This window comes from Emys orbicularis, chromosome 6, assembly GCF_028017835.1.
Source record: "Emys orbicularis isolate rEmyOrb1 chromosome 6, rEmyOrb1.hap1, whole genome shotgun sequence".
NCBI lineage: Eukaryota > Metazoa > Chordata > Testudines > Emydidae > Emys > Emys orbicularis.
This window is the reverse complement of record NC_088688.1, coordinates 12,861,833-13,006,011: the sequence shown is the minus strand read 5'-3', so window position 1 is coordinate 13,006,011 and position 144,179 is coordinate 12,861,833. Positions and strand designations below refer to the sequence as shown.

At 46.3% G+C, this 144,179-nt stretch overlaps 2 protein-coding genes and 1 pseudogene across 2 annotated transcripts in view; 2 read left to right on the top strand and 1 right to left on the bottom strand.

Annotated features, from left to right (window-relative positions):
* The window catches only part of LOXHD1 (lipoxygenase homology PLAT domains 1), a 315,455-nt gene extending 306,651 nt beyond the window's left edge, over positions 1–8,804 (top strand). The window contains exons 44-46 of the mRNA XM_065406719.1: positions 177–315; positions 3,004–3,165; positions 8,324–8,804. Of these exons, the coding sequence (XP_065262791.1) occupies positions 177–315; positions 3,004–3,165; positions 8,324–8,804 (782 nt within the window). The remainder of the gene's footprint in view (positions 1–176; positions 316–3,003; positions 3,166–8,323) is intronic.
* A 20,607-nt stretch (positions 8,805–29,411) lies between these two features.
* Positions 29,412–136,124, bottom strand: ARK2C (arkadia (RNF111) C-terminal like ring finger ubiquitin ligase 2C). Its single transcript, XM_065407037.1, has 8 exons — positions 136,064–136,124; positions 53,204–53,513; positions 49,071–49,196; positions 38,763–38,892; positions 36,751–36,855; positions 34,568–34,663; positions 32,225–32,331; positions 29,412–29,529 (listed from the first exon to the last, which is right to left on the bottom strand). The coding sequence occupies exons 1-8, from the start codon at positions 136,122–136,124 to the stop codon at positions 29,412–29,414; spliced, it is 1,053 nt and encodes a 350-aa protein (XP_065263109.1).
* On the top strand, positions 47,643–47,762 carry LOC135880719 (5S ribosomal RNA; annotated as a pseudogene).
* Positions 136,125–144,179: the final 8,055 nt, after the last annotated feature.

Here is a 144,179-nt window from a genome sequence, read left to right as displayed (position 1 = left end):
CTGTTTATTCCTTCCCTGGGGTGAAATGTTGGCCCCACAGGAGTCAATGGCAAAGCTCCCGTTATCTGAAGGCCATAGTGACAGTCCAATAGACAAGTCTCTGTCTGGCCATTGTCATTGATTGCATCTGCTCTGCTCTGGCTATTTAATTTTGTGCTTTAATTTTGCCTTGGAAGCCTATGAGATTGTCACAGTGACGAGCGACACAGAGGATGCAGAAACGAAGGAAAACATCTGGATCATGTTAGAAGGAAAGAAGGGCCGCTCAAAAGAATTCCTTCTGGAAAATTCCTCCAAAAAAAGGAAATTCACAAGGTAGGTGAGATAGGCCTTGATGGGTGAGCAGGAAGGGAATGTCACCAGCTGTGTCTCTCTTACAAAGGCCCCTCCCTCCCTTCCTCTGGCGGATCCATGGAGCGGCATTAGGAGTGTCAGACCATTTCTTACTTTCCTTTCCGAAAGATACAACAGGTAGTAATGTGGAAGAAAGAAGTAACGTTTGCCTCTGGAGGCCAAGTTTATGAATGAGCAGAAATGTCCATCTGGGGATTGGACACGTACATATATGTGTGCACATATCCTTCAAAACTTAAACAAGGGTCATGATACTTTAGGGGTTTGCCAGATGAGCCTAAGGGGAACCCCAACAGGCTCAGCTGGGAGGAGCTGTAGAAGAACTCATCTGAGGGGGAGGTGTTTTTAACATCTCCGACAGAAGGTTGCTGGGGTGGAAGAGAGTAAAAATAAGTCCAGGCTAAATGTTGTCAGTGCTGTTTAGATCTGACCTAACATTCCAAATCTTTGGTTTAGGAATGAGAGATCTCTGGTATATGTCCTGGGTGCAAGAAAAGGAGAGAGAGAAATGATGAAAGAAAACTTTATACTGCAGATATGAATGGGCGCTATTATGTGTAGTGTATAGACTGGCTGGCGGCACCTTTATGTAGATGAAACGAATGAGAGTCCCTCTTCCACATTTCAAATCTACACCTGAACACACCAAGAACTGGTCAAACCCCTCTAGTTATTAGTATCCATGAGATATGTTTTGTGTTGTTTTTGTTTATGGACACTGTACACAGTATGCTGCCCGTAGACCACAAAGAATATTAGAGTAGCCTGTTTGTTGTGGAGGGAGGGAGTGTTTTTCTGTCAGGAACTCAAGAGAGTTCCTTCCAAAGCAGGCAAACTTATAAGTAAATTGGACTCTAATATTAATGGCACCAGTGTGTATGTAGCTATTTTAAACATCAGTGACCAACAGCGAACAGCCATGATACGAGGAAACCTCCATCTGTTAACCAGTGCTGTGCTCCTGTTATGAAGCGGTTTGGCACAGTTTGGGGATGGATAGGACTGCAATAAAAAGAAACAACGAGAAAAACATATTTCACAGAATAAGCAGATTGTCTGTGGTGGTTAGGAAGGAACCTCCTCTATTTACACAATTGGCCAGGGGTATAATGGGGCTAGGATTCCTTCCTCTGAAGTATTAAGCATTGTCTACTGTTGGAGACAGACAACTGGATGAACTACTAGTTAAGGCTATGTTCTAGTCAGGGGTATATAGTACAAGTCATGGACAGATCACGGTCAGTAAACAAAAAATCATGGCCTGTGACATGTCCATGACTTGTACTATATACCCCCGACTAAATTTTGGGTGCTGCGGGAGGGGAGGGCGGAGGCTGCTCGGGTGCCCCCAGGCCAGCCGCACCCACCGCTGCAGAAGTCATGGAGGTCCTGGAAAGTCACGGAATCCGTGACTTCCGTAACCTCCCTGACAGACTCACAGCCTTACTAACAGTCTAATCCAGTGGTTCTCAACCTGTTTATCATAGTGGGCTGCATATGCGGCCCACAATGTATTACATGGACCACAGGTTGAGAACCACAGGGCCCTCCCCCCCCCAAAACCCACACACAGTCGCCTGTGCCCAGCACCCCCCTACCCAGAGACACCTCCACAGAGTGGGACCAGGAGTGGACCCCTGGGTGCAGGGCTGGACAGCCGGGACCCGGACCTGCCACGTTGGACCGGGCAGCCGGACCGGGGACCTGCAGCGCGGGGCCGGACCCCACCGCGCAGAGCCGGGCAGCTGTCAGCCAGACGGGGACCCCGCTGTGTGGGGCCAGGCAGCTGGCAGCCAGGACCCAAGGTGCCAGGCCAGGAGTGGAGCCCCACCTAAAACCTGGGGGTGCTGCAACATCCCCGCAAACCCCTAGTTTCCAGCGCCCAACCTCCTCACTGCCCAGATCTGCCCCCCCCCCCCCCAACCCTGCCCAGAGACCTACTCTCCTGCCCCCTGCCCTCCTGCAGCACTCACCAGCCCCCTGCTGGTAGGAACACTCCTGCAAGCTGCCTTATGCTCTCTCCCCTTCAGCCAGCCCCGTCCTCTGCCAGACCAGAGCGGCAAATTTTGAAGTGTTTTTAGCATGCAGCTGGGCTGCAGCAGTGTGCTAACTGGGCTGCGGGTTGAGAACGACTGGTCTAATCCAATAAGGCAGCTACTAAAGATACACAACAGAAGAGTTGGCCAAATGTTTGACAGAGATGCATTGTTCTTAAAAGCCCATCTTGAGAACAGCTTAAAAGCAGGAGGGGTAGTTTGACTAGGGGTTTTAAAAGCAGCTATGCTCAGTAGATCTACAACAGATACAATATCTGTCAAGGGGAAAAAATGAATGCTTTAGGGGAAAATTAGTCATTCTTTAGCTTTCTCTATAACAAGGCAAATTGATTTTGGATGTGAAGTAGCTCAAACATACCCGGGAAGGTCCTAGTGGTAGTAATTTAAAGTGTCATCCTAATCAGGAAACATACTGAATTTAAATACGGAAATTATACTTTGTGATAAATAATTATGGGTTAAATCAAATGACTTTAAATGAAGGTTTGTTTTATATCTTTCATAGCCACGCTCAAATTACTTAATGCCAACATGACACAAGTCATTGCCAGTCTCCAAGATGCTAATTGAAACTCTTCTATGTTTCCTGCAGGGGAGCAACAGACAAATTTCTGTTTTCTTCAAAGAATGTTGGTGATATTGCAGCCATCTGTGTTGGTCACTGTCCAAAAGATGGAAGGAAGTCAACCACAAAAGCTGATGTGTACTGGCATGTTCGAGAGATAATCATAACAGAGATGGAACTTTGCAACAAGTAAGTTGTTTCCATCAAAACAGATATGCAGTATGCAATAAAGAACTCCAGGGGCTAAAGGCAGAATGGCCTGGGAGATTTAAATAGTATTGTAACCAGGTTCTTCATAGTTAACCTTTCCTAGCCATGCATGTTGAGCCTTAAAAATTCTTAGCATGCTTTAAAAACTAAGGGCAAGATATTTAAAACATTTAGGAGCTGCCGCAGACAAGTCTAATTCGCATGCATGGTTTCCATGTTTCTGGTGTGAAGTATTTGCATGTGCAGATGGATGCACAGTCATAAAACAAATCAGCATGTATTTTGCAAAAAACCAACAGCCCTGCACTCCTAAACTCGTTGAAAATCTAGACCTGGTCATTTAGATTCTGTGGGCCACTTTTCAAAGATTGGCCTCTAAACTGCTTCTGTGAAAATGACATTCAGGCATGTCAGTATTCAACATGGGAGAAACCTCAGATTTGACTCCCTTTGCATTTTGGGATGGTTCCAGTATGAATCCTTGGATCCAAAAGCAACTCAGGAGTCATCTACAAAACTATAACGGGGAGACACACCTCTTGAGCGCCTCCTGCTGCTGTATGCAGCACTGATAGACTTGCTTGGCAGGTCTTCTGTGGCTTGGCTCTCCAGCCAAGTCTAGATGAACACCTTCTGGGGTATATACCATCTGATAGATAAACAGTCTATCTGCCCTTAGTAGGTGCCTTTCGCCCTTTCTTTGGGCTCCCAACTCAGTCCTGCCCACTTTGTGGGGTTTACACTACTTTACTTCTAGCCAGTAGCAGAACCCAGGGCTGCCCAATACTCCAGGTTCCAACCCAGGGACCCTATGAACAGCCACCACATACTGCTCAATTTCAATTAGCTGCCACTTCTTTCCTTGGCCTCTTCCTACCTGTCCCCTTTTAGCTTCACCCTTATCTCAGGATTAAGGTCTTATGTCCTCTCTCCCTGCAAACCCAGCTAAGCAAATGCTGCCAGTAACAGACTCTGGCTATCCTGTAAGCTCCTAAGGCCAGAGAGAAGCACCCCACCTTGCCCCTCTAGTCCCAGCCAGGAACTGATCTGCTTGGGCCCTGCAGTGCCTTTTATTTGAACCTGCTGGGCTCTGATTGGCCGCTTCCATGCAGCCTCGCTAGGCATGTCCAGGATCCACCCTTGCTGCTCCTTTCCTGGGGCAGGATGATGGGGCCTCCAGGAGGGGGCCACAAAGGCCCAGTACACCCTGTCACAAAAACCAAAAGATATTTTTATTCTCTGGTTTGGAGATGGCAGAAACCTTCCAAGGTTTTCAAGAGACTTCAGCTTATCTTGGTGATCTCGTGTGATCGGCTAACCTCTCAGCACTTCAACTCCCTGGCCCCATCAGCCTGAGCCCTTCATTTGGAAGTGGCAATGTTCATGCAGAATTAATGAGCTGCTAGCGCTGAGAATAGGCAGAAAAAGGAAAAGAATGGTCATCCGAAGAGCAAATACCTACTAGCTGTCAATCTTGGGCCAACATAGCTAAGCAAGCACATCCAAACTATTAATGGATTCCTTTTCTTCTCTGCGATATTGCCTCTACCGTTAAAGTATTTAACTTTAAGGGTTTCATTCCTGCTGAGACAGTTTAGTGTTTAAAAAGAAATCCTTGATGTGCGATTTTGACGTTAAGTGTCTCTTCCAGCAAATTAATCAACAGCTAAATCAAATCAGCCTGTACAAGGGCCATGTTAATATTTGCAATGAAAACTCAGTCAGTTATAGTCTTGTCTCGCAATCGGTGGAACTCCCTTAACGCCCGACCCTGCAATCACAGCCACATGCCCGAGGCTATTGTGCATCTGAAGGGCCTCACTGGAACCAATGTGGCCCCACAAGGGGGCAGGGGTCTTCTTAAAGCACAATTCAAGTCTTTTATTTAAACATGACATAGTACAGCAACAAGATTCTGCTGTAAGTTGCAGCCTGTCACAGCCCATTCTGCCCAGAACCCTGGCTTCTTAAATGTTCTCCGTAACCACAGCCCTACCTAGCAGCAGCTGCTCCAGTTGCTGGATCCAGCCTTCAGTATTGCCCATCCCAGAGGTTCAAAAATGATGAGAGGAGACACCCCCTCCCCCCCGTTTCCCCTCTACCCTCTCCCCAAAAACCAGGCAAATTAAAAAGATTGACTTAACAGTCATGATTTTATTTTAAATAATATATTTCGGTTCTTTTTCTTTGCCTTTTGGTTTTAGAGTCATTAGCATACAATTGGGTCATGTTTTCAAGCTTTTCTCTGCAACTTTGAGGGGTAGAAATTTACAAGAAAGAAAGAAAGAAAGCTGAGATTTTCACCTAATGAGACAATTCCCCCAGCTGAGGTTTTAAGGAAAACTCAGAATATCACAAAATCCACGATAAAAATCCCAAGAGCTGGCAACACGGCAGTTGTGAGAGAGTTAAAAAAGCTCTCACTGGGAAGTACGTTCCCACCCCTGAATAAGGGCTTCAGGATTTATTCTCATCAGACCCTCCCAGGTACAACACTTCTTTCCAAACATGGGCAGGTATTTCTGTGGTTTCAGACGCATTCAAAGTGTTGTAAGACCTTAAGAAATATGGTAACACTATGGTGCTGAAGAAGCCCTTTCTTCAGGTCTTAATTTTATCCATGCATAATGCAATCCAGCTGAATTCCTTCAGGGAGTGCCTGCTGCCGTTTGGACAGGAGAGGGAGGAAACACAGGTGGAAATGACTTGCATCATTGCAAATAAAATACCTCATTAAAAGCCCAATGTCCAAATCTCTGGCTGATTACCAGACACACAGTAATTTATGAGTATGTTATGTGCTTCCTGTACATCGCCAGGGGCATCCCAGTGGAGTGAAGGGTTTTCAGCATCTGGTACATATTTCAGTGCTTGCTGCTTCCTTTGTCTGCTCAGGATGAGCTGAGAGTTATAAACGAGGAGAGAGGGGGGACACATACTTCCTCCCCCAGCCTTTAATATTCCCTCTTTTCCTGTTCTCCCTCACCTCTGCCCCCTTCCTTGTCATCCCATTGATGGTGGTAATTGCTGAACTTCACCTTGATGGGTGAGAGCATAGATGATGCACCTAACTTTGAAAACTTGTCCCTAAGTTTGTTTGATTGTTTTAAATCAAAAAGCAGCAGCCTGCCTGCTCTGCTGGGCTCTCCGATAGTAGCCATTTATGATATTATTTTTATAGCTCTGTGAGTGTACATGACACTTGACAGGCAAATAAGACAACAAGGGCACCACATTCAATTCTGGCATAAGTTGAGTGACTTCAGTTACCTAGGGACATGTTGGATTCTCCATCACTCAAACTCTTTAAATCAAGAGTGGATGTCCTTTTAAAAGCAATGCTCTAGCTCAAATAGAAGTTATGGGCTTGATGCAGGATTTACTGTGTGAGGATCCTATTGTTTTTGATCTTCAGCCCTAATGCCTAACTAAACGTGCTAGCGCAGCACTCCTGTCATGACACAACTCCCTCAATAATCCTCCCCTTGACTCTGCAGCAGGGCCGCCCGGGGGGGGGGGGGGGGCGCAAGTGGGGCAATTTGCCCCAGGCCCTGGGCCCCGCAGGGGCCCCCACGAGAGTTTTTTGGGGCCCCTGGAGCGGGGTCCTTCAGTCGCTCCGGGGGCCCCGGAAAACTCTCACGGGGCCCGGGCCCCCGGAGCTTCTTCTGCTCCGGGTCTTCGGCGGCAGTTCGGCAGCAGGGGGTCCTTCTGCTCCGGGACCCGCCACCGAAGTGCCGGGTCTTTGGCGGCAATTCGGCGGCGGGGGCCCCCTGCCGCCGAAGACCCCAAGCCCCCTGAATCCTCTGAGCGGCCCTGCTCTGCAGAGGGCAGCACTGAACCTGCAACATGGTGGCCTCACAACAGGTTTTCAACCTGGAAATCCGAGGAGGGGCTGTTCAGCTAGGAAGCCCCTTCCCCTTGCAACGTTGCATGTATGAGATGGCAAATCTCAAGGTGCAGCTTAGGAAGATTGAAGTCATTTAAACCATCTGCTTGAAAGCATGGGATTTGAACAGTCGTGTTCTACCAATGTTTAGGGTTGCTGTTCACCCCTAGAGCTACAACAGCCTTCAGAATAAGTCCCTGATATCCAAAAAACATGGGTGGTGGGCAAAGCTTCTTCTTGGGGAGACTAGCCCCCTGCCCATCTCTTCCAGCTGAGGACCCGCCTCTTCCAGCCAAAGCCCCGCCTCCACTCGCTGCTGTCAGCCACCCCCCATGGCCCTGGCTGGGACTGCGGCGGAGCTCTCAGCCCTGGCTGGAGCACCGAGCCCGGAGCTCCTCCCCTGTTCCGCCCCTTCTGCCCGTGACGCCGCCCATGGCTCCACCCAATTCCACCCCCTCCCATCCCCCCATTCACTCCCCCGCCCCGAGACCAGAAAAGCTCTTTCCCCTTACCCCCCAGCTGCAGAGTTGCAGCGGGGAGCGAGAGCTCCTCCAGCCCTGGAGCCGTGGTGGGAGGAGACTTTTCAGGGGGGTCCCAAATCCACCACTGCCCCTCCCCCATGGTGGCGCGAGGGTTGGGGGGAAGGCTTAGCCTTCCCTGGTCTCCATTATGTGTTGCCCATGCCAAAAAATCCAGTAAAAGCACAAGTAAAATGAGCTACCTCCACTGCGATTAGAGAGTGGGGGCAGAGCTGTTTGAGGGCAAGAGGGCAGTGGAAATTGTTATGGTTTGGGGGAAATCCACTACCACAGGACTTTTGAACTTCAGAAGAAGTGTAAGTGTTAATACGCATACTGTGTAACTCAAGCGAGCTGTTTTAGCTCAGCGTATTCAAAGGCGAGTGTATTGGGTAATGCTGAAATGTAGAACAACTGTAAGGTTGAAGGGCTGAGTTGACGTTCTCTGACTTGAATTTGTCTTTCCAGGGAGGCTATATATTTCAAACTTGCAAAATAATTGGCTATGTCCTTTAGAGAGCTTCCTGTAGCACACAGAGCAGTGCTGTTTCTTAAAATCCCAGAATCTTCAGTTCAAGTCCCAAGCAAGGATATGTCCCTCTCATTCTAAATACAAGGTTGAAACATTAGTAGTAGGTGAATTGCTAAATCGTCTGTCCCCATTATACCTGGGCATTCATAATGCAAAGCAAAAGGCCATATTATTAACACACTGTTAACTTTCCTTTGGCAGATATTTTTTCAAGTGCAATGCAAAAATTCCACTGACGAACAAGAGGGGTGACTACAAAGTCTTTGAGTGTGCCAAGGTCATAGAGAGTTTTGCCAGCAAAGCCCGGAGCTTGGTGCCAGTCAAATATGAGGTCATTGTGGTTACAGGGTCTGAAAAAGGAGCTGGGACCGACGCCAATGTCTTTATCACCGTCTTTGGAATAAACGGAGATTCGGGCAAGCGTGCTCTCAAGCAGAAGTTCCGGAACCTCTTTGAACGGGGCAAAACCAACAGGTTTTGCCTGGAAACCCTGGAGTTGGGGGAGTTGAAAAAAGTCCGGATTGAACATGACAACAGCGGCATAGCAACCGGCTGGTTAGTGGAGAGGGTGGAGATCACCAATTCAGCTACTGGAGTGACCACGATTTTCCCTTGTGGGAAGTGGCTGGACCAGAACAGAGGCGATGGTTTGACCTGGAGGGAATTATTTCCAAGATATTAACAGGGATGCAACTGCAGCCTTTGAAAGGAGCTGCAATGAGGATATTTATATTCACTGCAGAGGGGTTTTTCTTACTCATGTCTTACACCATTTTGTATCATGTTTTACTTTTTAAAATATTATATTTTATATTGAAAGGATTTTAGTAGGAATATATACTCCCTGGATTAACATTTTATAAACGAATCACACTTTTTAAATAAAAATGTGTGAATGGCACAATTTTTCTGGTCCACTGATTATCCGTATCAAATCCCCTTAGTTTACAGTTCAAAGGGTGCGGTTTTATTTGCCCAACTACCAAGGCTGGAAACTCCAACAGAGAACTGATGATCAGGCTGGCTCCTCTTTTAAAGTAAAACAGGCTGCAATAACAATTACGCTAGGGTGACCAGACAGCAAGTGTGAAAAATCGGGACAGGAGGTGGGGGGTAATAGGAGCCTATATAAGAAAAAGACCCAAAAATCGGGACTGTCCCTATAAAATCGGGACATCTGGTCACCCTAAATTACGCTGACATAATCAAGGGCGTTGGGTGTAGCAGTCCCAGTTTTGACCCACTTCTACTCAGTTTCTCTGTATTCGAGTGTGTATATTTGTTTGTGTGTACACGTGAGATGAAGAGTTGAAAGCAACAACCCAGATAAGATTTTCTGAACAGGAATTTCAGCAGGAAAGTGAATCATCTAGGCCAGGTCTCTGCTGGTGTGACTTGGCCTAGCTCAGGAGTCGGCAACCTTTCAGAAGTGGTGTGCCGAGTCTTCATTTATTCACTCTAATTTAAGGTTTCGCGTGCCAGTAATACATTTCAACCTTTTTAGAAGGTCTCTTTCTATAAGTCTATAATATATAACTAAACTATTGTTGTATGTAAAGTAAATAAGGTTTTTAAAATGTTTAAGAAGCTTCATTTAAAATTAAATTAAAATGCAGAGCCCCCTGGACTGGTGGCCAGGACCCGGGCAGCGTGAGTGCCACTGAAAATCAGCTCGCGTGGCGCCTTTGGCACACGTGCCATAGGTTGCCTACCCCTGGCCTAGCTCCTTTGACTTCAATGGACCGACACCAGTTTACAGCGGCTGAGGATCGGCCCCAGTCCACAGGTGTTAAGCTGCTCCAAGATCATAGCTATGAACTGAACAACATAATGATTTTGTGCTATTCAGCTGAATACATTAACAAAACACTTAACAATAATCAATTCTGCTTTAGGGAAGCAGCAAAGAGCACATGTTCAAAGGTATCTCAGCATCGTTCTGCGCTGTGTGACATGCATAGCAATCACTTGTAAAGGCAGCTGCCATTGATTTTATGGGTTTTTTTTTTTTTTAAGTATTGCAATTTTGACTTTTCAAAAAAGGCTAGGTTCCTGGACACAGTCAAAACTGACAAACCAGCACATGAGCTTCCCAGTCCCTAATACACTTTCATTCACCTAGTTGGCCGAATTATATTAGATTTGCTAGCAAATAATTCTGTACTTAAAACAAAAAGAACATTTCTAAAAAAAAAAATCTTTGGGACCCCATCTCCCAAGCTAGGAGAGCGTATACTGTCTCCATTGAAGTCAATGGCAAAACTCCCCTTGACTTCACTGCGGCCAGGATTCCACACCAGGAGTATGTCCTGGTCTCCTGATTCTACCATTGTTTGGGGCAAGGAGGGAGGAACAGTTTGCCCAGTTGAGGAAGGGGGGAATCAGACTCCAAAAACCTGCAGATCTTGGGCAGGTTCCCATACAGTCTGCTCTGCTCCATATAGTGCTTCCTGGCCACCCTCCTTCCCAATGGGAGTTGTTGTGCTCCCATAGGCATCTCTGCCAGCAGGCACCTCTTCATTCCCCACTCGGGCCAGGGGTTCCCAATCTGAGCAGGGGCTAACTGCACACATTAATCCTGATTTGACCATCAGTGAGTTACACAAGCTGCCAACCCCTTGTGGAGTCAGAAGCCTGCAGAGCACCAAAGGGGGGTTTTCTGTGGGGAAGGGGAGAGGATCCTATAAATGCAGCAATCCCTACTTCTATGCATCCCAGCCAGGACCACAAGGGCTTCAGCACGTCCCCTCCAATCTGCTAGCTAGGCAAAGCTCACCCTGTGAAACAACTTTCTGCCCTTTCCAGCTGAAGCTTGTCTGTTGTTTCTTTACCAAGGAATCTGCTCTTAGATCCACCCTGCAGCCTTGTGCTCCCATGCTCTGCTCTCCCTACCTGCAGGGCAGGGGGCATTTAAAGGGCAATTAGCCATAAATCCAGGGGTCAAGGAGTGAATCTCAGTGTGGGATAGGGAGCCATGTGGATTTGCTTTGCATCAAATTGCTGATGACTGGCGATGTTAATCACAGCCAAGGCCCACCAGCTCTTCAGATTGCATAATGAGCTCGGGCATTTTCCTGTCCTCTCCCCTCCCCCCCCCCTTCTCTTTTGTTTACCACACCAGAGGCAGGATACATGATCCTAAGCGGCCTCATTATACGGCTTGTATTTCCGTAGATAGTTTAGGTACAATCTGAGCGCTTCACAACACCCCTGGGAGGGCTGGAAATACTGTTATCCCCATTTTACAAACGGGGAACTGAGGCACAGAGAGGCTAAGGCCCAGCACCACAAATACATTTAGGCTCTTAAGTGACTTTCCCACACAGGGAATCCATGGTAGAGCAGGGACTCGTCTCCTACAGCTTAAGCACTGGCCCATCCTTCCTCTCGTATGCAGTAGCTGTAGTAAAGTAGGTGCCATATAGACCAGCTTATCTGAGCCTACCAAATGGTACGTTTTGGTATCAGTGAGGCATTTTTCTTCTAGTATGGGGGAGCCATCCTAAGGAGTGGCACCGTGCCTTTGCAAGCTACTCTCCCCTGGGCAAATTTCACCCTACAGGGGTCCGACATCATGATCTTCCTCTGTAGACACCAGCCAGTGTACCTCTTAGAGTGCATTCAGCCCTGTGGCCAGGCTGCGTCAGTTAACAGGTAATTGCTTAAATCAATTCATTTTCAAAACCTTTCTGGTAAATGGTGGTTTTGGAGAACAGCGAGTTACTGAAATCTACCTAATAATCAACTGCATAACTGATCAAGTACTCACTGATGGGAATAATAATAGTGATTGACTCTTAGAAGCTGTCTGTAACTGTCATTATTCCCTCCAACTACAGACCTGATGCTACAAAGTGCTGAGTATTCAAATTGGTGGGAGTTGAGAGGATCAGACCCTGCAATGGAAATATCTAGGCCCGGTGTCTGTGCTAATGAACACCCGGCATGCTTCACTGGCATTGCCAGCGAGCCTAGGGACCTGCTGATTTTATAATGCAAGCCATTGGTACTGTATTACAGCATGTTTAACCAAATCCTTACAGTAGATTATCCTGTGAAACAATGGGCAGCATTGAGGAAGCTTGTACTGCTGCTGCCTGCTGCGTCCCAGCTCTCTGGGGAATCAGTCATCAGTTACCATGGGCAAGCTGTCGTTCTTGTAAAAGGTTTCAGCCTAAGCATGCATTCAAAAACAGCGTGTAGTGGCTGGAGCCTCTGCCTGTTCATTCGAAGGGCTTGGCTACCTGATCATCTCCTCCAGTGGCTAGGGAGATTGCTTTATTCCCCCCCCCCATAGTAGCACTAGTATGTTATTTATAGATACTCTAGACTACCAGAGCGCTACTGACCATGGAGTTATTATCCAAATTGTGATGGATGAAATTCGGTGGCAGCGGAAATGCAGGCGGTCAGACTAGATGATCACTGTGGTCCCTTCTGACCTTAAAAAATCTATGAATTAAAATCTATGATGTTAGCCTCAACTGAGATCAGAGCTAGGCTCTCCCAGAGGTTACGTGCAGAGGTTGGGAGAAAAGAGGTGGTGTTATCCCCATTTTAAAAATGGGGAATTGAGGGCCAGAGAAATTTAAGTGATTTGCCTACGGTCACCCCACAAGTCTGTGGCAGAGTTCAATCTAACGCTCCTGAGTTCTATGTCAGTGCTTTAACTGCAGTAGGGGGTCTGAACTAGCAAACTAGATCATCCATGAAGTTGCCTAGAGCTATTCTCTTTAGTATTTTTCTACTATCAGCCTTCTAATTTTTTAAAAAAAAATCCCCCTTGAAGTAAACAACCACTGTGCATAACATTTAAAAAGCCACTTTGTGTTATAGCAGTACCATTGGTCTGCCAGACATGCCATGATAAAACTCAATTCCCAGGGATTTTTAGTTTAACCCCAAGTTCCTTGCTGGAAGTGACAGTTCGGGACTTTCAGCATTTTTGTTCACACTGTGCTTTTATTTTTGCGATAGAACATACATGATCATCTTCTTATGCTTCAGGTGGTAACCGACAAAAAACGTAATTTATGTCTGATCAGTCCATAAGGTAGGTTTCTGGCTCTGAGTAAGTGACAAGAAGATTTGTTTTTTTAAATAAAGATCCGTTTTAAAAACATAAATCAAGCAACTTTCAGGCTAAGGAACATTTCGTGTCTGTAAAAACAACAAGGAGTCCTTGTGGTACCTTAGAGACTAACAAATTTATTTGGACATAAGCTTTCATGGGCTAGAACCCACTTCATCAGATGCATGGAGTGGAAAATACAGTAGGCAGGTATAAATATACAACACATGAAAAGATGGGAGTTGCCTTACCAAGTGGTCAGTGCTAAAGAGGCCAATTCAATTAGGGTGGATGTGCCCCATTCCCAACAGTTGACAAGAAGGGGTGAATATCAACAGAGGGGAAATTACTTTTTGTAGTGCTAACGAGGCCAATTCAATCAAGGTGGATGTGGCCCATTCCCAGCAGTTGACAAGAAGGTGTGAGTATCAACAGATACTTTTCATGTCTGTGCCACTGTTTTTAATTTGGCCCAGGCTGATAGTTGCTGTAAATCATGGCCGGCAGACAGCTGTTTGGGGGCGTATGGCCAGTCAGTTGATGGATCCAGTACAGTACTGAGTGATCAAGTAGCTATGTCACCAAAGGACACACACATTACAAGCCCGATCTGGCCTCCTCCTAGAGCAGGGGTGGGCAAACTTTTTGGCCTGAGGGCCACATCAGGGTTCCGAAACTGTATGGAGGGCAGGTGTAGTGTATTAAATTGCTCCCCGTAGGAAAATGCTACTTACGGTGTTCTACTTACTGCTGCCAGTCCTGGTGCTCTGAGCAGCATGGTAAGAGGGGGAGCAGGGGGGTTGGATAAGGGGCAGGAGGTCCCGGGGGGCAGTCAGGGGACAGAGAACAGGGGCGGTTGGATAGGCATGGGAGTCCTGGGGGGGCCTGTCAGGGGGGGGGGTGTGGATAGGGGTTGTGGCAGTCAGGGGACAGGGAGCCGGAGGGGGGGGTTGGATAGGCAGTGGGGTCCCGGGGGGGCGGTTGGGGTGGGGGGTCCCGGGAGGGGGCCGTCAGGGGACAAGGAGTGGGGGGGTTCAGTAGCGTAGCTGGGGGGGAGCAGGGGGAGCGCCTGCTCCCCCGAGCCCAGAATTCCCCAAGTGGCGCCTTTTCCACTTGTCCGTGATTTCGGCAGCGCCGCCGTGCCACTCCGTCTTTCAGTGGCCTTGCGCATGCGCCGCTCCATCTGTCGGCGACATTTTGGTGCATGCGCACGGCCGCCGAAATGCCGCCGAAGGACGGAGCAGCGCATGCACAGGGCCGCTGAAATAAGAATAATTTCGGCGGCCCTGCGCATGCGCCGCTCCGTCCTTCGGCGGCATTTCAGCGCATGCGCAGGGCCACCGAAATGCCGCCGAAGGACATGCACCTTTTTTCTCCGCCGCTCCTCCTCAGCAGCAACCCTAGCTACGCCACTGGGGGGGTTGGATGGGTCAGGCGTTCTGAGGGGGGCAGTCAGGGGGCAGGAAGTGGAGGGGGCGGATAGGGGGCAGGGGCCAGGTTGTTTGGGGACGCACAGCCTTCCCTACCGGGGTGTAGTGTATTAAATTGCTCCCCGTAGGAATGTGCTACTTATGGTGTACTACTTAAGGCGGCCAGTCCTTGTGCTCCGTAAGTAGCACATACAGGGAGCAATTTAATACACTACACCCCGGCGGCTCTCGCAGCGCTGAGGGCAAGGCGAGCTGAGCCTGCGGAGGAGGGGCCAGGGGCTAGCCTCCCCAGCCGGGTGCTCAAGGGCTGGGCAGGACGGTCCCGCGGGCCACCGTAGCTTGCCCACCTCTGTCCTAGAGCGAAGGGAAGTCAAGTGGTTCAGCACTAGACTGGGACTCAGAAAATCTGGTTCCATTCTCAGCTCCGCCACAGATGGCCTGTGTTGACCTTGAGAAAGTCACTTAATTACCCGTGCCTCAGTTTCCCACCTGTAGCATGTTCCATATACTTCCCTCCCTCAAAGGGTGTTTTGTGAGGACAAGCTATACATATCTGGGAGGAGCTCCCATAGTATAGTCATATGGCCATGTAGAAGTACCTAGGTGGCCTAAATAGGTGCCCATTCTGTGAAGAGTGTGACTTTTTTTTATGATGACCACATCACTTCCAAAGATAAATATGGCCTTTCGTCTTTTAGCACAACTTTGCCATGGTTTTAATGAACACCAGAAATGATCCATCTAGTCCAGTGGAGAGGGACCAGCAGCTTCTGCTTCAGAGGAGGGTACAACCTCCCTCGCCAAAAAAAAAAAAAAAAACCAACAACCCCAAAACTCCATAATGGACAATAGTGGACTAAGCTGCCTTTAACTGTGGCCATTAACCAAAATGGTGACATTTAGTCCTGGATCAAATTAGCCAATTCTCATTCTCTCCATTGTTACTTTGAGACAGAGATACTTATGTTGCAAGTGAAAGTGACTTTTGTTTTTTTGCGTCTTTACTGTAAATACTATAAACTCCAAGAGCGGAGGAAGAGGCATAAACCCTCATAAGCCAGCGTATGAACCAACCGCTAATTAATCAGGGGCAGAAAGGTTATTTTCCCTGGCAGGCAGGTTATCCTATAACTGCCATTGCAGAGTTTTTGGCATCTTCTTTTAAAGAATCTACTACTGGCCACTCTCAGAGACTGGAGTCTAGCTGGATCCATGAAAATCCCAATGCATAAGAGTTGCTGGTTGGGAATGAAGTACATAAAGCTATGTAGGGAAATCGGCACAGCACCTTTGCTTCCATCCCTCTCTCCCACTGTGCTGGCTCTAGCCAATGCCATATTCCCCCTGTGCTTGAACACACTCCAAATTTGGAAAGAAAAATGGCTTATTAGTTCACTGAGCTCAGTAACATCAGCTACGTCAGCAAGTCTTACGTTGCCAAGTTACTGCATAGTTCCAAAGTGAGAGCCACAGTCCCTTACTGTTGACACAGAGCACACCTGCTGCTGTGGACAGAAGTAATCACATGCCGGTTTTAGCTATACTGAAGGCAGCCTAATAGCGGCTGGAAACGCCAGGCAATATTTTGCTAATAAAGGGCCAATGTTAATACCAAGGGTCACCGATCTTGCTGGGACCAAGGAGGACTATCTTGGCAGGAAAAATTAAAAAAAAAAAAAAAAAAGCCTTAAAATTTACCCCTTGTTTTCTATAAAACTAAACACTATCCCATCTCAGGGAACCTGTTCAGTTCCTAAAACAGCTAATGCTATGCAAGTAATAAGGTTCAATGGAATTTTTCCAGGGTAGAGATTTGCATTATGTGGCTAAAACGAATGCAATCTTTGCAACGCTGGGAACCTGTGGGAACAGATCCTTAGCTGGCCTAAATTGTCAAAGCGCCATCGACTTCAAAGAAGCTGGAACAATTTACACCAGCAGAGGATCTGCCTGCTGGGCCTGTAAATTGGTCAGCTGTATAACTCCTCTTCACTGCTCTGTCACCATTTTGCTTTCTAATTATTTGCTCCTTAACGAGGGACAGGCAAATTTTATTGTATTTTTTTTTTCTTTAGACTCTGACACATTAAAAATTGCAACCACCACTCTAATGGCAGCCAACAATGTGGGAAATGCTGCTGCATCCAGCTATATTTTGTAATGACAAGATTCTCCAATTCTTCCTCCTCGTCAGCCTTGTACTCGGTGCAAAAAATGAGCCCTGAGTGGAAAGGGGGTGTTTGGTGAAAGGGGAGTTTCAGAACGTTCTGTGGAAGTGAAAAAAAAATTAGCCTGAAACCTGTTGTAACTGACAGGTTCATTACACTCCTATGCAACCTAGTTTATAGCAGTGGCTACCTCTGCTGTAATACTTAGACTAGGTGATCATAATGATCCTTTCTAGACTTAAAAGCCTATGGAAGTGGGTTGCAAAATGCCATCATTTTTATTTGGTAGCATTTTATACCCACACTGGACTGGTGTAAGTGGAAAAAAAGAGGTGGACCAGCAGGCCCCTTTCTTCCCAATAAAGTTGTCCATACAGGACTCTTTAATCTGCAGGAAGATGCTAAAAAGACATAAAAGAACCAAATTCATTTTGATACCAACCTAAAAGGTTTGGTTGCTCACAATTACAATGCAGGGGGCCAGATGATGCTAGATATTATTCAGCATGAGTAAGTGTTACTCTACAAATAGCCCCACTGAAGTCGCGGAGGCTATGGTGGAGTAAAGAAGCTACTAAGGGTGAATAAGGGCATTGGAATTTGGCCCTATCTGCACTAACTTAATGGGCAGAGGTATTTTTTTCCCCCACACCACTTGCTTGTTACTATTTGCTGTCATTGGGCAGCAGGATGTTATCAGCCCGACACCTAAAAGCAGCCTGGATTATGGTTTGTTGCTGAGGTTTTAAAGATAAAATGATTGTGATCTAAACCGAGTTCTCCCAATGCTATTACCCTTTCGAAGGAAATCAATAAGATGGCCTCAGAGCAATTGAGAGGTTGAGATCCGGTACCAGAAGACCATTTTGCCTTGGGCTTCATGTTGCTTGAAAATGATCCCACACCCACACCCTCTCTCTGTCTCTCTCTCTCTCCCTTTCAAAAATGACAGCGAAAGAAAGTACAGCCAGCTTCTTCTTACCGAAATGAGCTCAGAGTAATTATGAAGTCAATAAAGCTACTCTGCTTGAAACTGGTCACAGCTTTATAGCTGAGGTCACACCCAGGTTTCCTTATAAGCCCTATATTTAGCCCTCAAATAGCTTCCCTTTTTTAGCACTATGATTCCTTAATTAGGTGTGGATTTGTACCTAAATCCATTCAGTAGTTAGGATTCATCAAGCCTTTATCCCTAGAATAAATATGAACATCGGATAATACATTTTAATAGCTCCAGTCAAGAACTTTGTATTATTCTCTCCCCAGCAAAAATAAACAGATTAATAGGATGAATGCTATAAAACTTATCAGGTAAACTATGTCATAAAGAATACTCCACGGAGGCAGCCAAACATGCAAAGTGTCAATGAGATTCACCATTTTTTTAGGCATTCCTATCAGCCCCTTGGAAATGGTCCAAATACGCTTGATGCTGGGAGAAAGGAGTGAACCCTCTTTCAGTGGGATATTGGGGGTGACCTGGTTCCGAGAGGTTACGTGGAGGGACACTACCTGTATTTAACTGGGTAGGCAGCCGATAGTTGTGTTCTCCAGGCCTCTTCGTCTTTGCCGTGGGGTGGGGATTCTGCCAATACCCCCTCCTGGAGCACCTCAGAAGATGTTTGACTGGCTGCAGCAAGTCAGTGGCATTGCAGAGTTAAGCTCCCATACTGCTGCTTCACCAGGTCTGGTGTTGGTGACCCCTTCACTGGACTGGAGTAAGCTCGTCTTCGTGGGCACTGTAGTCAGAGGAGGAGTTATGCAGCTTTTAGCCAGGGGGCAGTAGGAGGCACAGGACAACGTTGACTATTGCCTGCCTACCAGCCTTGGGTTCAGAGCCTGAATTTGGCTCGCCGATGCTAAACCTTTTAGAGGGTGAAAGACAAATTTGGTTAATTCGTTTCTCACCATTGTCAGCGTCGTGTTTCCAGGTTCCGTGCAGGACCAGAAATGCAAAGTACCAGAAGGCAGGTTTGCTCTTTAGGTTTTCCCAGCATGCAGAGGATAGACCAGAATTACCCACCCTGGGGAATGGCCAGGACAATCTCCTTATCTTGCACAAAAGAGCCAGTGTGCCTTTAAAAGCGGCCCAAGGCAACAAGGTTGAATGTGTGTCCCCTTTGATTCTGCAATGTATCAAGAAGTCCTGAAATCTTTGCCTTTTGGAGGAAGGGGGGCAAGGAAGTTAGAAGAAAAGCTTTTTTGTTGTTATTGTTAGTTTTAGAAATATCAGGAAAGTCTCATCTTCTCTGGCTCAGCTGGGGGGACTCATGACAGTGACCCATGTGCAACATGCCTCTCTCAGCGCTTCACTAAACAGATGAATCGTCTTCTCCGAAGAGCATTAAATAGACATGAGCAAAAAAACCCAACCACCCCAGTGTTTAAGAGTCTGGGGCGGGGGGGGGGGGGGGAACCATCTCCTCTCAGTTACTTTCACACCCTCCCCTCTCACTTTCCAGTCATTCATAGACTCCTGCAAGGCGACATAAAGCAGCCAAAAGCGGCAAAAGAAGGTACACACCTAATGGTGGTTTTGGTCTAGCTCAGTCACGCTCAGGCCACACGTGGACGTTTTACTGGTATAACTATGTGGCTTAGGGGAATGCTTTCTTCCCGCTACAGTTACAAGCCCTAGTGTCAACCCAGTTACACTGGTATAAAGGCAGCTTGTACCAGTATATTAGTCCTCTCCCTGTACTGTACTAACTAGATGGGATAAAGCACCTTTATATTGAGAGAAAGGAATCTACACTGGGAGGTTTATGCCACATTAACCATACTGGTGTAAGAGGCCCGTCGGGTTGGAGCCAAAGCCGGCTGGCATCAATGGACAGTCTCCCACTGACTTCAGTGCACTTTGGAGCAGGCACACAAAGAGCCCAGACAGCTGACCAGAACTCACCCCGCTCATAGAATCACAGAATATCAGGGTTGGAAGAGACCTCAGGAGGTCTAGTCCAACCCCCTGCTCAAAGCAGGACCAACACCAACTAAATCATCCCAGCCAAGGCTTTGTCAAGCCGGGCCTTAAAAACCTCTAAGGACGGAGATTCCACCACCTCCCTAGGTAACCCATTCCAGTGCTTCACCACCCTCCTAGTGAAATAGTGTTTCCTAATATCCAACCTAGCCCTCCGCCCCCCCCCCCCCGCCACTCCAGTGCAACTTGAGACCATTGCTCCTTGTTCTGTCATCTGCCACCACCGAGAATAGCCGAGTTCCATCCTCTTTGGAACCTGCCTTCAGGTAATTGAAGGCTGCCATCAAATCCCCCCTCATTCTTCTCTTCTGCAGACTAAATAAGCCCAGTTCCCTCAGCCTCTCCTCGTAATACATGTGCCCCAGCCCCTTAATCATTTTCGTTGCCCTCCGCTGAACTCTCTCCAATTTGTCCACATCGCTTCTGTAGTGGAGGGACCAAAACTGGACGCAGTACTCAGTTACAGTTCTTCACTCTGGTGATGTCACTGAGCCGATACTGTGCTCTTGGTGCGAATACTGTTCATTTAAGCTTTTAGACAAATGGGAAGTAAAATTTTCTACTTACGGAAATTACCGTCTCAACAGACGGCATCAGGAATGTGTCCACCTGGTGGGGCCGAGTCCCAGGTACGTCGTTGGGCCGTAGATCAGGCCTTTCCTCCACACAACTGGTACACCATGGCGGGGAGCGGTGGAAGCTCCCTGTTTATGGGGAGGTGGAGGGATAGTAGGTGCACTGGGGGAAGATACCAAGACTGGATGGGAGGGAGGGAGCAGCTGGCTCCAGGCTGGGACTGAGGGTCCCAGGGGTTCCTACCTGGTCCCAGGCCTGTTCCAGCCCCTCTGGGTCCCACTCCTGATCCCAGACTCCAACTGCTCCAGCCCTTCTAGGTCCCACTCTTGCCTCCAGCACCCTTCCCCCGGGCATGTGCAACTTCCACAGTGGGAGTGCTAGGCCCCGGCAGCATGGGGAGGGACACTAGGCTTCCCTCGAACCAGCCTACCAGCATTTTCCCACTCTTACCTGAGAGCGTCCACGGTCCATGTCTACACAATCTCTGGCCTGTCTGTGTCAACAAGGGTGCTAATGTTTGCCGGGGCCCCAGCCATTTGTGGCTGAATTTTAATCCTGACGCATTTTCGCCTCAATTTTAAAATTTAATCAAAATAAAAATATTGCTACTAAGTTTGCCCAGGAACCTCTAGTCTCACCACATACCAGGCAAGTTTACAAAGGAGCCCTTACCCCCAAGAGTATTTTCCTTGACTCATGGGAGTAAGGGTGGCAAGATGGCACCCCAGCCATGTGATGAATGGCACAAGCCTAATATGTGGCGAGGGGAGAATAATTTGCCCCAATTTCAATCTTAACACAGACTTTCAGATTACTAAACTGCAGATTTTATGTTGATAATCTTACAGGCTATAGGCCCAGATCCTCAAAGGTATGTAGGCACCTAATGCCTATTGAAATAAATAGGAAACCTAAATACCTTTGCGGATTCTGGGCCATAGTGCCTTCCATCCTAAAAGAGCTGACAATGCTTTACAGACATCAATGGTTATGCAAAGTTGGGGCCCGAGTCAATGGGCTTTGGATCAGGTCCTGTATGCAGAGATCACATCAGTGGAAATACATTAACAGGGCCTGAAATATTATAGGAAATGAAAGGGAGGGAGGGTGTGTGTGTGTGCGCGCTTACCAGAAATAAATAATTTGCACATAGACCGGGGATGTAGTTAGCAATGCAATTCATTTTATTAGTTATAAATAAAGTACAAAAAATCCACCAAAAGTGAATCTAAGCATTTACACAATTTCTAATGTCTCTTCATTTCTTCAATGCACTATTGCTTTAATATTAATAATAAATATTTTGTCTAGCTTTCTTCTATAAAATAGTCTATGTAGCAAAATGTTGCACAGCACAACAGAACAGCAGTAGGATTACAAAAAAATGTGGAAAATCCTTTCACTTGCCCGTGCCATTAAAGGAGTGTTTGTTTGTTTGTCCACTCATTGCTCTAGTTATCCCCATTACATTTCAAAGGTGCCCATGGGAAAAACAAAACCAGCTCCACATTATGGGTATGTGCACATTTAAGAACGGTGTGAGATGGAGGTGGACATGTTTTAGTCACAATGACAAAGCAAGCTAAGCAGCACCTTTAAGGGACCCAAAAAAAAAAAAAAAATCACATCGAAACGAATTATGGGAAAAACTGGCTCACTGCCGGGATAATTTCTCAATTATTTTCTCAGTAATATTCTTATGCAGTTGAACCGCTAATCACTGACATGGCAGCTTTGGCTCAAGGTTAACATTTCACAGCGCATGCTTCCACCCTCCTGAGCTGGCTATTTGCTTGTTATGGACCAAGCCCATTTAAAAGTGCCCCTCCTTGGCCTGCTGTGGCTGCCGCACTATTCACTGGTCTTGCTGCTGCTATGGTGCCCCCTACTGGAATATGCCCTGCACTGTCTGGGAGAGTAGCACAGCTGTCCCTGCCTGTAACCTTCACCTGGAAAAGGAAGGGTGCGGGGAGGGGGGGGGCTATACTGGTTGAATTGACACCACTGAATGGGAGGAAGGTTTGTTTATCTGCAGTTTTATTAGTGGCCCAGCATCGCAAGGGTGGAAACATCACTCCTAGCAGAGCCCTCAGGGTTGTGATAGCTTGTGGTGCTAGGTCCGTCACACAGTGTGTGCTGTCTCCATGCGTGCAAAATGTTTAGGATCAACAGTGGTTCGGGTTCATTAATCCCCTTTTTCTAACTTCAGTTACGTTCTGGGGGTAAGGTGGGCTTTTATTTGGCATGAACTGCCTGGTCTACACAAGTCCCCTGCAGGATTTTAGGATTTAAAAAAAATTAAACTCAGCTGTCACACAGAAGAACAACCGTTGTACAGAATTATCTTTACGTGTATTATAGGTGACTTCTCTAATTCACAAGAAACCTACTTATACGTATGTGTGTCCCCTCCTTTGCAGAATGCTTATATGACAAATTTCAACCCAAGAGAATTTGCATTGATTACACTGAGTTACTCCTAAAGAGAAAAGGTTTCAAATGGAATGCTGCCAGACCGTTATTTCTCTAATGCAGCTAGCAAGTCTGACCAGATTATATAGTGGTTGTCATTAAAGAATCAACATTTGCCAGCCGCTACCATTGTTTTCCTCCTACATACACCAGGAGACATCTAGTGAAATGATTGGCAATTTTTTTAAAGTGGCTTCTACTACACTACAAGAAGGATGTGGAAAAATTGGAAAGAGTCCAGCAGAGGGCAACAAAAATGATTAGGGGGCTGGAGCACATGACTTATGAGGAGAGGCTGAGGGAACTGGGATTGTTTAGTCTGCAGGAGAGGAAGAATGAGGGGGGATTTGATAGCTGCTTTCAACTACCTGAAAGGGGGTTCCAAAGAGGATGGCTCTATACTGTTCTTAGTGGTGGCAGATGACAGAACAAGGAGTAATGGTCTCAAGTTGCAGTGGGGGAGGTTTAGGTTGGATATTAGGAAAAACTTTTTCACTAGGAGGGTGTTGAAGCACTGGAATGGGTTACCTAGGGAGGTGGTGGAATCTCCTTCCTTAGAGGTTTTTAAGATCAGGCTTGACAAAGCCCTGGCTGGGATGATTTAGTTGGGGATTGGTCCTGCTTTGAGCAGGGGGTTGGACTAGATGACCTCCTGAGGTCCCTTCCAACGCTGATATTCTATGATTCTCCGAGTGCACCAATTATATCAGACATCTAGGGTCGCATTTTCTAGAGAAAGGGATTTTCCTTCTATGCCTGAAAAAGTTGTACCCACAATTCAGTTGAAGGTGCAACCATGTGATTACAAGGCCGAGCACTAGCACCCCTGGCTACTTGAGTGTGTGTGCAAAGGAAGATGGAAAATTTGCAGGTGTCCGCGACCTTTTGAAAAGTTATATGCTCTGTTTTAGCCTAAGCAGACAAAGGCTGAAACACTGGTTTTAATACACCCCAGTGTCTAGAGATGCAGGGACTTATGCTACGATAGCATTATCTAATGTAGCGGTTCTAATAGAAACCTGATCAGCTGCAACACCTAGGCCTAATGTGGGAAATTAAGGATGGATTTTTTTTAGGACAAAGTTTTTTTTTTTTAAATGTGCATTTAATTTATGCAGCCCAATACAGCTGGACACACAGAATGGGTAACTGTGCACACAATTTGCAGTCTTCCATGCTGAATCCCATGTGCTATCAACCTGTTTTCTGTACAGATACACACCTGGTCAATTTATTCCAAATCCTACTTCTATCGACACCACTGACAAAACGCCCACTGACTTCAATGGGACCATGATTTCAGGGTCTTCGTGAATGTAAATGAGAAAAAAAAGCATTGTGAAGAGGCCAGCTGAAATTACTGTGTCATATTAAGTTACAACTTTTTGATGGGGAGAGTAAAAAATGGAGGGTAGGGATTTTAATACTGATTTATTTTTAAATGATTAAAGAAACAATTTCCAGGCATCTTCAACACCAAGCCCTAGAGGCAATTTATAACTGTTTCTAACCAGTGGTGATGCTGTCACTGAACCAGCTGAGGCTTGGAAACGTCAGACAATAAAATTACGGGGGAGGGGAGTACTCCCAGACCTAATTCTTTGTTGGATTCATGGGTGTTCATTCTACACAGTGGTCCTGCCACACACGGGAAGGGGCCACACAGGCCACTTTTGGTGGTGCCCCAGTCTGTTCAGTGTGCACCTGCACCTTCCTCTAGGGGGCTCCAAAGTAACAGCAACTTCCCTGAATTGGCCGGCAGCCACAGCAGAGCAATGGAGTGATCTTTCCAAAAAGTGCCCTTTGTTAATCAGCACTCAAATTCCACCTAAAACTTGGACTCAGCTCTCCATAATGGAAATACTGAGAGGTCAGCCTCTGCCGCTGTGCAATTCTAGGGCCCAGGCGTGCTCTACTCCCACGATGAACTCCCTGTCTTCAAGGGACTTCCGCACATGGGATGAGCCACAAGGTTGGGCTCTACACTTACAAACACAGTTTGATCATCTCAGAGGGCAGCCCCTAACGTTTGCCTCATCCCCTTTGAAATGCTTAGCTGGCCAGATATGTAGCGTGATGAACAAACGACCACCTTACACACGCACGTGCCCACCAGACAACAGACACAGCAGGAAGGAGAAAGCCCACGAAAGTTTAGTTTAAAGGGAACCAGGCAAGGCCAGCCTGAGCTCTGAGACAGTGGTCACCAGGAAAAAAAAATAGATCCATGTGCCTGTTTCCCCGCTCACCCATTTGTTGGTCTTGTCTATTTAGAGTGTAAGACATTTGGGGCAGGGTGTATCATTCACTATGTATATGTACAGTGCCTAGCACACTGAAGCCCCAATTTTGGGGGGTGGGAGGGAGGGAATCCAGGAACTACTGTAATACAAATAATAAAATAATATCCCCAATAATATCCGTGGCACCGAGACTTGGCAGCTACAGCTAGTCCTGCTGCCTCTCTCATGCAAGCAAGTTTCATTAGGATATTTATGGGAATAAAGGCTAGGCCTGTGGTCAGATTTCCTCTTCGAAGTACAGGAGGAAACTCTGGTATCTCAGTCACCACTGTGTAGTTGATATTGGCAATCACTGGCTTTTTAATAGTGACCACTGCATACTGAGGAGGAATATGGCCTGTAGAGACTCTCTTTCTAAAGGGGATAACCAGCACTGACTTGATCTGCTTTCAAATCCTAGGTCTATATTATGTTACGATGGTCCAGATGCTGCCAGCCCTCTGAGCAAGGAACTCCCATTGAAGACACTCCATGGGGCTTGCGGGAGCCACCCCGATTATTTGGCTCTGAGGAGTGCTATTTTCCTTCAGTGCATACGGGCATGAGTGAAAGGATCACCATAGTTTGATTATGAGTGCAAATAATATTTATATATATATGTGCTAAACACAGTCACTATATTGCAGTTTTCCACTATGTCACAGCATACAGAATCAAAGGTTTGCATTTTTATGGAATGTATCCAAGGTAACAGCACCACAGTAATACAGTTTGTAATCACACACCCTGATTTTTTTTTTTTGACATGATAAGCTTTACCCCTCCCCCCCACGCCCCATGTTTAATTTTTTTTTTTAAGTACCAATGCATGCAAAGCATTCCATTCCCAGAAACAATGCAAAAATGAGGTAATAGGAGTAATAAAAAAAATTAGTATTAATTTCTAAATAAATAAATTATAATTAAAAATGCAAAAACAACTATAAAAATAATTAAATAAGAACCCACAATATCTACAAGTTAGTCATAAATTATGATTGTTAAATATAAGGCATTTAAACTCACAAAACCCTGTAAACTATGTTTTGTTTCTAGAGATTTGTTTTGTTTTGTTTTGAAAAAATCACTCTATTAGCTCATTCTACTCATACAAGCTATTTAAAGACAAGGGAACCTGACACACCAAATGCAAATTTCAGACGTTACAAGCGCTCGCGTGCCACTGTATCACTCACTCACACAGACCATGGAAGTTTGGTGCTTTCTTCACCGTTTTAAAAACTGTGCTTGTTCATTAGGCAAATAATAATACTTTCGCATAGACGTAAAACACAGGGGTCGGAAGAGCTCACTTCCTCCCCACTGAATAGTTCATTCCAAGCAAGACCCCAGTCTTGAAAGGTCCTGAGCCCCACCTGCAAGGTGCTGAGTAGCTGTAATTCCCATTCACTTCATTAGAGGATCCTCAGCCCCTCCCTGGACAAGATCTGCACCGGCAGGACCAGGCTATAACGCATGATGGATTACAGTGCATCTAAAGAGCAACGTCTTGTTTTGCTCGGTCATATTAATTTTTAATGATGTATGAATCTGCTGCTGCTGGAGTGAGGCCCAGGCTATTTATTGCCCAAGGCACTCAGCCCTTCTAGTCTAAGGGCGCAGACCCTCACGTTCAACAAGATAAAGTAGAAACGACCACACGTGTCTCATGTCATCTTGAGGCAAAATTAAACAGTGCTAGAATTTTTCAGAGCGGCGTTTTGCAGGAGCGGTTACCTGCCCCGGTTATCTCGTCCCCCTCCCGACACTGTTCTCATCACCCTCACACACAGGACGAGAACAGTGGTTCCAAATAAATATTTATAGATTGCATCTTCTTCACCTGCCATTGTAAGTTATTATCTTCCCCCCTCCCCACGCCACTACCTGTGTCTAGCAAGACAAATCTGCTGAAGAGATGGTAACCCTGGGCGAAATTACTGCAGTGAATTGGAGAGCATCTCCTTTGTGAATGCTGATGCAGTCGCTCGTCCCGGCCCTATCGTTAACTTTATTCTGCAGACTGGAAAAAAATAGATCATGGGTGTCTGGGAGGTCAGCATTTTCCAATTACAGCTCGCAGGAATTCTATGATCTCTCCAAGGGTAATTTATGTTCATCTCCACTTACAAAACATTACTTAGCTCCTACGAAACAGGCACTCATGGGAACGAGAAATCATCCTCCATATAGGCATCTTAAATATATGTTTCTGATTAAAAATCCTCTAGACACTTTTTTGCTCCCCTAGTACATGAAAAATGTATTAAAAGCCTGGAGAATCTTGGCTGTTGATTCCAATCCTCCCGAGAGCTGTCAGATAAAGAAGACTGAGTAAAGAGTCAACATGCACTTAATTCAATGTCTCTCACGGCAAATAATCTGAAATATTTATTTCACAGGGAATGTGGCTCAGAAAGCTCCATTATTTTTGGCACTTCATTGATTACTTCTAATCTTTATTTTGCTCATAATTATAACGGAGCCTGCCAAATTAGCGTCCGTTTCATTTCAGAGCTCACGCAGTTCATATGTATTATATAGGTGTGTTTTTGTGCATGTACATACATACACGTCTATAGTTTAAAATTCAGACCAAGTAGTAAATTATCCCATACATCTAAATTCCCATCCTGTACTGAAATTTTCACGTTGTCAGCAATTTCTTATGTACCATATGACTGAACTGTCCTGTTGTTCTCCCCCGCATCTTGTCATCAGAACAATTATCTGAGATTTTCCACAGCAAGGTATGAAGAAAAAAGTGGATTTCTTAAAAACCCGCAGCATTCCACCTGCGCTGTAATCTCCTCTCTTATTCTTACTTTCTAAGATACAAAAGCTGCTATTTCGTGTAAATCGCAAAAGGAAAGAGCAGCAGAAAGAAATTTAGTGCAGGATGCAACTTGAATCAATCCCTTTTCTCCTTTGCCTCCGGGAGCCTGAAAAGAAGGCTAGATGACAGCACAGCTCCGGAGCGTTTAATTAGATCACTTGAAATGTCTTAGTCTGCTAGCCAAAGAAGACCATGAGATTAGGAATTTAATTGTAAGAAGGACATGTTAGTTGTGTTCAATTTTCCCCCTTCTGGATACCTGCTTTAGCAGAAAAGATGGTTTGTGCTTTTGTTTTTGAGAGACGGAAGAATGCATTTCTCATCACATTGCAAGCATATTTCCGGGCCAATTAGTCCTCCAAAAAACTCTTGCAGGATCTAACGACTACGACCAGCTTAATAGGTTCTCTTTCTCCAGCAAGCAGACAATGGATCTTTCACCACAGGTGTGGTGTCAGGTTAGCCTCTGATACAACTTCCACTGGGGAATTCTGGGCCTGGTCTGGAGAAACGTGGAACCACCTGCGGCTCCCATTGACATCAACGGGCCATACAGATTGCAGGAGCCACTGCAATTGCACTGGAAGATGAGACAGTGGTAGGAAAAATTACAATAATAAAACACCGAGTGGCCCTCCTTGGATGCTGCGCCCCAAAGCACATCGTTAAGCTATGGAAGCAAAAGAAGCAGAATCAGTCCCAGGAACCTGCCCAATATAAAGTGTCCAGCACCAGCAGATAAGCAAGAACAAAACTTCTGTCTCTCATTTTGTTCATTTCATTCCGATTATTTTTTTTTTTTAGGCTTCTCTAAATGAGCAACACACTGTAAACAGAATCAAAGAAATAAACGCAGACGAGGCAAAGAGCAGGATCCTTCTAACTGTAAACAGGAATTTGCTATTTCACCTCTTTTTTTTTTTCCCTAAAGGTGGGAAGATTTCACTTTTTTTTTTTCCCCCCCTCTGCCACATTTCAGTCAGGCACCAAAATAAGGAATCTATGAAAAAAATATTTGGTGCAAATTAGGTTAACAGCGACATGTCCACCACAAGATGACTAGGGCACCAAACACAACATTTCTTAAGCTAACATGCTCCAGTTGCTGTCCACAGAAATAGCTAAAGACCCCCTAACATGTGTCTACTTATTCGAGAGGTATATATACAATCCTTGTGAAATCCAGGATTGACAGGCCAAACTAACCACACACTAGTTCCTTCATGATCGATACTAAATCTTCTGTAGCACAGGGCCTTCTAGCTCTGGGAATACCAGCTCCCATGCATTGGACCAATATGGCTGTTAGGATCCTCTCCTACCACTAGATATTGTACCACCAATTCCTTCTTTTCGCTAATGTGCTTGCAGACTTTTCCTCTAAATCAAATGGCTCAGAAGGCAAAATTTTGCTGCAAGGGCTTATGGCCATATGACCTGGTAAGGAAAATGGTGCACCGCATTGGTTCTTTCAGCTGTCAGAGCCAAGTTGTGTTTCAATGTCCACTCTGCAGATCGGGCACTTCTTGCTGGTTGCTAGCCACTGATCCACGCACACTTGGTGAAATAGATGCATACAGGGTAAACGCCTGCAAAAGAGAATCACAATGCCTGTTACAGTTGGTGCAGTGATGTGCGTGAGGCGGGTGGAAAAGGGACAAACACAACCACATATAGGATACAGCGAGGGAGAGAACCAAGCATTCTGCATTTAGTATGTTTATAGATTCATGGATTTCAAGGCCTGGTGGGGCCGTTATGACCATCTAGTCTGTCCTCCTGCATAACGCAAGACAAAGACCCTCACCCAGTAATTGCTGCATCAAGCCCACATCTTCTGTTTAAACTATGGCAACTCTTTTAGAAAGCTAACCCGGCTTGATTTAAAGAGGGATGGAAAAACCCGCCACATCCCTAGGCAAGTTGTTCCAATGGTTAACAACCCTCACTGGTAACATTTCTGGCCTCTCTATTTGTTGCAGTTCAGTATCGTTTAAGTGTGGCCAGGCTGAGCGGCCTGGATGGCGTTTGCACACACAGCCCTAGCAAAAACAGTCACCGGTTGCACCCAGCACCTTATTTCCAAGATTTTCAAAGTATCCCACATGCACCCGTAAAAAAAAAAAAAGTGAAGGGCCAGTGCCTTTAACCCTTGTGCATGTGCCCTTGCATGACCCAGGTGTATGGAGGATGGCAGGGATTGGTTCCTCCATGGGACCACTGAAGATGCACAGTGCCCCAGAAGAAGTACGTGGTGGGGGCAGGGAGAAGGTAGCCATGGCTCTCCAGGCAGCCTGGATTGGGCTCATCTGCAGAAGCAGGCTACCCCTTTCTTGAGTCACAGTCCCTTCCTCCTGCATTCGGTGGAGCCCTGTCCCGCTCCCCAGCAAAGGGCCATGCCTACATGCTGCCCGTGATTGGACCAAAGTTTCAGCAGGATAGATCGGCACAGCCCTTACTCAGCTGGTGCAAGCCAGGAGTAACTCCGCTGACGTTAGGGTTCCAGCACTACGTATGTAGCATTGTTGGGAGAACAGAAGCAGGCCCTGAATCTTCAGTCTCGTCACTTTATGTCTATGGAGTTGGCTCCTACCCCCACTTAATTCAATGCTGCAATAAAGTTTTGCTAGGACACAAGACAGGACCTCAGTGATAAGCACAGCCAAAGTACAGTAACTCCTCACTTAATGTTGTAGTTCTGTTCCTGAAAAATGCGACTTCAAGCAAAACGATGCTAAGCGAATCCAATTTCCCCATAAGAATTAATGTAAATGAGGGGGTTAGGTTCCAGGGAAATTTTTTTCACCAGACAAAAGACTATACAGATAATATATAGTGTGTATATATATATACATACACACACACACACACACACAGTATAAGTTTTAAACAAACAATTTAATACTGGTAGACAGCAATGATGATTGTGAAGTTTGGTTGAGGTGGTGAAGTCAGAGGGTGGGATATTTCCCAGGGAATGCCTTACTGCTAAATGATGAACTAGCATTTGGCTGAGCCCTCAAGGGTTAACTGGTTGTTAATGTAGCCTCACTCTACAAGGCAGCTGGCATGGAGGGAGGGGAGAGAGCATAGCAGACAGAGACAGAGACACACACCGTGACTTGCCCGCTCCCCCCGTACAACAAGCAGTAGTCTTGGGGAGCAGCTCCAAGGCAGAGGACAGGAGCAGCACATGGCAGTGGGGGGAGGGACACAGCTGAACTGCAGGCAGCTGCTGCACAGGGAACTTAGGGGAGGGGGGAGCTGATAGGGGGGCTGCCAATCCACCCTGGTTCCAAGCCCCCACCAGCTAGCTCCAACGGGCTGCTCTTCCTGAAAGCAGTGGACAAAGCAGGCGGCTGCCAAACGACGTTAGAAGGGAGCATTGCACAACTTTAAACGAGCATGTTCCCTAATTGATCAGCAACGTAATAACGAAACAACGTTAACCGGGATGAATTTAAGTGAGGAGTTACTGTATCTTATTGCAGGTTGGTTACTTTAGGGTACAACAGAAGGTCGCAACCATTCCATGCTGTCTGCAGCATCGTTGTGTTGCCATTCTGGCTCACGGCAGCGGGAACTTTATGCCAAGAAATCCAAAATTTCCTAAGTGGCCATGACCCAGCTTCCAATTTTGGGTGCTCATTTAAGGCTCCGAAAACTCTGGTTGTCGTCCCCCTCTAACCTCCCAAACACACGTGCACTGATCAGCTGGATTAAAGAGGAACCTGAAGCAAAACCCCAGATCCAAGCCTCCCTGAACTTGAAATCTAGGTCTTCCTATAGCCACTCCTGTCATAATGGGTTGAGTCCAAAATCCAGATGCAAGCACCCCAGAACTATAGAGACTTGCATACAGATCGGAACTGTGTGACTTGCCACCGACTTAGCTATCTAACAACCTGGCTCCTGCCGCCACACAAATACTGATTGGCACTAAAATCTGCAGTGCTGTGGGCCTAAAAACACAGGGGCCCAGAAACAGGTGACCAAAAGCAGAAGTCACTGTTGACAACTTTGCCCTAGTGCTGCAGCATAGCTCCCTTTAGCCCCAGTTTATAAAATGGACTTTGAGAGAACCCTAAAGATGTTTCGCTTCCTACAGACACCTGCACTCAGAGTATCAAAGGGCGCTCACCAGAACAAGAGCATTGACTTAAAAACATACTCACGCAGCGGTGAACGATTTCCAATAAAATCAAATCCAAACCAAGCAGGAAATGAATGGAAGTAAGCGGGGGGAATCTGAGAGCCAGAAAATCTCTGTGGGAAAGATCATACCTCACGTCTTCTCCGTCTTCAAGCATAGACAGACAGATTGTGCATTTCTCATCGGTGTCCGACTCCTCCCCATCCTCCTTCTCAGCTTTGTCTTCCTGTGGTCTTCTCTGTGACAAGGTTAAAGACGTAATGTAATTACACAAGGAGAGACTCTGACTCGCTACTGTTCTCTAAAGCCTCTGCAGCTGGAGGAATCGGAACAGCAAGCGCTTCATTGTCAACTGAAAGGACCCACCAGGTTAGGGAAGCCTGCCCAGACAAAAATCCACAGCGGGATGGATGCCAGCTCCTACTCATGCGCCAACTGTCAAATTGTACCAGGAGAGGAAAGGCAGACAGAATAATGTCAGCGTCCCAAAGGGGCCAGGCAGCCACTTTCTCATGACTTCTATGATTAAAGTCACAGTCATTAATGTCACAATTAATGTCATGATTCATTCTTAGGTACTGAAACCGCCACAGTCTCTTGAACATTTCCAGTGAACAATAACAATCCCAGTTGAACCCTCAGATATTCCAGCACAATTCCCACAGATGCTGCACCTGTATATCCCAGGAGGTATCTGCACACATATACCTGCCAGTTATAGTTGTTTCCTGTAGACTTTAGAAGCGTGACCCTTTCTACACAACTCAGCATTCACTGCAGTAACTTCCATGCCACTAAAAATACCCTGGTACCCAGGGCCGCCGCCAGCAATTCCAGGCCCCAGGGCAGAACAGTCAATGGGCCCCCAGACCGCGTGGACGCAGTCCGCCTGACATTTGGCCGGCGCTGCGCCTGCGCTGGCTGTCGCTTGCTCTCCCCCACCCTCACTCACTTTCACCAGGCTGGGGCAGGGGTTTTGGGGTGTGGGGGAGGGTGAAGGGTCGGGCTCTGAGAAGGAGTTTGGGTGCAGGAGGGGGTGAGGGGTCAGGCTCTGGGAGGGAGCTTGAATGCGGGAGGGGGTGCAGGGTGCGGGGTCTGGGAGGGAGTTAGGGTGTGGGGTGCAGGCTCTAAGCTGGGGTAGGGGGCTGGGGTGCAGGAAGGAGTCAAGGGGTCGGTGCTTACCTCGGGCGGCTCCCAAAAGCGACTGACACACCCCTCTGGCAGCAGCTCCTAGGCGGGGGGCCCAGGGGGTCTCCGCCCACTGCTGCCTGCAGGCACTGCCCCCCACAGCTCCCATTGGCCGCAGTTCCCGGCCAATGGGAGCTGCGGAGTCAGCACTCGGGGTAGCAGCAGCGTGCAGAGATGCCCTGCCCCCCCTCCAGGGGCTGTAGGGCCATTCCAGCTGCTTCCGGGAGTGGTACTGTGCGAGGGCAGGCAGGAAGCCTGCCTTAGCTCCGCTGCATTGCAGCTGCCGGCGGCAGGGGGCCCCCAGGCCCTTTTAAATTGCCCAGGTCCTGGGGCAATTGCCCTCTTTGCCCCCCCTCTGTCAGCAGGCTTGCTGGTACCACAAGGACTCTGGAGTGGCAACTGTTACTTGTCTTGTGCTAATGTCAATAAGCCCCAGCCCCATTGTGCTTGGCGCTGTACAAATAGAAAAAGTGTCTTTAACGGAGCTCATAAATGAAAGTAGAATTCGGCCCATGAGCTTTTCCCATTGTTTTCCATACTTTCCAGTTCCACTCACATTCCCTTTCCTGAGAGAGAATGATCTAAACCCAGCCCAGCAAGTAAAACAGAGTCAAAGTCTCAGGTCCCACTTTCCTTCCTCCTCCCTTGTAGATCAAAAATAAAGTGATGTCCTGGAGTTTTGATCACAAAATCTGGAGATGTCACTGTTCCTGAAGGGAGAGTGCAGATTCTCTCATCGTTGCGTGAGTCTTCCTGGTGTGGGACTTGGACTCAAAAGGGACATATAGTACACCCGCAGCTTTGCCTGTGTGTGTGAAATCTGCAGGTGCTACCACTTATGTGCATAAATGACAAGACTTTACACACACACACACACACACACACACACACACACACACACACACACATGTGTGTGAGCACTGAGACTGAGATTGCTGAGTGGGAGAAGGTTGAGGCACAACCAGTTGAGCTACCCTGGCACTTTAGCCTACGATCCCCACAACACATTATAACGAAACATGAGATGAACCATAGGGATTCTGGATTTCAAATTCCTCCCATCTGGATTTGAGGCTTTGTTTGGGCCTCAATCTAACCTGAATTTGGCGCGCACACACACACACACACACACACACACCAAGTTTCTTCCCATTTCCTATCCATGAGTAATCCTGGGACAAGAATGATTACATGTTTCTCTAGCAGCTAAACTCATTCCCTTAGGAAGTGAAAGTCAGACCTGCTGGGAGAGTTGCCTGTAGACTCAACCCTGGCAGATTTCTCACCTTTTTGTACTTGTGTGGGAAAGTGAACCTCTCAATGGTGTTCTGCACAGCTCCCCGGTTCACGCTGCCTAATCTGTCTTCCAGCTGCAGCAGCTCCTTAAGCAGAAAATATCCACAAGGCATATGACAATCTCCCAAGACTATCCCTGCAGATTCATTCTGCTTTGTGATGAACATAGAATGTAAGGTTCTTTTCTTACCATTTATTCAGAGAAAATATAATCTCATGTTAATAATACTATGTTTCACTTTCATGAAGTCTTTTATCATAAGAACATAAGAACGGCCATACTGGGTCAGGCCAAAGGTCCATCTAACTCAGTATCTTTCGACAGTGGCCAATGCCAGGTGCCCCAGATGGAATTAACAGAACAGGGAATCATCAAGTGATCCGTCCCCTGTCACCCATTCCCAGCTTCTGGCAAACAGAGGCTAGAGACACCATCCCTGCCCATCCTGGCTAATAGCCATTGATCGACCTATCCTCCATGAATGTATCTAGTTCTTTTTTTAACCCTGTTATAGTCTTGGCTTTCACAACCTCCTCTTGCAAAGAGTTCCACAGGTTGACTGTGCGTTGTGTGAAAAAATACTTCCTTTTGTTTGTTTAAACCTGCTGCCTATTAATTTCATTTGGTGACCCCTAGTTCTTGTGTTATGAGAAGGAGTAAATAACACTTCCTTATTTACTTTCTCTACACCACTCATGATTTTATAGACCTCTATCATATCCCTCCCCGAGTCATCTCTTTTCCAAGATGAAAAGTCCCAATCTTATTAATCTCTCCTCATACGGAAGCTGTTCCATTCCCTTTTCTGAACCTTTTCCAATTCCAATATGTCTTTTTTGAGATGGAACGAACACATCTGCACGCAGTATTCAAGATGTGGGGCATACCATGGATTTATAGAGAGGTAATATGATCTTTTCTGTTTTATTATCTATCCCTTTCCTAATGATTCCCAACATTCTGTTAGCTTTTTGACTGCTGCTGCACATTGAGTGGATGTCTTCAGAGAACTATCCACAGTGACTCCACGATCTCTTTCTTGAGTGGTTACAGCTAATTTAGACCCCACCATTTTATATGTATAGTTGGGATTATGTTTTCCAATATGCATTACTTTGCATTTATCAACATTGAATTTCATCTGCCATTTTATTGCCCAGTCACCCAGTTTCGTGAGATCCCTTTGTAGCTCTTCGCAGTCTGTTTTGGATTTAACTATCTTGAGTAGTTTTGTATCATCTGCAAATGTTGCCACCTCCTTGTTTACCCGTTTTTCCAGATCATTTATGAATATGTTGAATAAGACTGCTCCAAGTACAGACCCCTGGGGGACATCACTATTTACTTCTCTCCATTCTGAAAACTGACCATTTATTCCTACTCTTTGTTTCCTATCTTTTAACCCGGTACCAATCCATGAGAGGACCTTATCCCATGACAATTAACAGACATGGGCCCAAGCCACAGAATCCAGACCTGGGTTTCTGACACTTAGAAGTTCAGGGTGTTTGAATCAACAGTTTTCAGTCAGGCCATTGTCTACAAATAAGTGATTTATAAAACATTAGTTAATTCTCCATTCACACCTGTGAAGTAGGTGGAGTCTTATCTCCAGATAGGAAAAATGAAACAGAGAAATTAAGTGACATGTTTATGGCCACACATTGAGCCAGAGCCAAAAGTAGGACCCAGGAGTCCTGGTACACAGGACACCTTACTGTAATTGCTAGACTTCATTGCCACCCACATTGATATTAAAATGACATGTTTTAAAATAATCTGGACACAAGTATTTTGCCAGATAAGTGCTACTGTCTCCGTATGTTTCACAGAGAAGGTACAAACTGGGCCAAAGTTTCAAAACAGCCTGCCTGGATGTACACCTGTAAAATGTGTGCTCCCAATTCCTCTGTGCCCCACACCTGGATTTGTGTGTGAACCACTAAGAGTCTGATCTAAACCCCCCTGAATGGGAATCTTTCCATTGACTTCAATGAGCTTTGAATAAGTCCCTAACTACATCTATTTAGCGTTCCTGGACCTAGCACATATATTCCAGTTTGGAACGGCTGTTCTATAGCAAACAGTTTTAAAAATGTATGACAGGACATATGCAGGTTCCAGGGGAAGCAAAAAGGGGTTAAACAATCATGTAAACCAGAAGGTACCTACTTCATAACTTTCCCTTACGGCAGACGTGTGCCTGTTTGGATTCAGTCCCTGAAGAGCAAGTAACTGAAGCTGAGGATAAGGGTAGTTTCTGATTTCATGGACTACCTGTGCGGGAGGGGGAAGACAATCACCTGTATTAGCACATCAAAGCCTGACTTCAAATCAAATCTTTTTAAAGCGCAAAACTTCAGAGCAGACTGACAACTAGTTTGAGGCCCAAAATGAAGATTTCTTTTAAAACGTAGAAATCATAGAGTTTTTATTAATTAAATCTACTCTCAGGAAAAATACAATTGTGATTTTTTTTTATTTTGTGTACAGTATTGCCAACCCTAGGCATTCAAAAATCATGAGATCAGCTTAAAAATAATCAGCAATACATTTTGGGTTCTGTTTATTTGTCCTCTGGTTTTTAGCCATTTACATAGCATTTGAGTCACATTGTCAAGCTTTTCTTTGAAACCAGGAGCACTAGAAACTTACTTTAAAGAAAAAAATGAAAGCTTGGATTCTCACATAGTCACATGATTCCAGGAGCTTGGGACTTTAAGAAAAAAAAAAAAGCCAGACAAAACCCCCACCAAATATCACAAGACACAATAAAATTGCTAAGGTTGGCAACACTGTGGGTCAACATCCAAAACACAACATCCTGCTAGCAGGAGAGTATCACTAAGGCTATGTCTACACTAGCACTTTTGTCGATAAACCTTGTCAGTCAGGGGTGTGAAAAAACACACCCCTGAGCGACATAAGTTACACTGCTAGAAGCACTGGTGTGGATGGCGCTATGTTGGTGGGAGACGCTCTGCTGTCAACATAGCTACCGCCACTCATTGGGGTTGGGTTAATGATGCTGATGGGAGAGCTCTCTCCCATCGGCATAGAGCGGCCGCACGGGAGACCTTGCAGGGTACAGCTGCAGCGGTACACCTGTGCCACTGTGAAGTCTCTAGTGTAGACATAGCCAAAGTGAAACTGATCATCATCAGTGTCGAGTGAAGAGCAGAAAGTTAACAAACAGCCGAAAGGTTGTCGAGGATAATAGATTCCCAATCCCCATTAAAATCTCATCTTGATACAATCACACACAAACTGGAGAGTGGGGACTTCTCTTAAAGAGTCACAAATCAGGAGAGGGGCCCCAAAACAGCATTTGTTTTTGAGAGCAAGCTTTTTGGGGGGAGGATCTGACTGATGATTTTTGAACTCATACAATTAATACCACAAATGGTGAAAAGTGAATAATTGGTTTAGTTTTAACATACTGCAGGAGTTATATTGGTAACACCTCGTCAAAAAAATACCTGGGTGATCTTCATGCTGTTGGTCTCCTTTAAAATGCTACTAGGAATAGGCTTCAAAGATTTGTGTCAAGGATCCTTTTAAGTGGAAGGAGATACAGCAGGAAGGATTCTCAGAGACGCAGAGACTTTAAGGACAGAAGGGACCATCATGATCATCTAGATTCTAGTCTGATCTCCTAAAGTCCCTTTACACCACTCTGGCACTACAAAGGGATTAAATTACATTTAAATATACTTCAAGGCTGCTTTACATTGCCAGAATGGTGTAAACAGTGCTTAGTCTAAATGAGCATCAGGACCAATTACTCAAATTCTGCTCTCAGCTAAACCAGTATGAATCTGGAGAAACTCCATTGACTTCAATGGAGTTAATCTGGATTTACAGTGGTTTAGCTGGGAGCGGAATTTACCCTAATATCTACAGTGGTACAGTGTTCCATCTCTTTTCCATTCTGTCTAGATTTTGTGGGCCAGCTAGTGTAAAATCGGTGTAGCTCCACTGAAGGTAATAGAACTAATCCAATTTACTTTTCCTGCCCAACGAGTACAATGACGCAACCTTATCCTCTCAGGCAGACTCCCTCCCACAGCCAGAGATAAGTGGGACTCTTAGAAGACAGGTGATGGAAAGATAACAGCCTTTATTTTGACTGCCTTCTGGCAGACAATGCATACAACATTTCCAGGCAGAAGTGTTTCACTTACCATCTGCGTTGAGGATGTGTTTCTGGGGAAATGGTGCATTCTAGACGTAGCTAAATAATGTTGATAGTGCTGAGGAACTGGCCTGACCTGGAACTGGGCATGTGTCAGTCCAGCATCAACACTAAGATCCCTGTAAGAAAGAGACCAAAAATACATATATACAGAAAATATAAATCCAATCTTCCTTTTACATGCCTCACTTTATTTCTGAGCCCTTATACGCTGCCAGTTACAATTCATAGTATGCTCTCACATACCGTGCACGCAGTTCATTGGGTCCCATTCTCAGCTACAATGGTGCAAATCCAGAGTGATGCCACTGACATCGGTAGTTACTCCACATTTACAGCACTGCAGTAGAGCGGAACTAGGTCCGATTCTCCACGGTCTTGCTCTTTGTGCAAGTCACGTACACCTTGTCAAGGTGAGTGTAAAGTGGTGGCAAGAGTCATGATTTGCATATGTGCAAGGCAGTAGAGAAATAGGCCCACTGGCTTCATAGGTGGATGAATAAAAATTTAGTAGCCTTATTAGTCCTCCAGGATATGACGGGTAAGGCAATGTGAATCAACTGGTTCAGAACAGGCCAGATTTTGTTTTCGCTCACGCCAGTGTAAATCTGGAGTAATTCTACTGGCTATAGAATCTGCCTGTTCCACTTTATTTTTTTATTAATACTAATCATACTTTGCTTATATACTTTACAAACATAGGAGATGCCTCCCCCGCCACTAAAATGCAATCACTTCCAATGTGAAACAAAGCATCCGTTTAACAGAGTACAGCAACAGTGGCACAGGGAGAGAAGAACTGAAACTACAAGGAGAATTTTAGGTAGGCAGAATAATACCAAATTGGAATTAAGCCAGAACACCGCTAGGACTTGGTCAAATATGACTGTGGGAACTTTAACACCACCACATAGTCAAGCGCTGGAATTCACATAATATTCAAAACTGGCCCAGCCCATAGAACAGAACCCCTAACAGATCACAAAGGTAATGGTCCAATGCTGACGCAGAGTCCCACCTACAATGCTTTCTGCAGCACTTATGTAGTCATTGGAGTTTTACCATCCCAGGGATAAGCTCATCTACAATTGCTTGGCTTATGAGAGCACAGTGGTTCACAGCACAAAGCGAGATGGTACATACCTTACCCTAATCAGTCAGGTGCCCAAAGCCTCTGAACTGCAAAATTATTATTAAAAGAAAACAAAGACAAGGAAGCCATATATAGGAGGGGGCAAGGAATACATCTGAGGGGAATGGGGCAGAAAGTGGGCTGGAGTCATAAGGATAGAAGTTCATCAATTTTAAAGCCAGAAAAGACCATTAGATCATCTAGTCTGTTCATAGATTAGATCATCATCTAGTCAGACCTCCTGTGTGACACAGGCCAAAGAATTTAACCCAGCTACTCCTGTGTTGAGCCTAACCACTTGCGTTTGGCTAAAGCATCTCTTCCAGAAAGCATCTAATCTTGATCTGGAGACATCTAGAGATGGAGAATCCACCACTGTTGTAATCTCAGAAAAAAGACACAGTTTGTCTCAATGCATTTCTCATGCTTTCACCAGACAGAAATTTATGATCTCCATAAGCCCTCCAGCGGGGAGCCCCTCCTGTGCACGCACACACAGACACAAACCTGTGAGCTAAAACGTGCTGGCAAACCCCACCCTCTTGATTCCTGGAGTCCAAGGGCAGAGAGCTAGCACGTTATCTCCATCAGTAATTCAATTAACAGATCCCTTGGCTCTCCAGCAAGAGAAATCTCATAGCAAACAGTGCTTTGAATGTTGGTTACTTTATCAGAGTTACAAAAGCAGGCACTCTAATAACCACGGTATTAGCACTTGCCAAAGCGAAGCTAATGAGAACGGAGGGATTGCCTTTTCATTCCATCCTCAAACTTCCTTTTCCTTAAGTGGAGGAAGAGAGCAGCCAGCACTGAGGCTCGTTATGAGCTATCAAAACATTTCTTCAAGTGACTGTGGAAGCTGCTTTCCCGCAGCAGCGGATGACAGACATGAAGACACAGTCACTGTAGAAGTCTTTGGCAGCACTGCTGCTTGAAACATCCTGAGGGGAGGAGAGAACTCCAACGCCCACTCCTGCCATTCCTCTGGCCTATTCCTGCCCTTTGCTTGGCTGTACCATGCCTCCTGTCACGCGGGATCTCAAATGGAGCAGAGCTGCCAAGCCTCAGACCAGAAGAAGGCCCACAGAAGGATGCAAGGTGTTGCAGGAGGGAGACTGACATATGAGGAGAGATTTAAAAGCTGCCCCAGTAATACTTAATGTGGAAAAGAGAAGATTAAGAATTCAGAGTGAGAGAGAGAGAGGGAGAAGCAGTGTGGTCCAGTTGTCTATTCGTGGCTCTGCTGCTAGTTATTATGATAGACATACATAATAGCGGCATAGGTGTGCATAATGCTATACAGAGAAAGTAACGACTCTTTGCTTTCAAGGACCTTATTATAATCTAAGACCCCATTCCTACAATGGCATCCTGCATCGATGCCTAGCTCTACTGTCATCATGAACAGGTCTGACTACCAAAAGGAGGCTGTCAGACAACTCTCCAATACCAAATTCTACAGGCCACTTCCCTCAGTTCCCACTGAGGAATACACTAAGAAACTGCACCATCTACTCAGGACACTCCCTACACTAACACAGGAACAAATCAACATACCCTTAGAGCCCCGACCGGGGTTATTCTATCTACTACCCAAGATCCACAAACCCGGAAATCCTGGATGCCCCATCATCTCGGGCATCGGCACCCTCACGGAAGGACTGTCTGGATATGTGGACTCCCTACTCAGACCCTACACCACCAGCACTCCCAGCTATCTCCGTGACACCACTGATTTCCTGAGAAAACTACAATGCATTGGTGACCTTCCAGAAAACACCATCCTAGCCACCATGGATGTAGAGGTTCTCTACACAAACATCCCACACACAGATGGAATACAAGCTGTCAGGAACAGTATACCTGATGATGCCACAGCACAACTGGTTGCTGAGCTCTGTGACTTTATCCTCACACACAACTATTTCAAATTTGATGACAATATATACCTCCAGACCAGTGGCACCGCTATGGGCACCCGCATGGCCCCACAATATGCCAACATTTTTATGGCTGACCTGGAACAACGCTTCCTCAGCTCTCGTCCACTCATGCCCCTTCTCTACCTATGCTACATTGATGACATCTTCATCATCTGGACCCATGGGAAGGAGACTCTGGAAAAATTTCACCACGATTTCAACAGCTTCCACCCCACCATCAACCTCAGCCTGGACCAATCTACATGGGAGGTCCACTTCCTAGACACCACGGTGCAAATAAGTGACGGTCACGTTAACACCACTCTATACCGAAAAACCACCGACCGCTATGCCTACCTTCATGCCTCCAGCTTCCATCCCGGACACACCACACGATCCATTGTCTACAGCCAAGCGCTGCGGTACAACCGTATCTGCTCCAACCCCTCAGACAGAGACCAACACTTACAAAATCTTCACCAAGCATTCTCAAAACTACGATACCCGCATGAGGAAATAAGGAAACAGATCAACAGAGCCAGACGTGTACCCAGAAGCCTCCTACTGCAAGACAAGCCCAAGAAAGAAACCAACAGAACTCCACTGGCCATCACATACAGTCCCCAGCTAAAACCTCTCCAGCATATCATGATGGTGATCTACATCACCAGTGATCTACAACCCATCCTGGACAATGATCCCTCACTTTCACAGGCCTTGGGTGGCAGGCCAGTCCTCACCCACAGACAACCCGCCAACCTGAAGCATATTCTCACCAGTAACTACACACCGCACCATAGTAACTCTAACGCAGGAACCAATCCATGCAACAAACCTCGATGCCAACTCTGCCCACATATCTACACCAGCGACACTATCACAGGACCTAACCAGATCAGCCACACCATCACCGCTTCATTCACCTGCACGTCCACCAATGTAATATACGCTATCATATGCCAGCAATGCCCCTCTGCTATGTACATCGGCCAAACTGGACAGTCCCTACGTAAAAGGATAAATGGACACAAATCAGATATTAGGAATGGCAATATACAAAAACCTGTAGGAGAACACTTCAACCTCCCTGGACACACAACAGCAGATTTAAAGGTAGCCATCCTGCAGCAAAAAAACTTCAGTACCAGACTTCGAAGAGAAACTGCTGAGCTTCAGTTCATCTGCAAATTTGACACCATCAGCTCAGGATTAAACAAAGACTGTGAATGGCTAGCCAACTACAAAAGCAGTTTCTCCTCCCTTGGTGTTCACACCTCAACTGCTAGAAGAGGGCCTCATCCTCCCTGATTGAACTAACCTCGTTATCTCTAGCCTTACTCACTCTTGCTTGCATATTTATACCTGCCCCTGGAAATTTCCACTACATGCATCCAAAGAAGTGGGTATTCACCCACGAAAGCTCATGCTCCAATACGTCTGTTAGTCTATAAGGTGCCACAGGACTCTTTGCTGCTTTTACAGATCCAGACTAACATGGCTACCCCTTTGATACTTAGCTCTACTGTAGCCATTGGAACTTGGGGTTGGTGCAGGAGGTTGTTTGCATGGATGTCTTTGCAGGATCAGGGTCTAAGAAGAGACCATTAAGCCTCTCCTGTCTGTATATCTCAGGTTTTCCTACCTCCCCGTGGCTGTGGGCCCAACTGGCTAGGGGGTCTAGAAGTGTCAAGGAGAACGTCCGCTTTCATTTCTTTTAAAAACTAAGATCAATATTTTCAAATTTGGATGGCCAAAGTTAGGCACCCAAAACCAGACTTTGGCATCTACCTAAAAGTGGCCAGATTTTCAAAGATGCGGAGCACCCACGGCTCCATTTAGGGTGAGAGAAAATCGGGGTATTTACGCCTCTGCAAACCAAGTCACTATTATACAGGTGTCTAAATATGCATTTTAGGTGCCTACCATCAGCCACCGATTTCTAATTCTTTTCCTTGAATAGAGTGCTTTGAAACGCACACCACCGTGTACTGATTGCTAGGGCTGAGAGGGCCAAGCAGCAGGGCTCTGCTCCTGCAGCAGGAAGCTGAGAAAGTCAGCGGAGGCTCCATCTACACTATGAGCTTGGGGTGTGATTTCCTTGTTCGTGTACATGCACTTGCACTAGTGCTCATCAAGTCAGTGTGAATATAAATAGCAAGGTAGCCCCCGGTAGCCGCAGCAGCAGAGGGGCCGCACAGCTGAGCCACGCAGAGTAGATACCCACTGGTTTCACGTAGGTTTGTACTCGGCACAGCTCAGCCAGGCCTCCGTTACGACCCTGGCTACCCTGCTATTTATACTCATGCTAACTCAAGGAGTGCTAGCCCAAGTCTGCATACACCAGCAGGGAAATCACACCCCTCGCTTGTAGCACAGAGCCTGAGCTCAGCATGCGTGGTACATGGCCAGACAGGGTTAAACATCCTGCAGGATGAATGACTCAAATTCAACCCTTAAAGACATATGGGGAGATAATGTTTGTGGTTTTGTGTATTTACATATATATGGGTACAGGTTTCAGAGTGGTAGCCGTGTTAGTCTGTATCAGCAAAAACAACGAGGAGTCCTTGTGGCACTTTAGAGACTAACAAATTGATTTGGGCATAAACTGTCGTGGGTTAGAACCCACTTCATCAGATGCATGAAGTGAAAAATACAGGATCAGGTATAAATCCATGAAAGCTGATGCCCAAATACATTTGTTAGTCTCTAAGGTGCCACAAGGACTGCCTCCTTATATACGGGTAGTGGTCAAGAATGTACTCAACAGTCCCTGTCTATGCTGTATTCTGGTAATTCAGAGCGAAAAGAACATCCTAGCATTTAAATGAACTGTAAACGTGGGATATCTCTGTATTCATCTCTCTTTGAAGTGTATAGCAATTCACCTGTGAATGGTGGAAAAACAGGCAATTGCCTTATGTTAATCTGTGTGAATAATTAACAACAATGCTTAGAAAATGAGGGCCTATTGTTCCCCGAGGGACTCTAACCTGTCAAAGAAGGCCTGAATTGTATATAAAAGATGCTTGGGTCCCAATCTTTTTTATCTCGGATCTGCTTGATGCTTCAATGCAGGGGAAGCTTAAGCCACAAGATTGAGATCCCAGTGCTAACTGGACCGCCCTGAATATCATATTGGACATTGGACTATAATCTATGGACTAAAATCTAAAAGAACTCTTTGCAACTATAAAGCTTACCATCGCTGCTATGAATCTGAACCTCAAGTATTGAACTCATCTGTATGTATATTGATCTTTTAACCATACTCTCTCTCTTTCTTTTTTAATACATTTTAGTTTAGTTAATAAGAATTGGCTGTAAGCGTGTGTTTGGGTAAGATCTGGAATATTCATTAACCTGGTTGGTAATGTGTCCGATCCTTTGGAATTGGTAGAATTTTTTATATGATGAAATAAGTTTTTCATTAATCTTCATCATATCTGACTTGGGTAACTAGGTGGAGGCCTGAGGCTGGGTTACTTTAAAGGAACTGCGTTTTGGACTTCTGAATAACCAGTAAGATATAACAAAAGCTGTTTAGTGCTGGCTTGGTAAATCTAAGTATTGGAATATCCACCAGCTTTGGGGATTGTCTGCCCCATTCTTTGCAGTTCACCCTGGTTGAGTGACCTCAGCTGGCTCCCCCCGGGACCCCAGTCATAGCATGTATCCCAAAGAATCGTCTCACTAACCTTCCCTTAGACCCACATAGTGCATGGTGTTGTGAGAGGACTGAGTTACATGGAGAACAGCAAACAAACTGTTTCATGATAGGCCCACCCCAAGAGTGTTAAATCCCTTTCCCCCCACTACACCAATTATAATGTAAATTACTCTAGTGCCTAGAGGCCCCAAATGAGATCATGGCCCCACTCTGCTAGGAGCTGTACAAACACACACCGAGAAAAATCCCTGCCCAAAGATCTCACAGTCAAAATAGATAAAACATGGCAAAAGAAACAGAGGCCCACCAAGGTGAAGTTAATTGTCTAAGGTTATACAGCATGCGACTGGAAAAGTCAGATAGATTGGTGTCCTATTCATATGACAAGGCATCCTCAAGTGCACGTCACGTGTCTGCACAATTACACAATGTACACACGCAACTGCAGCACTATAATTGCATCACCAAATTAATCACACAATTGTGCACCTAACTTTAAAAAAAAAAAAATCACGCCCGCTACATGATGTTGCTTCACAGGCAGGAGGATCCCAACTAACAGACCACATTGGACGTTTTCTGCGCATTTTGAAATGAATAAATATGACAAGCTAGCTGGGGAAAGCAAAAACAACCACCACCAACATTCTAGCACAAGCCAGCATCGGCACAGCATTCTGATGCATGGACATCATAGATTGACATCTTGTTGCAATGCCTGTAGGACTCATCTCACTTGGAAATAATAACTGAAGGATTAGAGCCAGGATAAAGGTTAGATCGTACTCTCTAAATGCATATTCAGAAGACAATTTGAGTGACCAAAGGGACTGTTTTATGTTTTAATAAAGGTGTGGCTGTTGGAGATATCTGATCACTTTCAGCAATTCTACCCATCCCCTTTTCATGTAAAAATACACTCCCTTGCCTTCAAGTGAACGCAGTCTCCACTGATGTATTAATACGTTACAGGAATGTTTGTACATCTGTCACTGGATAGACTAGTACAAGCACCCTGAGGGGAGATGAGTCACCCAAAGGTATATATACACATATACTATATGATTTCCTGACAGCCACTCCTTCAGTTTTATAAGATTATTGAACAACCAAGGCAAAAATAGGAGGTCAAGTGGTGCTTTATAATGAGCATAATTAACACCACACACACACACACACACACACACACACACACACACACACACACAGAGACATACACACACAGAGCGCTAAATCTAAAGCACTTGTCAGCGCATAGAAACGGGGCCAAATTCTGCTCTCGTTGGTTTCAATAATGGGAATGCTCGAGATAAAGAGACAGAAGAATCAGGCCATATGTATACTGAACTTCAACGGTTCCAAAGTCACAAATTAGGAAATGCCAGGATTCAAGTTGTCTATGCAACCTTAATTCGTCCCCCTTGTGCATATGCATTATGATCCAGTCTTTAATTACATGACCACATGCTATTTTTTCTACAGCAGCCCCACCACATTCAGTGCGCAGAATGGACTATGCTCACTTATTGAGCAGCTATTCAATAATTTGTTTTTCCCTCATCGTTCAATGTAGACACATGCCTTTTTCACTGCACACTATTCAAACCGTGTCCTGACAATAGAATGATTAATTTCCTGGTGGGCTTTTCTGTCATTCTCGTTGCTACAGTAGCCGAGCACTTCACACGTATTAATTTATTTCTTTATTTTCAGAACACCCCCAGGAGAGGAGGGGTGCTATTATCCCCATTTTACAGATGGGGAACTGAAGTACAGAGAGATCAAAGTCAAAAGTATCTACTAGTTTTGGGTGCCCAATCTGAGACATCTAGAACCTGATGTTTCAGAGTACTTAGCATTACACAGCTCTGTATCTGTTCCAAGCACAGCTCCCCTTGACTTCAGTTTCAGCTGTGAGTATTCAGCACTTCCACAAATCAGACCCCAGGCTCTCAAATCAGGAACCCAGAAAATGAGGAACACACAATTCCTGTGAAAAGTTTGGTTTAAATGAATTGCCTCCCACTGCACAATAACACGGTGACAGAGGCAAGGACAGAATCCAGATCTGGGCAGCATTCAACTGCCTTAACCAAGAGATCCACCTTTCTCTTCCTGCAATCCCTGCCTCATCCACTACACACCTTCCAAGGCCGTAACAGATAGAATGCACCTGATCCTGTCTGATCTCAGAAGCTAAACTAACCCTGGGCCTGGCTAGTACTTGGATGAGAGACCACCTGGGAATCCCAGGTGCTATAGGCAGCTTTTCTTCTATTTCCAGTCCCTTATCCAATCACACCTCTGGGCAGCATCCACTGACTCCCTGGATGCCTTTGAGGAGCAGTGGGTACCGTCTGGGGCTCTCTGCTCAGTGTCCTCTTCTGGACACCGAAGTTTTGTCCTATGACCTGCACTCCCACTCCAGTTTTTTTCATTTGCTGTCCCCTGCATTTACTTGTGGCCTGGGACCGCTGGCCCCTCCCGCTGGGGTGGGGGGTTGCCTTTAGTCGTGGGCGAGCTTAGGCCTGCAATCTCCCAGGCACACAATAGATACACACCTTCCAACTGCTGCAACCAAAGTCATAGGAGTTCTACAGATTACAACCTCCTTCCCTACACAGCCCTGATTCATCCCCAGAGCATCACCCTCCTGTGCACTGAATGAGGCAGGAGTCCGGCCGAATAAATAGTACGTGATCATGTCACTAAAGACTGTCTCGTAATGCGTACGCACAAGGGGATAAAATTAAGACATGCAATCTTAATTCTGGCATTTCCCAACTTTTGGGTGCCTGATTTTGCAACTTTCATAATGTGCCGCTGACATCGTTTTGGGTGTCATTTCCTTGGGTCTTAAAAAAAGGAAACTGAAACAAAAACAACAGAAATTCCATTATGTGCTGTCATATTGACACCCACACTCATTGAATTGCAGCCACTTCTGCAATGGAGCATGGCAGCTGTTTAACAGCACATGGCAACTTTAAACCACCAGTTAGGAGCAGAAGTGAAGAATTTCTGGGCTAGATTCTCTAGCTCAATGTGCCTTAGCTCTGCTGGCCTCTATCCTTCCCTCTCCATAGGCCCTCCAGTGCAGACCACGAAGAGAGGAATCCCAGAACACAATGCAGTAGGGAACTAGAGACAGCTAGGACCGTTGAGAGCAGCCTCCAGTCTGCTCTAGTTTGACTAGAGGCTAAGGCAGAGAATCGGGATGCTGTAACTGGCTCCATGACAGTCTGCTGCACCCAGCATATACTGTATGCAGCAGAAAATCTGCCCCACTAGATGTAACTAAAACTGCAGGCGGCATATAAATAGGGAAATGTAATTACCCGAGCTGGGGTCTGGTTGGGCCTCTGGGGTTAACGCCCCTACTTGCTATACAAGTGCAAAGTTTTATCATATTGTGAAAAGTGTCATGGGAACATTATCATTAATTTATTATAGCGAGTCAAAGTATAAACATTTTCCCATAATACCCAGGGGCCATGATCTTTAATGACCACGGTTGCTTATGGCTTTGGTTTTATGCCTCATCCAAAACACCAGGGGAAATGAAAGACTTACCAGTCTGTGCCTTCAGCTAGATACCTGGGCTGGGGCCCCATGGGTTGAGGAGTTTGCAGTTGGTGGCCGAAGTCAAAGCCTGGGTGTAACCGATGAGGTTGAACAGACATGCGCTCCTGAGTCCGCCTGCAGGGGTGAGCACAAGGGCAAGCGTGTTTAGAGGTGAGAAGGACATGGCCAAATGCTGTCAGAAGGGTAAGATATGGGCAGATTGCTAGGTAAAACTTTGTGTACCTAGAGCTCCCTCACCAAACACATCTTCCTTCCTTTCTTTAAAATAGAGGGGGGAAAGATATTGCTCTTCTGTGGAATTTTATTTTTATATCACACCCTAAGCACATAATAGTAAATAAGGCAAGAAAACAGCAGCAATTTAAATGGTCACACTTTTAAGGGGTGACAGACAAGACACGCAAGGGATGAGAGGGATGGGCAGCAGAGGCAGAGCGGTGATGGGACTTGCCCAAGATCACATGGAAGGTCAGCGGCAGAGCCAGGAGTAGAATCCAGGTCACCTCAGTCCCTTTCCAGCACTTTATCCAAACTTACTCCGTTTACAAGCAAAAACAAAAGTAAGTTATTTTTGAGCATCAGCACCACAAACAGCCTCAAAGCTGTAAGTCAAAAGATATACTTACTGGCTATGGGTAAGTCAATCATAATACAGAATCTGCAAGCCTAATTCAGCACCCAGTTATACCCTCTGTATCCATCCTTGTCTCCACATTCAACTTACTAACCTGTTGTTATGAATGGGGTTCCACAGGAGTCTCCACAAATGGTAACTAGGAGAAGACTTGGGCCCTGCCCCTGGAATTTAGTCAACAGGTAGTAGCAGCTGAGTGTGGCAGTTGGGCCAAGCAATCCACCATCTGTGCAGTCTCCTTCATACAGCCAATGAAATTGTGGCATGCAAATTAGCTGTAAATAGGGTTGCCAACTTTGGTTGGCGGTATTCCTGGAGGTTTCATCGGATGACATAATCTTTAATTAAAGATTAATCTTTAATTCCGGGAGACGCCAGGAAAATCCTGGAGGGTTGGCAACCCTAAGTAAATCTGGCAGTGATTGGTTGAGTTATCTCTGATATCACAGTGGTCTAGGACTCCAGGCAATGCATAGATATATGCCTTATTGTAGCTGTACATCCCAGGGGTGGAGTTTGTAAAGTCAAAATGGCTGAACACTTAAAAATTGGACGGTAACAGACTGTGAATTCCAGTGACGATTCAACCTGGTGACAGTCTAAACAAAAAAGAGCTCTCAACCTGCTTGTAGCTGTATCCATCACTTCACACTGACTCTGACGTTCTAGGCTTCAGAATAACAATCCTGGAATTTTATTATATTGCTTCTCTTGATGATATGCCAGAATAGACCCCAGCTTGCTCTCCTTTAGTTGTTTTGTCTTTGCAGGGCTAAGAGAAGAAGGAGGTAGTACAAGCAGTGTCTAAGGGCTGGTCTACTCACAGCTCTTGACTACTTTAAATGCATCCACACTATGGGGTTGCTGTGCTTTAACAATATCGGTTTCTAAACTGATATCGTTAGAGAGAGACAAAAACTGTGTGTAAACAAGACCTAAAGTACGCAGATGAGGCTCTGAACATACAAAGGGTCAAACCTGTGTGCTCAGTTGTTACGTAGTCAAACTCCCATTGACGCTGATGGGGTGAGTGAGGTACAAGTACACTGCATACATTGATACTGATGGCAGTTTGCCTGAGCAAAGACTGAGTAAATCTAAGTAAAGAACTCTGGATATGGCCCAAATGGAGTTAATCTGCTGAGTAAATAGGTTCCATTTTGCACAGAGTCACAATAGAACCCACACGCTGCAAGACATAAACCAGATTCTCCTTATTAAGGGTTTGAAAGAAACTTTCCCTGTAAACAGGCTATTCCACAGCTGCCAGCAACAGAGATTCTTGCAGTTTCCTCTGGTACTAGCTGTTTCCCTGAACAGGATGTTGGACTAGATGAGCGCTTCTTGACCTTTTCCATACTGGGACCCCCTGAGAACTCCCTCCCATATAGCTGGCATCACCCATGTAACATTGTGAGAAAGGCATAGGGGTTGTGAACCTATTACCTGATTTGTGAATCCCCCAGGAGCCCATGACCACAAAGTCAACAACCCATTGACTAGATGTACCACTGATCTGATCGTCTGAGGACATTTTTATGTAGAACTGCACTGGATGGTTTCAGAAGAGTGCAGTGTACGACTAAGTAATAAACATATCATCATTACCCTAGCCACAAATATATTTGCTACTGATCATTACACCCACTTAAAGAACTGACCCATGCAAAACAAAACAAGCACAAGAAGAGTATAAGAAAACACCTTTAACAAGGAAAACATATGGAAAGGAGGAACCTTCACTCTGCAGCAATCCTTCCAAACACAGCATTATTGCAAAGTTTCATGCTTTAATTCTTGATCCATTAGTATAACCCACAAATGGTTTCCATATGTTTTCAAATAGGTCTCCCCGTCCTATATTTTATACAAACCACTCTCTCAAGAAATGCAGTCAGGGTAAGGCCTGACGTCAGTTTCCATCTCTGTTGAATTAAAATTATTCTCTTTGCAGTCATCCATCCAGTGTGAAGCCAAGTTGCCTACCTGGACAAAATGTTCTTCAAATCAGAAGCATCATTTACTCTGCATTCAGCTGGATTATAGCATCAAGCCTGCACCCAGAATGATGATCCTCTGCCTTCCCATAATATTCACATATAAGTGAACAGACCCAGAATATGTGATAAAGTCTCCTATAAGGTTGTGAAACCTCCCGCAAACATTTATATATCTCATACAAACTACCCATTTTCTCTGTTGCCCAGTATAGATTACGTACAGTTTTAAAACTGTCATCCTGATTCTCCTGTCATTTACAGCAGTACTTCCAATGACTTCAGGTGAGTTACACTAGTGAGAGAGAAGACTCTGTCTTAGTACTTTTAAATTCATGTCCCCAACTAGTCTTATAATTAAGAAGCCAAATGTTTTCCCCATTACCTTTGTGTAACTTTCACCTATTCTGATCTCCCATGTGCTTTTAGGACCCACCACTAAACATACATATATATATATATATTATATTCTTAATGAGTTTCCTTCACGCATCTGAGTTTTCTGAGCTTTATGGGCACATCACTCAGGTGTTTTCTGTAAGGAATCACTCAATGATTTTTTCATACATAGTCACAACTGTGAACTCCACTATTGCTGGAACTTTTTTTAAGTTGGAAAAAAAAAATTAGTGGCTTATTTTCAGAAGAGCTGAGCAGCTACATATCCCATTCTATCTAGGTGGTTGTACTGCAATTGCATAGGTGCAACAGAAGTTGAAAATCTGCTCTGCAGACTCTCTTCCTCTTGATGATACCTCACCCTGAAAGACGCACAGACAGCTTTGGTGCTGGCTGAATCTGTGGCAAGGACAGTTAGAAACCAAATGTCATAGGAAGTGAGTGAAAGGCGGGGCCCCAGGATACAGGGCCGGCTCTACCATTTTTGCCACCCCAAGCAAAAAAAAAAAAAGCCGCTCGGACTGCTGCCCGAACTGCCGAAGCAAAAAAAAGAAAAGAAAAAAAAAGCCGCTCAAACTGTGCCGCCCCAAGAATGGACGGAATGCCGCCCCTTAGCATGTGCCGCCCCAGGCACGTGCTTCCTCCGCTGGTGCCTGGAGCCGGCCCTGCCAGGCTATCATTTGTTCAGAACCACTTTTCAGACCCTAAGAGGACAGGGGCATCCCTCCATTCTAACCTCAGAAGGTCTCATGGACTTCTGCATCTGAAAATCAGGCCGGGGTATCTATCCCCTCCAGCAGGTCAGATGTGTGTAGAATGTGCTTTGACATCCAACAAGTCAACTTTGACATCAACTTTGTTTTACTGCGCTCCATGAACAGGACCTGGAGCCAAACTCAGCCCTGATTTAAATGTGTGTGAGCCCCATTGATGACACTGGTGTCAGCCCCAGCTACCCTAGGGCTGAGCTTGTATTGTTATGTCTCGAATGTAAGAAGAGACATCGCCCTTGAGAGCCATGGGCTGGCTGGGGTGGGTTAGTTCAGGGCTTGCAGCTGGCTGCCCTATTTCTTGGTGGAAAGGTCACTCACCTGGGATGAGGCATGAGCCTGCGGTGCTGGGCCTCGAGGAGCTGCTGCTGGAGGAGGTATTGCTGGTGTAGCGCCTGAGGTAGGAAGGAGGGTCCTGTCACATCCTGAAACGGCAGGGCTGGCAGAGGTGGTAGGGGCTGGTGTAGTGGGCCGTTATGCTGGTGAGCTGTCGCCATGTGAGGGTTCAGCCCTGGCTGTGGCTGGACAGGGTGAGGGAGAGGGAAGTCAGCTGAGATCTGAGGTTGGGGGCCCAGATGGAAGTGCCGGCAGGAGGTAGCATGAGGGTGCTGAGACCTTTGAAAAGGAGCACCTGCAAAAGAAAATCAAGTCTATCAGAGAGGTATGCAAATACTGCCACAAAGGCAATAGGACTTCCTCTAGAATACCCATCAGGAACAAAGCCTCATAGATGTCTTCCATCTCTTCGAATTAATGATCAAAGTCATCTGTATGCCCGTGACCACATTTCCAAACATGCCTCCACAAAAGCCAGCAGTTGCATTACGTGTGCACAAGCTGGGTAGCTGCATTAAACCAGACATGAAATCTTTAAAGCATATAAACCTTCCTGCTTTCGCACAAAAGCCAGCCACAAACTCCCAGGAGTGAGGAAGAAATGTTACGTGTCCCCCAATGCCATCATTGTCCAGGGTGGAAGCTTTACACTTTTTTCTGAAGCCTCTTGCATTGGCTGCTAGCTGAGACAAGATCCTGGATTACATGGGCCAGTGGGCTGATTGAGCACATAAATACCTATTTCCTTAGAACTTTTGCATTCATAACAGATGCCATCTTGGCTGGCATACTAGGGATTGAACATGCATGCTACACACCCACTGAAAAAACATCCTCATGTAGGAAATTAAAAGACAGCAATATCATCATACAAACTACTTATTCTCAGTGTGTATCATACTACAAGATGAGTGTTTGTAATAAATCTCAGAGGTTTATTAGAATAAATCTTCCGGTACAGATCAAAGCCGAAAATGTAGAATCTCTTATCCTCTAAGCCTAAGGCCATCTCTTTTGTTCGGCACAAGTGAAACCTTATATCAAAGACATCCAGCTTTGTTTGTTTCATCTTGGGAGGCCTGGTTCTCATATAGCCTTTCAGTAACATTTGCAAGATCTTTCCTAAACTAACAATAAACCAGGTGCTACCTGCTAGAGGCCCATGTCCCTCTCACTCAAACAGACCCCGCGAGTTCAATTCCCTTCTCTACCACAGACTTCCCTGTGACATTGCACTCTATATGATTTTATGAAAATATGCTGATGAGTGTGAATATAATGTAACTAAAATATGCTTCATGCAAAAGGTCTCTTGTAAGGTATCATTACAAAGCTTATAATCTACTGAGTGTGGTCATCCTATTTGTATAAATGTATCACTCTTGTATCTGAAACTAGAAATATAAAATATAACTCTGAGGTCCTATTGTAGTTATGCAAAGTGTGGGCCATTAATGATGGTTTGAAATCTTGATGGCTCCCATCAACCAGGACAATTGACTGTGGATGGCTCTGTTTGCTTGCAGGCCTTCCTGTGAATCAGGCTGGGAGGAATGAAGGATTGGGGTCTCACAGGACGTGTGACCATGTCACCTGGTACTGAAATCCATCTTAAACCTGGTGCTTTTCCATTTAGAAGGAGGGGTGGGGACCCAGAGAGACAAAAGATTCCCGCCTTGTGCCAAAGCTATATAAGGGTGTGGAACAGAACAAAGGGGGTTGCAATCATGAGAAATCCCCTAGCTACCACCTGAGCTGGAACAAGGGCTGTACCAGGGGAAAGGATTGTGCCCAGACTAGGAAGGCGTCCAGTCTGTGATAGAAGTTTATTGAAACATCTGAGGGTGAGGTTTTATCTGTATTCAGTTTTCTTACCGTATTAGGCATAGACTTGCGTGTTTTATTTTATTTTGCTTGGTAATTCACTTTGTTCTGTCTGTTATTACTTGGAACCAAAAGTAAATCCTACTTTTTGTATTTAATAAAATCACTTTTTACTTATTAATTAACCCAGAGTATGCATTAATACCTGAGGGGGGGGGGGGGCAAACAGCTGTGCATATCTATCAGTGTTATAGAGGACGAACAATTTATGAGTTTATCCTGTATAAGCTTTATACAGGGTAAAACGGATTTATTTGGGGTTTGGACCCCCTTGGGAGCTGGGCATCTGAGTGTTAGAGACAGGAACACTTCTTAAGCTGTTTTCAGTTAAGCCTGCAGCGTTTAGGGGACATGGTTTAGACCTGGGTCTGGGTTTGCAGCAGGCTAGCGTGTCTGGCTCAAACCAAGCAGGGCACTGAAGTCCCAAGCTGCCAGGGGAAACAGGCTCAGGGGTAGCCTCAGCACATCAGTTGGCAGTTCCCAAGGGGTTTTCTGTGATCCAACCGGTCACAGTATTTTACCTTGAGCAAGTCACTCAGAGCCTGTCTACATGGGATGTTAGTGCACAGCAAGTCAGAGTGTTAATCTACAGTGCCCTGGCTGTCGCCAAATGGGAGTAGGTCAGAATTCACTACAGAACTGTTAGCATACTGTGCCCCATAGGACATTACTGCATGACAAACTAGTGCACGGTAAATTCATGCTCTGGTTTGCCTCACACTAAAGTTCCATGTGGGACAAGCCCTAAGTTTCTCTTTGTCTCAGTCCCCATCTGTAAAATGGGTATAATAGCATTTCCCTACCAGTGGTTTTGTAAGCGCATTAAATATTGTGAGATGCTCAAACACTACTGTACTGTGGGCCATATAAGTATCAGAGACAAAAAATAATCATTTGCACTTCTGTGGTGCTTTCCTTTAGAGTGTCTCAAACATTACATGAATCTGGCCTCACAACACCCCCGTGTAGGTAGGTGGTATTATCCCTGTTGCCAACTCTTATGAATCTCATGATATTTCGTATTTTTCTTCTGTGGCGTAGTGGTATAAAAAGAAGTGGGTAAGCTGAACTCCATATGTCCCAAATGAGACATGGGTTAAAACTCTGTTTACCCAAATTTTCCCCTCAACCCCATGACTGTTTTTGTCAAGACCTGGCTCCTGGAGTCAAGTTATTTCACAAAAATCTCATCTTAAAACCTTCAGAATGTGACTCAACTACACCCAAACGGCTCAGCACCCAAAAAGGAAAGCAAAAGAACCCCAGATTTATCAGTTTTTTTAAAAAAGTTTCATGATCTTTAAACAATTTCATGGTTTTTAGTGCTTGACTCATATTTTAATGCTTGGGTTTGACAGTATCAGATTCACTTTATAGACAGGTAAAATGAGGCATATGGAAGTTAAGTGACTTGCCCAGGGCCACACAGAAACCTACTGGCAGAGCCACAATTAGGACCGAGGTAATGAATTAGCATCCCTTTGGCAAAAGAGTCCATTACGAATTAAGAGCACGCAGTACCTCACTACAATTCTTTACAACTCTCCACTCTAACTTTTCTCCCATATCAAGACAGATTTCATTATGCGCCACACTGAGACTAGCCCTTACGTGGATGTATAGTGATTGCACACTGAGCCCCAGCCCCGCCCCTGTCCCCCATCTGCATACACCAGGCAATACAGTCCCTGTGATCAGTAGAGCACAGGGATTTCTCCGTCTGTGACCCCTTGGGTGCAGAAAGGTCTGAAGGTGGAGCCATAGTTGATGGTGTAATATACTGCTCCGTCTGATGGAGTGTATCAGTGATCACAATGCGCTGGGCACTCTAGGAGAAATTCTGCTCCCTGAGGCCCAGCATTCCTTCAAGAACTCCCTCTAGGATGGTGCATCTCCAAACACGCTCAACATGGGGCCATGCATATAATGTTAGTGCACTGGATCAAGATTACTTCTTACTGCAAGTCATTAGCATCATATACTCCACCACCAGCCATCCACACCCCATTTGTGTGTGAAATAGGATTGCTTCTCAAGAGGCATTTAAATAAATAGACACCCACTTATCTCTTGAAAATACAATCACCATTCTTTCTGGACAAAACTCTCCTTTCAAAACTCCTCTGAGAGAGAGTCAGTTAATCTACTTCCTACAGCACGCAGCCTGGAGACAGACAGCATGCCATACAGCACACACATTGGAGACAAGTGGAGGTTGCTTTCGAATGCTTTGTTCATTACGTACTTACTGTATATTGGACTGCACAAAACATAACCCTGCAACTAGAACAATGCCCACAACGAAGCCAAAAAACACAGGAAATTTACCCAAGTTGAAGTTTTCTTACAAACTCAAATCTCTGACCAGGTGTGGAAGCCGCTTGAGAGAAGCAGGGTCCAGTTTGGAGTGAACTTGGGACGATGTTATGGTCTCGAACCGGAAGTGTATTATTTATTGTACTGGGCGCCAACAATTAGCATGGTGCTTTGAATACACAGTAAAGTTCAGCCTAATGTGCAAAGCTGAGAAGTGGCTCCAAACTCCCCTAGAAAGCAGGGTGCTCCTATGCCAGGGCTGTGTTTTGGGGCCATCTTAGGTCAGACAAAGGCAAAGCAGTTTGGCCATCTATTCATTGGGGTGCCTCTACAAGTCGGAAGAGGTGGAAGAATTATACAGAGGATATCTTTGAAATTTGTGGTTTTGCATGAATTTGTCCATGAAATTGGTCCTTGAAACCAAGCCACAAGCTGGTGATTTCTAGTGGAGAGGAAGGCCATAAACACAGGCCGATTGAAACTAAGGGGATGTCTACACTCGGAGCTGGGATTGGGATTCCCAGCGTGTGTAGACATACTAGTGATAGCTCTCTGCGAGCTAGTACACTAAAAGCAGAGTGTAACTGGGGAAGGTGAGCAGGTCAGCAGGTGAGCAGCAAAGCCAGCTCCTCTGATAACAAACCTGCCTGAACACCATGGGTATGTATTCGGCACAACAAGCACCTGCCGCTGCTCGCTGCTGCCTGTGCTCCCGAGGCTACACGAGTACTCTAGTGTGCTAGCTCCAAGCAGAGACATACCCTAAAACAACTGATTGAACACACAAACCGCCAACTTTTGAACAATTCCGTGTATAACCCGATCGTACACAGGTTCTGATGAGCTCACTCACTGGAAATGGTTGAATAAAGACATTCACACATTGGGAGTCTAATGAAACTGGATGATTTGTCCACAGCTTGGGGGCTCCATTACAAAAGTTTCACACTGCTCTGGGGCAGAATATTACACTATGCATTTTCATCTCTGATGAAGATACTCTCCATTAGACCTGGGCCAATATTGGCTAGCTGCATGCGGGAACATTCATTAAGATAAAAGCCACAAACTTGCTTTGACGGAATTCGTGACTTTTTTTTTAAATTCCTTTCCTACAAGCGGTGCGTGTGGTTGTGAGGATGTCTCAGGAAAGACAGAAACTTTGTGAAATACATCTGCAGGCCTGTGGTTTCAAAGGAAGTCTTAGCACAGCCATCTTGAAATCTCTGTCACCTCTCTCTTTCTGTTGTGGTCATCCAGACAGAAGCAGAAATAATACCAGTACAATGCAACTGACCAACCACACATCACAAAGAGCAAATAGTTGCTGAAAATCACACAGGATGAAATCTGTTAACTAGGGTAAACCCATAGTACCTCCGCTGACATCAACGGAACAGAATTATCCTGGATTTACCCCGATGTAACTGAGATCAGAATCTGGCCCTGCAGAACCATTCCTTTACTGAATTTAATGAAAGATTTCTCAGGGTAAAGTGCACAGGATTGGGGGGGAGGGATAGCTCAGTGGTTTGAGCATTGGCCTGCTAAACCCACAGTTGTGAGTTCAACCCTTGAGGGGGCTACTTAGGGATCTGGGGCAAAAATCAGTACTTGGTCCTGCTAGCAAAGGCAGGGGGCTGGACTCAATGACCTTTCAAGGTCCCTTCCAGTTCTATGAGATAGGTATATCTCCATATATTAAGCCCTATGGTATTTACTCCAGTAACATTTATTCTTTTCTTTTTGCTCAGCCCATATTTCAGTCCCAGGTCAGATTTGCATTGGCACATAAAGTCACTGCCCATGAGAGATTCTGGGTCAAATGAGAACTTGATCTATTTATTTCAACAGTCCTTTGTTTAGACAGTAATATCTGGCACAGCAGAGAGAAATCCATAACTAAAGATCTGTCCAGAGACACCACACTGGCTCAGTGTTTGTTCTCCCTGTAATGATGGCCAGGGTGCCACTTTCACTTTCCAGAGCAGCTCTTGAGTTTGTAGGACATTTCTGCGGCAAAGATGATGACGCTGGAAATGTGCACATCACATTCAAAAGCCACTAATTGCATCCTTCCTGTGCCAGGCTCTGCATAACCTGCCTGCAGCAGGAATTTGCAAAAAGGCAATGTAGTTCTAGGATTGAAGAGGGGAGATGGAGATTCAGATACTCCCTTTGTCAAGTCACAGAGGGCCTCAAGTTTCGATCTCCATGTGAACGGGAGATCTGAGCCCCTGACTGGACCAACCACAATCGACTTTATTTTTCCATTAATGCACTTTGATCTCCGGACAGGTAAGCAGATAGCTTACCAGTGAGAAGCTAATAGCTCAAAGGACTGGTCTCTGCATTAATAGCTGTTTTCTTAGGGCCTGCTCCAAAGCCAATTCAAAGACTCCCACTGACTTCAATGGCCTTTGGATCAGATCCTTATTCTCCACTCTCCAGACGAACAGGGAAAGAGAGCGTGTTAGCATGGTAACGCGCACACTTCGACCACCGAGTGATGAAGTGTTTTTGCTGTTCCTGCTGAGGGCTTTTGACCCCAAGCAAATCTGGAAAAACAGCACATGCCCCTCCTTTCTCTACCAGCGAGGTGGATTCAAAAGCCACCAGGGCAACCCCTCAGTGTGTCCAGTTTATTTATGTGCCTCCCTAAATTGGAACTTCTAGCTCTTCCCTGAGGTTCCGGATTATTAATGATTTATTTGTGCTCTCTCTGTCTCTCTCTCAATATCCATTTTCCCCTTTTGCCGCTTACCTGTACTTTCCCATCCGACTATGATATTTAAATAGTAACTTGAAGGGATATTGGACCAGCCACCCAGAGAGGGACCCTACTGAAAACAATACCCAGCTGCTGTGTCAGCGGAGGAGATAACATATCACAACTCAGCCAGAGAAACCAGTTCCCACTGAGCACCGTGAGGATCGGCAATCTCAGGGGCTAGGCTTGCATAAAATTCTCCTGCCGGTATGTCGCTTGGCAGCATAATGGTTTGACTCTCTATCTTCTCCCCTTCATTTCCTGGCTGTCCCTTTGTGATTGATCACATTCAGTCTCCCAATCATTCTGCACTGACTCAGTGGTTGTCACAAAGTCCTCAACGTGTCCTACCTAACCCTCTCCAACGTCAGATGGCAGGCTACATCCTGCGCTGGGTTACGCCTGTGTGACTGCATGGAAGCCAATGTGGCAATTTCGCCCTGTGCTAGCTCTGGCTGATGTAGAATGGACAAAACACAAAGGTTTGGGATGGCTCAGGAAAATTGCCCTGCGTCTAACTGCTTGTCCAAATGATTAACAGAGAGGAAGGATGGTCCTGTGGTTATAGCAGTAGCCTAAGGCTTGTCTAAGCAAACAGTCAGTTTGCAGCAAGCTGGGGTGTCACTCTACCCTGCATTAGCGTGCCCCACATTAAGTGTCTGCTGCCACACACCAACAGTCTCCTAGGGTGCTTTGATCTACCCCATTTCAAAGCAGGGCAGATCAAAGGGCACTAGGGAATTTTTTGTGCAGCATGGTCCACACAGACACTCAATGCGGGGCACGCCAGTGCGGGGTAGATTGATGCCCCAGCTTGCTGCCAACTGAGGCCTGGTCTGCACTTAAAAGTTAGGTGACTATAGCTCTGGCAGTCAGGGGTGTGAAATTCACACCTCTGAGCCCCATAGCTATGTCAAGCTAACCCCCAGCGTAGATGCACGTGGTCGACAAAAGACTGTTTCCTTTGCGCTAGCTACTGCCACGTAGGGAGGTGGATTGCCTACAGCAACAGAAACCCCCCTTCCATTGCTGTAGGAAGTGGCTACATTACGCACTACAGCAGCACAGCTATGGCACCACGGCCGCTGCACTCAGAAAGTAGCCATGCCCTAAGTCTTAGGAGGCCTGGGTTCAAGCTCCCGTTCCTCTCTGAGCTTGGCTAAATCACTTAGAGACAGATCTTCAAAGGTATTTGGTGCCTAGGGCCACCATTTAGGCACCACTGACATTTTCAAAACTGCCTCCTATCACTGTAAGTGCCTAAGTCCCCTAGGCACCCACGTTCCTGCCAGTGGGCATTTCCAAAGCCACCTAAGCTGTGACACCACTCCACAGCTAACGAGCCCTAGCTCAAGCCAAAGCAGCAGAGGCCCCAAAGTGGGATTCTCAAAGTGGGCAGGGGAATGCCTGGAAAAATGATGGAGCAGGTCCTCAAGGAATCAATTCTGAAGCACTTAGAGGAGAGGAAAGTGATCAGGAACAGTCAGCATGGATTCACCAAGGGCAAGTCATGCCTGACTAACCTAATTGCCTTCTATGAGGAGATAACTGGGTCTGTGGATGAGGGGAAAGCAGTGGATGTGTTATTCCTTGACTTTAGCAAAGCTTTTGATACGGTCTCCCACAGTATTCTTGCCGCCAAGTTAAAGAAGTATGGGCTGGATGAATGGACTGTAAGGTGGATAGAAAGCTGGCTAGATCGTCAGACTCAACGGGTAGTGATCAATGGCTCCATGTCTAGTTGGCAGCCGGTATCAAGCGGAGTGCCCCAGGGGTCGGTCCTGGGGCCGGTTTTGTTCAATATCTTCATTAATGATCTGGAGGATGGCGTGGACTGCACTCTCAGCAAGTTTGCAGATGACACTAAACTGGGAGGAGTGGTAGATACGCTGGAAGGTAGGAATAGGATACAGAGGGACCTAGACAAATTAGAGGATTGGGCCAAAAGAAACCTGATGAGGTTCAACAAGGACAAGTGCAGAGTCCTGCACTTAGGATGGAAGAATCCCATTCACTGTTACAGACTAGGGACTGAATGGCTAGGCAGCAATTCTGCAGAAAAGGACCTAGGGGTTACAGTGGACGAGAAGCTGGATATGAGTCAACAGTGTGCCCTTGTTGCCAAGAAGGCTAACGGCATTTTGGGCTGTATAAGTAGGGGCATTGCCAGCAGATCGAGGGATGTGATCGTTCCCCTCTATTCAACATTGGTGAGGCCTCATCTGGAGTACTATGTCCAGTTTTGGGCCCCACACTACAAGAAGGATGTGGAAAAATTGGAAAGAGTCCAACGGAGGGCAACAAAAATGATTAGGGTGCTGGAGCACATGACTTATGAGGAGAGGCTGAGGGAACTGGGATTGTTTAGTCTGCAGAAGAGAAGAATGAGGGGAGATTTGATAGCTGCTTTCAACTACCTGAAAGGGGGTTCCAAAGAGGATGGCTCTAGACTGTTCTCAGTGGTACCAGATGACAGAACAAGGAGTAATGGTCTCAAGTTGCAGTGGGGGAGGTTTAGGTTGGATATTAGGAAAAACTTTTTCACTAGGAGGGTGGTGAAGCATTGGAATGGGTTACCTAGGGAGGTGGTGGAATCTCCTTCCTTAGAGGTTTTTAAGGTCAGGCTTGACAAAGCCCTGGCTGGGATGATTTAGTTGGGGATTGGTCCTGCTTTGAGCAGGGGGTTGGACTAGATGACCTCCTGAGGTCCCTTCCAACCCTGATATTCATTCTTCATTCATTCATTCATTCTTCATTCTCACCAGCGGGACCCGGTCCTGTAGGTGTCTCTGAGAACACCTGAAACCTGTCGGACTCTGCAGCAGGAAGGCTGGATGGAAGCCACCTATAGATGCAGGGACAGCACAGCAGCAGAAGAGCAGGGAGATGTAGGGCAAGCATGGCGGGGAGGGATAGCTCAGTGGTTTGAGCATTGGCCTGCTAAACCCGGGGTTGTGAGCTCAATCTTTGAGGGGGCCATTTAGGGAACTGGGGTAAAAATCTGTCTGGGGATTGGTCCTGCTTTGAGCAGGGGGTAGGACTAGATGACCTCCTGAGGTCCCTTCCAACCCTGATATTCTGTGATGCACACAGGGATGGTTTCACCTGTTAAGGAAGGGGCTACCCAAGTGGCTGACCTGGCTTAGGTCCCTAACTCCACGACAGGGTTTGCTGCTGAGGATCCCGAGCAGATGGAACTGCTGTCTCTGGTCCATCGGTCAGATGTACCATGTTAGCTGCTTAAGACTCTCTTCTCGGCATTGCACTCAGGGCTAGCTTGCGCAGCTGGCTAGTTCTCACGATCCCTTCCCTAAATGCTTAATTGTCCCCATGCATTGTACATGGAGCCTGGGTGTCTAGCTCTGGGTGGAGATGCCACAAGGCAGCAGACGCCCTAGGGTTAGGCATTGCCCTGCTGAGCTAAGCAGGTCTAAAGACCTTTAACAAGCTGGACCTTAGTCTCTCTGTACCTCTTTAAAAGGGAGATGACAGCACTTCATGTTGTGAGGATATATACACTGAAGATTGTGAGGTGCTCAAATAGAGTAGTGGGGGCCATGTAAGAACCTATGGCAGACAGTCGGAAAGGGGGTGGGGGGGGGAAATCACATCAGAGCAGATTTTCTTACTTCCAGGTGGACTGGAAGCACCAGGCCACTTGGGACTGGGCTGGAGTATTGGGTCCTCCCCTTTTATTTAATCTGAAAAACAAAAGAGGTGTCAGGTAGCCCTACAAAACCAGTCAGCCTGAAGCCTAGCTACTACCAAGATGAGTACGCCACTTAAATGCCTGAACCAGATCCATCAGACAGCTGGCTGGCCCAGAACGTGCCATGGCACAGGTGTTAGGCATGGACTTATTTAATACCTTTATTAACGATAATAAGGGGAAAGTCCTAACCACTGGACTATAGAGTCATGCTCACACTCTCTGACCCAATGCGTACTTCATTATTTATACACAGTAGAGCAGCTTCAACAAGAGCGACGGAGAGGCCCACAGTAGAGTATCCCAAGATGGGGTGGCTATAGCACTCACCTGAGAAGTAGGAGACCTATGTTCAAATCCCTTTTGCTGCATCAGGTAGGAGGGGAATTGAACCAGGGTCTCCTTCCTCCCAGGTGAGTACCCTAAACACTGGCCTCTGGGTTCCAGCATAGGCCTGCTTCTCCCTCTGCCATTTTGCCTGGAGTTGGGCATGTGTTAAGAACACCTACCAGACTGGGCCCCACGGCAAGATGGCTGTTGCCTATCTCCGCCTGGTTTGAGGATCCCATTGAGGCCCTTAGGGTATGTCTACACACCCGGAGCTGGCCCATTTCAGCTGACTCAGGCTTGCGGGGCTTGGACTACAGGGCTGTAAAACTGCGGTGTAGACGTTCAGGCTGGAGACCGAGCTCTGGGGACTCGCAAGTGGGGAGGGTCCCGGGCTCCAGCCCAAGCCCAAACGGCTACACCGCAATTTTACAGCCCCGCAGCCCGAGCCCCGTTAGCCCGAATCAGCTGGCCTGGGGCAGCCACCAGTGTTTAACTGCAATGCAGACAGACCCTTACATGCGCGATAGGTGCTTAGAGTGAGGTGTCGTGCCCATGTCCAGTGGCAGGCACTTAGGCAACATGGGGACTTTTATGGCCAAGGGATTCAGGTGCCCCCAGAGTTTGGCGGCAGCTTAGTGGGGGTTTTGAGGAACAGTGGTACCTAAATCTGGGCTTAGGTGCCTAAAGTGGGAGCTAGGCAACTAAATCCTTTTGTAGATGTGGGGATCAGTGATTACAGCCTGGGCATGGGAGACAGGAAACCAGGGTTCTATTCTCAACTCTGCCCTCAATTCACTATGGGAGAGATTGGCAGAGCCCTGAGCAAGGGGTGAGGCATCAGCTGTGTTAGCCCCTGCACGTACTGTGCCTTAGAAACCCCCATTCCTCAAATCAACTCTTCTCCTGCTTCCTCCTGGCTCCCTGGAGGTAATAATTTCCTGCTGGCCTTTACCAACAAGTTACTACCCACCCCACACAGGTTGGGGAGTCTGAAGGGTGAAGCCAAGCCTTGCACTGCCACACAGGCCTATGTGAATCTAGGTTTAGGCAAGCTGAACATCTTCACCGTGCCTCTGTTTCTCCGCCTGTGAAATGGGGATAATGATACTTCCCTGCCTAGGGAGGGGGCGATGTATTCACAAATCCTAGAATCGTGCTTTGAGTTCCCTGGATGGAAGGCGCAGAGCAATAAGATAGCAACAGAAACGCCACCAACAAATGAATCAGGTCTAGTCCTAGCAACGATCTCCAAGTCATGATCAACTTAAAGCATTTGAAGGGAGGGGGGAGGGCGGGAAACCCCAGCACTTCATTAATTTACATTGGTGCAAAATCTGAGTACTGCTAACTAATTATCGCACTTCGTTTGGCTCACCTCCACTTCACCGACACAAACGGTCGCACTCCAATTATGGCATTGCTGACTACGCTGATGATCTGACACAGAGCGTCTCTCTAATGCTGCTCTGCAGCTACCCAGGCTGGTGCTGCTGCATTTTCCGAGAGCAGCTAGTCCAGAAGCTAAGCACCTGCAGTTGCCACGGAATGACAGTGCTAAGGATTAGTTTTGCTGCAGAATAAAAGGACGCCCTAATTGGGAAGTGTCTGATTTTACTCTACTACTTTCTCTGCCGTGCATTTTGGTACAAAGAAAGTGTCATAGCAACACAGCCAGGGAAGGCAGTTTCTGATAGTTAAAAAAGAAGCTTGGGAGTAAGGAATTCTGGACTTTATCCCTGGCCCTGACACTGATTCACTGTCTGTCCCATAGGCAAGTAACTTAGCTTCTCTGTGCCTCAGTTTCTCCACCTGTAAAATGAAGAAATACTTAACTAAGGAGGATGTTGTGAGGATTGATTAATGGATGTTTATGAAGCACTTTGAGATACTTTGATTAATAGAGCGATTACAGGCTTCAATTCTACAACCCTTCACTCACTGAAGTCAACAGGATTACTCAAGTGTGTAAGGGTTTGCAGGCCCAAGTCCATGTACTCATCCATATTCCGTGGGGAATCTGTATAATGAAACACCCTCTTTTCACACAGGAAGGAAAAAAATTGCTCAAGTCCCACAAATTTGTCTTCAGAAAGATAAGATGCAACACAAAGGCCCGAGTTAATTGTAGTGGTTGAGAATTCCCAGCTCTCTGGAGACTTGAGAATTTCCACCTTTTCAACCTGGAAAGGATTAGAGCTGACTGAAAAACACTGAGGAAAATTCATGAAGTTTGGGGGGACGAGGAGGGGAGGAAACCACTTTCCTTCCTGATTCTCATCAAAAGTTGAAATTTTGTCAAAATGGAGAGATTTTGACCATCTCTGCAAGTGACTTGCAATACAGCGGGGGGAGGAATTTTCCCAGAAAAATCCTCAGAGTCCATAGTTATACAATCAAAGCATTGTAGGATGAAGGTTTGCATGTGGTACCATAGATGTAGATATGTTTTGGACCTTGTTAAATTCTGTAGTGTGGGCCCATGTGTTGACATCTAGGGCAGATTATTTTGGCCCATTCATTTCCCCACCTATGGGCTGTTATAATATCTAGCTTGTATACAGTGATTTTCATCAGTAGATCTGAAAGCACCCTACAAAGGAGCAGCATTACCCCCATTTTATAGATAGGGAAACTGAGGCACACAAAGGTAAAAGGCCTCACCCCCTGTCCACTTCTCTTCCCCCCCTCCCCTCTGTCGCTCGCTGCTTTTCCCCTCCCACCCACTCCCCCACACCCGGGTCAGGAGGAACTCTCCTACAGAGCCAGGGCAGGGAGCTGCAGCCACCCAACACAAGTAGGGACTGGCCGGGTGATGACCCAGCACCTCCCTACCTCCCACACCCGCAGTGACTGGACATTGGGTGCCCAGTCAGTAGATCTGACCAGACACTGTGAAATCCCCTTTTTGACCGGACTTTCCGGTCAAAAACAAGGCACCTGGCCACCCAAGACTGCTCGTGGAATAGCTACTCACCAACGTAAAGGGCTCCTAGTCTGATCCTATATTGGCAGAACCAACATTTACACGTAAAGAACAGCATGCACAATTTTATTATCATGCACCAATACTCCATCCAAACTGTTCGTAAAATCCTGGGATCTATAATGTGCATATTAAAAAAAAAACCCTCATCAGTGCTTGTGATGCAAAAATCTAAAACTAATATTCTCAACACAGACGTACACGTTTCAAGCGTTACAGAAAGAAAAGAAGTCCAAAAATCAGGTTTGCCCCTATGAGTAATTCTATTGAATGCAACGGGGCTACTCTGAGGAGGGCTACTCATGTGAGTAAGAGTTTCAGGATCAGGCCCCTTAGTTTTTACTGAAAATAGGCATCCCAAAGAGGTTCTAACAGATGCAGCCCCAGGGGTAGTGCAACTGTGTCACGTTTGAAAGGAAAACAAAAATCTGTTTTATATTGTTAAAGCTGCCCATGATGCATGTGAATTTTCCGCCTTGGGTAAGGAACCCTGGCCAGCGTAAAGAGGCATTAACAGCTTGTGGGTGAGAGGGAGAGCGCTGAGCATGTGTGTGCATGAATGTAGTGAGGGAGGGTAGAGGGAGTTGAAGTCCTATTTATACATCTCTGTCAGATCACAGAGGAGAGGGAAATGGCAGCTTCTGGTGAGCCCTGACTCACAGGACACAGTCACAGACAGATTTTGGAACTGCAAAAACTTCATTTGCCTCTCACAAGCTGCTCAGATTGCGAGAGACAGACTCGGTGGGAGCTGGCAGCTCCAAAGAAGTCTGCTGCATATCTTGATGTTGGCCACTTGCTATTGTTTAAACTCCAGCTCAAAATCTCCCCCCACTCCAAAAATAAATCAATCAATCAAAAGGCGCCCAGATAAGACTGACACACACAGCTACAGCCATTAGGGCTGTATTCTGAAGGCTGTTTCTTAAAGCACCAGCCTCTGCAAGGCTGATTTCAGAGATGCCATGCAGCTAGGAAGTCTTTAAATAGAACTATTGCCCAGTAACACTAATAAATCAGCAGCCATGAGAGATTGTGATTTCACTCCAGTTTGGGTTTGTTATCCTAGAAATGCTCACATTTTATAGTAAGGTTCTATTTAGAAATAGTTATAAATGAATATTGATTACATCATATATTGATATTAATAACGATTACTAGATGTTAGCAGCACAGTACCGATATGAGTAGTATGTGTTATATATGAGGATTAATACATCAGCATGTGTATTACAAGCAATCTGTTGAACTCTAACAATTGATTAATACTATTTTATAACATCCATGAATCATGTATTAATCTTTTACAAACTATTTGTAAATGTATCCTTATAAAAAAAACCAAATTTATTCAGTGATCTGAAATGGGAGATTATATTGCATAAAAATACCCATAACAGACATAACCACAGATGCTGTGACTTTAATATGCTCATTTACTTCAGTTTACAAGACAGGAAACTCAATACGGAGGGGAGATTCTGCTACAGTCACTACACATGGAGGTGTGCGGTGCAGGGAGATATACGGGGGGGGGGAAGAATCACTGTCTTGATTTCAGTGCTTTTACAACAGCATTGCCATTTTGTTTAGGAAATTCTGAGAACTGTGCCAAAAACAAAAAGCCAACCAGTATCCATGAAAACAGTCTGATGTACCACATATACGGCAGGATATTGTGAATAAGCAAACTTATTGCAGAGTAGGGTGACCAGATGTCCTGATTTTATAGGGACAGTCCCGATTTTTGGGTCTTTTTCTTATATAGGCTCCTATTACCCCTCACCCCCTGTCCCGATTTTTCACATTTGCTGGCTGGTCACCCTATTGCAGAGCCATAACCAGGGGTTGTGAGTGCTCAGCACCCAGAGATTTTGCCTCAATTTGCTTGGTAAAGGACTGCAGGGTATGTTTCTGCTTCTGTTAAGCCATAAAAAGAAACAACAACACTTTGCATTTACATGGCAACTGGCCCCTAAGAAGAAAGGCATAGCAAGAACCAGTGGCTGGATACTAAAGCCAGACACAGTCAATTAGAAATAAAGGCCCAATTTTTTAATTCTGACGGCAATTAACCACTGGAAAAAAGCTACCAAGATATCTCTTGATATCTTCAAAGCACGACCGCAGGCCTATCTGGAAGATATGCTTTAGTCAAACACAAGTAATTGAGCTCAATGCACAGGTACCTGGGTGAAATTTTTTGACCTATGTGATGCAAGACCTCAGACTAGCTGATCTAATCCTTCTGGCCTCACAATTATTATCTCATTGTGCTATGCAAACAGTCATTAAACTTCAGGTTACCCTGGGAAGTAGGTATGGTGCCCTGCCCATGTATCAGATAGGCAAACTCTGCTCCACAGAGCTAAACTGAATCACTAAAAGTCACAGGCAAGTCAGTCCCAGTCTCCTGCTTTAACAGTGAAGCCATAGTCCTACATGAGCTATGGGAAAGTGTGAATGAGGGGTAGGGTCTGCTGGCCATCCAATGGTTACTGATGTATGGTTCTACTCTGAAAAGTAACTGTAGATGCATTGGGGGGGAAGAGTTCCCGGTTTATCACCCTCAATACCTTCTGTATCAAGTGCGCTCAGTTTACGAGGGACGTGGATTAACGGTAAAGCCTGGAAAAGAACAGTTAGGGATCCAGTTGATTCCCTGACTGAGAACTACACAGGCACATGCTTGTGTCTAGGCAGGTCTCAATACAAAATCATTCTGTGTCCTAAAATGTGCAAAAATTAGTGCAAAATTCACAACAAATGACTCCAAGACTCTAGAATCCCATTTCCTATGCAGAGGATCTGTTCCCAGTACTATAAACACTATCACGTGCTACATCATTACACACTATGGGGCTACACACTCATTGCTATACAACATAATTAGTCAAGTTAAAATACAAAGTTGTAAGTGAATGTGGAGGTCTCATAACACACTGGCACTCTATAATCAACATGGTTCCTAACGCCAACCCAATCAATCATTTAATTGACATGCAAAACAATATTCTACCTGGCCAGCACAGTACGCCATAGAATTCTAACATCGTGTCCTGGGGGGGATTCAATTCCTTTCAGAACCTTTATTACTTATTTAATAGACAATGTATAAAACTGACAGTCAAGTTTCACAGCATGTTTCCATTGAAGATCAAGACAAGGGGTGAAGTTAATTTTGAGCAGTGTAAATTGAGAACAATGAGAGGATTATCTGGCATTGGGGACCTTGTTACAAGAGTGTTCTACAAAGGAGACGTCTGTATGTATGGTTGAAAAAATTATGATGAGACCATTTTCCATCAAAAAATACAGTTTTGTCAAAATTCTCATAGAACATGTTGATTTCTCTACTTTTCCCATGGAAATTTCAGTCACATTTTGATTTAAACAATGATAAAATGTTTAGCTTAATTTTGTTTATTTGTTATTTATTAAAATATTCATGTTAATATTATAGTAATACTATATTTAATATTAAGGCTGACACAAAATCAATCAAAACATTTCAGTGGTCCTCAATTGAAATCTTTTGGAATTTTTGTTCTGTGGGAGATTCTGGAATGTTGTTTTTTCATTCTAATTCGGAACAATTCCCCCCCCCCCCCCCCCCAATGTCAGAATTTCCCACAAAACGTAATTTCCACTTTCAAACCAGATCTAGGTATGTTGAAAGTCAGTGAATAGTAGTTTGCCAGTAGATGGTGCCCAAGAACATACAGCATTATTCATAGGTGTTGTAGGGCCAATAAAAGTTGGGCTTCACAGAGAGGGCTATTTGCAGTGTACTTTACATCAGCTTTTAACAGAATGGAGCAAATCTTTTAACTATTCATTTCCAGATTTCCTAGCATTATCAGTCAGCACCTCAGCTGATGTACACTGGCATAGCTGCCTAGACTGCAGGGGAGCTGTGTTGATCTATGCTAGCTGAGGATCTGGTCCTGGGAATTGTACTCCCTTGAAACTCACTAGGAAGATTAACGCTTTCTTAACCAAGTTTTCAGTTTGTGGATATAACAAATTTTCCCAAGTGTGCTGTTCAGAGAAGGGTGTTTTAAAAAGTGGACTAAATATTCAGGAAAAGTACCATCCAACAGATTGAAATCTGTTTACCCACAGAATAGATATGGCAGCAATGCAACCTTATTCACTCAGTCCAGTTAATACACCCCCATCTTATTCGGGAAGGACTTTTATTATTTACTGGTATTCTGTGTGTCACTCCCTTTCCCGCCACTCGCGCCGCTGCACCAACACTTCTATTTTTAGCTTGCTAGCTCAATCACAGCTAACACGTGCATACATCTTCCTGAGCTGGAAATTACATCCCCAGCTCTAATGTACACATAGCCTAAACCCGTCTCTTTGAAAAATCAGCACAGCAGCATTCGTTGCTGATCAGCAGCTTGTGTTCTTATATTAATCTCAGGATGAAATCTTGGCCCTGTTGACATCAACGGGACTTTTGCCGTTGACTTCAAAAGAGCCAACATTTCACCCTGAGAGTCCAAGTTCCAAAATTAACAACCACCCCCAAGGCCAAAAGGTAGTTCAGTCACCACGCGATTCAGTCCTGGTTGTGTCTGATGAGCTGACTTCCAGTCAGGCTACAGATCTTGATTTGGACACCTGTTCACTATTGGACTGAGAACCTCAATTCATTTTACCATCAGAAGGTAACAGCTTTCAACCACTCCTGATCTGAAACAGCCACTGAGAGATTCAGAAATTCCTGATCATGTTACTAAATCCCTGAGCTACCCAACCCCCTAAACAGCAGATGTTTTAAATGAATGGCCTGACTTTCTTCCCCTCCTCCTCTTTATCAGTGGCATGCACTCACACTGCATTCTTCAGTCTTTTCAATCAATGCTTGCAGCGAAGTGTTCTCTGGACAACCCCAGTTTCAGCACCCAAACTTGCATGCATAATTTTTTGGGCAAGCCCCTTTTTGCACGTCCTTAGACTCGGATTTATGCACAGTTGGACATGATTTGCTCAATCAAGTGTCAACTGTGTACATCAACCCGCGTTCTGTATGCCCCAGAATGAATACCCTCCAAAACACATGTGCACAAATGTGGATGCTCCAATTCGTAAGCTGTTTTTGAAGATTTGGCCATCAACCATTCAGTCATTCTGTCTGTCTGGGCCACCCTCTCCCATACACTCATTCTAGCTGTTTCCTGTTTACAGCATGACATCATTCTGTACTGTGACAGACCCAGACCAGTGGGGTACAGGAGTCTGGTAGAGGGCAAATATACTGGTCACTGGATGAGTAGTTTTCTGTTCCCTGAGTGACCAGAGAAAGGGGCTGCACTAGAGTAATCAGGAACCTGCTAGAACCAGTTAAGGCAGGCAGGCTAATTAGGACACCTGGAGCCAATTAAGAAGAAGCTGCTAGAATCAATTAACAGGTTTCAGAGTAGCAGCGTAGTTAGTCTGTATCCGCAAAAAGAACAGGAGTACTTGTGGCACCTTAGAGACTAACAAATTTATTAGAGCATAAGCTTTCGTGGGCTACAGCCCACTTCTTCGGATGCATCCAAAGAAGTGGGCTGTAGCCCACGAAAGCTTATGCTCTAATAAATTTGTTAGTCTCTAAGGTACCACAAGTACTCCTGTTCTTTTTGTAGAATCAATTAAGCCAGGCTAATCAGGGCACCTGGGTTTTAAAAGGAGCTCACTTCAGTTTGTGGTGCGAGTGTGAGGAGCTGGGAGCAAGAGGCACAAGGAGCTGAGAGTGAGAGGGTGTGCTGCTGGAGGACTGAGGAGCACAAGCGTTATCAGACACCAGGAGGAAGGTCCTGTGGTGAGAATAAGGAAGGTGTTTGGAGGAGGCCATGGGGAAGTAGCCCAGGGAGTTGTAGCTGTCATGCAGCTGTTACAGGAGGCACTCTAGACAGCTGCAGTCCATAGGGCCCTGGGCTGGAACCCGGAGTAGAGGGCGGGCCTGGGTTCCCCCCAAACCTCCCAATTGACCTGGACTGTGGGTTCTTCCAGAGGGGAAGGTCTCTGGGCTGTTCCCCAACCCACATGGTGAATCTCTGAGGCAAGAAAATCCGCCAATAAGCGGAGGACCCACCAAGATAGAGGAGGAACTTTGTCACAGTACATGACAAACCAATGAATAAAAACATTGAACAAAGCTTTTGCTGAACTTAAGACAAAGCCCCAGGGCTCATAAATGCTTTCCTAAAGTTCATACATAGCTCTCCAATTTACATATAAAGTGCTACAAAAACTGCATGGGGATTGGTTGGAACCAGCATGCTTTGACCCATCCATACATGATACTGCGCATACCCTGAACTTCATGTCTGCTCAGTTTATCAACCACAATACTCTTCCTTTTTGGCCATTCCGTTTGTCTTTCTATTCTAGCCAAGCCAACGGTGTCTTTTCCCCCCTCTTTCAGTTAATTATTATTAGCTGGGCTAAACCTCCAAAGGAACTAAGTGACAAGAACGTTCTTTTCGTTCTGTTTTAAATAATGTGCTTAGAAAAGACAGTGGACGTCACAGGAATGTATCCTGGGGTATACAGAACACAAAGGTATTAGTGCTTTTTCAAGAGTGGGGTATAGTTTACTGTGTCTCGACTACTTTACACTTGTCTTTCTCCAAGCAAGCAATAGAAAAATAAACTAAGGGAAGGGATTTCATCCTACACTTTAAAAAGTTTCGGACATGAACAATATCTTTTTAATGAACCTGCCTGTGCAGAATGCTACAGTAAAGCGAAGAAGCACACACACACAAAGGGGAAGCATTAGATCTCAGTCCTTTCCCTGCCAGACCCTTGGGAATGTAAACTGTGCTGACTTGTGCCTATGAGTGTCTCAGAATTTGACAGGCAGCAGTAAGCTGCTAACAGTTGTTTTAGAGGGGGAATTCAATCAATGGTTTTCTGACGTTTGCTTTGCTTTGCAATGGCCAAAAGGCCAGTTGGCATTGCTGAAGCTCTGGCATCTAACGATACCCTTAATTGGCCTCTAATGACACCCCTAAAACCATGCATACATTAATTGCTACTATTATTAGTGGGAATAGTACTTGGATGGAAAGTGCCATAGACATGCCAACTCAAACCTCTATACAAGCTGGAGATGGGCAGAAAACCACAGCCTTGAAATGAAAAACACCAAACTTGGGGGGTTCAGAATCTGACCTTTGATCCAGCTCTGAATTTTGTGGCTAGTCTGTGATGATTCAAAACAAATCTCTGAATCCAAACACCACCAAGCCACGAGGATTTGAAATCTACAGCTGGATCCAAATGCTATTACTTCCTCCCATCTCTAGTAAAAGCAGTCATTAAAAGATCTTTGTACACAAAATGACCTCCTTTCTCCTACTTAAAATCCCTCCTTGGAGAATTCTTCCACAGACCCCTTTTCTGAAGAAGGACTTCTGCTAGGATCCTACGCTGTCTCACGCTTGTACCTGCTCAGGATGTTCTATCGCTGTGTTTGCTGGACCGTGCTCTAATTGAAACAGCAACAGAGTCCATCGATAGATTTGTACAGAAACAGCTGCACAGCTTGTGCACTCAATAAACAATAATAACTAGAGAGACAGTTTGGTTTGTGAGCCTGGAACTAATCCTGAGTCGGACTGACTGTGTGACAACGGCAAAGTCACTTTGCTGCTCTGTGCCTCAGTTTCCCCATCCATAAAATTGGGATAATACAGGGATGCACTGACTGCTCAATATGCTCATTCATATGTAGAGATGGGGCAGCGATGCAAAGTTTTGATAGAAATCTAAACGCTGACAAAGTTCAGGGGGGCAAAGCCAGGGTATTGGTTTGGCCCGCTATGGAATTAAGGGCCAGCCATGAAATTCCTTTCTGGATATAACACAAATAATAACATGAATTTCTTCAACGTTTGGAAACGTCTGGTTTAGGTTCAGCCCCATCTTTTGCTCATTTGTATTCACACAGCCCCTCCAGCTGTGTGTAACAGATGTTACCCTGCTTAGAGGAAATTCTGTCATGGCTGCTGGACCTGAGGAAACGGCACCAAATGCCTCTGCCCTGCCACTCACAGGGGAGCAGGCAGGGAGTTGAATGGAAAGCACAAGGCACCACTTCTGAAGATTGCTCTAAAGCCCAACTCTCTGCTCAGGAGAGCAGGAAGGGAGGTCGCAATGACTCACTCCAAGGGCCCGATCCCGCTCACCTCACTCACACAAGCAGTCCCGCGGGAGTCAGAGCAACTGACTTGGGAAAATGCAGCACGAGCAAGTGCAGCACGTTTGGGCTGGGCGCAAGTTTTGGACCCCGTCCTTGCACTGTTTCTGGGGCAGCCCTTGAGTTCTGGTGTACAAGAAAGAGAGGGCTCTGGGCCTGAGGTGCAGCCTGGGGTTATTATTCCCTCCTTGCAGGGGTGTGAGGATAAAGAGCTGGCGAACAACACAAGGCAGCATCATAAAAAGGAAGCCCTACAGATTGGAACACACACTACAAATGACTCACTCAGTAGACATCCAAGTGGGTTATTAGCTTGTCTCTACAGCCTGTGTGACCTACCTGGAGCCCCTGCCAACTGAAATCTCAAGCCCAGCTGGCAAAGAGAAGGATAAAGACCTGCAATTGATAAGGGCCCAAGCTACTCCTGGTCTGTCAATCCTGTGGCCCTTCCCCCACCTCAGGGGGTGGGCCTTTTGTTCTGGGGAGCTCCACCCACCATCCCAGGATTTCAATAGGCCAGATTCTTTCCAGACAAACTGGTGGAACTCATTTCCCCAACCCCACACCTTACAGAAATTGCTTTGCCCATGATCCCTTGCTGGGGACTTGTCAGATAAAGAGGCAAGTATGTTCATATGCCCTTTACGCTTGCCGTCTATTCAGATGCCAGCAGGAGTATCTGAGACTATAACCTAGGAGGCTGCTTGCCCTCTCTGATTGCCACCTTGCCACTGTGTGATTTGTGACCCAGAACAACTGTTACCAGCTTGCAGGCATTTGTGCAAGGCAGTATGGCACTGCTTTCCCCAGGGGCTTTGGGACCATACGGCTTTGGGAAGGATTTTATGTGCACTGCAGCCTTCACTTTGAAGGGTCAGGAGACACAGGAGGATAGTTTTAAATTGTGCTGTTTGTAGGGCAGGCTGCAGTTTGGACTTGTCAATCCTGAGAGCAGCCATTTAATTTCTTTTTATTTCAGGGCTCAAAAGCCCTGATGACAGCAAGGGAGAGAGAGGGTCTAGTGGGATGCTGCGTAGCCTATAAGATTAACCTGCTTGCTTGCATATATATATCTCTTTTCTTATAGTTTAAGTACTTGGTTTATTGTAATAGGTTTATAGATTTATATTAAAGTAAGTTTGACTGTAATGCAAGAGACCTACAGGCCATATCCTGTATGTTAAGCTAAGAAAAAGTTAGCATATCTATATTAAGACCTTTTACCCAGAAAGTAAAGTTGACCTTCATCTTGTTACCTAAATAGATAAGTACCCACGCCTATGTCTAGGACCTTTTATCTAGACCAATAGACAATGGAAGAATGGCATGGGGGGGTTTCAATTTGTACCCACAGACTTAACAGGTACACCACAAGGAAACTTATGTGCGTATGTACATGTCATCAATACGCACAAACACGCTAGCCTATGGGGTAAGCGTACCCTAACATTTTGTGGGTGAGGAATTAAATTTGGGCATAGGAGAAAGGAGAAGTCTGACACTTGTGCCCTCGCTAGAGTACTCCACTCTTTCATTCTCACTTACATTCTATTTCTACTCTATCTCTCTGTCTATTCTATCTATCTACGATGACTACTACTATTAGTAGGCTATACTTGTTCTTCTTAAACTTTAAGTTTCAAGGGAACTAGGCTAAGCTTGGTTTCCCTAAGTTTTATTCTTAGTTTATTAGGTTTTGATTTTAAGTTTAAGTTAGTCAAGTAAACCCTAAGTAGCATTAGCTTTTTCTAAGCACTGCATCCCTCACTCAAGAATTGAGAAACCTGAACTGCAAGGCTGGTCCTGTGTCTCTTACCACCAGGTTATCAAGGAAGGGTGTGAGCATATTATCCAAAGCTTTGTTGCATATACCATATTATTATATGTATCTTTTGAATAGCAGTAATGCAATTGTAACTTTGTAACTCTGAGTATTTTACCATTTACTTACTATTATTGATTTTAATAAAAAGTCTTTAAGGCTACATCTGTCTTAGTGTGAGCTTCCTGTCATGCCCCCGAGGGTCCTTTGTAAATTCTGTGGAGCCTGATTCGGGACAAGAACTTTTATCTTCTGATCAAACAGATTGGCGAGCCTAAGACCCATACTAATTAATATTAATAATTATTTTATTAATATTATTAACTAACAAAATAAAATAAAAATAAACTGATAAATTATATTAATATTATTAACACATCCTAAATCAGGCTACAGCTGGCAGCTGAGAATGCCTGAGTTCTAACCCCAGTGCTGACACCAACTCCCAAGAGCCTTCCTTAGCGTACTTTACAATCAAGTAATTTTTATGCCCATTTTACAGATGGGTAAACATCAGTTAAGCAATCTGTCCAAAGTCACCAGGAGAGCTAGGACTAGAACCTGGGAATTCTGGGTCCTAAGCTAAACATCAGGTTACCTTTACTTTCTGATCACCTACTTTCACTATCAAGCAAGTCCTGCCTGCAGGATTCCTTCAGCACCTTCTCTCAAGTGGCTCCATGCACATCTCCCATGATTGCCTTATGGGGAGCAAAATGCAAGCAGTGTGGCTTAGTAGATAATGCACCAAGGGGACCCCAAAGGCCTTAAATTCCAGTCCAGTACTGTCACTAAGTTGCTGTATGACCTTCAGTCCTGCTTTACCACTGCTTCCCCTCCCACTATTTCTTTCTCTTGTCTACTTATACTGTAAACCCCTCTGGGCAAAGACGGCAGCTCTGTGTTTGTACAGCACTTAACACAATGGGGCCCTGAGCGCTGCTCGGTGCTACTGTTATGCAAATAATCAACAATCACAGGTGATGTGTACATATTGATGGCTTTACTTTAAACTTGTACCAAAATCACTGCTAATTTTCAAAGCCTTCTGACTATCCCCATTCACCTCCACTAGGGACTGTGGCAGCATTTGAAATGTCTCCTTAAAGCAACACTGTGCCAATTACTTTTGCATTGGATGTTGTTATCCTATAACAGTGGTTTTCAACCTGTGATCTGCAGACCCCCTAGGGGTCTGCTGACTATGTCTAAGATTTCCAAAGGAGTCCACTCCTGCATTCGAAAATTTTTAGGGATCTGCAAATGAAAAACGCTTGAAAACCATTGTACTATATTGATTTTGTCCATTTCTATTTTAATAACACAAGAACATAAGAACGGCCACACTGGGTCAGACCAAAGGTCCATCTAGCACAGTATCTTGTCTTCCAACAGTGGCCAATGCCAGGTGCCCCAGAGGGAATGAACAGGACAGGTAATCATCAAGTGATCCATTCCCTGCATGCATTGATTTCCCCAAGCCCCCCAAAATTTAAAGGGAGCTGCAATTACCAGTTAGTTTTGTTATTATTATTTACTTATTGTTTAAACTCACTTGTATACTAGCATCATCAGGTGGGTTGGTACAGCTCTAGGAATAATGGAGGTTGCTATAGCATAAACAGAAATGCTGGGACATTTTTGGCAAAATGTTGGATGATTTTAATATTATCAGCGATGGAATTTTAGATTTAAAGAGAAATATTTATAATCCAGCCATTATTCTTCACTAGATTATAAGAGCTGTAAAATAAATCAAAGCTTGAGCCTAAACTTTTTCAGACTGCTACATATCATTGCTCCCCTTTTCATCTTGTGCTATGTGAACTTTCTCCCGAAACCAGTGGCACAGTCACTCAAAAGAAAAGACAGGTCCTAGAGATTGGACCAATTGAAATTCTAAAGCTTAAGAGGCCAGGCAGGCAATTAGGGAAAGGTCAGTGCAAACGGAGGTGTATGTTTCTGTTCATAGCTATTTGCCAAAACAATATCTGTAATTTACTGTTGCTCTTAACACTGAGAGTTACTTAACAGGTTGTGTTTTGTAGCGGTTAGAGCTAAGAAATGGGAGTCAAGACTCAAGGGTGCTATTCCTTGCTCTGCTATTTGCTCATTGTATGGTCTTTGATGAATCACTTTAATCTCTCAGGCTGGGGTTTTCAACAGCGTTCTGGATTGGCCTAACTCTGCTCCCACTGACTAGACAATCTAATGGTCCCTTCTGGCCTTAAACTCTGACTCTTCCAAATTTACATATACATTCCTCATTGGTGAATCTCCTAACATGTGACCCTTTCCCTTGAATTGACTGTTCCTGAAGTTCCTCTCCTTTTGGAAGGTAGTCTGGGTCAGTTTTTAGAAGCTGACTGTTTGAATACCTGACAGTAGGAATTCAAAGCCCAGCATCCTTGATAGCTCTTGGCCTTTCATAGAAGATAGGCTAATCTTTGGTTGATATTTAACAGAGCATTGTAGCTGCCATACATGACTTCCTGCCATGTATTGTTATGACCTTTCTGTTTCATCTGCGAATTTATTTGATATTTCTGAGATTTTGATTCCTGCACAGAGGATGGAACCAGGAGTCCTACCAGCGGAGGCGAGGTATAGTTCTCCCTAGACTGTACACTGTGTCCTTAAATAGCACCCAAGGATTGCAAAGTGCTTTACAAAAGGTGAGCAAGTACTGCGCTGTTATCCTCATTTTGGGGAAACTGAGGTACAGGGCGGTGAAGTAAGTTGCCTTAGTCTGCACAACAATTTAGTGGCAGAATCAGGACAGGGCCTTTCTGCCCCAGACTCATCTCACTCTATTCCACTCTCCTGCTGTTTCACAACAAGCATTAGGTTGTTGGCATTGAGCTAGCTACCACACCAAGTCTTGGTGCCGTGTGTGAAGACAACACTTTCCATACATTTGGGAACTAGCTTCACCGACCTTGTAAGAGGGAGAGCATCTGTCACCTAAGTTCCCTGTAAGCTGCGTGGCCACGCAGTAGCCTATTTAGCACCACTCAGGCAACCTGCCCAGAGACCTCCTGCGGCAGGAGCGCTCCGCTGGCCCCAACCTAGCCCAGCCCCCAACCTGCTGCATGGCCAGGGTGCCCCACCCATGGCACAGACCCAGCCAGGGCCAGGGCGCATCTACCCAGGCCCGGCCCCAGCCATGGCCGGGGAGGTGCAGCCCAAACCCAGGCGGCCCGGCCCGGACCCAGCTGCGGCCGGGACAGCACGGCACTGCCCAGCCCCAGCTGCGGCCGGGACCTGGATGGCCCAGTCATGGCCCGGACCTGCCCTGGTGCCCTTCCCCTGGCCCGAACCCAGCCCCGGCCCAGACCGGCCAGGGCTGCGGCACCACCCCCACCCCAATCCTCTGTCCCAGCCCTGAGCCCCTCATCCCAGGCCCCACCCCAGAGCCTGCACCCCCAGCCAAATCCCTGACACCCCTGCACCCCAACTCTCTGCCCCAGCCTGAGCCCCTCTTCTCCGGCCCCACCCCCGAGCCCACACCCCCAGCCGGAGCCCTGACACCCCTGCACCCCAACTTTCTGCCCCAGCCCTGAGCCCCTCTTCTCTGGCCCCACCCCAGAGTCCGCCCCGCCAGCCGGAGCCCTGACACCCCTGCACTCCAACTCTCTGCCTCAGCACTGAGCCCCTCTTCTCTGGCCCCACCCCAGAGCCCACACCCCCAGCCGGAGCCCTCACACCCCTGCACCCCAACTCTCTGCCCCAGCCCTGAGCCCCTCTTCTCCAGCCTCACTCCAGAGTCCGCCCCCCCCCCCCCCCAGCCGGAGCCCTCACACCCCTGCACTCCAACCCTCTGCCCCACCCCAGAGTTCTAGCAGTCAGGGGTGTGGTTTTTCCATGCCACTGACTGATATAGCAAAGCTGATATAACTTCTCAGTGTAGAAGAGGCTCAGAAAGGGCTTCTCAGAAGCCAGGAAGATCAGTGGGGAGCTGCCCAAGCTAGCTAGAAGTGAAATGCACAGGCGAGGGGCAGAGCTTTAGAGTCAGATCCACAAAGGTACTGAAGTGCCTAACTCCCATAGATCTAGGCCTTCAGTGTCTGACCGACAGAGCGCAGGGAGGCACCTCTCTCCACTCAGGTGTGAAACTTCTCCTGCAGTTCGGTACATATCCTGGGTCTCCCAGAGGAGCACCCTAAACCATCAGGCTGTTGGGTAGTCTGGGGTAGGACTCTGTCAATCACGCTTGCGGAAGCTGGTCCACTTTGTATAAATAATTAAATGTTCAGTGGGCCAGAGGGAGAAGCAAGACATTGACTATAACCTTGTGGTTAAGGCACTCCCGTGAGGCATAGGAATCCTGGGTAAAAGTCCCTACTTCAAATCAGACAAGGAGGGGAGGAGGATTCAAACCTTGGTCTACCATATCCCAGGAGCAGGAGGAGGGCCCGAACCAATGGGCTATTGAGTATGCTGATCCAAATGGATGGATACATGCACACCAGAATATTTCTCACACCCTGCTGTCATTTGTATAGGTTAGGTGCATGTCTACCACTGCAGGCCCCACAGGGAATGCCTCGTTTGAGAATCCTGCTGGGGGTTAGGTGCACAGTTGCCAAAATTCACACAGTAAATAAACACCCCAACTTTCACAATAAGCCAAAAATCAAGCTAACCCCATTTCAAAACAAGGCCAACACAAGCCAATCCCTAAGAACCCCAACACTCTATGTGACTAGATCCCCCAGCGTGCAGTCTGGGACTGTGGTGGGCCCTCTGTGCACCCCTGACTCTCTCCCCCTCTTTCCCCTGCTTGCCCCTTGCCCCTGCTTGCCAGGAGCTGATCAAAAAAAGAAGCAACAAGCTACAAGCCAAAAACAACAAGCAACTCACAAGCCAATTAAGCCAAAAACAAGCCCAATTTCTGTGGGTTTTTTTCGTGGGTTTGGCATGTCTGGTTAGGTGTGAACTAAAGCTTTGAGCAGCTTGTTAGCTATGGGCCAGCATCAGGATTTAAGTGTTTTTAGGATTTAAGGATTTTACCCTATCACTGAAATCAGCCTCTGTACCAGCTGACTGGAAGGTAGCTAATGTAACACTGATTTAAAAAATGCTCCAGAGGAGATCCTGGCAATTACAGTCTGGTAAGTTGAACTTGAGTACTGGGCAATTGGTAAAAACTATAGAAAAGAACAGAATTATCAGAGACCTAGATCAATATGATTTGTTGAGGAAGAGTCAATATGGCTTTTGTAAAGGAAATCATGTCTCACAAATCTATCAGGATTCTTTGAAGGTGTCAGCTAGCATGTGGATAACAGTGATCCAGTCAATATAGTGTACTTGGGTTTTCAAAAAGCCTTGACAAGGTCCCTCACCAAAGGCTCTTAAGAAAACTCAGTAGCCATGTGATAAGAGGGAAGGTTCTTTCAATGGTCAGAGACTGATCCACAAAGATAGGAATAAAATAGTCAGATGTCACAATGGAGAGAGGTGAACAGCAGGGTCCCCCAAGGATCTGTATTGAGGCCTGTGCTATTCCACAAATTCATTAATGGTCTGGCAAAGTGGGAGAACAGTGAGGTGACAAAGTCTGCAAATGATAGAAATCACTCAAGATCATTAAGTCCAAAAGCTGACTGCGAAGAGATACAAAGGGATTTCACAAAACTGGTTGACTGGACAACAAATAAAATGGCAGATGAAATTCAAGGTTACGTGCCAAGCATAGGCCTGCGCACGGGGTGTGCCGGGTGTGCCCCGGCACACCCTAATGCCCTGAGCTCCAGCTGGGAAGGCTGCTCCTCCCCCCCCCCCCTCAGCTGTTTGCTGGGCAGGCTCAAATCAACTGCTTCCTGCTTCCCTGCTCCGGCAGAGGCCGAGTGAGTCTCACACACACACACACACACACAAAAAAGCCTTAGGGTTAGGTGTGGGCGGGAGTGCGGGGCTATCAGCAGCAGCACAGCCAGCCCCTGCTTGCCTGGGGCTGCCCCGCACCTCTTGGGCTGGTGGCCATGGCGTCCACGTGTATGGCTGCTCCCTGCCAGCCAGGCTCCACTCCGGCCACAGCAGGCAGCAGGTGACCCAAGGGAGCCCAGCTAGGCTAGGGCTGGGTGCAGTGGGAGAAGCTCCAGAGACCGGCAGGAGCCATGCGGGGGTGGGGGAAGAGAAGCCCCAGACGGGGCTGGAGCCACGTGGGGGGAGGGAGTGGGGGTGGGGGTGGAGGAGAAGCCCGGACCCGAGCAGGAGCTGCACTGGGGGGGGAGGGGAGAGAAGCCCGGACCCTGGCAGGAGCTGCACTGGAGTCGGGGGGGGGGGGGGGCGGAGGAGCCACACTGGGGCAGGGAGGAGAAGCCCTGGAACCTGGCAGAAGATGTGGGGTTGAAGTCCCCGTCTCGGGACCCTAGTGGCAAAAGTTGCAGGGCTGAAGCCCTGACCCCACTCTGTGTGGAGCTGGCCTGAGCCCCTCTGTCTCCCATCCCACCTGTGGAGCTGGGGCTGCGTGCTTCTGCGGGGCAGTGTTTGGCTCCGTGGGGAGGCTAGGACCCTCATCTCATGGTAAGGGGTCCAGGGCCAGGGGGGTTGGATAAGGGGTGGGGGCAGTCAGGGGACAGGGAGCAGGGTGGGTTGGATAGGGGTGGGATCCCGGGGGCAGGGCCGGCTCTGGCTTTTTTGCCGCCCCAGGCAAAAAAGCCTCCGCCGCCCCCCCCCCCGCAGGGGAGGCGGGGGGCGGAGCCCGGGGGGGGGGGCGGTGAGCCCCGGCGGGGGCTCCGCTCTCCCGCCGGGGGGAGGGCGGCCGGAGCCCCGGGGCGAGGGTGGCGAGCCCCGGCGGGGGCTCCGCTCTCCCCCCGGCGGCCGGGGGCAGGGCGCCGGGGGGGAGGGCGGCCGGAGCCCTGGGAGGAGGGTGGCTCTCCCCGGCGGGGGCTCGGCTCTCCCCCCCCCCCCCCCCCGGCGGCCAGAGCCCCGGCGGGGGCAGGGCGGCGAGCCCTGGCGGGGGCAGGGCGGCAAGCCCCGGCTGGGGCTCGGCTCTCCCCCCGGCGGCCAGAGCGCAGGGCGGCGAGCCCCAACAGGGGCTCGCCGCTCTCCCCCCGGCAGCCGGGGGGAGGGCGGCCAGAGCGCCGGGGGGAGGGCGGCGAGCCCGGCTGTGGCCCCGCTCTACCCGGCGGCCCGAGCGCCGCGCCGCCCCCCTCCAGGTGCCGCCCCAAGCACCAGCTTGGTTGCCTGGTGCCTGGAGCCGGCCCTGCCCGAGGGGGTGGTTAGGGGCAGGGGGTCTCTGGAGGGGGCAGTCAGGGAGCAGGGGTTGGATGGGGCATGGGAGTCCCACGGTCTGTCAGGGGGTAGGGGGTGGATAGGGGTCAGGGCAGTCGGGACAGGGAGCAAGGAAGGTCCTGGGGGGGCAATTGTGGGGGGGTCTTTGGAGGCGGTGGTCAGGGGACAAGGAGCTGGGGGGGTTGGATGAGTCAGGAGTTCTGGGGGGGCTGTCAGGAGGCAGGGGTTGGAGAGGGGTTAGGGGAGGCAGGGAGCAGAGGGGGTTGTATGGGTCAGGAGTTCTGGGGGGGGCCTGTCAGGGGGTGGGGAGCGGTTGGATAGGCGTGGCAGTCCTGGGGGTCTGTCTAGGGGCAGAGATGTGGATAAGGGTCGGGGCAGTCAGGGGACAGGTAGGAGGTAGGGTCCTAGGGGGGGCAGTCAGGGGACAAGGAGCAGGGAGGCTTAGATAGGGGGAGGGGTTCTGGGGGGGCAGTTAAGGGCAGGGGTCCCAGGAGGTGGTAGTCAGGGGACAAGGAACGGGGGGGTTGGGGGTTCTGAGGGGGGCAGTCAGGGGGTGGGAAGTAGGAGGGAGTGGATGGGGGCAGGATGGGGGTGGGGCTAGGGCAGGGTGGGGCTCCCTGGGTGCACACCCTAATGAAATGGGCTGCGCACGCCTATGGTGCCAAGTAACATACGTTGGAGAAAATAATCCCAACTATACATACTAAATTAGCTGTTACCACCCAAGAAAGAGATCTTGGAGCTATCATGGATAGTTCTCTGAACACTTCCTCTCAATGTGCAGCAGCAGTCAAAACAGTTAACAGATTGTTAGGAACTATTAGAAAAAGGATAGAAAATAAGACAGAAAATAACATAATGCCACTCTATCAATCCATGGTGTGCTCATGCCTTGAGTACTGTGTCCCGCTCTGGTTGCCCCATCTCAAAAAGGATATAGAGGAACTGGAAAAGGTTCAGAGAAGGGCAACAAAGATGATCTAGGGTATGGCGCAGCTTCCTTACGGGGAGAGACTAAAAAGGCTAGGGTTGTTCAACTTAGAAAAGAGACAAGGAATGGGTGATGTGACAGAGGTCTATTAAATCGTGAATGGCATGGAAAAAGTGAATAGAAAAGTGTTATTTACCCTTTCCCACAAAACATAAACTGGAGGTTGCCCAATGAAATTAATAGGCAGCAGGTTTAACACTAACAAGAAGAAGCACTTTTCATACACCACGCAACTAACCAGTGGAACTCATTGCCAGGGGATATTGTGAGGGCCAAAAGTATAACTGGTTAAGTTCATAGAGGATAGGTCCCTCAATGGCTCTTAGCCAAGAGGGGCAGGGACACAACTCTGTGCTCAAGGTGACCCTAAACCAGAAGCCAGGAGGTAAAAACAGAGGTGGATAACTCTATAATTGCCCTGCTCAATTCATTCCCCTGGAAACTTTGATATGAGCCACTCTTGGAGAAAGGATACTGGGCTAGATGGACCATAGATTCTTATGCCCACCGGTGGAAACTTCAGCACCTACAGGGTTAGGTGGTGGAGGAACAATTGTGTTGAGAATGTCAGTGGGACCTAGATGTTGGACAGAGGCACTTAAAGAGGCCCAATTGCCTCTTTTGGCACCTAAGTTCTTTTGTGGAGAGAATAGCACTTCCCTACCTCACAGGGTGTTGTAAGGATAAATAGGTTACAGATAAGGCGCTCGGATACTGTGGTAATGGGAGCCATATAAGTACCCAAAATAGAGAGAGATGGGCCTTTGCTATATAGAATTTACAGGCCTGAATTTGCAGTAAACCCAAAGACTGACCACCTAGATCAATCACACTCATCGTTCTGGTATGCAAGTGCCTACAGTCCCTCATGAAGGATATGCATGGATTTAAGGAGAAAGATACACTGCCTTTAGCTCCGAATGTAACCTCTAGGTCCCAAGGACTTGTCAATTACTTTAATTTAGTTAATTTAGTTTAATTTCAGTGTCTTTGCAGCTCAGTTTCCGCATGGCTCTTTCCGCTGCCAGTGTTCGGAGACCATAGCAACTTCAAATTAAATATCAATCACAGCATTAAGGTCAAGTAGCTTGATTCCATTAACAGGCAGCTAGATTCAACTTCCATATAATGAACAGTCTATAACCTCCTAATGATCCTGAGAGGAAAAACTGGGTAGTGCAGTTAGCTCTAGCATTCAATCATTGGCACCCCACTGACATAGGGGACGGCAGAATTGATTCAAAAAGTCCATTCATCTGCCAAGAAATCTCATCTGAAATGCTTCTGACCTGTGACAAATCTGTGTGAGTATTAATTTAAAGACAAAGCAAGAGAGATGGATTTCAGCTGGGCCTTTCAGTTTTGGCTTCTAAAAGTCTTACTCCCTGCAATACTATCATGTATCTGTACCTCGCTTTTTAACTGAGGTTAGAGATTTTTTTTTTCCTACTATGGGCTGACTGCCAAAAAGATATAATGCTCTGTTGGAGAGGATGCATGGTCTAGTGGCTAGAGCACTGGATTGAGAATCAGGAGACCTGTGTTCTGCTCCTGGGTTATGATTATTTGTATTACCATAGCTCAGGGGTGGGCAAAGTTTTTGGCCTGAGGGCCGCATCGGGTTTCATAAATTGTATGGAGGGACAGTTAGGGGAGGGGGTTGTGGCCCCACCCCGGGACCCCTGCCCCATCCACACCTCCCTGTCCCCTGCCCGCCCCCGGACCCCTGCCGCCCCATCCAACCCCTCCTCTCATTCCTGATGGCCCCCCCAGGACCTCTGCCCCATCCAACCACCCCTTCTCCCTGTCCCCTGACTGCCCCCCTGTCCCCCCGGAACCCCTGCCCCTGACTGCCCCCTGCCGCCCCATCCAACCCCCCCTCCTTCCTGACTGCCCCCCCGGGACCCCTGCCCCCATTCAACCCTGTGTTCCCCCCCCAACCGCCCCGCCCCCTATCCATACCCCCGCCCCCTGGGTAGTTTGCCCACCTGTGCTGTAGCTTCACTATTACCTAGTCATGGACCAGGACCTCATTGTGCTAGGTGCTGTACAAACACAGATCAAACCCATGTTCCCCCCCCCGACCGCCCCGCCCCCTATCCACACCCCTGCCCCCTGACAACCCCTCCGAACTCCCCTGCCCTCTATCCAACCCCCCCGCTCCCTGCCCCCTTACCACGCTGCCTGGAGCACCTGTGGCTGGTGGCGCGGCTGGCTGGAGCCGGGCCACGCCGCCGCCGCCACCACACAGCACAGAGTCTGAGTCAGGCCGGACTCTGCAGCTGCGCATCCCCAGGAGCTCAGAGCCCTGCTGCCCAGAGCATTGCGCCGGCAGTGGAGTGAGCGAGCCTAGGCTGCAGGGGAGAGGGAACAGCGGGGGAGGGGCTGGGGCTAGCCTCCGGGCCAGGAGCTCGGGGGCCGGGCAGGACGGTCCTGCGGGCCGGATGTGGCCCGTGGGCCGTAGTTTGCCCACCTCTGCCGTAGCTGCACCATTACCTAGTCATGGACCAGGACCTCATTGTGCTAGGAGCTGTACAAACACAGATCAAAAAGACTAGCTGGCTGTGTGACACATCACCTTTGTTTCCTCCTCCACATCCTTTCTTTCCCTTGTCTATTTAGATTGTATGGCTTTAGGAGCAAGGCCTGTCTCTTACTACGTGTTTGTACAACAGCTACCACAATGGTGACTCGATCTCGATGGTGGCTACTAGAACAGAAATAAACAATGAAATAATATGAATAATAAGCAGCAAGAGTGTAATATTATTATTAACATATCACTAGATCTGAGTCAATTTCAAAATTTATATTTTTGCAACACAAAGGGGAAAGCGTATATTTTTGCAAAAAAAAAAAAAAAAAGTTCCCCTTTTCCAGCCAGCTCTACTTATTGCAAAACTCTGTCATGCCAGCTGCAAACGTCCATTTTTCCACTTCCCCCACACGCATCTCCACTCTTCCTCCCATGCTGCCCTTCACACTCAGAACAGATCTGACCGCTTCCTTTGTTTTGCTGAGCGTTCAGTGGCAGGTTCAGAGCGACATGCCTAGTCCAAACAACACCTTCCAACACCAGCAAAGGCTGCTGCACCTCATGGTGTAGGGTGGAATTCTCCCTGGTAATTGGGCACGACTGCCCACCCGTAGGGGCTTATGCCAAGGGAAGGTGTTTCCAGAAAAGCCTCCTGCTGGCTGACGCTGATCACCACTGGGCCCATGATGGGGGAGAGAGGGTTGTAGAGGCTTTGCATTCGCACTACCTCACCCCAGGTGGACTTTCCTCTGCCAGGTGCTTGCAGACACTGGCGTGAATCTGACTCTCTCATCCTAGGAGTAATTGACGTGTGCAGATTAAAAGTGACTAAAGCCTTGTTGGTGTCACTAGGCATAACCCTAGGTAACTCGGGAGGGTGGAAGGCCACAAAGTGTCAATGAAGCCTTCCTGCACTAGGCCTATATGAACCAAACTTCTTCCATGTTTAAACTCTAATCAACCTCAAAAGCCAGGTGCAATTGGAATATGTAAGCAACCAGTTATCTGTGTGCAACCCCCTGCTCACACCGGTATCAAGAGGTAATAATGAGGCCTGCATGTTTCTGGCTGAAGGGAAACAGGACAAGATAACGGTTTAAAGAAGTTACTAACAAGCTAGGCTTATAGCTGCCAAGAATGACTTAACTGCTTAAATGTAATCGTTATTTGCTTAGTAACTGTTACCAGGGAAGAGAGGGGGAGAAAGGGAGGGGAAGGAGGGGGGGGGGGGGGTGAGGCTTAACTGCAAAATGTATAAAAGAAGAAAAACTGTTTCTGTTAGTGTGCTTGATTTGAGACGTGCCTGTCTCCTAGCACCGCTTTGGGATCCCAAATAAACTTTGTTTGTTTCTCCACCCCTGGTCTGTTTATTGGCGCGAAGCACACCGGGCAACGAACCCCGCTGTTGCTGTCCTCGGGCACTCTGTGCCGGCAACAGCCTAACGGGGTTAACCCTGCCTGCCTTATTTACAACCCTGGTTGTCCCCAAGTCGTGGGGCACCTTGCACCTCTGGAGCCAGTGAGCTAGGGGCTTTAGAGCAGTTGTAGCTACATGATAGCTCAGCAGTTTGAGCATTGGCCTGCTACATCCAGGGTTGTGAGTTCAATCCTTGAGGGGGCCATTTTACCTCATTTGGGGTAAAAATCTGTCTGGGGATTGGCCCTGCTTTGAGCAGGGGGTTGGACTAGATGACCTCCTGAGGTCCCTTCTAACCCTGATATTCTATGATCCCAGCCTCATTGATGGGAATTTTGGCATAGCCCTTTTGAAGCTGGACAGTTTGCCACCTTGGAAACATGGCTGAACTTTACTTAACCAGCATGAGGGGAATGGGATTTGACTCCCTATTGTACAGAATGTAGAAACAGCTAGCGCCACCTATTGATGGAAGAGTGGAACTGTACTTATTTGCATAGCACCAGAGATGAGCATAAAGGTGGAAACGGTGGCTATTCTACTCTTGAATTTAATTATTTCAAACTGAAAAGTGCATCAGTGCAGCACAGGACGTAGCTTTATATCGGCTCAGCCCAGCACAGGCTGTGATTTTAGACTGGAGCATGAAGAAATTATCCTGAAAATTAACTACTATAACAAGAAAAGCTTGAGAGAAGGATGACTTACACTGTTGTAAAACAGGAGTCCCTCAACAGACAGAGAGATCAAACTCAGGTCCCACATGTTCTACTACAGACCATCACAAGCCATGATTTTGACTCCACCATTTTGGTGATATACTTTTAGAAAAAACAAACCAACTCTAAAGCACCCATCAGAGCAATGAAGAACCCTGTATTTCAGATGGTAAGATCATTATTTACCCCTCTTGGCACAATTATTGCATTGTTGCCTAGGTACTTTAGATTTTATTCACTTTGCCCTCCACAAAATATGTTCTTTTAAAAGCACTCGGCTACGTCACTTGAGCAAAAGAAGAACAAACAAACAACACATCTCCAACCTGAAAATAGCCCTTTTGTTTTTTAAATTAAAAAAACACAGTCAATTCCATTTAAAAGTGCAGTCATGTTCATTAAAATGACAGTTAAAATAACATCACGGCATCCCGTATTTATTCCCTTTCAATGACTTCAGATCTGATTTGCCCACTTAAATAAACATTATGAGCCAAATTCTCTGCTCCTGTGAGATGACACAATGACATTGGCTCTTTACCTGCTAGCACTGCAAACAAAATCTCGGATCAGAAAGACGAAGATCTACAAATTGCATATAAGAAATTGATCTGAAGGTCAGAACGACTGGATGAGGTGCTAGGATAACTGGGTTCTATTGTTGTCCGTTAATGTGATATGTGATTTTAGGCAATCTCCTGAATTATTATGTCTCAGATTATCCATTGGTAAAATTAGTGTAATATCTAGGGCTGGTCAAAAATTTTCTGCCTACATTTTTTTTAAATGGAAAATTGAATTTTCAACTAAGCAAAATGAAAAGTGTCTGCTTTCTGCAGAACACTGCAACTTTCCATTGAAAAACCTAAATCCGCTTTTCGGCTTAAATTGTCAAAAAAGTATAAATTTTCAGCAAAAAAAAAATGAAAAACTCATTTTCTGACAGGATCTAGTAATAATCTGTGTTTCTCTACAATGGTGTTTGTAAAGTACTTGGAGATCCTTGGATGAAAGATGCTGTATTGGCAGAAACTGTCATTGTCAATAGAGATTCTGCAATCAGAATGTAGCTGTCAATTTTGCCAGACATGCGTAAGGCAGAGTAGAACCCAGCAGGATTTTCCAGACCAGTCTTAACTCCACAGTTATAACAGGAGCAGAGGGATGAGGTAAGACCCAAATACCCACAAGAATCAGATCCAGTGAATAAGAAGGTGCTGTTTTCACACAGCAGCTTTTCTGATCGTAACTGCACAGCAAAGTTTACAAAGCACTTCAGTCCTGGACTAAGAATTTCATTCCAAATTCTCAAATTAATCACCTTCTGCATAATGCACTTCTGGAATGGCCAAAGTAACTGACCCTTCGAGCCACATACAATAATCTTCAGAAGTTCGAGAGCCACAAGATACGCACAACCTGCGCCGCCCTCTCTTTGCAGGGCAGAAGTCCCGAGTCCCACCACCCCACCGCAGGGCAGAAGCCCTGAGCTCCCCCAACCCACCGCCGCCCAGTCTGGTAGGCGGAGAATGGGGGCATGCGTGGGGGGCTCCGCGAGCCGCATCTTAATTGTACAAGAGCTGCATGCGGCTCACGAGACACAGTTTGGCCATGCCTGCTATAAAGCAACACAAAACCCCTTTGCAATGAGTGAGACGGGATAATGAAAGAACCTTTTTCCCAGGTGGCCAGAGTGACTCTTGCCGTCAGTGGCAGAACTTGCACTGACTTCAACAGGAGCCGGATCTGGGCCAGGCATTGCTACACTTCCCTATCTCTGCAGTTGGGCTGAGTGCAGTTTAAGGAAACAGCACAGCCGGGAGTATCTGAGGATGAAGAGACCCAGAGCTACAACCTTTCCCACCTCTTACCTCACAGCACTTCTATCTTGTTTCTTAGTAGGTACAACCACTTGAAGAAGAAGAATTATAATCAGCACCTTCATTGTTCACAGCCACTAATAAATCCACCCTCCTCATCCCTGTGAGGCTGGTATGATTAGCTCTATTTTACAGATGGAGAAACTGAGGCAGGGAGGTGACATGACTTGCCCAAAGCCACACAGGGTGGGAACGTCAGCGCCAGGAATAGAACTCAGAAGCTTGGATCTCCACCATTCTCTGTGCAGCTCTCGACTCCAGGCCTCTCAGAGTAGCTGCTCTGATGGGCTTAAGATTGCTTTATGCAACCTGCTCGAGTAGCTCCTTTGGCAGCTTAGTCACCTATTGATCATCCACCTTTGTAATAAAAATCCCTTCTTGCAATCCAGCCTAAAGCTCCCCTTCATTAGCTTTAATTCCTGACCTCATGTGACTCTTTTACCTTGTGGTATGAATGAGCCTTGTCCTAGATCCTCGTGTGAACCCATCAAGAAGTTGTAAAGCATGATTAAGTCACCTCTCAGCTGCCTTTTTTTTTTTTTTTCTTTGCAAGGCTGAACCTATTCAGCCCTTGAAACCTGTCTTTGCAAGGCAGGCCCCTTCGCCCCTTGGAACAAACGCTGGAAGACTCTTTTTGAAAGAATCACAGTAGGCGGCCATTAAAAAAAAAAAAAGGCAGCTGTAGCCTCTCTGTAGTGAGAGTTTCAAAGGCACCCAGCAATGGCTGGATTCTGCTCCCAGTGAAGTCAATGGAAGTTTCACCAGTGACTCCAGTGGGAACGGAATCAGGCCAACCCTGAGAATGTGTGCAAATGCCACCCTACATGCATTGGTCTGGCACTGAAAGGCCCTTTACGTAGACCAATAAAACCTGTCACCTGTTCACTCCTTGCCCTGCACTGCCCAGGCTTTTCTTGGAGGAGTGGGGAGGCTTTTAAAGTGTCATTTGCTCTGCTAGGACTGACCTGCAACCCCCCTCTTAGTCCCTCTTGGTGCCTAGACAGCACTGCACAGATCATCACTTCAGACTAACAATCTCTCCTGTCGGGAGCCTGTACAGAGCGCTGCCACAGCCCCTCAGGGAGTCCCACCCCACAATAAGCCCCAGGCTACCCATCATTCCAGACAAATCATCAGTCCACGCACCATTTTTTTAAAATGATGTTAACGAATTTGGGAAGCATGAGACAGAAACCAAACTCACTGGGCCTAATTCTTCCCCAGTGTAATCCCACCGAGGTCAATGGACTTTCATAAGGAATGAATCTGGCCCATTTTCTTTTGTGATTTGAAGGGAGGTTCCCAGAGGTAGAAGGTTAGTGCATTATCCAACTCTGCTACCTACACAAAACATACATGCACTTTTATTTATGCCTTGGATGTACAATAGGTAGAGCATTGAAAAAAATATTGAGCGTTGGCCAAACTGACACAATAGACACATTGCAGAAGACTGGAATGAGGCTGAATTTCCTATGAGAACATTGATGACTTTACCACTGTGTGTTGCGTTTCTGGGCTAAAGAACTTGACAGTGTCCCTTTAAGATCTCCTGGGTTCACCCTAAGCCTGGGTCCCATTGAAGTCAGTGTAAGAAAGGAAGAAGAAAGCTCAATGCTTAAATCACAACTGGTCACTTGAACCTTCTCGAGTAACTTTTTGGCCTCTAAAACACAAGGAATGTATGACCGTGGGGGAAGCAGAGTTCAAATCAACAAAAATCCCCATCTTGCTTCTGGGAATAAAAACTCATGAAAGTCTAATTGTGAAAGATATTCTACTTGCGGCTTAGTCCATGCTAAGTGATCCCAGGTGTCTAGGTAGCAATGTCCAGTGGCTAATCTCAACCCTATACTACAGTGTGCTGTATACCGTAAACCTATCAGATACATCACCCAACTGCACAAACATTAGCTGGCCCTCCCAGACTAACACTCTCTCCTGATGGGGACTAAAATAAGGAAACACTTTAGGAACAGCTTGTCCAGGTGAGGTGGGAGTGGGTCCAGTGGCTGAAAAGAAAACTCGGGGTTCTGTTCCTGGCTCTGCTACAGGGTGGCTTTGGGCAAGACACACAACATTTCTGGATGCCAGCTTTGAAGAGGGGCTGATAATACTGGCCTACCTCATAGAGGATATGTGAAGCTAAATTAATAAATGTCTGCCAAGCATGTTACATCCTTGGATGGAAAATACTATAGCCATGCAGCAAACTGGTACTGTGTATGTGCCCCTTTGCCCTCTAATGGAGGGGATTAGAACTACGTATTATAGGTCCTATACTGCTAACTTACAGAGGTTCTCCTTTTGCTCAAGCAGCAGCAGCTTGTGTGTGTGTGCATGTGTCTGTACAGACAAACATACCCTTGAATCATGAGGAATATGCACCTGACTCAAAAGCCAAGACAAAAATAAATCAGTACAAATTAACTGTGTAATTGCAAGCTGCACTGTCCTTCAGAGGGAAACTCTCCTTATGGGAAAAGCAGGAATATGCAGTGACACTCACAATGCAAATAAGAGATCCAAGCCATGGCTCAAAGAGGATAATTTTGTCCAAGGTGAAATAATACCATAATAATATCTGATATTTACATCGCACATGTCACCTAGATGCTTAGCAGATTTCAGGAGTACTTTATCCTGCCTTTTTTTGACCCCTAAGTGCAATGATAAAATACTTTAAAAGTTTCAACTCTGTTTTAGATCCACTTCCAGGAGACAGCTGTAGGGCAAAAGTCTGTTCTTCCTGTTCAAAGCAAGGGGAATGCCATTGAGCTCCATGGTGCTACCACAGTATCAAACCAGTGTGAGACTAGAATCAGGACTTCAGAAGAGTTACTCCAGATTTACACCCATGTAAGCAAGAGCAGAATTTGGCTCATAAATTCAGTTTCTAAAACTTCCCTTGCAAAGAGGGACGTTTAATATTACAAGTGATGTAATGTCTCACTCTGCTACCACTGGTATGAACATAGTATGACATTGGAATAGCTCAGTGGTTTGAGCATTGGCCTGCTAAACCCAGGGTTGTGAGTTCAAACCTTGAGGGGGCCATTTAGGGATCTGGGGCAAAAATCTGTCTGGGGATTGGTCCTGCTTTGAGCAGGGGGTTGGACTAGATGACCTCTTGAGGTCCCTTCCAACCCCTGATAGTTTGGAATACAAAATGTGAACAAGAAAACGTACAACTAAAACTACTGATTGAATCAGAGACTGTGGCCCCAATTCAGCAAGGTGCTGCTGTATGACTAAGAGGTGTCCCTGAACCAGAAACCTCCAAAACTGGAGATGTTTGAAATCTGGACCCAAACTCATATTCTGCTGTGGCCTAAGGCACTTTATCTGCAATGGGCCAAAGTGGTTCCCCAATCCCTGGAGTTTGCATGTTAAAACACTGATCCAAACCTAGATCCACATTTCCTATGTAAGGCCTCACTCTACTTGTTAATTAACAATGACAAAAAATGTATCACAAGAAAATTCCATCTTGGGGCCCTGGTGACAAATTATTCAACCTTCTGCTCAGATAGTTATGGAATTATGTGGCCTTCCATTACAAACTGTAGTCATTCAGCTGGTCTCAGTAGTAATAGACTTGACTATTATTTAACAGAATTAATATTAACACTTAAGCTGAAGACTAACTACTTAGTGGTCTGAGTTTCAGGCTGTAAATACCTAGACTCCTTGGAAACACAGATTCAAATCCCGCAAAGGTTGATGCAGTCTGAATTCCATGCATTCTACTATGAGTAGATCTGTTAGCTGAACCCATGGCAATTCAAGATCCTTTAGCATGGAGGCTTGCTCAAATGTGCTTGGTCAAAGTTTCCCTTCCCCACCATTGTTCTGTGTATCAGTTAGCTGCCACCCTTCAGCCCTCTATAGGTATAATGCCGTAAAGTGCTCTGGGTTCATTTGGTTTGGCAGGTACTGAGTAAAGTCAGATATTACTATTGTTATAATATTACTTCGTCATGGACAAATTTAAATCAATCCATGGCACTGATTTCTTCTTTGCATTGTGGGTCTCTCTTGCATATTCTGTGTGAGTTCCAGGCCTTGATATATTACAGATGTCAATGGCAGTTTCACATGTGGAAGGAGTGCAACATATGCAATAGAAATCAGAAGAGGAGAATTTATCCCTCCTTCCCCAACCCCTGACTTTTAACTAGTCTTGGGTCCTACTAGAAATATTCTTGCCAATGATACACAATTATATATATATATTAAGGACAAGAGAGCCATCTCTTCACAAGAGGTAGGGTTGTCAAATCCTGCAGTTTTAATCACAAGTCTCGCAACATTTGGTATTTCTCTTAAACCTAGAGTGATGTGATTACATGGGAATATCAGCTTTCATCTGAAAACAAAAAGTAAGTTTCTAGCCCTCACGGTTGCAGAGAAAAAAATGAAAACGTGAACCCCAAAGGCCTCAAAAATCAGAAGACAAACAACGAACAACTCCAAATCTATCCTTCTCTAAAATCATGATTTTTAAGCCAACCTCAGAGGTCATGCAATACAGTGTGTAAACTCAGAAGACACTGTCACACTCAGACTTAGGGCATGTCTACACTGTAATCAGAGGTTTGAGCGCAACATATGTAGACAGACCTGAGCTAGCTTTGGTCTAGTTAACTCGGATAACAATAGCAATGAAGCCGCAGCAGCGTGGGCTAGCCACTACAGTACATACTGAGGGGTCCAAGCAAGGTTGCACAGCCCCCACTGCCACCGTTTCATGACTGTTGCTCTCCGAGCTAGCTAGTTCAAAGCAAATTTGGCTATGTCTACATGCGCTACCGTCACACCTCTGATTGCAGTGTAGATGTACCCTGAGGGAGGTGAGTCGCATGCACGAAAGGATATTTTCACTCTTAACTTGTTGCAAAGGCATCACTTAGTATGAAGCAGTTACTGAGCTGTTCTGGAAATGGTGCTGTATTTTATCCTATAAGACTTAGAGAAGAGAACAGGCCAAGAACCAAGATAGGGACGAAGGTGAATTACAGTTCAACTCGTACAGAAAGGCCCATCAATCACTGGTGTGAACAGCAATGGAAATGATGTATCATTGTACTGCTGCTCTTATTGGTGCGTACGACATGTAGCGCTTTATCTTTCATTTTCAAGTGCTTCTCAAGGCTACAGCCGACCTTGTGATGGAGCAGAACTTTTCGCGAGTTTGACATTGTTAAGTACAATTAGACCCACAAAAAATGACATGACAGATGAGACTTAACACACATGGCTGTAACCGCTAAGAGCTGGCAAGGAGCAATCACATGCATCGAATTCTTTTATTGTTTTGAGAATGTCTTTTTACCACATTACTTTTTTCTTATCACTCAACGTAAATTTTGTACTGGCGGAATAGTTACTAGCTTCACTGCCGTTTCTGTAAATCCTTTGTATGCTCTCCTGCAATGCTATGACTCCATACAGCAGTGGCTCTCAAACGTTTGTACTGGTGTCCCCTTTCGCATAGCAAGCTTCTGAGTGCGACCCCCCTTATAAATTAAAAACACTTTTTAATATATTTAACACCATTATAAATGCTGGAGGCAAAGCGGGGTTTGCGGTGGAGGCTGACCCATCCAAACTGGTTTTTGAATGTTATAATTCTTGACGTCTGATTTGTGTCCATTTATTCTTTTGCGTAGAGACTGTCCGGTTTGGCCAATGTACATGGCAGAGGGGCATTGCTGGCACATGATGACATATATCGCATTGGTAGATGTGCAGGTGAACGAGTCCCTGATGGTATGGCTGATGTGATTAGGTCCTATTATGGTGTCCCTTGAATAGATATTTGGACAGAGTTGGCAACGGGCTTTGTTGCAAGAATAAATGGAAACAAATTAGACGTTAAGAATTATAACATTCAAAAACCAGTCGGAGAACACTTCAACCTCCCTGGACACTCAGTTACAGACCTAAAAGTCGCAATTCTTCAACAAAAAATCTTCAAAAACAGACTCCAACGAGAAACTGCAGAACTGGAATTAATTTGCAAACTGGACACAATTAAATTAGGCTTGAATAAAGACTGGGAGTGGATGGGTCATTATACAAACTAAAACCTATTTCCCCATGCTATTTTTCCCCCTACTGTTACTCACACCTTCTTGTCAACTGTTTGAAATGGGCCATCCTGATTATCACTACAAAAGTTTTTTTTTCTCCTGCTGATAATAGCCCACCTTAATTGATTTGTCCCGTTAGAGTTGGTATGGCAACCCCCATTGTCATGTTCTCTGTATATACACATCTTCCTACTGTATTTTCCACTCCATGCATCTGATGAAGTGGGTTTTAGCCATGAAAGCTTATGCCCAAATAAATTTGTTAGTCTCTAAGGTGCCACAAGTACTCCTGGGTTTTTTTGCGGATACAGACTAACACGGCTACCACTCTGAAACTACAGTTAGGAGTTCTGTAGGGTTACCATACATCCGGTTTTTCCCGGACATGTCCGGCTTTTTGGTAATCAAACCCCCGTCCGGGGGGGATTTCCAAAAAGCCAAACATGTCCGGGAAAAATACTCCCTGGCTTACCTTAGAGCGGGCGCCGGGGGCTGCTGTGCTCCCTGACTCCTGGGCTCTGTAAGCGCCGAGCTACCCGAGCGCTACCGGCTTCGGGCAGCCCCCATGCCTCTGGACCCTGCGCCCCCGGCCGGGCACTTCCCCTCCTGGGCTCCGGGGGCGCAGGGTCCAGAGGCATGGGGGCTGCCCAAAGCCGGTAGCGCTCGGGCAGCTCGGCGCTTACAGAGCCCACTAGTTCAGGGAGCATAGCAGCCACCGGAGCCCGGGAGGGGAAGTGCCCGGCCGGGGGCGCAGGGTCCGGAGGCATGGGGGCTGCCCGAAGCCTGAGCGCTACCGGCTTCATGGTTTGCCGGGCAGCCTCCAGACCCTGCACCCCCGGCTGGGCGCTTCCCCTCCCGGGCTCCAGCTGCACTGGGGAAGCGCCGGCCGGGGGCGCAGGGTCTGGGGGCTGCCCGGCAAACCGTGAAGCCGGTAGCGCTCGGGCAGCCCTTTTCGCGTGGCTGGGAGGGAGGAGGGGGAATGCGGGACGCTCAGGGGAGGGGGTGGAGTTAGGGCAGGGACGTTGGGGAAGGGGCGGGGAAGGGGCGGAGTTGGGGCAGGACCGGGGGTGGGAAAGGGGCGGGGCCAGGGCCCCGTGGAGTGTCCTTTTTTTTTTTTTTTTTAAATATGATAACCCTAGAGTTCTGCAATTTCACATTTGAGTTCCTTCAGAACTCTTGGGTGAATACCATCTGGTCCTGGTGACTTATTACTGTTTAGTTTATCAATGACACCTCTATCTGGGACAGTTCCTCGCCTAAAAAGAATTGCTCAGGTTTGGGTATCTCCCTCACATCTTCCGCCATGAAGACTGATGCAAAGAATTCATTTAGTTTCTTCAAAATGGCCTTATCTTCCTTGAGTGTCCTTTAGCATCTCAATCATCCAATAGCCCCACTGGTTGTTTAGCAGGCTTCCTGCTTCTGATGTACTTAAAAAAAAAATTGCTGTTACTTTTTGAGTCTTTGGCTAGCTGTTCTTCAAATTCTTTTTTGGCCTTCCCAATTATACTTTTACACTTCACTTGCTAGAAGGCAGGTTTGTGAGGCTGGAAGCACTGGGATGTGCCTTCACAGGCTGCAGCCCTGCAAACCTGCCTGCAGACAGGGCAGCAATGGGGAGAGGGGCTGCAACCCAGATGTCTGGGTTTCTACAGGGAGTGAGGGCACTGCGGGGCCTATGGGTTTGCATGGTACCTCTCCCTGCGCTGTCCAGGAGTCGGCGCTCAGCACGTCCCACTGCTTCCTTCTCCGGGTACAGCCCACTGGCAGGGCACAGCCTGGAGAGGACAGGGAGATGTAGCATCCAGCTCCAGCTCCATCCCCGGATTCCCTGCTACTGCCCTGCCCACAGCCTCTCCTCCTAGCCTGTAACCCCTTACCTCCTGTGTGGACCCTGCATGCAGGCAAGTTTGTGAGTCTGCAGCCCCAGCAGGAAGCACTGGGATGGGCTGAGCACCAGCCACAGGCAGGTTCCTGTGGCTGCAGCCAAGGAAGGCAAGTCCCACCACTTCCTTCCCAGTTTTCAGCGCTGCAAACCTGCCTGGGGTGGGCTCTCAGCCCATCTCAGCACTTCCTTCCCTGGCTGCAGCTTCGCAAACCTCCCTGCAAGTAGGGGCTTTCTTCCATAAATGTTGTTAATAAGTGGCATGCCAATATCCGAATGGCATTAACATTCAAGTCAGTGGGATGGGATTGGTTTCTGGCAAAATGTTGCTATTAACTAGAAGTGGTCAATATCCAGGTTGCTATTAAGTGGATAGATTCCCACTTAGGAACATAGGACCAGCTATACTGGATCACAACTGGGTCCATCTAGTCTAGTATCTTGTCTACTGTCAGACACTTCACAAGAAGGTGCGAGAAACCAATAGACAATAATGGTCCTCACTTCTTTTGCAGCAGAAGAAGCTGTTGGTTGCACAAGCGTCTCCTTCGTCCAGCTCCAAGAATTCTCTCTCTTAAGCAGTTAAGTTTGCAGCCCTCCCAGAAATCCTAAAGTCAGCCCTTCATTTTTGTGTCTGGGTTTTTCAGGCAGCTAAGCGGACTAGGAGGGGTAAGCATTTCAGATAACAACTTAGGCCATCAATCAAGTAGTCTTGTGGCAAAGATAAAGAAATGTTTCCAGTGTAACTTCCAGGGTTGATATCATCTCATATTGTTGTGTGTTTCAAAAATACACTCAGCTCTAAAACACAGTGGAGCATCTCCTTTGGAATTCAGGGCAGATTTTGAAGTAATCAGCATCCACAATGGGGGGGCCCTGATTGTCACTCAGCAGCAAACACTGTGGCCCTTTTGAAACTCTGCCCACAGTGGCTCAGCACATCGTGTGCTCGGCTCTCCTGAAAATCTGGCCTCTGATTTTGGTGATTTTGGTAAATAAGAGCTGAGCTCTTTTGAAAATCTGAACACTAGTGTTCAAGGGATTGAATGCCTTAACTTAAAATCTGTGGGTGAAATCCTAGCCCTGCTGAAGCCAACCGGAGTTTTGGCATTGAAGCCAATGGGACCAGGATTTCATCTCATATCTGCGGACCAATACAAGCCTAAAGCAGCAGACTTTGCCGTCAGTATCTTAAGGCTCCGAGCCTAGTGACTTGTATGTCATGGAAAAGGTAGAATAAAGAGGGTGACAATAAAGACTAGCTGACCCAGTGGTTAGAGCAGTAGCGTGGGACTCTGGAGGTTTCCTGCTCTGACACAGATGTCGTGTGTGACCTTGGGCATGTCACTAAGCTGCTCATTGTCTCAGTTTCACAGCTGTAAAATGGGGATAATAGCACTTCCCTATTTCACAGGGGTGTTGTGAGGATAAATACATTACATGATTGTGAGGTGCTCAGATGCTACTATGATGGGGGCTGTATGGGTACCTTAGATAGACAGAACAAGTATCTTTGGCCTGTTGGCAATCTCTCTTGGCACTGAGCCATGCTGTTGAGTGACCCATAGGATATCCCCTGCAGGCTGCCATTCTTATCCTCTGGTGTGGAAGTGCTTTCTTGTTGCCATGCTTAAAGGCAAGCGACGCACAGCAAGAGGCATTTAAGACACATGTTTCTATCTGTTAATCAATCAAAGACAACGGGAGCATCTGTGATTTATTAAGAAAGAGAAATCCAAGACATATTCAGCTTCTTATTGGGGGAAGACATCTTTGTGGAGCAATTCTAACAGTCACCCAGGTTGCATCACAGGAGTGTTGGATTTGTTTCTTAATACTGAGACACAACCCTGGGCTGAGCGTGAGAACGAGAGCTTTTGTCTCAGAATCATGGGATTTACTGTCTGGAACCTAGATGCTTGCTCTCTGAATAGATAAACCCTCTGAGCGTGCGAGCGTTCATAGAGGAAGGAACAATAGCACCGCCAGGCTGAGATAGTATATGTGCATTAAGCAGTTGAGAAAACAGTGCTAAGTATTTAAAGACCACAGCATTGCAAGCACCAGGCATTAAAAAATCATGAATCGAACCCCTCCAAAATCATGAGCATGGTTTTTTATACTCAGGAGATTTTATAGAAACAATACATTTGGTTTTCTTTTTTGTCTCCTGGAATTTGGACCTTTGGGATAAACTCGGTTTACTTATTCATGCATTTCTCTGCACTATGAGGAATAGAGAGTTGAGATTTAAGTGGAAAGCACCACATATTGTGAGACTTGCAATAAAGTCACGAGAGTTGGCAATACTTGGAGTAGGCGCCTGTTCATGTGAGAGGCTGTGCATTAGAGTTTGGGTGTTCAGCACTACAGCTGGTCTGAAATAAAAATTTCTCATGGAAATTTGCAACAACAACAAAAACTTGGTTTCATCAAAATTTTCCACAGAAATTTTGTTTTATGCCAAAAACAGAAATATTTTGATTGAAAATGAGATTTATCGTTTGTGCCTCATGCCCAGCTGGACTACATCTCCCACACTGCATCAAGGTGTCCCCTCTTGGTGATGAGAAGCTCTGAGTCATGGAGTCCCTGGCAATGGGTGCCTAATGGGAAATGTAGTCCACCTGGAAAATCCCAGCACATAGAAGAGAATGGGACACAAGGAGCAAATTACAACTCCCCTTTTTTGGTTGAAATATGTCAGTTTTCAGCTGACAGATTTTGACAACAACAACAACAATAATAATAATTTTCTGTGGAAAGCCAGACACTTTTTGCAAAAAAATTTCATTTAGTCAAAACCCCAATTTTCTGTCGAAAAACAGTTTTGACAGAAAATTTTCAATCATATTGCAGAACTGAGCCTTAGATTATCAACTGAAGTCCAGACAGATGTATGTGGCGTATTGGTACAGTAGATAGAGCACTTGATTTAAGCGTTGGGAGACCTGGTTCTACCACATACCTGCTGATGTTCCCTTTTCTTTGTAAAGTGCTTTGAGAGCGCTGGATGAAAAGTGATAAGTATTATTATTAATTACAGATGGTCTAGCACATCAGTGTGCTCCCAACAACTGGCTGTATTTTAAAGAATCCTTATTGAGGTTGCAGGAAAAAACCATCCCGATGTGTAGAAAGAATAGTAAATATGGCAGGCGACCAGCTTGGCTAAACAGTGAAATCCTTGCTGATCTTAAAAGCAAAAAAGAAGCTTACAAGAAGTGGAAGACTGGACAAATGACCAGGGAGGAGTATAAAAATATTGCTCAGGCATGCAGGAGTGAAATCAGGAAGGCCAAATCACACTTGGAGTTGCAGCTAGCAAGAGATGTTAAGAGTAACAATAAGGGTTTCTTCAGGTATGTTAGCAACAAGAAGAAAGTCAAGGAAAGTGTGGGCCCCTTACTGAATGAGGGAGGCAACCTAGTGACAGAGGATGTGGAAAAAGCTAATGTACTCAATGATTTTTTGGCCTCTGTCTTCACAAACAAGGTCAGCTCCCAGACTGCTGCACTGGGCAGCACAGTATGGGGAGAAGGTGACCAGCCCTCTGTGGAGAAAGAAGTGGTTCGGGACTATTTAGAAAAACTGGACGAGCACAAGTCCATGGGGCCGGATGCGCTGCATCCGAGGGTGCTAAAGGAATTGGCGGATGTGATTGCAGAGCCATTGGCCATTATCTTTGAAAACTCATGGCGATCGGGGGAGGTCCCGGATGACTAGAAAAAGGCTAATGTAGTGCCCATCTTTAAAAAAGGGAAGAAGGAGGATCCGGGGAACTACAGGCCAGTGAGCCTCACCTCAGTCCCTGGAAAAATCATGGAGCAGGTCCTCAAGGAATCAATTCTGAAGCACTTAGAGGAGAGGAAAGTGATCAGGAACAGTCAGCATGGATTCACCAAGGGCAAGTCATGCCTGACTAACCTAATTGCCTTCTATGAGGAGATAACTGGGTCTGTGGATGAGGGGAAAGCAGTGGATGTGTTATTCCTTGACTTTAGCAAAGCTTTTGATACGGTCTCCCACAGTATTCTTGCCAGCAAGTTAAAGAAGTATGGGCTGGATGAATGGACTATAAGGTGGATAGAAAGCTGGCTACATTGTCGGGCTCAACAGGTAGTGATCAACGGCTCCATGTCTAGTTGGCAGCCGGTTTCAAGCGGAGTGCCCCAAGGGTCGGTCCTGGGGCCGGTTTTGTTCAATATCTTCATTAATGATCTCGAGGATGGCGTGAACTGCACTCTCAGCAAGTTTGCAGATGACACTAAACTGGGAGGAGTGGTAGATACACTGGAGGGTAGGGATAGGATACAGAGGGACCTAGACAAATTAGAAGATTGGGCCAAAAGAAACCTGATGAGGTTCAATAAGGACAAGTGCAGAGTCCTGCACTTAGGACGGAAGAATCCCATTCACTGTTACAGACCAGGGACCGAGTGGCTAGGCAGCAATTCTGCAGAAAAGGACCTAGGGGTTACAGTGGATGAGAAGCTGGATATGAGTCGACAGTGTGCCCTTGTTGCAAGAAGGCTAACGGCATTTTGGGCTGTATAAGTAGGGACATTGCCAGCAGATCGAGGGACATGATCGTTCCCCTCTATTCGACATTGGTGAGGCCTCACCTGGAGTACTGTGTCCAGTTTTGGGCCCCACACTACAAGAAGGATGTGGAAAAATTGGAAAGAGTCCAGCGGAGGACAACAAAAATGATTAGGGGGCTGGAGCATATGACTTATGAGGAGAGGCTGAGGGAACTGGGATTGTTTAGTCTGCAGAAGAGAAGAATGAGGGGGGATTTGATAGCTGCTTTCAACTACCTGAAAGGGGGTTCCAAAGAGAATGGATCTAGACTGTTCTCAGTGGTACCTGATGACAGAACAAGGAGTAATGGTCTCAAGTTGCAGTGGGGGAGGTTTAGGTTGGATATTAGGAAAAACTTTTTCACTAGGAGGGTGGTGAAGCACTGGAATGGGTTACCTAGGGAGGTGGTGGAATCTCCTTCCTTAGAGGTTTTTAAGGTCAGGCTTGACAAAGCCCTGGCTGGGATGATTTAGTTGGGATTAGGTCCTGCTTTGAGCAGGGGGTTGGACTAAATGACCTCCTGAGGTCCCTTCCAACCCTGATATTCTATGATTCTATGACATTATTATTACATAAATCATATACATGCTTCCCAGGTGCTGAGAGGAGGAGAACGCTGGTCCTTCAGCCCCACAAGCACAGGCCCCTAATCACTTAAACTAATACACAGCTCCTGTTAGCGTTACCATTAGTATGCCTTTTATCCTCTATGTGCGTCAGCCAATGTAAGCAATACCACCCTCCGTCACTCACACACAAAGCCAGCACATGCTCTTTGGGACAGGGACTGTCTTTTTTTATGTGTTTGTACAATTACTGATGCTTGTACAGTTTGTCCATGACTGGGTCTCCGAGGCACTACCACAATACATCTAATAATAATTAATAACAAAGGGCCCAGGGCTACCCAGTTTGCCTCTGCACTTCTCCAAAGTGCCAGAGGGTCTGGTTCCAGCATCCCAGTCCCGACTCATCTCTAATGTTAGTTAGCTGCCTTCAGGGATGAATTTGGCTGATTATCTTTTAACTGTCTGATGTTGGTAACTATTAGCAACAAATGTAAAACTCCAACCCCAGTGGCTGTAGTTAATGGCTGCAGTCCAGGCTGAAACTAAGGAGGAAAGCTTAGTAGAGAGTAGAGCATGTATGAAAAGGGAGGGGTTGTACTGAAATCTTTTTCTTAGCCTGGAGCTTTGTTGGATGGGAGTTGGTGCAGGCAGCTGAATAGACTTGCCCACTCCCCAAATTCCTATACCTGCGAGTCCCTTTTATTTGGGAGTCTGTGGCACTGAACACAGTATTGCCAACTTCATCATGAGTCAGGGTCTCAAAAATCACAAGATTGGCTTAAAAGTCATGAGAATGATCATCAGGAAGTTTGGGGTTCTTTTCCTTTGCCTTCTGTGATTTCCATTTCCAAATTACATAGTCCTGTGTGTTTAGGTCTCCAAACATTTTATTATTCATACCAAATGAGGCCATTTAGACAACACTACCTGCCCTCTTACATGGCAAGGGCAGAAGTCTGAATATTTTCATAGATGAGTCTGATGTTAATTACATATTGGTAATTAAAACGGCAAAATCTGGCAGCACTGCATCAAAAGTCTTACATTATTTGGTGTTTTTCCTAAAGTCTCAGCTCCCAGATTCGTGTGACTATGAGAGACTCTCAGCTTTTTTTTTTTTTTTAAAGAAGTTTCTGACCCTCGGGGTCACAGAGAAATGGCCCAAATGAACTCTAAAGACTTAAAACCCAGAAAGCAAATAACAAGAACAAACATTTGTATCTCAAAAACAACAAGAAGTCCTTGTGGCACCTTAGAGACTAACAAATGTATTTGGGCCTAAGCTTATTTGGGCATACATTTGTTAGTCTCTAAGGTGCCACAAGGACTCCTCATTGTTTTTGCTGATACAGACTAACTCTGAAATTTGTATCTCATGATTTTTAAGCTACTCTCATGATTTTGGGGGCATGACATGTAATTTTTTAACCTTTGGGATTGGCAATATTATATTTACAGTCTTTGGCCAAGTCTTAGATTCACTATAGTCTTGGGAGAACCAAAAGGACTTGCTGTTTGTAAAATAAATGTGACTACTGCACCAAATGATCTTACACTAGGGTCACACTGAAGGTAACATAGATTCATAGATTCATAGATTCTAGGACTGGAAGGGACCTCGAGAGGTCATCGAGTCCAGTCCCCTGCTCGCATGGCAGGACCAAATACTGTCTAGTCCATCCCTGATAGACATTTATCTAACCTACTCTTAAATATCTCCAGAGATGGAGATTCCACAACCTCCCTAGGCAATTTATTCCAGTGTTTAACCACCCTGACACTTAGGAACTTTTTCATGACAGACCACTGTTGCACTCGGAATTCTGGAATAATTTAAAGAACACCAGCTGCACATCACAAACAAGCTGCATTTTATTTTTCCAGATAGACTCATGTAAGATAGTTTTAAGGCAGACCATTAAGGGGAACTATTTGTTCTAAGCAAAGCCTCACCTGATATCAACATATAACAGAGATACTACTTTATGCTGTGATCCTGTAGTTATTCAGGATTAGGCTGAGAGTTCTCCAAGGAACATCTAAGAGGTGCAGAAAATAGTGATTCAGTAGGTAGCATTCTTCTTTCTGAATTTGTACTGAACCGGCATGATATTATAGAGCCCCATGTTATTATAGTGCCATCTTTCAGATCCCATGGTCCTAACCACTTTGGGTCATTAAATATTTAATAGCACTTTTGTAAGAGTTTGGGTTATAAATCCTGATATTCTATCTTCCTAAATATATCCCTGGCTGTTTCATTTGGCTACAGTATTAGTCACTTCCTGTCTCAACTGCTGTGTAATGTTCCTGTTCACTGTTAATCAGCTGCCATGTTTCACCTCGCAGGTGTGGGTGAACAGTGAATGTTTCACCTTGTTGGAGGCGTAGGTGGCCATTCATTAATATATTAAATGCATAAGTCAAATGCAGACCAGGATGGTGTAGGGATGAATAATGGCCTACAGAGCCTTCTGCATCTCAGCTGAAATTCTTAGCTTAGTGGCGACTGAAAAGTAGTTATGATGCTGTGACTATTCAGTGGCTTACATTAAATGAATCCGTGATCTCGATCCGTCGCCCAGCAGATGGGTCATCACAAAACCAGCAAACCAGCTGACGTTGACTGGTAGTCTTGCTGACAATCTCAGCACAGAGGCAAAGAATGGAATGAGCATGGAACCTAAAGCCTCTCTGCCTGTCTCAAGGCAGTCCCTTCGCAATGAGGTCCTGGCACTTTGGAGAAGACTGAGCTGTCACGATCTGTGATATAGCTGCTTGGTATTAAATAGAGCCCTTCATTCCCCAGGGCTGTCAGTCATTCTTAGTCCCTTAGGATGAGTTGACTTGTGGGATTTATGGGCCCTCCCCTCACTAGTAGGGCAGACCTTTTGTTCCTCTGGTGGGCTGCACCAGCTAACCCAGAATTCATCTAGGATGGCATCTTCCACCAGCCCGAAATTCACACACTAGTAATAAAGATGCCAAACTATACATGTTAGACTGCAGTACAGACGAGGTCTGTTATTATACCCAGACACTTACCAGGGTTATGCTTGATACACAGGGCTTGTGTACACTTGAAACACGATGGGGCACAGCTGTGCCACTGTAGCACTTTAGTGTAGTCACTCTACACCAACAGGAGGGGTTCTCCCATCGGCATAAGTAATCCACCTCCCCAGTAGACGGCAGCTAGGTTGATGGAAGAATTCTTCTGTTGGCCTAGCACTGTCCACAAAGGGACTTGGGTCAGCTTCACTATGTCGCTCAAGATGTGGATTTTTCACACCCCTGAGCGACGTAGCTGGGCCAATCGAGTTTTCTAGTGTAGACCAGCCCACAATGTACTACTTCAAGCTAAGGCCATGCCTACACCCCGGGTGGTATAGCAACATAATTACAGCGCCGTAGCTGTGCTGTTGTAATCCCATAGTGGAGATACAGACTAAGGCAATGGAAGGGGGTACTCCATCCCCCTAGGAACTCCTCCTCTCCGAGCGATGGTAGCTAGGTTGATGGATGCATTTTTCCATCCACCTAGCTGCATCTACACAAGGGGTAGGTTGGCATCACTATGGCACTCAGGGGTGTGGATTTTTCACACCCCTGAGCAAAGTAGCTATGTCGATCTAAGTTTTAAGTGTAGACCAAGCGTACTACAGCAGTTTCCATGTAAGCCAGGGAAGGCTGAATGGAGCAGCCAGCCTAATGTTTATGGGAGCAAATAGCTAAATTTTATTTTAAGGTCTTAACAAGTTTGATCTCTAGGGCTCAGACCAATGGTCCTTCTATCCCAGTATCCTGTCTTCCTACAATAGCCAGTTCCAGATGCTTCAGCGGGAATGACCAGAATGGGGCAATTTATTGAGTTATCCATCCTCTGTCGACCAGTCCCAGCTTCTGGTAGTCAGAGGTTTAGGGACACCCAGAGCATGGGGTTGCATCCCTAACCATCTTAACTAATAGCCATTGGTGGACCTGTCCTTTTCCATATTAAAGACCAAAATCCTGCTGTCATTTAGCCAAAATCCCAGATTTCATTGGAAACTTTGCCTGCATAAGGACTGTAAGTACTGTAGGTATTTCTAATTACTGTCCTGGGGTGTGTAACGTAGAAAGAAAAGTAGATGCTACTGCCCTGTGCAATGGGAGAAAGAGACATGAAATAAGAGGGCCGGGTTCAGGGTGTCAATTACTTTGGAGTCGCCTGATCTTGGTCAGTTGTGTTATGCTTTAGAAAAGGCTGGTAGAAATAACTTGCTTGTGGGGTCAAGTAACACCTGTTTTTCCTTTGTACTCATTGTCTATTCATGAAACACATCCCCCCCCCCCACATACTTCCTCTTTTGGCAGAGCATTTGTGGCACTTAAACCACGCTCACATTTTTTGATAGCTGGGATAATAAACCTAACATCTACATAGTCTTTTGCATCTGAGGAACTCAAAGCACATTCCTGAGAGTGACTTACCCACACCCATCCAGCAGGCCATTGACAACGCTGCGAATAGAAACCAGGACTCCCACAGCCCCATTTGTTGCCCTACCCCCAGACCACACTGCCTCTACTATACGATGTAGTTGCACACTTTAAGCACCACTCTTGCTTAACACGAGAGGGTATCTGAATACCAAGACATGACCAGAAAAGTTTCCTGTCTAGTTACTTTTTGCATGGTTACATGAAACCTTCTGATATATTAAATTCCAAGAAAGGGCTTGGGTCATTACATACTGCGTCCCTAAACTCTCCCTGTGATTTCACTTAGCTGTGATGATCAGCATATCCTCATCCAAACCGTTCTCCAGTAGGTGCCATTAAACAATGGGCATGTGCCACACACCTCGCTATAGATTATAAAACCAGAAGGGACCACTGTGATCATCTAGTCTGACCTCCTTTACCTCTGATATTTGGCAAGCTCAGTAGTGACCGAAGACTGAATGGGACATGGAGGCTGAACTACCTTCTCTTTCCTGGAGGTTGTCATACCAGGTCATGACCAGGACACTATTAGTTTGCACTACTGCTCCCCACTGTGGATCAAAAGAAGAGTTTTTAATCTCTAAGGCTGTCGGCGCTTCACCTGAATTCACGTCACATTCAAAGAATAATAATTTTTAAAGGATTTCAGGAACAAACCAAATCTTCCTGCTGCTATGGGGTGCAGGTAGAGAGGCTAGGTGCTATCCAATTCCCTCAGAACGGAACAGGGCCGGGTCCAGGCACCAGCGCAGCAAGCAGGTGCTTGGGGCGGCCAACGGAAAGGGGCGGCACGTCCAGGTCTTCGGCGGCAATTCGGCGGTGGCTCCCTCAGTCCCTCTCGGAGGAAAGGACCTGCCGCCAAATTACCGCCGAAGAATGAAGCGGTGGCAGGAGAGCTGCCGCTGAAGTGCCGCCGATCGTGGCTTTTTTTTTTTTTTCCCCCGCCGCTTGGGGCGGCAAAAACGCTGGAGCCGGCCCTAGAACGGAAGAGTTAATACCACACCTCACACAACATTGCTCCGTAAATAATGGCAAGTGGAAGACACAGAGCCTTTGCCTTCTGCAATGCTGTGGATCCATCAGAGATTCCTTTCTTTCACTGCCTGTAAATTACACACAGTTCCCTGATATCACTGCACAGCAAACAAACTCCCTCCTTATCTTGGATCCTGGAGATCTGTGGACTATCATAAATAACTTCTGTACAAGATAAGGCTTCTTCCAATACAGCCTCTGCCTCTGCCCTGATGTGCTGCATAGCTAACACACTTTCTTCCGCCATCAACTGAGCTAAAGCAGCCAGTTTCTGAGAGAGGTCAGCTGTAGCCCGCTCAGTGAAGAGTCTACCCCTGCTCCCTTTGAAGACGCAAAAACCCCATTGACTTCTATGGCGCAGCTTCAGGTTCTAAACCCATGACCCTGAATGGTGCGGAACGCCCAGCAACTCCCGTTGATCTCAGTGGGACAGGAGGATGCTTGGCTTCGGGCACGGTCAAGCCTGATTCTGCTGCCTTTGCTCACACTGTGTAGAACCTTGCCCTGTGAGTCAGCCTGTTGGTTTCAATGAGTCTACTCATGGAATAAGGTACTAATCAGACACAGCAAGGGTGGCAGAATCTAGCCCAGGGAAGGGCAAACTACGGCCCACGGGCTGGATCCCAGAAGTGGCTGGGACCACGTCTCTGCAGCCCCTGAGGGAGTGGGGGGGCAGAGGGCTCCGTGCATTGCCCTTGCCTGCAGGCACCGCCCCTCGCAGCTCCTATTGGCCACAGCCAATAGGAGCTGCGGGGGGTGGTGCCTGCAGGCGACGGCAGCACGTGGCAGAGTCGCCTGCCCCACTCCACTCCCAGGAGCCACTGCCGGACGTGCTGGCCTCTTCCAGGAGTGGCGTGGGCCAGGGCAGGCAGGGAGCCTGCCTTAGCCCTGCTGTGTGCTGCTGCCACCCCGGAGCCACTTGAGGTAAGCGGCACTGGCCCAGAACCCGCACCCCGAACCCCTCCTGCACCCCGCATCCCAACCCCCTGCCCTGAGCCCCCTAGCCCCCTGCCTGGAGCCCCCTCCTGCACCCCGCACCCCTCCTGCACTCCAACCCCCTGCCCTGAGCCCCCTCCTGCACCCTGCATCCCAACCCCCTGCCCTGAGCCCCCTAGCCCCCTGCCTGGAGCCCCCTCCTGCACCCCGCATCCCTCCTGCACTCCAACCCCCTGCCCTGAGCCCCCTAACCCCCTGCCCTGAGCCCCCTCCTGCACCCCGCATCCCAACCCCCTGCCCTGAGCCCCCTAGCCCCCTGCCTGGAGCCCCCTCCTGCACCCCGCATCCCTCCTGCTCTCCAACCCCCAGCCCTGAGCCCCCTAGCCCTCTGCCTTGAGCCCCCTGCCACACCACAACCCCCTGCCCTTAGCCCCCATCGCACCCTTACCCCCCTGCCCTGAGCCCCCTCCTGCACCCCAACTCCTTGCCCTGAGCCCCTTCCTGCACACCGCACCCCTTCCTACACCCTACACTCCCTCCCACACCCCAACCCCCTGCCTTAGCCCTGCATACAATTTCCCCACCCAGATGTGGCCCTCGGGCCAAAAAGTTTGCCCACCCCTGATCTAGCCCTGTTCTAGCCCAGTTTCACCATGAAAAACTGAGCATGCGGGAGGTGAGATGTTTATAGACTCATGATTCATAATACTGCAGTTTGCAGGGAATATAACACCATTCATGATTAAGAAATGCTCTTATTTTCTGACAAATATATAAAATAATCACTCATCCCCTGAGCAGCCAAAGCGAATTATACATCGTATTAGCCCCATACACTGTAATTCTGGTATAGAATGAAACCACTTCCCAAGTCCCTAAATCTCCTTTCTGACGTCAAATTACAAATGTCTTGCCTAGGATCATCACTGCGATGACTAATGAACACTTATTATAAGTGAGTTTATAAATGTTATTAAGAGATTTCTATTAAAGGCCAGGCTAAAAAAAAATGTGGATTTAACAAGAACAACAAGAGGAGGAGGAATCTGCATAGATTTCACAGCTCTTTTCCTGCCAGGCAAACGAAAGCCACAATGTTTGCAGCTCAGTGAATGTGGAAATCGCTGGCTGCTCACTGACTTTGACGGACATACCTTCTGAAGTGCTGGAGCCCTGATTATCTTCAGGTTCATTCGGAGCTTTAGAAGGCTCTCGCTCGGACTCCTGGGAGCCCATTACCCCACTACTGCACCACATGGCAGGGGAGGGCTGAGTGCAGGCGGATATTCTTTAAGCTCCTAACGCTGCATCTCCAAGCTCTTGTAAAGCATTTTTAGACTACACCTGATTTGAGACAGATTTAAAAAAAAAAAAAAAATCTCAGGTGGGATTCTGATCTCATTTACAACAGCATAAATCCAGAGCTGACGTTTATTCTGGATTGGTGCTGGTGTAATCAAGATTAGAATCTGATGCCTTGTTTTCTGATGATGCATTTTGATAGCTTTGTTTGGGAGCCATGGCTCATTTTCACGATGACTTCTCACTGGCACTTGGGCCTCAATGACAGCTCCTATTTAAAACTATCGCCTCCTGCAAGTGGTGCAGGATAGGTGCGCAGTGAAGGTGCAATCACTGATGAGATAGGCCTATGAGAGATGGGCCCCACACAAAACCCTGACATGAACTTTGGGGAAGTTCAGATCTGGAGGTAAATGTTATGTCCGGCCCTATCTCCTTAGTGGGTTACACCAAAACCCTGGATCTGAACTCCCCCTAGCCTGGATCTAGATTTTGCTGCTGGGATCCATCACTAACACTTACACAAATAATAAGCAGCCAGAAAAACATTGGATGATACAGGTAGTTTTTCCTCATCTCAAAAGCTACACAGTGAAGGGGAAGCACTTGCCTTCTTACTTTTCTATAAACAAATGCCACTATCCATCACAAGCACAGTGATGAGATGGACAGACAGAAGGATAGCAGGATGGGAGGACAGATTTCAAAGCATTTTAGAGGCATTAATGAATTCCCCTTCACAATAACCCTGGGAAGTACACACAGAGGTTGACTTTAATAACTCACCTCAGAGCCCTCAGTATTTGCAGTATCCTAGGAACTCCCTAGCATCAATATGCGGAAGCTGAGGAAAAACTTAGATACAATTTTTTAAGCAATTGTCACTTTTCGGGGGGGCGGGGCCTGCGCTAAGTATTATTTCCATCTTGCAGCTGGGGAAACGGAAGCGAAGGAAAGTGACTCGCCCAAGGGGACACAACGAGCAGAGTCAGGAACAGAATCGCAGGTCTCCTTCCTCCCAGGTCCAATCAAAACCCCGTCTTCCCCTTCCAGGAAGGCGGATTGTCTTTTTTACTTTTTTCACTGCCATTTCACATGGCTGGAGAGAAGGAAGCAGCAGAAGTGGATGTGCGGCCTCACAGTACATGCCTAAAGCTTATGCAAGTTAAATTTAGTTCTAACTAAAACCATGTGCCTTGGGCTGCAATGCCAATTGTGAGTGCTCTTTCTCTTCTCTCCTCTCCCGGCGCCCGCCCCCCCTCTGCCCCCCGTAGCTGTTTCTTTAGCTGATGGCAAATCTTCAGCTTTCCCAAAAGAGATGGGCCTTTTAAAACAAGCCTCTAATTCCCTTCCCCTCCCCCAGTTTTGAGTCGGCAATGAAATAAATGTAAAAAGTGGGTGCAAATAAGCAGGCAAGTCATGCCGTCCTCTAGGGCTCTGTTGTGTCTGGGAGGCTCAGACCTGCAACAGAGCCTCAGCTGCACTCCAGGTGGCAGGCAGGCAGGCCCAATGCTGCCTGGAGTTCCCAGGCAGTGCAGCAGCAGCAGCAGCACCCTTCTAGGGTCTGTCTTCACTGAAAAGATACCGTGGGTTCTTATTTGAGTGTTGCCCCAACACCTCTCCAGTCCACACACAAAAACCTCTCACCCGAGTTAAGCGGTGCTTTCATCCCAGGCTAGCTGGCCCGGCTGGGGATGTGAGTGACAGCCCAGGTACCACGTTTACTTGGGCTGGTAGCCCGCCCATTGGGACACAGGCTAAGTCACTCAAGTGCTGATAGTCCTCCGGTGCCTTCCCACAACTCCCCTCATGTGCCAGAGGGACAGACAAATTCTCCCACAATTCATAAAGCGGCTCAGTTTACTGCAGCACAAAGAACCATGGGATGTGCCCCCAGAGTCCTAGCAACACACACAGAGGGTGCACACAGCAGCAGTGAGGACACTGGCTTGGGTAGAGCTTTGCAGTGTGGGCTGCTCACACCTGGGCTAAGCTAGGGTGACCAGATGTCCCAATTCTGTAGGGACAGTCCCGATAGTTGGGGCTTTGTCTTATGTAGGCGCCTATTACCCCCCATCGCCTGTCCCGATTTTTCACACTTGCTGTCTGGTCACCCTAGGCTAAGCTAACCTGGGTCCTCAGACAAGGTGCTGAACACCTGGGCTAGCTCTGCAGTGAAGACACTCTTATTAGAGGTTGCAGCATGCCCTCTGCTCTCAGCATGGCCAGTTGTATTGGCCAGTCCTGAAGTCATGATCCTTCCTCCTTCCTAGATCTCCCTAGCCCTTTTGCTACAGCTAGCTTTACAGGGGCCAGCAAAAAACAAAACCTTGTGCTCAGCGGAGCTCAAGAACAGTCACTTTTTCCAAATCTTTGCCCTTTTCCCTTCCCTTGTGCCTTTGCAAGGGGCTCAGGCATGATCTGGGCCCTTAAATACCTTCCTGTACCCACAAAACAGGCCAAAATGCCATCAGCGAGGCCTGCATAAGTTTGAACCAAATTGTGCCTGAAAGCAATGGTGGGTGCAAGGGTGGAGTATGAATTGAGGCCCCTTGAAAATCCAGGTGCTAAGACTAAAAGGAATAAGCTGAAGCTCAGAGGCCGTGTCCACTGCTCCGCTTTTTTCTCTCAGAATGTATTTACTTGCCCTATAATTCAGTCCAAAGTGAAAACAAACCCCTCCCCCCCCCAAAACCCTAAACCACTTAATACTGTTGTGACGCTTCAGTGGTTTCCCCTGGGCCCTCAGAGGGAAAAGAGCAACTGCTCACTGCTTTATCGGAGTTAACGGCCCACAAAGGAAATCACGATCCGCTAACAGAGAGGTCACTGGGAGCAGCCGCCAAATTCGAAGGTGGACTCTGCTAGAAAATAGTGACCCAAGCTCGGTGGCCTTCTGCCTCTCGAAGATCAGGAAACCCCCACTTGGAAAGGTCAAGGCTATTCGCTTAGAGGAGATCAATGAAACCCTGGATTTCCTTAGGAAGCTGATAGAAGGAGCTTGTGCATTAGATACGCAAGGAAGCTGTTTGTCAAAATCCATCCCAAGCAAAACAGATGCCTCAGCTCATCACATCAGCAGTGCGTTTTGAGTGAATAGTCAAATGGCCTTTCCAGATGAGAGTCTAATGAACTTGGTTCCTGCAGGGCTGCCAGTTCTGATCAACAAAGACGCTCTCATTTTGCCTCCCACTCTCCCTTTCACAGGGGCCTTCAGAACGGCTAAATGGCTTTAAATTCATCCTGAGCAGAGAGGCCCACATTACACAATGCGTACGCACAACATGCGTGCGCCGTTTTGCAAATCCGAGCCATTCTGTTTAGGGTTGTGTCGCTCTGCTTCGCGGGGTGGGCCCCGTTCTCTGATTTACAGTTGTTTTGACTGCCAAAAATGGCTCCTGAATCAGCACTGCATGAGGAGGAAGAAATGCCAGGCCCAGATTCTGCTCCTAGTGACATGGGTGTAAATCCAGAGTAACTCTCTTGATCTTGACTTCAGTGGAGTGGCTCTGGATGGGTGCTGTACAGGAGGCCAGAATACAGCCCTTTGTCAAAGTCAACAGGAGTGGCAGAGAGGTAATTCTGGCTAGAACTGCCTCAGTGAGGCTATGTCTTCACTACCCGCCGATCCGGCGGGTAGCAATCGGTCTATCGGGGATCGACTTACCGCGTCTAGTGAAGACGCGGTAAAATCAATCCCTGATCGCTCTGCCGTCGACTCCGGAAATCCACCTCGGCAAGAGGCGGCAGCGGAGTCGGCGGCAGCGCGGCAGCGGTCGACTTTCCCGCGTCCTCACCGCCAGGTAAGCCGACCTAAAATACGCAACTTCAGCTACGGTATTCACGTAGCTGAAGTTGCGTATCTTAGGTCGGACCCCCGCTGTAGTGTAGACCTAGCCTGAGACTAGAGACAGACCTGGCACAGTTTGAATCCAGATCAGATTTTTACAGTTCAGGCCCATCTCTAATTAAATTCAAACTACACCCCTGTGAGGTAAAGTACTATTCTCCCCAGTTTACACATGAGGAACAGAGAGACTATGTGACTGGCCCAGGGTCAAACACAAAGTCTGTGGCAGAGCAAGGAATTGAACGCCAGTCTCTGGCTAGTATCTTAACTGCTGAATCATCCTTCCTCTCAAAGGTCTGAGGCTCATAGATTTAAGCTTTGCCTATGTCTTCGAGCACAGGCAGTTGTTCAGCTCTTTTTGTATGGCAACAACAAGGTCAGCAAAATGAAAATCAAATCTTCGGGCTTGTCTACACGGTGGGGTAATGCGCTCTTCAGGGGTGTGATTTCTAAAGTGTGCGAATGTGTTACACATTAATTGACCCGTGTTGACCCTGCCAGTCTGCTGAAACCCTGTTCCAAACAGCACTACGTTAAAGCACACCAGCTGGGTGTATACGTTAAAGCACACCAGCTGGGTCTATACGGACCAGTTAACACGCAACACGTCCATGTGCTTTCTAAATCACTCCCCCAAAGAGTGCATTGTCCCACCAATCTTTGTACAGGCCCTGAACAGCTTACAACCAGTCAGCCTGCAGTGGATGAAGTGAGGACGTGGTTGCACCAGGCCATCTACTCACCATTCTGGACTAACTAAAATTCCACATAACATGTAGCTTATGTTCCCTGGGGCCCCCTGCCTGGATGTAACTGAGACAAAAGGAGGACAGTGTGTTGCCATTACATTGGTTAATACAACAGTGACACTGGCAGACCAGCTCTTGCCAAGGCTGAGCACTGATAAATTCATAGCTGGACACCAGACCAGCTCACCTGCAGTGTTCCCTCTAATTTTTCCCACCCGTGTGCAGAATGAATTTTGTTATATGCACCAATATGGAGGTGAGGTGTGGCACATCACAAGCATAACAAAATTCATGTGGTGGGGGTTGGGCTGAGGAATTCTTGTGGGAGGGGGCTCAGAGGTGGGGCAGAGGGTTGGGGTTCAGGTGTGTGAAGGCTCCAGCTGGGGGTGTGGGCTCTGGGGTGGGGCCGAGGATTGGGTGCAGGGGGTGAGGGCTCCGGCTGTGGCTGGGGCTCTGGGGTGGGGCCGGGGATGAGAGGCTCAGGGCTGGGGCAGAGGGTTGGGAGCAAGGGGTGAGGGCTTCGGCTGGGGGTGCAGGCTCTGGGGTGGGGCCAGGGATGAGGGGTTTGAGGTGCAGGAGGATGCTCTGGAGCTACAGCGGGGAGAGAGGACTCCCTCCAGCACTCTCTACCCGCAGCAGCACCTGGGCTGGGGGAGAGAGGCACCTGTCCCCACCGCAGGAGCTCTGGGGCTGGGGCTGCAGGATAGGTGCCCCTCCTCTGACCCCAACAGGTCTAGGCCGGGGGAGGGCTGCCCGGGCGGGCGCCTGGGTCCAGGCCACTCTAGGGTCGGGCTGACCCTGGCCACACCTCAGGCCGCGCCTGGGCCTGATCCGGCCATGGCTGGGTCCGTGCCACTCCGGCCGCAGCAGGTCCGGGCCACAGGGTGAGTTGGGGCCGGGGAAGGATCGCCCCTCCCGTGGCAGGTTGGGGGCCGGGCTAGGTGGGGGCCGGAGGGGTATTCCCTAAGTGCCTGCACAGTGGTAAATAGGCTGCTGCATGGCTGTGCAGCCACGCAACTTACAGGGAACTTAGCTCACCTGTATGGTAGTTTGTTCAAGATAGGTGTTAGACCTGCAAGAATGCGTTTAGTGTTTCGACTCTACAGAATGCTTGTCAGTTGCTGCATGCATTAATTTCACTTGTAATGTCTGTATCCCGTGCTATAAGGTAATATGTACGTTTTGCTTTATAACTGTAAAAATGCCAGCTCTGAACCAGTGAACCCAGTCAAGAGGAACGCTCCACCCACCGCCCATCAAGAAGGACTATCAAAACTAAATGGGCCATTGTGGAACATCACGATACAAAGACTTGGTTAATGGCCATCTCACACCCATGAAGATGCTATGAGCAAGAAAGTGCATTCCATCAGCTTGAATGCTGGAAGAAGGGGATAAAACAGGAACACAACAAGAAGAAAAAATTCTCTCTCTCTTTTGCTGTTTGGACTCTCACAGGGCTGGAGCTAGGAAACAGAAGCAGAGATCCCCAGGGTCAACCTGGGTTAGACCTAACATTCAGTTATAGCAACTCTGTCACCTTTGGAACCATAGACTGTAGCTCATTTGTGTATATATGTTGCCTGCTTTAACCTGTAAATAACTCTCTCATTTCTTTTTTCTGGTTAATAAATCCTTAGTTAGTTTACCATAGGATTGGTTACAAGCGTTGTCTTTGGTGTGAGATCTAAGATACAAATTGACCTGAAATAAGTAACTGGTTTCTTGGGACCAGGAGCAACCTGAATCTTTTGTGATTTTTGGGGTACGGCAACCAACTACCACTAAATCCGGCTTGCCTGGGTGGCAACCTACCCTGGCATGCCCACTGGCTGTTATAGTGCTTCAGGAGTTCACATTTGCTAATGGTTTGGTGAAATCTAGTGGTAGAACATACCGCCAGGTTGGGGTGTCTGCCCTGCTTTATGACAGTCTGCCCTGAGATTGGCACTCACGGGGTGAACCACTCCAGACAGCGTGACAACAACAACATTTGGCTCCTGCAAGTGCTGCATGAGCATGAGCCAATCCTCAGAAGAACTCAGCTGATGGGAAAGGAAGGATCATTCTCCCCATTTTACACGAGGAGAAATGGGCAGAGAGGTTAAGGCCCAACATTTTCAAACACGCACTTGTTAAAGTGCCCACACGCTTTTGTGTGTTTTGTGTTCAAAGTTTCCACATGCTCAACCCCCCAATGAGCGTGCACAAGAAATCTGAGATGTGTATGCACAGATATTGAGGAGTGTGCATATACCCCTGATTCGCACACACCCAAGGCACTGTGCATGCACAACACTCCATGCAAATGTTAGCGTCGGTATTTTGAATATTGAGCTCACGGCCACATAGCAAGTCAGTGGCAGAAGTAATATGGGAAGTCAGGAGTTCTTGGCTGTCAGTCCCATGCTCAGACCAGTAAGTGCTGCTTTATACAAACTGACTGGTAGGGAACCCTTTAGATCCCTTTACCCAGTACTGATTGTTAACGTACTTCTGGCAGGGGTCATTCCATGGCTTAGTTACAGGGTGGATCTCTGCTGTCAGCAACCCATCTTTCTCCCCCATTTGGGTGCCTTCTCCCCCATTTGGTGTACCAGGATAGATCCTGGTACACCAGCCTTGTTATTCTTTCCTAAAACAATTTTCATACATATTAAGGCGAGAAGGGACCATTACGATAATTCAATCTGACCTCCTGCATAACACAGGCCATAAAATTTCTCCCAGGAATTCCTGCATCAAGCCCTTCATTTGCGGTTGAACTAGAGCAGGGATCGGCAACCTTTGGCACGCGGCTTGCCAGGGTAAGCGGGCCGGGCCGGTTTGTTTACCTGCCGCGTCCGCAGGTTCGGCTGATCGCGGCTCCCACTGGCCGCGGTCCGCCGTCCCAGCCCACTGGGGGCGGCGGGAAGCGGTGGCCAGCACAGGGCTAACCCTAACCCTAACCCAGCCCCCATTGGCCTGGGACGGCGAACCGCGGCCAGTGGGAGATCAGCCGAACCTGTGGACACGGCGGGTAAACAAACCGGCCCAGCCCGCCAGGGTGCTTACCCTGGAGAGCCGTGTGCCAAAGGTTGCCGATCCCTGAACTAGAGAATACCTTTTAGAAAGCCGTCCGCTACTGATTTAAAGACTCCAAGTGATGAAAATCCACTCCATAGCTTGGGAAGCTGTCCCAATGCTTAATTACCCTCACTGTTAACATTTTGCACCTTATATCCAGTTGGAATTTTTCTAGCTTCAGCTCTTATCCACTGGCTCTTGTTCGGTCTTTCTCTGCTAGATTGAAGAGAGTGATGGTATCAGAAACCATCGTCCTGAGTAGGTACTTACAGACCATATCAAATCACCTCCTAACCTTCTTTTCAATAAACTAAATAAATTGAGTTCCTTAAGTCTCCCATTGTAAGGGGTGTTTTCCTGACACTGAAAATTTCTTGGAACCTTCTCTCTCAACCCACTGGTTTTTCAACATCCTTTTTAAAGTTAGGCATTGGAACTGGACACAGTGTTCCAATAACTGCCTCACCAACGCCAAACACATGGGGAATACCACATCTCTAATCCTGCTCGATATTCCCGTTTATACATCTAAGGATCGCATTAGCGCTTTTAACCACAATCCACTGCGAGTTCGTATTTACTTGACTCCTGAGTCCTTTTCAGAGTCACTGCCTTTCCCCCGTCCTGGAAGTGTGACTTTGCATTTAGTTGTATTAAAATACATGTTGTTTGATTACCTCTAGCTTGTTTGGTGTCACGCTTTGCGGGGGCATGGTTGGGCAGTGTGACACTGCAGGGGTGGGGCTTGGTGCTGGAGATGGGGTTGGGCAGTGTCTCACAGCCTGATCCAGAACCCTATGGGCCAGTGACACGGCCTCATCATTATTCACGTCCTGGCCAATCTTTGTCTCACCTGCAAACTTGATCGGCAATCATTTTATATTTTCTCCCCGATCATTGACAAAAACATTGACCTCCTCTGCCGTGGCACACATGACTTTGCATTTCCTATCATCTGCATTTTCATGCCCTTTGGGCTGCTTCCCAGATGGCCCATTGGCAGTGCCTTTTCAGAACTAAGAGTATGCATGCATGAGACACACCCTTGTCCTTGCCAGTTGTTATGCAGATGGAGTTTATAACCTCATCAAGAACTGGGACAGGTTACTGGGGGGGGGGATGTCTACACTGCAAAGACAAACCTGCAGCATTGAGTCTCAGAGCCCGGGTCACCTGACAGGCTCATGGGGCTCGGGCTGCAGGGCTCAAAGCAGCAGTGTGAACATTCCCACTCAGGCTCGAGCTGGCCTCCAAGACCATCCCCCTTTGTCCAGCTTCAGAGCCCAGGCTCTAGCCTGAGAGGGAACAGCTACACTGCTATTTTTTGCCACGCAGCCAGAGCCCTGCGAGCCCAAGTCTATTGACCCGAGTTCTGAGATTCAGCATGGTGGGTTTTTCCTGGCAGCGTAGATATATCAGACTGCCTTCCCACCACATTCCATGCTGTCCATTCCATGACCCATCCTCAGGTCGGTATGAATCTGTATTATAGCTACGTGCTGTAACATAGAGGATAGACTTAAAACTAGCATTAAATACATGCAGCCACTTACACCCTAGGATTTCTGGGAAGGATCAGGCCTTAAACAGAAAGGGATTGATTCCCCACTATCTTTCACCTTGTGTACTTATTTACATCTGTGCCAAGTGGGCATAAAACACTACCAAAGGAGAGTTCTCCACTCACATTCCCCGGGGGTAGCATATCACAGTCATTTGCCACCGGCATAAATGGCTGCACAAGAGTGCAATGAAGAATCAGGCCCATATTACACAAATGGGTTAGTGGGACTGCAACGAGTGAACTATGGAATAGTGCATGAAATGCAAAACCATTCACAACTACGTAACTGTGCAGTTTGAAATTGCGGTGTCTGGTTTTCTGTGCGCTGCCCCTTGAATTCCATCTGGTCTCATCATGGCTGCAGCCTGTAACCAGAGAGGGACACACTGTGCTCTCTCCTGGAGTCTTTACTTTTGTTCTTTCTTGCTGCTGTTTCCTTTTAATCCAAAATAAACGTTCTCTTAGGTGGGTGGGATAGGGTGACCAGACAGCAAGTGTGAAAAATCGGGACAGGGGGTGGGAGGTAATAGGAGCCTATAAAAGAAAAAGACCCAAAAATCGGGACTGTCCCTATAAAATCGGGACATCTGGTCACCAGAGGGTGTGATATAGTTCTTGGTATATTGGAAACATAACACAAAACAATTAGCACTACAGAACTAATCACTCCAGCAGGTGAAGGCTAAGTACTAAACACCATTCATGTGAGAACATGTTACATCCCTAGGAGTAAGGAAGGGAGAACGTGACAGGAGGTAGGAACACTTACCAGCTGAGATAGAGAGCTCCACAGCAGGCAACAAAATGGCCATGTTAGGGCTGCAGCTGTCTGTGTCTGCAAAATTTAAAGGGCCAGCACCCAGAAAGGCATGCTGGGGGAAAGGTCATGTGACCACTGAAGCGCATCACCAGGGATCAGAAAGAAGAGCCTAAGGGTACTGCCTGTTGCAGTTGGGCAGCGGCCCCATATCAGAGTATCCATAGTGCAGTGGTTAGGTTATTCTGCTAAGAAGTAGGAAACCCATGTTCAAAGCTCTTCTCAAGCAGTATGGGCAACTGAACCAGTATTGCCCACCCCCTGGGTGAGTGCTCTAACCACTGGGTTATTAGGGAGGTCTTTTTTTTCTCCCCACCCGCCCCTGACTGTTAGGGGCACACCAATGCTGTTCTTGCAAGCAACAGCTTAGATGTCTGACTCCAGATCCCTCTAAGCTGTGAGAGGGGAGGGCTTAGGATACACCCCCTCCTTGGCACCTGCTATTGACTAGCTTAGCCAACTCCCCGCCTAGTGTGCTGGCTTTGTGGATCCCATTTTCAGGATCTGTCTGTTTCTCCCCATGTATTGTATAGGGAGCTTGGGTGCCACCTCAGAGTTTGTGGATTTCACCTGGTGGCTGGGTGCCTAAAAGTTAGGCATGGCAAGGCTGAGCGTTGCAATATCTAAGTCCCTTTGTGGATCTGGGGCCAGGTGATTCTGGGGAATGGAGATTGTTTCTGCCTGTCCCCAGCATAGCTCCAGTTCTGGAAGCTCCTGCCTGGTTGGTTTCACTCCGAGCCCCCTGCGGAATTGGAGTCCATGTCATGATAAAGAGCTCTGTAGCTAACGCTGACACGGCTCAGAAGTGACTGTTGTGTGTTTGTCTATTTTGGAGGGGAAGGACCTGAGTGGTCTGTCTCCCTCTTAGAAGATCAAGGAGCAGACTACAGTGAGCGGGAATTAAATCGGGATCTCCCATGTGAGAGGGCGCAGTACAAGCAATAAACACACACAAAGCTAGAGGCTGCTTTGAACTGCACTGCTCTGGGGGGACAGGGGGAGGTCCATGTCTCAGGCAAGCTATGCAACATGCAGAACAGTCGTTTGTCCCAGGAAGAGAACCAGTGAGAGCAGAGGTGACCCATGCCTGCCGATAAAGTGGGGGATGGACCCATGCCTGCCTCCCCCCCGGCATCCCCTCTGTGTGAGAGGAGGAGAAAACTCACTGCTAGACCCCTGTGCCTTACCCATGCGTCTACCTGCAGGGTTAGAGAAACTCATAGTCTGAGTCCCACTGTTTGGCGGCTTTGAACTTGGCCTCAGTATGGCCAACCCCCCACATTCATGAGTCAGCCCTCCCCCCAAAACAATTCTGAGATTGGCTTAAAGATCATGAGATTTTTAAAAAATAAAGTGATAAACTGTGGATTCTTTTTATTTGCCTTCCAGTTTTTGCGGCTTCAGGGAGCACTTGGGTCACGTTTTCAAGTTTGTCTCCACAACCCTGAGGGCTATAAATGTAGTTTTATTGAACTGAAAGCCGAGATTCTCACCCAATCACCTGACCCCAGGAGCAGGACATTATGGAAAACACCAAAATATTGTGAGACTCCCACTAAAAGCAGAAGAACTGGCAATGCTGTTGCTGTTACTTGTGGTCCTACAAGCTGGCAAGGGAGACCACTATCACTGAGAGCATTAGCAAAGTCACAGGGACATGGCCAATTGTCTGATTAAATATCCCTGATTCATGCAAGGGCCATGTCAGACAGAAGGTGCACAGGGCCCTCCTGCAAAAGAGCATGTATTGTAAGAATTTTACATCAGCGATATCCAACCTTGGGGCTTCCTTTGCAACTTGCTAAGAGACTACAGGTGGCACCGAACTTGCAGAAATGGAGCAGGGTAGCAACGCTGCGCTCATTCTGAGCATAGTCTTAGAGGTCTGTGAGGACTGCAAGTCTCAGTATGCTCCATCTTGGTATGAGCAACCTCCACTGGGATCGATTTGGAGAATGGCATTCTGGGACTTGTAGTCTCCATGGGCTGCACCTGGGAGGGGCGACTATGGGTGACATTGTGAACTGCCTGAACCCCATATAGTCTGCCAACTATAGTTGAGCATCACTGGCTCACTGGAGTACTATGGAGAGGACAAGGAGCTACCGGCGCATCAGCAGGAACCTCTAAGAAATAGAGGAAATGTTTGCTTTCCAGAGAAGATGATGAAATTATTTTAAAATTAAATTAGAAAAGCTTCAGAGTACAGAGACAGTTATGACTGTTGGACTGACTAATGAAGCGCAGATCAACACTGATAAAGCAATCAGGAATCGCTGGCTCAGGGATCTGGCAAAGCCATTCAGAGCTTTTCACTTCTAGGTTGCTGGTTTAAAGCCAGCTTAGGACACTAGTCACAAAGTCATTCCTATTGATGGCTGTTTGATGCCCTATAGAAAGTGAGTGGGTGGGTCTGGTTGGGTTGGATAAGTGTCCACAATCACAAAACCCACCACCACCTTTGTGTGCCCTTCTTTCACTGAACGGGTCTGGAAACAGAACTCTCCTCTCGCCTCGCCAGGTCAATGTAAAGTCCATTGGTAGGAAAGGGGAGGGGGAATCTCATGCTGCGCATGTGTGGATAAACTGAGGGCTTCATTAGGAATGCTCGTCAAGCCATCTCAGCGCTAAATTCACCTTTGACACCAAACAAAAAATAATGGCTAAGAAATAAACAGGGTCCTGTTTCTTTAAGCAGCAAACTTTAGGGTGCTGATGAATGAATCTGTGGACTTTAATATTTCTGGAGTGATCAGACTGTGAGACTCTGCAGCAAATCCCCAGACATAGATTGGGCTACGGCGCGTCATACATCATGGCTTGCTGTTCACATCTTTCTAGTGGTATTCTCCTACTTAGACTTCCCAAATGAGGAGGGGATTTCTTTTCCACTGCTGCCTAAGCATAGTGTCTGGCCAGTTTAAAAGTCCCCCGGGGGAAAAGGAACCTACTACTTTCAATTATTTTAATAGCCAGGCATATTCAGTACCAAAGTCCCACATAACAGGATGGACTATAAATGCATACTGGTCTGGGATGGATGTTTAAATGCAATATCCCCTAATAGCTTCTTCAAGTAGAGGAAGCCAGAATGACATGGCAACACGTCTGAAAAAGTATGGGAGGGCAGAATTCCGCCTTCTCCCCATCCATAGCAAGATTTCTCTAGAGAATGCTTGAACACAGCAGTTGGGAAGGCAATACTTTAAGATCTGAACAGCATGAACTGCAAAGTGAATTTCATAATCCTTTCGGGAACGCTTTGAACCGATTTGTTTGGAATAAAAGAAAATGTAGCTCCGTAGGGAGCCGGATGGCTCATGGAATTGGTAATGAGATACAGAGTCTTTCTCCTGCAGGTCACCTGTTAGAGACTTAGAATCTAGCCCAGGTCATTATTAATCAAAAGTTGTTACTATCATCTGATGGCTGTTTGGTGGCCTATGGGAAATGAGTTAGTTGGTTTCATTCCAGTTCCTTGCCTACACAGCATACAATCCACCCTGACAAATGGCAGCCAGAGCTCAAAGGTCAGAGATGAGATGGGGACTCAGATATGTCTATACTGCAAAACAAAACAAAACAACCCCCAGGTTAGTAGTCTCAGACCCTGGGTCAACTGACAGGCTTGTCCTACAGATGTTCCTGCTCAGGCTGGAGCCTGGGTTGTGAGACCCACTGGCCTCGCTAAGTTTCAGAGCCCAAATGTCTACACTGCTATTTTGAGCCCCATCGCATAAGCCCCACAAACCTGAGTCACTTGACCGAGCCTCTGAGTCTCTCTGCCGTGGGTCTTTTTTTGCGGTGTAGACATGCCCTAAATTATTCCTTCGGCCCTTAGAGGCCATCCCTTCGCATTAGCAGGTTAGCCCAATGTTCTACTGCACCCTCTGCCTTACATGTCCTGCAGAATTCTTCAAGCTGCTTGTTTGGCACCTTTTACTAACACTATAGTCTCTCTATCTATATTGATACACACTCGGTATTATTAAGGAAGCAAACTGGAAGCCTTCAGGCAGCTCATAAGGGATGATTTTAGGGCAGTTTCAACAGCTCAGAGGGTTATTAGGAACACCAATCACTGTCCTTTAACATGTATATGGGATGGATCCTTGAATTACAGCCCTTATTAAACTGTGCACAGTGACTTGGTAAAATGTGTTCTTAGCTGTTTTGGAAAACCTTGCTTAATAAACAGGCTCTTAGCATTCAAGCAAAATCTCCCCAGCAAATGGCTATTGGTTCAGAAGACACATTGCTAAAAGGGGCACGAGAATGGTAAACTGTTGGAGCCCGCTATAGCCGAGATGGGTCCTGCTAGTTCAAGAAAGTGATCCATCTTTCATGATGGGCAATCAGACAAAATGAAAGAACTCCAATAGCTTAAGGAAGGACTCCAAGACTGGGCAGTGAGTCTAAACCCAGAGTAGCGCCATTCGTATTAGTGAGTCACTGGAGGTAACTGAGATCAGAAGCTGGTGCGTGTAGCCTTCATGACCACGCTGCTTCCTCCACATACAGCCCAACCCAGAGAAGATTGGTAATAGCAGGACTAATGCTTGGAGAGTGTTGCAAATGTCAAGAATCCCAGTAATTACACTCTGATTACTGGAGTCACAGCAAACTGGCTATGTGAGCAACGGTAAATCTAAATTAAGCAGCATCCTTATGAGACATCACCTATTGCCACTCCATTACGTTTATTGTATCAGGCCCGATCTTGTCATCCTTATTGGAGCAAAATTACCATTGACAGTGGCCTGGGTCTGCAGCAGCAACCAAGGAGCGCGCAGCACAGCATAGCACAGGCAATTGGGGGGATTGGAAAGATGGCTTTAAGCTACCTTCGCACGCTCCCAATTCTGCGCTGGCCTTGCAGCTGCCCCGTGCCCTCTGTAAATTAGTGCAGCTTGATAAGCACAGCCACAGTCTCTTTCCTCCTAGACACCAGCTGAACACCACCAGAGCATCACCCTACATTAGGGATCTTCCTTAGGCCAGTTAAGCCCCTACTCTTTAGGGGTCCATTACATCCACAGCGCCGCACAAAGCAGCCACAGCGAAGAGAGGAATTAGGTCCATTGACTATGGTGGGGGTTTAGCCAGACTATGGAGGACTGAGTACAGACCACAGGAATTAGCCAATAGGACCTGGTTCTGCTCTTACTCACAGGAGTAACTCCACTGGAGTCAACAGGATCAGATTTGGTATCCAAAGGTCAGTTTAGTAATTTCTTAGCCATTTTTTTGCAAAGCATCTGCAGACACCTGGGGCATCCCCAAGGTCAGCACTTCCCCGCTGGAGACCCATTTAGTGCAAATTCAGAAACAATTGCTCATTGGGAGGAAGACTGGCAAGCCTCAGTTGTATATATGGCATAGCAGGTGTATCTCTTAGCAATCACGAAGCAGGCTCTAGCTTATTTCCTCCTGCCTGAAGGACTATCTTCCCCACAAGATGCTGGATCAGATTCTCATCCCAATTTTGCAGGTGCCATCCCCCCACTGAAGTCATCTAAACCTAATTCAGCCCTCAGATATACACCAACTACCCCAAGGACACGCATAGTTGAAGACAGACTAGATCCTTCAAGTCAGTGCGGTTGCTTTAACCAGAGTGACTGAAACCAGAGCTGAGGCTTTACTGGAGTTGGGATGTGTTTAGTTAGCAGGAATGGTAAGGATTTATGGCCTGGTTTTCGAACATGCTGAGCAGCCCTTGCTCCCACTGACTGCAGTTTGAGGATCTAGAGCTGTAAAACTAGTTTGCTGGGACAGGTCCCATCAGGCATCAGAAGAAAACACTGTAAACTTATTTTTTGCTAGAGGCCACGACGCAGACCTGGCAAAACTGCTGCCTTGTTCATACGAATAATACAACGTGAATTTGGCTGATGTGTCTGGTCAGGGGGCTGTCCCCAGAATATACACATAAGTGGAGTGAGGCTTGTCAGACATTCGTATGGCTCTATGCTCTACATTGAGGCCTAGATCTTTTCCTACCACAGAAAAAAACTCAGGACAAAATGAGGTGGGAAACTCAGCATCCTGTGTGTTCAGGGGGTGTGGTCCTCCCAGCCCCTGGATGTTCTGAGATCTACCTCATCCACAGAGGGCCAGGGCATGTGCATTGAGGCCTAGTCCCTCTCTGCTGATCCCTGGGCCCCCGAACTTCCTCAGGAGCTATGTTCCATTGAGTCCCTGGCTATGCTAAGCCAAAACTCCTTGGGGAGGAGGTGCTGACAACATGGAATGAGAGTCTGTGCAAGATAAGGTAGCAGGATCAACATTATTTTGGACTGAGGAAAAAGCTGATTGTGGAGGAGAGTGGCACAGTGCAGACGCTCTCACTCCTGGCTCCCCACATTCCCTGAAATCACAGAGCCCCGAACACACAGAGTTGGCCTGGAAGGGCAGGTGCAGAAGTGGGGGACAATTGTAGTGGATTGACTCACTGTCACAGCATTTAGCTAAGGAGGGGGCTTTCCACTCTTTCCATCAAAATGAAGGAGGGATGAGTTGGCCTTTAATATTTTGCATGTTCTTCATGGCATTACAGGGAATGTTTTCATGTGAGATACATGGGGAGTTTGAGAGAGGGGGCCGTTTACTCCCACTGACTCCTTTTGTCTTACATTTTACCCTATGTGCAACAGAGGCACTGACACCCCAAAAATTGCTGAAATGGACAAAAATCTCCTGATGATGCTATTCATTCACTAGGGCGATTGAGGATTCAGACAGAGCAGGATTCAGGCCTTGATTTGCTGTGGAGAGAGCTGAATGCTGTAGTCAACTTGTATGCAGCTAGCCAGAGTAACACCACATACACTCTGACAGGGGCACAAAAGCACTGAGAGGTGCTTATGCACATAAGCAGATTGTGCAGCTAAGTGATATATGTTTGGTGCAATGCACTGGGCTTTTTTAACATTACAAGAATCAATACTTATTAAGGAATTGTGTTTACTGATATAATCTTGGCCTGCTTGCAGTGGGTTTTTACGTTTCATAGCCACTAAGCCTATCATCTTCAAATTTAGTGATTTAAAAATTAGGCAGCTAAATCCACTGTTAGGAACCTAAATCAAAGAGGCCTGGTTTTCAGAGGTTGTGAGGATCCACAGTTCTCTTTGAAATCCACACGAGTACAGCAGCACTTGGCAGGATTGAGCCCTAATCACTTGACTCACGGTTGATTAGGCCGTGGGTTGGATTTTTACCACACGTGTCTCACAAGTCCATTTATACTTTGGTTTCTTTTGCTTTTTAATTTGGAAGTGGGTTCGTTAGTATTTAAACATTACACTTACGTGGGCCCAATTCTGCTCTTAGCAGCGTAAATCCAGAGTTACTTCATTAAACTTTGCTGGAGCTGTTCCAGATTTACACCACGGCAAATGAGAGTAGAATTTGGCCCAGTATGTTTATTTCTGAAATAAAATAAAAAAAACCCAGTACAGATTATAATAAGACAAGAACCTCACCTTGGTTCAGGAGATGGGGTCAGATGGGCCTAGTTCTTATTGAAACTTCTCTGGCAGCATAAAGGGGCTTAAAGTGAGTGTAAGCTATCTAAGACCCTTCTAAAGCTGCCAGAGTAGGTAAAGGCACCTTAGCATACATAAGAATCTGGCCCAGTTGCATCCATGGTCAGGATAATCATTCCCCCTCTTATAGAAAGATGTTATTTAAAGCAGCCCATTAATGCATGGGGGGGGGGCATTTGAGAGAAATATACACTTTCAAGAAACCATTGTGAGTCCTTCCCCACCCACAGCAGCAATGGAACTTTACTTGCCTCCAATTTTCCCAATCTGTGCTACTGAAATGAAAAAAATAGCTCTCGTGTCCAGATGTCTTTTCCGAATTACAGTGTCAAAGATATTAATTATTAAACTGTGGATGCCTTCGATGAATTATGAACTATGGAAGCCTTGTGGCTGCTTGCTAATAAAGTGTTGGGGGGGGAAGCAGAAATATTGTCTCTCATAAGAATGCGTGTTCTAACAAGATAGGTCAAAACATGATGCAGATGATAAATTGCTTAGCATGAGTTCCCATTAACCCAGCAGCTTTCTGTATTATTACATTACTAATCTATGCTCAAAATGTATTGACCAAACAATTTTGATCTATATTAGCCTAATTTGCAAAATAAGAACTGGTGGCTTATGATGAAACCAGTATCTGTAACAAAGGGACAGCTGCTTGCATATTTCAGTTTAGCAAGGGTTGGAAATGTAGGATTTGGAGTGAGAGAGTTGGTTGGTTGGATTTTTTACTTTCTGAAACCATGAACAAAATTGTATTGTACTATGTTGGGGAAAAAAATCATGTAATAGAATGATCAGCCCCAACAGGCATGCATGTCTCCCTTCATGCAAGCTAAAAAAAGCACAGCCTCCTGCTTACATATGTGTACGTGTACATGTGTCACAGCAAACAGCTAAGCTTTCAAATCTGGAATAGGCTCGAGCAGAGAACAAAGGGCCAAAGCATACAGTACATCCAGAAGGGGGAGCAGAGAAATATATTGTGTGTGGTCATACAGGAGGGACATGATGGCCAAACAATTACTAAGATACATGGAAAAGGAATATGGAGGAGGAAAAAACTCAGGATATAGCTAGGAGAAAGTGAATAGGCACTGCCTTGCAAAATGATGAGCCTCTTCAAATGACAACCATTTAGGTAGTGTACTTTCCTTTAATCACTTGATTTCATTTGTTTCTAACATGCCTTTTTCTACAGGACAAGTGTAAGATTACTTGTCTTGCACTGAAATTTTGATTGGTGGAACTGTCAACTGCTGAATTTTTGCTCTACTTTACAGAAAATTAACCCAGCCCTGCATTTCTCCATCTTCTTTTGAAATGCAATTAGTGCAAAAAAATGTTTTTGGAAGCCCTGACTTGTAGTGGCACCTAAATACCACAATGTAATCACTTTTAAATGTATTATGTAATAATGCCCTCCTGCAAGTCTGGGAAACAGTCCGCTTCATGGGCTCTGGTGAGATACCAAAAATGGGTGATCTGCATTATTATTTCATAGCATCTGCAGTAAACTCCCCTACTGACTAAAGTGCAGAGCTAATTCAAATTTTCTGTGTGCTTACATATATTTTAAAGTGCATGTTTACTTACTTGAGTTTCTACGTCAATATTTAACTTGTTCATCAAATCAGATATTCAAAAGAGTGGACCTCAAGTTTTCACACTATACTGCAAGCAGGAAGTGTAGTTATAACCTTAGCATCTTGGACACATTTACTACTCTAGCTCCCCAGCTGTCTATCTAAGGTATTTATAGTGTGCCAGTCATCATAGTATCTAGGCACTAACGCCTGCTCTCCTACCAGATGGTGGGCAGGATAGTCATATTCAAAAGGGCAGGGTTATAAAAAGGAGGGAGGAAATATTTTTTCAGATTAATTTACTTCTTGCTAATAAAGCCAGCCATATAAAAATATCTTTTCCCCTCATCCATCTTGGGGCATTGCACCTCTCATTACTCATGACCAATGTGTAACCTTGTAATCAGAATGCAGTAAGTAGCAGGCTCCTTAATCTCTTCTGATAATTAATGAGTGTGGGTGTGTTTATACACTTATTTTTTGCCATTCTGGAGTAAAACTGAACTATACATAGGCACAGTGATAATATAGGATGTGTATCTGTACAGTAGATATACACAGACTAATGCTGAATATAGATATGGGGTAGAAATATTAAAGACTCCCATATCTGTGGTACTGAAAAATTAATTCACTCAACTCTTACAATGGGGAAAGCAAGGAAAAAATCTAAACAGCAGGATACGACAATAAATGGGAAAACAGCAATAGAAAAAGCACACTAGGTTAATATAGGAAAACTAGTTTCTTTATTGAGAGATTGTATATTAGTATTAGTGGAATTGTGTGTAACAATGTCATCATGCACACAATACAAAAAGGCAAGGCCCACCATGCTATGGAGGGGCAACAGAACAAAAGCAGCGTACAATGAGCAGATGTATAGGCTACAGCACATTACATTTCAGCAGGGTATGTCTCTACAGAGAGATTTACATCAGAAACTAGGTAATGTAAAAAAATACAGACCATGCTTTAGTTTTAGTACAAGAAAAAAGGTGAAGATACACAACCAAAGGATATTTGATACAGAAAATTACCCACAAAATAAGAACAGGAAGTAATTTAGCACAGCAGAAAATGTTATCCCTGTTTAATGGAAAACCATTTTGCCAGTAGTCTCTCTTTTAAAAAAAATAATTTAATTAAAATTGCCATTTAATATGCTTCTTTGGAGCAGCGTTAATTGATCAAATGTTTGTGTCCAATTTATACACACTAAATGAAGTGTTTGGATCATTTCTATAACAGGCAATTGTATATACTGGATGTTTCAGCTTTCAAAGAAACAGATGGAGGCCAGCTGTTGAAAGTGGTGTAATTTTGGCCAAGACTGTGTGTGATATATAATGTACAAAGATGCAGTACCCCTTTGTATTACAAAGTCTTTGAATAATCCTTGTTAATACGCAGGGTGGAGGAATATTCAGATGTTCATATGCTTAGTGTCCCCATTTATTCATGGATCTTATTCTCCAACTATTTTTCAAGCCTTTTCTTAAATTAAGGCTAATTTAATTGCAGATTTTATTATTATTATTTTTGCCTATGATTGACTGTAATTTGTTTAGTCATAAAAGCATTCTAGATGGCAAACCAATGGTTGTCTAAATAACTAGAAAACCCCCCCACAAGATACTGCATCCACCAACTAAAGCAAAATGAATCCACTTAACAGGAATTTACAGTGCAATGTACTTAGCTAAACAAGATGAAGATACAAAAATGGCTGTTATTATCTACAGCTATTCTGAAATGGCCTGTTTTCTATACTACTACAATGAAATTAAAAAGAGCAGATTTAAGCTTACAGTCTGTCTAATAGTTTTACAAGAAAATTGTGGTTTAGGACTTCAGGTTTAAGCATTAGTATCCTCTGTCACAAGGTCTTTTATGGTTCATTTTTATGGGTCAAATATCAATAGCCCCTTTACAAGTTTCTCTGTGGGTATGTTCAGTTTTAAGTAAAATGAAAGAACCCAAAATGAAATGTAAATTTTGGGGAGAGAAGCAGAGAACCCCTCCCACCCCACTAAAACTAATTTGAAATTGAAAACAATAAATTGCATCCAGTAATGGTATTAAAAATCAGTGTAATTAATGATGATAATGATTTAATCAGGATAATTATACTTTGGGGCTTAACATCAGTCTTAATTATTTTTAATGTATGCCTAGTATATAATAAAAAATCCTAGACATTCTCAAATAATAAGGATAATTGCACAGATGAGAGGGAGGGGGGGAAATTAGTGTTACAGAGAAATCTCATCAATCTAAGCCTTTTTGAAATTGACAGACAGCCCATAGAGAGGGGATACTGCAGCTTAAATATCAATGCCTTCCTCGGATGGATACAGGAAATGGTTAAGAGAGGGGTGTCACAATACAGCTAAATGCAGAGGCAGAGGGCTACAGCACACAGCAGCAAGTTGACCATTCACTGTGCTACACAATGAAGAAAAAAAAATAAAGATTTGATAAATGCAAAATGTCATCATCCCATCATCACAATAGAGACTGCAGTTAACAATGCCACTATGTTCAACCTGGGTCATATGTACACATACAGTAAAGGGAAATAAATTGTAAAGCGGTTGGGCAACAGCAGGAAAGGAAAGACCAGATTCTGATCTTAGTTACACTGGGGGTAAATCAGTGCATCTGAAGCCATCCGTGCAGTGGAGTTACTCTGGATTTATAGCAGTGTAAACTGAGATCAGAATCTGGACTGACTCTAATTGTGCTAGATTTTAACCCATCTTTTATTGGGTCCCCAGTGATCAAGATCTCAATGGTAATTACAGCAGTGCATCATCTTTAAGAGGAAATTTATTTTATATATAAATAAAACTATAGGGACTTGACCAACAATAGGCCAAAGGGGGGTGGGAGGTCAGGCTGGGGGAACATTTCCAGGAAAGAAATGTAAGGAGAGAGAAAGGCTGATTTAGAAATAATAATGACTCTAAATGCATCCTGATTTTGATAGAAAGAAAATGGAAGGAATGAGGGAGAAGGGGGGGGGGGGGGGGAGAGGTCCAGGTCCATTGTCTGTAGCAGAATGTGGGGTGGATGGGAACGAGGGGAGGTGGAAAAAATATGCAATGGCCATACACATCCCATATTAAATCTCTGTGAAAAATAATCATCACACTGCTTTCCTGAAAAATCTCTCTGAACAATAAGAGCACCATGGAGCTGTGGACTGATGTGCTGCTCTCCAGAAACAACATTACCATTAGAATCCCCAAAGAGAGGAGGACAAATTACAGGAGATGGGAGGCGGGGGGGGGGGGGGGGGAATGTCCAACAAGAAATAAAAGTCACCCTAAAAACGGTAGGCTAATTCCAAAGCTATTTTAGTCCATTACAGAAGAAACAGCCAGGGACAAAAAGAAAGGTTAAGAGAGGGTGAACGTGCTCTCGGTTCCCAAGAGAGTGGGGGAGGGACGAGATAAGCTATGGAGAGACCTCAGCTTGTAAATAAATAATAATAAAAGCACAAATCAATGGTTAAACAGAGCACACACACGCCAAAAACACAACATAAAATCGCTACCTACTGAATGCACAAAATCAAAAAGAAAAAAAAATCCCTTTTTTAGCCCTCTACCCCATCTGGGCATAGAGCGAGGCAGGTCTAGGCTTGGCTTTCCACCCGAGAGCTAGATTTGTCAGGTGGGAAGCAGGGGGCAGATGGTCCGAGTGAAAGGAAGGAGGCTCTCCGAATCCAAAGGAGAAGAATCTAAAATAATCCCACCGCTTGGTTGCTGGGTTTTCTTTCTTTCCTTCCCCCTCCACCCTCCTGCATCGGATCCGCAAGAAAGAGAGACAACGAGGAGCCAGGGGGGAAACCCTCCAGAGAAACCAAAGGATCGTGCATTTAAAAAAACAACAACACACACACGCACACGCACACACCACCACCGAGAATAAGCCCCGAAGGATAAAGCGATACCTCTGTTTCGTACAGAGCCAAACACTGGAAGAACAAGATAGCCGACGTGCACTAGAACCATCCTGCCTGCCTGCTGCTGCGGCTGCGGTCCCTTTGTTGTGCTGCTCCTGGGTGGAGGTGGGAGCGGGGCTGCTGCTGGCTGGGAGACAGATGGCCCATGGAAATGGTCCCTTCCAATCCCCTATATACATTCAAATGTGGAGCTGGGACTGCAGCTGCCTGGCACACAAAGGGAAGGGCAGCCAATGGGAGGGAGGCCTGAGAGGAGGGGGTGGTTGGTTCTTTCTTGTTGGTTTTTTTTTATATATATATATTATTATTATTATCTCCAGCTTGGGTCTCTGTGACAGGGAGGAGACCCAATCAGGGGCTAGGGCTGGGCTGGAGCCTGCCCTGGGTCCTGCTGGCTAAACTGCCTCCAAACAAGGAGATGGAAGCAAATTGGGGCCAGGGTCTGGAAGGCTGGGGGTGGATTTCACACCCACTGTATTTCATACAGATACACTCTCCCCCCCTCCCCCCCAGCCAGGGGGATTCGCTGCCAAGCACACACCCTCCACCCCCACCACAGAGATATGTGCATGCACACACCCACAGAGACACATGTAGTGATTCAGACAGAGACACGGAGATACACAGACTTCCCATATGCTCCACACCCGAGCCACAGAGAATCATGTGCGTGTGTGCACACCCACAGAGAATCATGTGTGTGTGTGCACACACAGAGACAGAGATAAACATGCAGTATAAACAGACAGAGCCAGATTTTTAAAGGTATTTAGATGCCTAAAGATGCAGGTAGGCACCTTACTACCTTTAAATATCTGGCTCACCCATCCTACATACAAAGACACACACACAGGCACTTGTATGCCAACCGTCCACAAAGACACATACACACCCAGACATACATAGGCACACATACACAAACATACAGTCTATACATACATCAAGAGACACACAAACATACAGAGACATCAACACACCCAACATATGAACACAGACACAGATCATACCCTTATAAAAAGTCCTATAGAAGTTGAGAGAATGATAACCCTGCTATAGAACTCTACAGAATGGTTAAGAAGACTACAGAAATGGCTTTATTAAATCCTGTAGCTTTTCGGAGTAATTTCTGTAAAATCCTATTAAGTATCTCTGTTGGTTTAATTCCTGTTACATTCTATAGGTCTTCTCCACTAAGGCATGGACAGATACATATAAAGATACACAATCGGGCATATACACAGCATATACACAATCTACACAAATATGTACAGAAGTGTAGGTACACACACAGGCATGGACACACACAGAGAGAGGGCACAAATATGTACGCTATACATGCACCTAAACAGACAGAGGCACACAACGTATACACTGCATACATATACCCTACACTCACAGATAGAGCAGAGATACACAGACAGTGACACATAAACATGCACATTGAACATTCAAAGTCATATATATGCAGCCAAATCATATAGATATACATACACATATAAATGCACACTCCCTAACCACTCAAAGACAAAGGGGAATACCCTAGTCCAGGGGTTCTTAAACTGGGGGTCAGGACCCCTCAGGGGGTCGCGAGCTTATTACATGGGGGGTCGCGAGCTGTCAGCCCCCACCCCAAATCCTGCTTTGCCTTCAGCATTTATAATGGTGTTAAATATATAAAAAAGTGTTTTTAATTTATAAGGGGAGGTCGCACTCAGAGGCTTGCTATGTGAAAGGGGTCACCAGTACAAAAGTTTGAGAGCCACTGTCCTATTCAGACACATACACAGAGTCAGACATGCACTGACACCCTGCACGTATGCTTATGGAAAGTCCTACAGAGTGAGCAGAGAATAATATTCTCTCTGTAGAATTTCTAAGCCAGTCTATAGAATCCTATAACAGGGATAAAAGTCACTATTAAATTCTATAGGATAGTTTACAAATTCTATAGCAAGGATATCATCATTCTCTATTAAAATCTATATGGATTTAGAATAATTTTTATAAAATCCTGTTTCATTTCTACAGAACCCTATTGTGTAAATCCCTATTAAATTACCTAGGACACGCATACAGAGCCATAATCAAACATACAGAGAGACAAACTTTACACACTCAGAGGTGCACACATACTGCACAAGGACAGCAGCACCTGGATCCCTCCCATATACATGTACATCCTACACCCAAAGATGTACAGACACAGACAACAGCCGGACCTGAAAAGGTGTTCATTTCAACCCAAAAGCCCTCCACAGAGTGCTAAAAACAACAGCAAGGAAACCCTTAAATATACAACTAACAGGAAAATAATATGCTATTGAACAAGACAAAAAAGATAAGAGCGATGGTTTGACATTGATTGCCATAAAGTAACAAGAAAAGGAAGGAAATCTCTATTTTAAAATACTGTCTGAGGCCATTCTGTGCTACATATACCACAACATTCTGCAGAAGGGTAAATCATTGCTCATGTAACAATAAAATAATCACAGTAGTCCCTTTCTTCTAACACGGAACCAGGAACTTTATGAAAATAAGGACAACTGTATTCCCCCTAAAGCTATTCTGTTCCTCTTTGCTTCACTGTAGAACTTCAGGGCTAGAGCTTTTCCCAGTCTCTCTGTGGTCTGGTTTCCTGCTACCAATTTAAAGAAACAGTGCACATAACTTGACTTTGGGGCTATCATAGAAAAAAGTTAGTTTTTTCCTTCATAAAATCTGATGTTGGTGGAACTAATTGAGGAGACCTGGAAAGAACATAATCCAAGTGAAAAGGAACAAAATATAGCAATCCAGAATGGTAAAATCTGGAAAATGTAGAGACACACAGAATCCACATAGAAAACAGACACTCTAAATTATTCACCCTTAGGCCTCATAATAAATGCATCAGGAAGTTTCAAACCAGCTACATATAAGCACTGCCAAAAAAAAAAAAAAAAAAAACTTCTGTGGACTCCACCATATAAAGAAACCACTAGATAAACACATGCCACTTCAAGCTGGTTGAAAATGGCCTGCCCCACACCCCCAAACCAAACCATTTTCCAGTTTTTCCAACCAAATGCAAACTTTCTCTCTCTCTCTCTTTTTCCCCCCCTGGAAGACTCAACATTTTGACCAACACCCCCCTCCACCCAACATTTTTATTTAAAAAAATCATATTTGGCTTCCTCCCAAAAACTGCAGCAGCTTAAAAAAAAACCCCACACACCTCGTTTTTTAAAAAATTCCCATGAAAAACAACTGACATTTTTGACCAGGTTAAAAGCCCTCGGCATTAATACTGTGTGACAGTACAAGTCAAACTAGTCACTAGGTCAGAACAAAGTCAGCTCTAACTCAAGACTACAAAATGGAGCAAAACCCTGGGAGAAAACCTTCAGCAATTCTGCAAGCTGGTACTGTGTGTACACAGGAACACTCCCAACAGCAGTGGAGAATAAAACTAGGACAGTTCCTCCTATTGATCGATATCTAAAAGCATGTATTGTGCCCCGGGTATTACTTCATTAAAAGCAACACAAACTCCCTCCATCAGAAAGCAATACAGACCTACAAGATAAATACAAAAAAATGCCACTCCACTGCTGTGCAATTTCAATCCTGGCACGAATAATACTAGCCCACATGCTTCATTCCTGCAAAAAGTACTCAGAAGGAAATGCATTAATGCAAAAACCCCATAGCTCCATTGGTAGGTGTAAAGTGGGTGGGGACAAAACAGATGTTGGAGGGTTTGAGATCCATAGGGAAGCTGGCCCCCAACTGGATGGATCCTGCCCAGGGTGTATACTGGAAGTAAAAGGTCCCTCAAGCAGAATTAATTTTGTGTGTGCTTAACCACACCACTTAGTGCTGCTCCTCCACCTCGCTTATAAACTTTCCCCTATACCCCTTCAGGGATGTATTGAAGAGGGTGAGGGTGGCTACACAGAGACAAGCAACCTCCTACATAGCCACTTTCTCCCTCCTCATGGACAAAACAGAGAAAACGTCAGCCTCAAATAAGAAATTTTGAGAAAGTTCTGGACAGTTGGGGAAAAAAAGGTCAGAATGAAGGTTGGTGCGGGTCACAACTTCCTCATGGACCAATCATGTTTTGTCATAGCTTTCATGTCACCTGGTTTTCGGAGGTGCTGAATGACAAGAGCTCAGCAGCACCTCTGAAAAGTAGGCCACAATCCTGCAAGTGACTATTTGAATCCCCCTGGAGCCCCATTCTATCTCTAACACTTACCAGGACGCCGTTACCGTAGTGTCTGAGCTCCTCGCAGTTTTTAATGTAGTTCTCCTCCTAACATCCCTGTGAGGCAGGGAAGTGTTATCCCCGTTCTACAGAGGCACAGGGAGGCTATGCGACTTGACCAACATCACACAGGAAGTCTGTGATGGAACTGAGACTTATATCTATGTCTCCCAAGTTCTAGGAGGCATCCTGGTCTGAAGAGTTCTGTGTAGCTCGAAAACTTGTCTCTTTCACCAACAGAAATAGGCCAATAAAAGGTATTACGTCACCCACCTTGTGTCTCTAATAACATTTACTGAATTCAGTGGACACACATGCAGGAAATCACACCCCCACACACCCATGCCATGTTATTCTAAATTTATTTATATGTAAAGGGATATATATATAAGCAAATCCACCCTTTAAAAATGGGAATGCTAGTGTGATTAATCTGTACCAGTCTTCCACAGGCAAAATGTCCCTTCCTGAATCATTGAAACATCCCTGCAAACATGCCATTTAACTATGATACATTTATTTTTAAATAGCAGTTCAGCTGCACTGGCGTTTCAGCTTTCATTTAAAACCCACAAAAGCAAAGATATTAAGCATTAAGGTGGAAAACCCAGGCAGCTATTCTGTCCTGAATTCACCCCCTTGCAGCCGGGGAAGGGGGTGGGGGTGGGGGGGGGGGGTGCAGAATACAGCAGCAGCTTAAAGTCAAAGTGTCTGTCTGGATTTTCAGCCATAATTTTGAAAAACAGTTCTGTCCTGTTGTTGGTTTAGGAAAGACCTTTAGTTTTTCCTAAATGTAGGTTTTTGTGATTGATCTCATGGGTTTGTTTTCTTTGCAATCGAATTATTGCATAAGAGGGATTTTACTTGGAAAGAGAACTCACAATTTTTTCCCTATCAGCAACATATGTATATCAGCCCTTCCAATAACATCAATCTACTGTGCTCCTCCATACAATGGTAATAATCGTAACAAAACACCCACTGTCTAGGCTGTTACCACTGACAATTGCTTAAGATGGTTTAAAACTGGAAAATATATATAATGAAGGCTCTGATCCTGTCCTCGTGGAAGACAATGGGAGTACTGTCACAGACTTCAGTGAGAGCAAGATCAAGCCCTAAAGAGGGTGGAGGTTTTTTTAAAAAAAAATCCCATGAATTCTTAACACAATACACAATTATGCTCTATTGTGTTGACGCCCTACATACTTTGAGGACTTATTAATTGGCACATCGTTGACCTGAAATGGTTCCAGTCTATCCCAGATGCGAAAAAACCAAACTGAAATTTCCGTAAGAAAACATCATAGGAGCACCCAAGAATTTATAATGAACCAACTCAGTTGATTTGTTTGCAGTTTCAAAGCAGCAGGTTGGGGTAGGGGGAGGGACCAAACCCAATCTACCCTCATTTAATTAGTAGCTTTGTAACTTGTGTAAGTGGGTGGGTGGGAATCCTCCTAAGTATTATCCTACCAACAGAGCTACTATTCTGGGTTTGTTGGTACTGTTATTACTTTCAAACTCATGTTCTGGACACAGTTTGGCATCTTATGCAGAGATTTTTCTTGTCTACGCAGCATTTTCTCAGATAATTTTTTATCCTAGAAAACAGGAGGTTTGTAATAAGAGAAAATCTGATGGACATAAAAGGCCAAATCTATTTCCCTTCTCTTCCCCACCCCATGACCTCTCCAGGCGGAGCTGGTCACTGAAGAGATGCATGGAGGCGTTGAAGAGAATGAAAATTGACCTTGTCCTATTTCCTCATGGAGGAAGCAGCCTGCACATCCCCTAATGCAGCAAGGGAAAGCACAGAAGCACTATGCAGGAGCAGATCAGCCTAGCCCCTCTCTCTCTGATGACCTGCCTGTGTCCTCATGCCTGCTCTCTGCTGTGCTGCAATCTGCTATGAAGCTGGGCTCAGTTCTGTGCACACACACGGCCTGGGGTACACCAGTGGAATCAGGGCTGATCTACACTTGAGATGCTACAGAGGCACAGCTGCCGCGTTTTGGTGTAGACACTACCTATGCCGACAGGAGGGGTTCTCCCGTGTTGTCAGCGTGGGTAATCTACCTCCCAGAGAGGCCGTAGCTAGGGTGACAGAAGAATGCTTCCATCGGCCTAGCGCTGTCTATACCAAGTTAGTTTGGATACAGACTAACACGGCTACCCCCGGATACTTGTCTATACCAAGGGTTAGGTAGGCTTAACTACTGCCCAGGGGGGTCAGTTTTACACACCCCTGAGTGACATAGCTGGGCTGACCTAATTTTTTAGTGTAGACCAAGGCTAAAAGTGCCTTTATTCTGGTTCAGCTTATGTCTTTTGGGAAGGGGTTTAACCTATTATTGTACTGGATAAGTGTCCATAAGGGGGGCTATATCAGTAAAACTACTGCCATAAAACTGGTAAAACCTTCCCATGTAGAAAAGGCTTAAACCATCTTGATTATCACTACAAAAGTTTTTTTTCTCCTGCTGATAATAGCTCATCTTAATTAATTAGCCTCTTACAGTTGGTATGGCTACTTCCACCTTTTCATGTTCTCTGTATGTATGTATATCTTCTTACTATATGTTCCATTCTATGCATCTGATGAAGTGGGCTGTAGCCCACGAAAGCTTATGCTCAAATAAATTTGTTAGTCTCTAAGGTGACACAAGTACTCCTAGTCTTCCCACCGTTGCTGCAAGAGTCCCATCCCTCTGCAGGTCCGGCCATCTGGATCATCCTTCCTGTATTCCTCCACTTCCGTTTCTTTTTCCAATTTCATCTTGATATATAACCCTTTGTTATTAGCTGTACAGCTAAATGCTTCGTTCTATTTGCCATGCTGTAGCTCTGCTCCTGTTTACGCGGGCTTAGAGGTGTGACTGGGGAACACATCTGACCACATGAGTTGTCATTGTCTGTGTGTTTGTATCCTCATGAAGTCTGCTAGGAGGTCACCGTAATGGGAAAGGGCAGATTTCTTATACAGGCAGACTCCCAGAGGAGGGAGCCTCAGGAGGGACAAGCTCAGACATGCCTCAAGAATGTGGATTGGAGACAATATACTGGTGGATGGGACACCACAGGGCTCCAGGGGGAAAAGAACAAAGGGATGAAGTTCCACCGTGAGGCAGACCCTGCTGGGAGAGGAGACACAGAGTTAATGGGACACCAGAGGATGCTGCTCTTCCCAGGACACTCTACTAGGTATGAGAAGGGAGAGAAAGAATCAGGCAAAAGGTGACAGGGACACTGACATGCGAGGCTCCTGCTACCTCTCCTTGCCCTTTGGAGACCATGCTTCATGACCCATAGTGGTACAGCTTCCCACATGAGCATACATGTCTTTATTTGCATCTGTCCCTCTCCTCTTTGGGACAGGGACTATCTTTTAATTCTATGTTTGTACAGCGCCTAGCATAATGGGGTCCTGGGCTGTATCTGGGGCTCCTAGGCACTATAGTAATACAAATTAATAAATCCTCCTCCTCATTTGCATTTGGCTGCTAGGTAAGTTTTTACTCCATTGTGCTGTGCACTAGCTTCTGCTAGCTCCCAGCAACCCTAATGCCCTAACTCCAGCCTTTCTTCCTCGTTCTGTCCTTCCATTTTGTTGCTCACATTCACTGTGGGTAAATCTATTCTGCACTGTAAACCTATGTCTGTGGGACACAGGATTATGGACTCGATGTTTCCAAGCCCACGCTGGAGCGTCCATACTGCATTGTAAACCTGGGTTTGTAGCAGCTGGACCGGAGTCTCACCACCATGCTAACGTGTCCATACTGCACTATGCAGACCTTCTGACTCAGATCTGCAGCTTGACCTGTGTCCACACTGCAAAATCACAGGGCT

What these genes read in the sequence shown, in the direction of transcription:
- ARK2C (XM_065407037.1), bottom strand. Translation starts at nt 136,124, where the DNA reads ATGGTTCTAGTGCACGTCGGCTATCTTGTTCTTCCAGTGTTTGGCTCT. An exon ending in TGGCTCTGTACGAAACAGAG is followed by an intron (nt 53,514 to 136,063) that starts GTATCGCTTTAT and finishes TTTCTTTTGCAG; the next exon opens with GTGCTCCTTTTCAAAGGTCT. An exon ending in GAAGACGGAGAAGACGTGAG is followed by an intron (nt 29,530 to 32,224) that starts GTATGATCTTTC and finishes TCTCTTTTGCAG; the next exon opens with GCGTTTACCCTGTATGCATC.